A 143,415-nucleotide genomic window follows, 5' to 3' on the forward strand; every position below is an offset into this window, starting at 1 on the left:
AATCATGGCGTCAAATTCAGCGGACGAAAACTTTTGGTTTATGACTCATTGAAACTCGAGGAACCCAAAGATGGTTAACTTTTGGTTCAAATCATGGCGTCGAAGTTCAACGTACGAAAACTTTTCGTTTAGGACTCATTAAAACTCGAGGAAACGAAAGATGGTTCACATTTGGATCAAATCATGGCGTCAAACTTCCACGGACGAAACCTTTTGGTTTAGGACTCATTCAAACTCAAGGAACCCTGTTAAGAAACCTTTGAGAGTTGGATCTAAGAACCTTGCTAACGAACAAGACTCATAGAACTCAATCCCAAAAACCCCGAAAACAAGTATGGAATCAACCTAAGGAAAAGTTTAAGAACGGATTACCTTGATGATCAATATCAAGAGTAGAGAAAACTTGTTTCTGAACTCATGATTCGAATCACTCCACAATAGGTATGATCAACACCGCTTGAAAGATCCTAACATACAAATTCTAAAGACACAAGAAATTGCACAAGAAATGGGAGATAAAGCTCTCAACCAAGCTAATGAGAAAACTCACTTTTCATTAAACTTCAAATTGTGTTTACAACAAGATATCTCAAGGCTATATATAGCCATCCTAGCATGCCATATGAAAGGTCTTAAGAAAATGGAAAGACTCATAACTTACAAGAAATGAAAAGAGATGTGTTTGAGCCCGAAATCGATTGAGCTCGGATACGATTTAGATCGGAATGCTCAGGACGAACTATGGCCAGCGGTCCCACACCTTCCCCGAACCCTTCTTGAGACCTGCAAAACAAAGTTAGCACTCCGACGAGCAAGTTAGTTCTAGTCCGAGCTAACCTGCCGAGTCTACTTGGGATTGCATACCTTGCATTTAAGGCAAAGGTTTCTATTTATAGAAACTGGGCCCGACAGGGGTTCTGACACACCCTAAAATCGCGGCGTGTTGTCGGGTACGGAAGGGACACTGTTACGGACTTTGTATCAGCTCAGCTCGGCACTTAGGTCCTACCCTGACTGCCGACCTGAGTATTTTGGAGCCGCTTTCTTCATTTCGCCCACGTGTTTAACCAACTCACCTTTTCGATCATGACACGTGGCAGGCCATGATTCTCCTCCAACATTGGCCCCCACTTCGGTGGGGCGGTGGTCGGCTCGGCGAAGTCCTCCGAGCTAACTGGGGACGGGTCGAATCCACGCGTGCATGTGTGACGTCATGGATGTCGTCAGCCCTAGCTTCTGCTTCGGGAACCCAAACGTCGTCGTGGGGACAGCCTATCGTGGGCGGATCTTGTCCGTTGATCCCTCCTTGATCGAACGGCTCTCGTGCCTCCGGGCTGTCCTATAAAAGGCGAAAGTCTTTCACTTTTCACTTTTTACTTTTCACTTTTGAGTTTTCGTGTACCTCGGTCGTTTCCAAGTCAAGTACTCTCTCCCTCTTTCTTTAGATAGTTCTTTTAAGTCCTCCCAGTCAGGTTTGGCGATGAGTAGCTCGTCTAGGGATTCGTCGTCTGGGTCTTCTAGTTCCTCTAGTTCAGACGACGTTTTAGGAGATCCAACCTTAGCTCCTACCTCAAGGAACCCTTACGTCGAGGATAGCTCGGCAAACCCCAACATAGCCTCAACCTCGGGAAACCCTGACCTCGGTCCTGTAGTTGAACTTCCTCCTTCATCTTGCTCGGTAGGCAGGTTGGCCGAGCTCCGCAAAACTTACTCGATCCCCAACTCCATAGAGCTTAGGGTGCCTAACATCGGGGAACACCTCGACGACCCTCCTCCGGGCTTCGTCAGTTTCTACCCCCAGATGTTCCATAGGGGGGTTAGACTTCCACTCCACCCTTTTATACAAAGGTTCCTTAGCGCAGTCAACCTCGCCCCAGCTCAGCTCTCGCCTAATGGGTGGTCTACTGTGCTTGGAGCCTACGTCCTGTGGTGGGTTCTCCGAGACGAGGACGAGGACGAGGACAGGCTCACGGTAGATCAGCTTTTAGCGACCCACACCGTTAAAGCCTCCAACGAGGGAGAGGGTCGGTACTACCTCTCAGCTCGGCGGAACGTAGGTCAGCTGATTAGGAACCCCTCCTCTAACAAAAATTGGAAGGAGTGTTGGTTCCTCGTCTCTGGCGAGTGGCTTTGGAGGGACGGAGGGGGTGAGCCGACCTGTCAAGTCCCAGTAGAGTTCGGAGACGTAGGTGAGTGTCTTAGGTGCGATCTGGGGTCGTTTTTTTTGTCTTAACTTGAGTAACCCTGTTGCTGACGTTGTCCTATTTTGCAGCTCTGCCGTCCCCCGTTCCGAAGATTAACAACAAGTCTTGGGAGATCATCAAACGAGCCCAAGGGCGGAGGTTGAGGTACGCACTGTGGGGTGAAGCTCTCGTCTCCAACTCTCACCTTTTCTCTTGCGGCCTCAGTCTTCGCGACCACTCGGACGAGCTCAAGAAACTTCCAAAACCTCGTCAGTGCAGCTCGCAAAAGAGGAAAGCTCCTGAAGGTAACCTCTTATCGGCACCTTAGCTCGTTCAATGGAAGTCTCTTAATTAACCTCGTCTTCTTTACCGGAATGGCTTCCAAATTCCTCGCACTCAGTAGTACAAAACGGCAGCGGGCCTCGGCCTCGACCGCTCAGCCGGCGCCTCCTCAAGCTCGTCATCGTACGAGCAGCGCCGATGTCCCAGCCCCTGGGCTGGCCAACTTGGCCAAGCTCCAGGCCCTTCAAGCTCAACCCTTGCAGACCGTGGTCGGGGGCGAAGAGTCGGTTACTCCTCTGCATCGGAAGAAACGGGCGAGGGAGACGCTCCCTTCCGAGGAGGTCAACTCCAGGTCTCCACCTCCCCCCATCATGGTTGACTAGGAGGAGGGGTCCCAACATGGTCGGCAACACTGCGATGAGCTCCCGCTCCCCTTCAAGCTCGCCTTCTCCCGCCTCAGCATCCACGAGGCTGCGACGAAAGTAAGGTCCTCGAGCTCTCGCCGAATAGAACGAGCTGTTCGGGTGCCAGAGGACCCGGTGGAGGCGGTGAGGAAGACTGTAGCTCTTGCTGCCGAGGTAAGCTCGTTCTCGCTCTACCTTTCTTCTTTTCCTTTAGTCTTCCTATCTTAACCTCTGGTCTTTGTAGCTGCACTACCATGCCTGCCTCTCGGCATCAATGATGAGCCTGGAGCTCGGAGGTCGGGACTTGAAGGAGGAGGAGACGAACGCCTCTTACGAGCGTAGGATCGCTGAGCTCCAAGCCGAGGTTGAGCAGGCGCGAGCTGAGAAGGAGGCCGAGGCTGACAGGTCGAAGGCCTCGATAGCCCAAGCTCATACCGATCTGAAGAACGCCCGGGGCCGAGCTGAGACTGCAGAGAGCTGGAATGAAGCTCAGCAAAATCTGGCGAGCTGGGCCTACTTGGAGAAGAAAATAAAGGAATTCCCTGAATTCGATGGCCTAGCTCGCGACTTAGCGGACAGGGGATTTGTTAAGAAACCCTTGAGAGTTGGATCTAAGAACCTTGCTAACGAACAAGACCCATAGAACTCAATCCCAAAAACCCCGAAAACAAGTATGGAATCAACCCAAGGAAAAGTTTTAGAACGGATTACCTTGATGATCAATATCAAGAGTAGAGAAAACTTGTTTCTAAACTCGTGATTCGAATCACTCCACAAGAGGTATGATCAACACCGCTTGAATGATCCTAACATGCAAATTCTAAAGACACAAGAAATTGCACAAGAAATGGGAGATAAATCTCTCAACCAAGCTAATGAGAAAACTCACTTTTCATTCAACTTCAAATTGTGTTACAACAAGACATCTCAAGGCTATATATAGCCATCCTAGCAAGCCATATGAAAAGTCTTAAGCAAATGAAAAGACTTGTAACTTACAAGAAATGAAAAGACTTGTAACTTACAAGAAATGAAAAGACTTGTAACTTACAAGAAATGAAAAGACTTGTAAATGAAAAGACATAACTTACGAGAAATGAAAAGACAAGCAAATGAAAAGGTTAAGAACATGGAAAGCCAACCAAAATAATTGCAATCCCGTCCATAATGAGGGATGTGAGTGTTTGACTTGATTTTTGAATTGAATGAGTTGACTTTAACTTGTCTTGATTGAGTTGACTTTGACCTTGACCAAGTGGACTTTAACTTGCCATAAAAACACTTAAAAATGCATAACTTGCACCAAATTGAAGTGCATAGTTCTAACTTCTTGCACATCTTCCTTTATTTCTCTTGTCGAGTTCAAGAACGCTTGGACATGAAGTAGCAAAGCTTGTTGAAGTTTCCTAGCTCTCGATCTTGTAATCGGTCCATGAGGCATAACAACGGTAGCTCCTTGGTTCATATCAGGCTTCTTCTATGCCCTCAACAAGCTCGACGCCTCTTGCCCGAAGAAGGCCATTGCCGCCGTCGAGCTGGAGTACGAGTCTATCTGGGCCGATCACCCCACAGACGTCAATAAGGAGGCTGAGGCTGCTGAGGTCGCCGTGGTTGCTGATGCTGATGTCGGAACCAGCAGCCCTGCCGATATTCCGCAAGAATAGCTCGGCCTCTTGTTCTGTTGCTTCTCTTGCTTTACTGTTTTTAAATTCAAACATTGTACTGAGCCGAGGCATATATACCTCGGCTCTCCATCAAGCTTTTTCTCCTGCTTTAATGAAATGCATTTTTACTCAGACCTGGGTTACTCTTTCCGAAGTCCCAATACTTAGAGAAAATTTGATTAAAATTTCAATCTAATTTCAGCTTTAGTTTTGGTCTCATCGTTTGAGTTCGTCAAGTCTTAGTAATTTCTTACTTACACAACGGCTTACGAGCCGAACATTTCAACTCGGCGGTGTGCATTTGGGATAACCAGGTTCTTACGAGCTGACCATTGCTTCGCGCGTTTGTACTATTGTAGGTCGTTTAGCATAGGTCATACCACGTAGTCTTCCTTGGCCCTCATTTGACGTAGCTCGGTAGTAGTAGGCGACACTAACGAATAAAGTCAAATTTTGCACAAGTGACTAGAGATCGGCTTTTATTAATGAATGAAAATCTACACGTCGGATTACACACATTTCATTGATAATAAACTCTCAAATGCTCGGCATTCCATGGGTGGGGGAGTTGTTTCCCATTTAGGTCGGACAGCAAATACGCTCCAGGTCGGAGTATTTTTAAGACTCTGTACGGGCCTTCCCAGTTCGGCTCGAGTGCTCCGACATGTTGCATTACCTTCTTGAGGACGAGGTCGCCAGGCTTGAACGCTCTGACTTTTACTCTTGCGTTGTAGTACCGAGCCATACGGTTCTGATATTCTGCTAGCCGAAGCTGGGAGTGAGATCTTTTCTCCTCGAGGAGGTCAAGATTCACGAGTAGGGCTTCACTGTTGGCTTGCTCGTTGAAATTCTAAACTCGGGCCGTTGGCATGCTGACTTCCGCAGGGACAACAACCTCCGACCCGAAGGCTAGGCCGTATGGCGTCTCACCAGTAGATTGGCGAGGTGTAGTTCGGTAAGACCACAATACCTCTGGTAACTCTTCTGCCCACCGACCTTTCAGAGACTCCAGCCTCGTCTTCAGACCACGCTGATGATCTTGTTGATGGCTTCAACTTGCCCATTAGACTGCGGATGGGCAGGCGACGAGCTGAGGTGACGTATGCCGAGCTGTTGACAGAATTGATTAAACCGAGCACCGTCAAACTGCTTTCCATTGTCAGTAATGATAGCGTTCGGTATACCGAACCGACATATTATGCTCTTCCATACAAAGCTGACGACCTTCGCCTCGGTAATAGACGCCAGAGGTTCCGCTTCTACCCATTTGGTGAAGTAATCTACAGCGACTATGGCGAACTTCAACTGCCCGTTCCCCATCGGTAGTGGGCCGATCAGATCTATCCCCCACTAAGCGAAAGGCCAAGGGCTTGAGATCGACGTCAGCATCTCCGAGGGTTGTCTCAAAATGCTCGCGAAGCATTGACATTTGTCACATGTTTTGGCGAACTCCTTGGTGTCGCGCTCAATCGTCGGCCAGTAGTAGCCCTGGCAGACGACCTTCGCGGCCATGGACCGAGCTCCTCCATGGTTTCCGCAAACCCCTTCATGAATCTCGCGCATGACATATCTCGCCTCTTCTGGGTCGAGGCACCGCAGTAATGGTAGGGAATATCCCCTTTTGAAAAGCTTGCCTTCTTGCATCAAGTAGTGGGCAACTTGGCGTCGGAGCCTTCTGGCCTGGCTCGGATCGGCGGGGACTGAACCATTGACCAGGAAGTCCTTAATTGGGTCCATCCATGTAGGCTGAGCTGACGTGATCTCCATTATCTCAAGCTGGTCGATGGACGATTCAGCAAGTATTTCAACTGGAACCGTTCATGGTAGATCGGTCTCGTATGCCGAGGCCAGGCGAGCCAGTGCGTCGGCGTTGGAGTTTTCGGACCTCGGCACCTGTCGAATTACATAGTCCTCAAACTGGGCGAGGAGCCCTCGAGCTTTGGCCAGATAACTCTCCATACGAGCTTCCTTTACTTGGTATTCCTCGGTAACCTGATTGACAATCAGCTGGGAGTCGCTGAGAATCAAAAGTCGCCTCACGCCCATCCCTCTGGCGACCTTTAGTCCATTTATCAATGCCTCGTACTCGGCTTCGTTGTTGGAAGCTCGAAAACCAAACTGGAGTGCGTACTCAAACCGAAGACCGCCGGGGCCGAGGAGCAGCATACCTGCCCCACAACCTTTCTCATTGGACGAACCATCCACATAGAGTGTCCACTGGTCGCGGACATCGCCCCCTGGCCTGGGTGGGGTCAGCTCGGCAACAAAGTCTGCGGCTGCCTGACCTTTCAACGCTGATCTCGGCTCGAAGGCGATGTCGTGCTCACTGAGCTCTAGTGCCCACTTCATCAGGCGACCCGACGTTTCGGGCTTGTAGAAAATCTGCCTCAAGGGGAAGTTTGTCGGGACGATTATTTTGTGTGCGTGGAAGTATGGTCGTAGGCGTCGCGCCGAGGTTACCAAGGCTAGGGCCAGCTTCTCAACACAGGGGTAACGAGCCTCGGCCTCGGTCAATGATTTGCTCATGTAGTAAACAGGGCCGCGCTTCCGCCTCCCTGATAAGTACTGAGCTTACTGCATTCTCCGACACTGCTAGGTACAGGTAGAGTACATCGCGAGGCAGCGGCTTTGACAACAAGGGAGCCGAGCTGAGGTATTGCTTCAACTGCTGAAGTGCAGCTTCGCAATCGTCGGTCCATTCGAACCGACCCTTTTTCCTTAGTATTTGGAAGAAAGGGTGGCACTTGTCCGTGGAGCGAGACACAAAGCGATTCAAGGCTGCCAGTCGGCCGTTCAACCTCTGCAGCTGTTTAACATTCCCGGTGCTTCCATCTCGAGGACTGCCCTTATCTTGTCCGGATTTGCTTCAATTCCGAGTTCGTGGACCATGAACCCGAGGAACTTCCCCGACGAGACCCCAAAGGCACAGTTGCTCGGGTTGAGCTTCACCTGATACTTTCGAAGCACGCCGAAGGCTCTGCTAGGTCGGCTAAATGGGAGCTCGTCTTCTTACTTTTCACCAACATGTCGTCTACATACACCTCCATGTTACGTCCGATCTGCTTGGCGAACATCATGTTGACCATCCCAGTAGGTCGCCCCGGCATTCTTCAGACCGAATGGCATGACATTGTAGCAATACAACACTTGGTCGGTAACAAAGGCGGTATGCTCTTGGTCGGGCACATGCATCCGAATATGATTGTACCCGGAGTAGGCATCCATAAAGGAGAGGAGTTCATGCCCTGCCATTGCGTCGACGAGCTGATCTATCCGAGGCAGGGGAAAACTGTCTTCCGGACACGCCTTATTGAGGCTCGTGAAGTCAATACATACGCGCCACTTGCCGTTGGACTTTTTAACTAAAACTACATTAGATAGCCACGCGGGGTAATGAACTTCTCTTATCAATTTAGCTTGTAGCAACTGCTCGACTTCTTTACAAATTACATTGCTTCGCTCGGCGTCGACAAGCCGATGCTTTTGTCTCACAGGCCGATAGCTAGGATCTACATTAAGTCTATGCACCATTATACTTGGGTCTATGCCCGACATGTCATCATGAGACCATGCGAACACATCAGCATTTGCTTTCAGAAAACCGACAAGCTCCTCTCTCACCTCGGCCCCCAGTCTGCTGCCGATGCTGACTTGCCTTTCTAGCCCCAGCAGGGGGACAAGTTCTAGTTCTTCAGTTGGAGTGCCACGGCTCGGCTATGGTTCGTCGGCACACGGCTTGGGCGCGCTCGTGACCACCGCACAAGTGGCTGTTCCCTTCATCGCAGCGGCGTAGCATTCTCTGGACGTCTTCTGCTCACCCTGGACTGTCGCAACTCCGGCCGAGGTGGGATACTTCAAGACCTGGTGGTAAGTAGACGGGACTGACCTGAGATCATGAATCAAGGGCCGACCAATTATGGCGTTGTACGCGGAGCTCCAATCTATCACAACAAATTCTGCGACTTTAGTTATTTGTTGATCTCCCTCGCCGATGGTAACAGGGAGCGAGACACATCCTTCCGCACTCACCGACTCCCCTGCAAAGCCGACCAACGGCGTCGGCCTGAGCTTCAAGTGCTTCTTCTCCCACCCTAAGGCCGTGTAGGTCGAGAACGACAAGATGTTGGCTGGACGCTCCATCGTCGATAAGAACTCTTCTCACCTTCACGTGATCTATGAGTGGGGCGATTACTAGGGCGTCATTATGGGGCATGTGCACTCCTTCGTCGTCTTGGTCGTCGAATAAGATCGGCATCACAGGCTCCTTGGGGTACGAGGTACAGACCTCGTGTGCTGCTTCCCGAGCCAGAGCTTTTCTCTTCTGCCCCGACTGTCCCCCACTCGGGCCCTCATGGATGGTATTTATAACGGCGGGACGATCTTCCTTCCGTCTCGGCGGGGGCGATTTCTCTCGCTTGTCCTCCTGAGCCGACCCCTCTGGCTCTGCCCTTTCACGCCTGCCGACGTATTTTTTCAGATAACTCCTCCGGATCAGATCCTAGACCTGCTCCTTCAAGTGGAAACAGCGTGAGGTGTCGTGGCCATGATCCTTGTGGAATCGGCAGTAGAGCCGCTTGTCTCGTTTCCCTGGAGGTCGGCGGAGCTTTTCTGGGGCTGCGAAAAGCGCCTCCAGGTCGGTGTCTTCGGCCGCCGCGTAGATCTCCGCAATTGATGCATTCAACGAAGTGAACTTGTCGAACTTCGGCCCTCGACGGTCTAAAAGGGCTTTCTCGTCTCGACGGCCTCTATTCTTACTGTCGTCGGCCTGCCGAGACGAGCTCCAACCATCGCTGCGCTACTTCTTGGGAGGAGGGGACCTTTGGTCTCGATCTTTACCACGGTTGCTCCGCCGAGCTCCATTGGCTTTCCACAATTCCAAGCCGTCGATGTACTGGCGAGCTCTAGCGAGCATCTCGTTCAGGGAGGCCGGCGGTCGACTTCCGAACTCTATCGTCAGGTTCCTGTCGTTCAAACCCGTGGTGAAGTACATCATGGCGATGTCATCAGTGCAACTTACCACTTTGACATGCTCGTCCATGAACCGAGCGATATACTCCGTCAAGGATTCATTGTCCCGTTGCTTCACTGTTCCGAGGTGAGAGGGTGTCAACTTCAGCAACTGCCGAGCTGAGAACTGGTTGATGAACAACCTTCTCAGCTGTTGATAACGGTCGATGGATCGTGGCTTCAACTGTCGGTACCACAATCTTGCTGAGCCTTCCAAGGCTATTTGAAATGCTCGACAGTTCATGGCGTCGCTCGCGGCCAGGAAATCCATCTTCCCCTCAAACACCTCTACGTAGGAGATCGGATCTCCAGACCCGTCGTAAGAACTCATGACCGGAGCCTTGAACCTCGGTGGAATAGCTGCGTCCAGGATCGCTTGGGAGAAAGGCGGTTCCTCTTGCTCGGCCACGCGATGCGGGTCTACAGGCCTGCACCGCCGCTTAAGATCTTCTATCTCCTTCTGAAACTGATCCCGGAGGAGGTCTACTTCAGACCGAAACGAATGGTCAGCGTGGGAGGACCTCTCTTGAACGTCGACCACTGGACTTTCGTCCTCATCGTCAACCAAATACTCCCGATCTTCGGGTGCCACTACTCGTCGCCTCGGCATCTCGGCCCCTCGGCCCTAATGGGCGTTGGAGTTATCGAAAGATGCCAAGGGAGTCCGGATTGGTCGGATCCTCGGGCGCCGGCCCTCGACCCGATCGTCCTACCGAGGGTGGTCGTGAATCTGTACTCCCAGGGCACTGCCTGTCCTCACTCGTTGCGGGTTTCGCAAGGGTGCTCCAGCTCGGGCCTCCCTGCGGGGTCGGAACTGATACTCCATTCTTTGGGTAGGATGCATCGGTCATTTTCCTCGAATGGGATCCGTGGAGACGGAAGAGCTAGACACCTCGCTGCCTCTCTCAACCGCCTCAAGCCTTGCTTTGACTTCCTTGAGCTCGGCGATCACGTCGGCTACCATGACGGGGTCCACGCCCGCATCAGCACTTGCCCCGAAACATGCACCCGTGTTTCCCCAACCGCGGAGGAGAGGTGCGCGGGGCGGCAACCCGTTTCTCTGAGGTTGCAGTGGCGGGAACTGATCTAAGGCGAGGTGGAAGTCCCGGACTGCTACTGGATCGGATGTGGCCGGCCGACCTCCATTCTCCTTGACCGCCCCCGCGTGGGGTCGTTGTTTGACGACGGGAGTTCCTGCCACCTGAGAATACGTGAGTCGAGGATGGGCTCGGGAAGTGACAGCATCCCTCATCGGAGAGCGGATAGGCGAAAGTTGAGATCGTGACTGCTGGGAGCGGGTTTGGGCCATTGTCTCAGATTGCAAAAGGTGAGGCTGACTTCTAGATATGTTCCTTCCCACAGATGGCGCCAGATGTTTGAGCCCTAAATCGATTGAGCTCGGATACGATTTAGATCGGAATGCTCAGGACGAACTATGGCCAGCGGTCCCACACCTTCCCCGAACCCTTCTTGAGACCTGCAAAACAAAGTTAGCACTCCGACGAGCAAGTTAGTTCTAGTCCGAGCTAACCTGCCGAGTCTACTTGGGATTGCGTACCTTGCATTTAAGGCAAAGGTTTCTATTTATAGAAACTGGGCCGGACAGGGGTTCTGACACACCCTAAAATCGCGGCGTGTTGTCGGGTACGGAAGGGACACCATTACGGACTTTGTATCAGCTCAGCTCGGCACTATAGGTCCTACCCTGACTGCCGACCTGAGTATTTTGGAGCCGCTTTCTTCATTTCGCCCACGTGTTTAACCAACTCACCTTTTCGATCATGACACGTGGCAGGCCAGGATTCGCCTCCAACAACATATAAATGTAAAGACATAACCTACAAAAAATGAAAAGGCTTGCAAATGAAAAGTCATAACTTAAGTAAATGAAAAGACAATCAAATGAAAAGGTTAAGAACATGGAAAGCCAACCAAAAGAAGTGCAATCCCGTCCATAATGAGGGATGGGAGTGTTTGACTTGGTTTTTGAATTGAATGAGTTGACTTTGACGGTCTTGATGGAGTTGACTTTGACCTTGACCAAGTGGACTTTGACTTGTCTTAAAAACACTTAGAAATGCATAACTTGCACCAAATTGTAGTGAATTGTTCCAACATCTTTCACATCTTCCTTTAATTCTCGTGTCGAGTTTACGAACGCTTGCACACGAAGTAGTAAGGCTTGTTGAAGTTTCTGAGATCTTGATCTTGTAATCGGTCCATGAGGCATGAAAAAGGGAGCTCCTTGGTTCATATCAAACCCAATGGTGGTTCACTTTTAGTTCAAATCATGGTGTCAAACTTCAGCGGACGAAAACTTTTAGTTTAGTACACATTAAAACTCGAGGAAACCAATGACGGTTCACTTTTGTATCAAATCATGGCGGCAAATTTAGCGGACGAAAACTTTCGGTTTAGGACTTATTAAAACTCGACAAATGCAAAGGTGGTTCACTTGTCGTTCAAATAATGGCGTCAAATTAAGGGGACGAAAACTTTTGGTTTTGGAATCATTAAAACTAGAAGAAACCAAAGATGGTTCACTTTTGGATCAAATCATGGTGTCAAACTTCGATGGACGAAAACTTTTAGTTTAGGACTCAACAAAACTCGAGGAACCCAAAGATGGTTCACTTTTGGATCAAATGATGGTGTCAAATTCAGCGGATGAAAACGTTTGGTTTAGGACTCATTAAAACTTCATGAACCCAAAGGTGGTTCACTTTTCGTTCAAATCATGACCTCAAATTCAGCAGACATAAACTTTTGGTTCAGCACTCATTAAAACTCGAGGAACCCAAAGATGGTTCACTTTTGGTTCAAATCATGACGTCAAACTTCGGCGGACAAAAACTTTTTGTTTAGGACGCACTAAAACTTCATGAACCCAAAGGTGGTTCACTTTTCGATCAAATCATGACCTCAACTTCAGCGGACATAAACTTTTGGTTCAGCACTCATTAAAACTCGAGGAACCCAAAGATGGTTCACTTTTGGTTCAAATCATTTCGTCAAACTTCGGAGGACGAAAACTTTTAATTTACGACTCATCAAATCTCGAGGAACCCAAAGAGAGTTCACGCTGGGATCAAATCATGGCGTCAAATTCAGCGGACGAAAACTTTTGGTTAGGAATCATTAAAACTCAAGGAACCCAAAGACGGTTCGCTCTTGGATCAAATCATGGCGTCAAATTCAACGGACAGAAAAAACTCTAGGAACCAAAGATGGTTCACTTTTGGATCAAACCATGGCGTCAAATTCAGCGGACGAAAACTTGTGGTTTAGGACTCATCAAAACTCAAGGATCCCAAAGATGGTTCGCTTTTGGATCAAACCATGGCGTCAAATTCAGCGGACGAAAACTTTTGGTTTAGGACTCATCAAAACTCGAGGAACCCAAAGATGGTTCACTTTTGGTTCAAATCATTTCGTCAAACTTCGGCGGACGAAAACTTTTAGTTTACGGCTCATTAAAACTCCAGGAACCCAATGATGGTTCATTTTTGGTTCAAATCATGACGTCAAAGTTCAGCGGACGAAAACTTTTGGTATAGGACTCATCAAAACTCAAGGATCCCAAAGATGGTTCACTTTTTCAAGTCATGGCGTCAAACTTCAGCGGACGAAAACTTTTCATTTATGACTCATTAAAACTCAAGGAACCCAAAGACGGTTCGCTCTTGGATCAAATCATGGCGTCAAATTCAACGGACAGAAAAAACTCTAGGAACCAAAGATGGTTCACTTTTGGATCAAACCATGGCGTCAAATTCAGCGGACGAAAACTTTTGGTTTAGGACTCATCAAAACTCCAGGATCCCAAAGATGGTTCACTTTTGGTTCAAATCATGGCGTCAAACTTCAGCGGACGAAAACTTTTCATTTATGACTCATTAAAACTCAAGGAACCCAAAGACGGTTCGCTCTTGGATCAAATCATGGCGTCAAATTCAACGGATAGAAAAAACTCTAGGAACCAAAGATGGTTCACTTTTGGATCAAACCATGGCGTCAAATTCAGCGGACGAAAACGTTTGGTTTAGGACTCATCAAAACTCCAGGATCCCAAAGATGGTTCACTTTTGGTTCAAATCATGGCGTCAAACTTCAGCGGACGAAAACTTTTCATTTATGACTCATTAAAACTCAAGGAACCCAAAGGTGGTTCACTTTTCGTTCAAATCATGGCGTCAAACTTCAGCGGACGAAAACTTTTAGTTTAGGACTCACTAAATTTCGAGGAACCCAAAGATGGTTCAATTTTCTTTCAAATCATGACGTCAAACTCCATCGACCGAAAACTTTTGGTTTATGACTCATTAAAACTCGAGGAAGCCAAAGATGGTTCACGTTTGGTTTAATCACGGCGTCAAAGTTCAGCGGACATAAACTTTTGGTTTATGACTCATTAAAACTCGAGGAAACCAATGATGTTTCACTTTTGGATGAAATCATGGTGGCACATTCAGCAGACGAAAAGTTTTCGTTGAGGACTCATTAGAACTCGAGGAATCCAAAGATAGTTTTCTTTTGGATTAAAGAATGGGGTCAAACTTCGGCGAACGAAAACTTTTAGTTTAGGACTCATTAAAACTCCAGGAACCCAAGGATGGTTCACTTTTTGTTCAAATCATGGCATCAAAGTTCAGCAGACGAAAACTTTTGGTTTAGGACTGATACAAATCAATTTGTGACCAATTACAAGAAGCAAAGCAAAGAAGATTCAAGAGGCTTTCATATTACATCTTCAAAGGCTAGCTAATGCACACGAGGAGACAAACATTTTATAGGCCAAAAATTCTTTACAACGTTAATTTAATGAGTCAAGAAGAGAATTGAGCAAAGATGGCACGGGAAAAGTTGTATATTTTGAGAGATGGCACGGAGGACAAAAAAAGTTTGCAGATTTTTTGTGAACAGGTGCCTTTGCAGATTGCACCTCTTGGGAATTTGTGATGTCAAAGCTTGTCAAATCTCATCCAAACCTAAAACGCCTCCTACATGTGCTTTACAAGACAATTTAAAGCAATTCTACATTTTTGGATTCACATTTAGTTGTCTAGTTTGATGTGCAATCATGTTTTAATTTGCATGTCTTATTTTCTACAATTTGCATTAACTAGGATTTGGAAGACTTTTGGTGTTCCTCAAGTTGAACGACCCTTTGACCTATTTAAAGGCTTGTAATCACTTTGTTTTGGCAGATTAAACATATTGAAATTCAAGAACTTTTGTTCCTTAACACTTTTGGTGTTGCTTCTTTCAAATCTTGCTTTAGGTTTGATGTTAAACCGATTCATTGGATTAGTCTCGATCAAGCTAATTCTGGAGTGAGTCGTCTTAGGATGTAGGAGTGACCATCGTAGATTCTAAGTCCGATCTAAGAGTGATTCATCTTCTAACCTTACTCTTGGTTGGAATCATTCGGTAAGTTAGTCGTTTTTGTGAATGTTTGCAAGGATCCTAGAAGGACCTCTAGCTTTGTAAACCCGAGCAACCTTGGCGCTTATCACGCTGAAGTTTGACGCCATGATTTGAACAAAAAGTGAACCATCTTTGGGTTCCTCGAGTTTTAATGCTCTAAACCAAAAGATTTCAGTCGCCGAAGTTTGATGCCATTATTTCATCCAAAAGTAAAGCATCTTTGGCTTCCTCAAGTTTTAACAAGTCCTAAACGAAAACTTTTCGTCTGCTGAAGTTTGACGCCATGATTTGAATGAAAAGTGAACCAGCTTTGGGTTCCTCGAGTTTTATGAGTCTTAAACCAAAAGTTTTCGTCCGAGGAATTTGACTCTGTGATTTGATCCAAAAGTGAAATACCTTTGGTTTCTTCGAGTTTTAATGAGTCCTAAACCAAAAATTTTCGTCTGCCGAAGTTTAACGCCATGATTTGATCTAAAAGTGAACCATCTTTCGGTTCCTCGAGTTTTAATGAGTCCTAAACTAAAACTTTTCGTCCGTGGAAGTTTGACGCCATGATTTGTTCCAAAAGTGAACCATCTTTGGTTTCCTCGAATTTTAATGAGTCCTAAACGAAAAGTTTTCGTCTGCTGAACATTGACGCCATGGTTTGAACGAAAAGTGAACCATATTTGTGTTCCTCAAGTTTTAATGAGTCCTAAACCAATTGTTTTCGTCCTTCTAAGTTTGACGCCATTATTTGATCCCAAAAGTGAACCATCTTTGGTTTCCTCGAGTTTTACCGAGTCCTAAACGAAAACTTTTCGTCCGCTGAATTTGCCGCCATGATTTGAACAAGAAGTAAACCATATTTGGGTTCCTGGAGTTTTAATGAGTCCTAAACCAAGAGTTTTCGTCCGCCGAACTTTTACGCCATGATTTGAACGAAAACTGAACCATCTTTGGGTTCCTCGAGTTTTAATGCTGTGAACCAAAACTTTCGGTCACCGAAGTTTGACGCCATTATTTGATCCAAAAGTAAAGCATCTTTGGTTTCATCGACTTTTAATGAGTCCTAAACGAAAACTTTTCTTCCGTGGAAGTTTGACAGCATGATTTAAACGAAAAGTGAACCATCTTTGGGTTCCTCGAGTTTTAATGATTTCTAAACCAATAGTTTTCTTCCGCTGAATTGACGCCATGATTTGATCTAAAAGTGAACCATCTTTCGGTTCCTCGAGTTTTACTGAGTCCTAAACAAAAAGTTTTCGTCCGCCGAAGTTTGACGCCATTATTTGATCCAAAAGTGAACCATCTTTGGTTTCCTCGAATTTTAATGAGTCCTAAACCAAAAGTTGAATGAGTCCTAATCCAAAAGTTTTCGTCCGCCGAAGTTTGACGCCATGATTTGATTGAGAAGTGAAACATCTTTAGTTTCGTCCAGTTTTTATGAGTCCTAAACGAAAACTTTTTGTACGCTGGTGTTTGACGCCATGATTTGATCTAAAAGTAAACAATCTTTCGGTTCCTTGAGTTTTAATGAGTCCTAAACTAAAACTTTTCGTCCGTGGAAGTTTGACGCCATGATTTGATCCAAAGGTGAACCATCTTTGCTTTCCTCAAGTTTTAATGAGTCCTAAACAAAAAGTTTTCTTCCGTTGAACTTTGACGCCATGGTTTGAACGAAAAGTGAACCATATTTGCGTTCCTCAAGTTTTAATGAATCCTAAACCAAAAGTTTTCGTCCGCCGAAGATTGACGCCATGGTTTGATCCAAAAGTGAACCATCTTTGGTTTCCTCGAGTTTTAATAAATCCTAAACCAATTGTTTTCGTCCTTCTAAGTTTGACGCCATTATTTGTTCCAAAAGTGAACCATCTTTGGTTTCCTCGAGTTTTAATGAGTTCTAAACGAAAAGTTTTCGTCCGCTGAACTTTGAGGCCATGATTTGAATGAAAAGTGAACCATCTTTGGGTTCCTAGAGTTTTAATGAGTCATAAATGAAAAGTTTTCGTCCGCTGAACTTTGACGCCATTATTTGAACGAAAATTGTGTTCCTCAAGTTTTTATGAGTCCTAAGCCAAAAGGTTTTGTCCACCAAAGTTTGACGCCATTATTTGAACCAAACGTTAACAATCTTTGGGTTCCTCGAGTTTTAATGAGTCCTAAACGAAAAGTTTTCGTCCGCTGAAATTTAACGTCATGATTTGAAGCAAAAGTGAACCATATTTGGGTTCCTCGACTTTTATTGAGTCCTAAACGAAAATTTTTAGTCTGCTAAACTATGACGCCAGAATTTGAAAGAAAATTGAACCATCATTGGGTTCCTCGAGTTTTAATGAGTCCTAAACCAAAAGTTTTCGTCCGCTGAATTTGACACCACGATTTGATCCAAAAGTGAACCGTCTTTTGCTTCCTCCAGTTTTAATGAGTCGTAAACCAAAAGTTTTCGTCCGTGGAAGTTTGACGCCATGATTTGAACGAAAAGTGAACCATCTTTGGTTCCTCGAGTTTTAATGAGTCTTAAACCAAAAGTTTTGGCTCGCCGAAGTTTGACGCCATGATTTGAACCAAAAGTGAACCATATTTGCTTTCCTCGAGTGTTAAGCGCCAAGGTTGCTTGTGTTTACAAAGCTAGAGGTCCTTCTAGGATCCTTGCAAACATTCACAAAAACGACTAACTTACCGAATGATTCCAACCAAGAGTAAGGTTAGAAGATGAATCACTCTTAGATCGGACTTAGAATCTACGATGGTCACTCCAACATCCTAAGACGACTCACTCCAGAATTAGCTTGATCGAGACTAATCCAATGAATCGATTTAACATCAAACCTAAAGCAAGATTTGAAAGAAGCAACACCAAAAGTGTTAAGGAACAAAAGTTGTTGAATTTCAATATGTTTTAATCTTAAGTTATCCATAACAAGAGCATTACAAGCCTTTAAATAGGCCAAATGGTCGTTCAACATAAGAACACCAAAAGTTTTTCAAAATACTACTTAATGCAAATTGTAGAAAATAAGACATGCAAATTAAAACTTGATTGCACATCATTCTAGACACTTAAATGCGGATCAGAAAACGTAGTCATGCTTCAAATGGTCTTATCTATGTGCTGTAGGAGGCGCTTCACATTTGGATATGGTTTGACAACTTTTGACTTCACAAACTCCAAAGAGGTGCAATCTGCAAAGGCACCTGTTCACGAATCTGCACACTTTTTTTGTCCTCCGTGCCATCTCTCAAAATAGACAACTTTTCCGTGCCATCTTTTCTCCATTCTCTTCTTGACTCATTGAAGTAACATTATGAATAAATTCGGGCTCAAAACTCTTTGTTGGTTCTTGTGCATTAACAAGCTTTTGAAGGTGCAGTGTGAAAGCCTCTTGAATCTTCCTTGCCTTTCTTGTAATAATTGCTCCTTTGATATATGTAATTGGTCACAAATGGATTCGTATCATCCCCCCTTTCTTTAAAAGGATTTGTCCTCAAATCAAGGTTTTCATTTCCTTCATCAAAACGAATCAAGTTAGTCCAATGATAAGCCTTAACAACTTGTTCCTTACCTCGTGAGTTGTATATTGGAGCTTGAAGATTTATGATTTTCTTCGTTGGACATGTCACTTCTTTCTTCTTGAAAATTTCTATGGCCCTTTCTTGTTTGCCTTCTTTGAGTTAACACCACTTTTTGACTTCCTTGAAGTCTTCATGTAATATCATCCTTCTTAATCTTCTTATGTTTGGACTTGGACAAATTCTTCGTTCCTTCCAAAAGTGCTTCCAAACCCAATCACTTGGTTTGTTGAAATTGTGCTCGGATTTATTTTTCCTCCACTTGGTACTTTGCATTTGCATTCTCCAACATAACATTCTGCTTTCTCGACCATGGAATTCTTTATACAAATTCTTGGATAAGTAGTTTTCCACAATGCCTTTCACCTTAGGTTTCTTATGTCCATGGTTACCTACACAATAAGGAAGCAAGTTAGTATCTTTAAAATCAAGATATATTTTATACTTACCTTGTAAGACAATCTCAAGATCATGAGAAGATGATAGGATAACTCTTCTTGGCTCCTTTATAGCTTCCTTTGTTTCTTGTATTCGATCACGCTTGAATTGAAAAGTTGGAACTTCCTGCAAAAATCTTAGAAAAGTAGAAAGACTAGGATAAAATATGTGAGCTTGATAGTAAGGGTCCTTATGCAACAATGCTATAAGATTTGACTTATATTGACAAATGGATTGGATCTTGCTATTTTCCTCTTCTTTCTCCTTTGAATTCCTTTCTCTTAACTCTTCTCTTTCTCTCTTTTCTTTGAACTCACTTTTATCAAAATCAGAATCTTTGCGATCTTGTTCAATAAATTCATCAACATGTGCTTTAGAATCTTCCTCAAATTTTGCATCATATTTCTCACAAGCATCATTTGAATGAACAACACCATTTCTTATCACCATGACTTCTTTATTGACACATTCTTTGCTCATGTGTCCAAACCCTTTGCACTTCCAACATGTAAGAGAATTAGTCTTCTCCCTTACCTCCTTTGGAACTTCATTGTTTTTGGCATTGGAGCTCTCGGCCTTCACTCTTTTGACAGCACCAAACTTCCCTTTTGGTTGCATGAATTCATTCCATTTGGAATGCTCCTCTTCTTTCCTCAATTGATCTTCAATTTTGATAGCATGGTGATACATATCTTCCAAGTAAGGTGGTGGATTTCTATCAATATGATGAACAATTTCCAGATTCAAACCTCCAAGGAATCTAGACATGGTTTCTTCCTCTTCTTCTCGAATGTGTGCTTTTTCCATTAAAATCACCATCTCTTGATAATACTCATCAACACTTTTTGTTCCCTGCCTCAAAGCATGCAGTTTAGTTTTCAAATCATTTTTATATTGTTTGGGAGCATACCTCTTTCTCATGGCTTCTTTGAGTTCTTCCCAAGTTTCTATTGGAAACTCCTCTTTCCTTCTTTTCTCGGATTTGAGATGTTGATACCATGCATTAGCATGATTAATGAATTCGGCAATGACAAGTCTCATCTTCTTATTCTCACTATATGTATAGCCATCAAACACGTGCTCTATCTTCCTTTCCCATTGTAAGTAAGCCTCGGGGTCCGCTGTTCCACGAAACGCTGGAATTTTGAGTTTAACTCTGCCATCTCTATTTTCATGAACTCTTTCCAATCTCCTCGGTTGCATAATGTTGGCAAAGTTATTCCTTCCTCTTCCTCCAACTTGTCTTTCTTGGACATCGAAGTCAAACATACCTTCATCTTCCTGTAAGACTCGTTCTTCTCTTCGTTGTTGCACCCTTCTTTCCTGCCTATCTTCCCTCATCATTTCCACCATACCTTGAATTGATTGAAGAATGGCCATAGTAGGATCTTGCGGTACTCCCTGTGACATTTTGTTAGAAAAATAAAATAACAAAATAAGGACCTTTCCACTCCTCTCACTAGGATTTCACTCAAGGACACTCGTGTTTATCACTCGAGGGTAGGCTTTTGGTACTAGGTCAAAGATGTAAGGGTTGGCTTAAATTTTGGTGCAATCTTGCTTAAAGCTTGATATAACTAATTCAATGATCAAACTCTCACAAACGAAGACTACAGCAACTCAATCTTAGGATAAAAAACTTGATAATTTAAACAAAACACAACATAATGAAAAGAACTTTTCATTGCTACTGTTTTCTTTCTTTTGCTACTGATTTTTGTTTCTTTTGCTTCTGTTTTTTTTCCTCTTTTTGCTTCTATTTTTTTTTTTTTTTTTTGCTAATAATCCGAGAGCAAAAATACAAGAATTTCAAGGCAAGTTGTAGTATGTCTTGTTACACTTTGTAAGAACTACTTTCGAAAAAAGAAAAAATGACAGAATATAAAATTAGACAAAGTAAAGATATTTCACCTCTAGAGCCGGCCAAAGGATGTCGACCAATGCTCTGATACCAAATGATAAGCGCCAAGGTTGCTCGTGTTTACAAAGCTAGAGGTCCTTCTAGGATCCTTGCAAACATTCACAAAAACGACTAACTTACGGAATGATTCCAACCAAGAGTAAGGTTAGAAAATGAATCACTCTTAGATCAGACTTAGAATCTACGATGGTCACTCCTAGATTCTAAGACGACTCACTCCAGAATTAGCTTGATCGAGACTAATCCAATGAATCGGTTTAACATCAAACCTAAAGCAAGATTTGAAAGAAGCAACACCAAAAGTGTTAAGGAACAAAAGTTGTTGAATTTCAATATGTTTTAATCTTAAGTTATCCATAACAAGAGCATTACAAGCCTTTAAATAGGCCAAATGGTCGTTCAACATAAGAACACCAAAAGTTTTTCAAAATACTACTTAATGCAAATTGTAGAAAATAAGACATGCAAATTAAAACTTGATTGCACATCATTCTAGACACTTAAATGCGGATCAGAAAACGTAGTCATGCTTCAAATGGTCTTATCTATGTGCTGTAGGAGGCGCTTCACATTTGGATATGGTTTGACAACTTTTGACTTCACAAACTCCAAAGAGGTGCAATCTGCAAAGGCACCTGTTCACGAATCTGCACACTTTTTTTGTCCTCCGTGCCATCTCTCAAAATAGACAACTTTCCCCGTGTCATCTTTGCTCCATTCTCTTCTTGACTCATTGAAGTAACATTATGAATAAATTCGGGCTCAAAACTCTTTGTTGGTTCTTGTGCATTAACAAGCTTTTGAAGGTGCAGTGTGAAAGCCTCTTGAATCTTCCTTGCCTTTCTTGTAATAATTGCTCCTTTGATATATGTAATTGGTCACAAATGGATTCGTATCACCATGATTTAAAACAAAAGTAAACCATATTTGCTTTTGTCGAGTGTTAATGAGTCCTAAACCAGAAGTTTTCGTCCGTGCAAGTTTGACGCGATGATTTGAACCAAAAGTGAACCATATTTTGGTTACTCGAGTTCTATTGAGTCCTAAACCAAAAGTTTTGGTCCGTGGTAGTTTGACGCAATGATTTGAACCCAAAGTGAGCCATCTTTGGGTTCCTCGAGTTTTAATGAGTCCTGAACCAAAAGTTTTGATCCGTGGAAGTTTGATGCCATGATTTGAACCAGAAGTGAACAATATTTGGGTTCCTCGAGTTTTAATGAGTCGTAAACCAAAAGTTTTGGTCCGTCGAAGTTTGACACCATGATTTGAACCAAAAATGAACCATATTTGGGGTCCTCGAGTGTTAATGAGTCCTAAACAAGAAGTTTTCATCCGTGGAAGTTTGACGCCATGATTTGAACCAAAAGCGAACCATCTTTGGGTTCCTCGAGTTTTAATGAGTCCTAAACCAAAAATTTTTGTACGTGGAAGTTTGATGCAATGATTTGAACCAAAAGTGAACAATGTTTGGGTTCCTCGAGTTTTAATGAGTCTTAAACCAAAAGTTCTGGTCCGTCGAAGTTTGAAGCCATGATTTGAACCAAAAGTGAACGATATTTGGGTTCCTCGAGTGTTAATGAGTGCTAAACCAGAAGTTTTCGTCCGTCGAAGTTTGACGCCATGATTTGAACCAAATGCGAACCATCTTTGGGTTCCTTGAGTTTTAATGAGTCTTAAACAAAAACTTCTGGTCCGTCGAAGTTTGACGCCATGATTTGAACCAAAAGTGAACCATATTTGCGTTCCTCGTGTGTTAATGAGTCCAAAACCAGAAGTTTTCATCCGTGGAAGTTTGACGCGATGATTTGAAACAAAAGCGAACCATCTTTGGGTACCTCGAGTTTTAATGAGCCCTATATCAAAAGTTTTCGTCCATGGAAGTTTAACGCCATGATTTGAACCAAAAGCGAACCATCTTTGGGTTCCTCGAGTTTTAATGAGTCCTATACCAAAAGTTTTCGTCCATGGAAGTTTAACACCATGATTTGAACCAAAAGTGAACCATCTTTGGGTTCCTCAAGTTTTAATGAGTCCAAAACCAAAAGTTTTTGTGCGCCGAACTTTGACGCCAGGATTTGAACCAAAAATGAACCATATGTTGAAGCAAAAGTGAATCATCTTTGGGTTCCTTGAGTTTTAATGAATACTAAACCAAAAATTATCGTCCCTTGAAGTTTGACGCCATGATTTGAACCAAAAGTGAACCATCTTTGAGTTACTGCAGTATTAATGACTCCTAAACCAAAAGTTTTGGTCCGCCAATGTTTGACGCCATGATTTGAACCAAAAGTGAACCATCTTTGGGTTCCTCGAGTTTTAATGAGTCCTAAACCAAAAGTTTTGGTCCATGGAAGTTTGAAGGCATGATTTGAACCAAAAGTAAACCATCTTTGGGTTCCTCGAGTTTAAATGTGTCTTAGATGAGATGATATGAACCAAAGTGTCTTAGTCTTCAAAGAGTTAAAGGAAGTTGTTGGAGAATCCTATGTCCAAGTTGACAACAAATTGGAGTTGCATTAAATGCACTCTAGTGTCATTTATGGCAACCTCAAGTGGCATTGAATGAAGTCAAGAACAAGTCCAACTTCATTTACTACAAACTCAAGTTGCATTAATGGAAGTCTAAGTTGAACTCAAGATGCATTTAATGAACAAGACTTCAAAGTACTTGAAAGTAGTTCAAACTCCAGTTCATTCACTCTTGAAGGGTTACAAACTCTTGGTTTTATGGTGGAGGAGTTTCATTCTCGAATTTAAAGCATGTTTAATTGTATTTTCAGTTTTAAACATTTCATTTATGTGTTTTAAGTTTTATTTGTGTTAGTGGTGGTTATGGTATTGATGTAGTAGGGAGTTACAACCTTTACAATTCTTTTAGGTTACTTGAAGGGTTGTTTTGGAGGCTATAAATAGCCTAGCTTGTTCCCTTGGAAAAACAGATTTGAGATTTGAGATTTGAGTTTTGAGATAATGAAATTTAAGCTTATTGAGCCATGAGCTTTTCCTTTGCATTTCTTGTGTTTTAGAATTGCATGCTAGAATCATTCAAGTAGCCTTGATCAAGCTATCTTGTGGAGTGGTTCGAATCTTGAGTTTAGAAACAAGTTTTCTCTACTCTTGATATTGATCATCAAGGTAAATCCGTTCTAACTTCTTCCTTGGGTTGACATCATCTTGATTTGCGGGTTTTAGCACTTGTGATCTAGGGGTTTGCATAACCATAAGGGTTCTTAGATCCAATTGGCTATTGTTTTCTTATCATGAGACGTTTTCGCCCGTCGAAGTTTGACGCCATGATTAGAACAAAAAGTGAAGCATCTTTGGGTTCCTCGAATTTTAATGAATCCTAAACCAAAAGTTTTGTTCCACCGAAGTTTGGCGCCATTAATTGAACCAAAAGTGAACCATCTTTGTGTTCCTCGAAGTTTAATGAGTCCTAAACCAAAACTTTTTGTCCGCCGAAGTTTGATCCCATGATTTGAACCAAAAGTGACCATCTTTAAGTTCCTCGAGTTTTAATGAGTCCTAAACCAGAAGTTTTCGTCCGTGGAAGTTTGACACCATAATTTGAAACCAAACTTAATCGTCTTTGGGTTCCTCGAGGTTTAATGAGTCCTAAACCAAAAGTTATCGTCAGTGGAAGTTTGATGCCATGATTTGAACCAAAAGTGAACCATCTTTGGGTTATTGCAGTATTAATGACTCCTAAACCAAAAGTTTTGGTCCGCCAAAGTTTGACGCCATGATTTGAACCAAAAGTGAACCATCTTTGGGTTCCTCGAGTTTTAATGAGTCATAAACCAAATATTTTCGTCCGTGGAAGTTTTAAGCCATGATTTGAACCAAAAGTGAACCATCTTTGGGTTCCTCGAGTTTTAATGAGTCCTAAACCAAAAGTTTTGGTCCATGGAAGTTTGATGCCATGATTTGAACCAAAAGTGAACAATCTTTGGGTTCCTCGAGTTTTAATGAGTCTTAAACCAAAAGTTCTGTTCCGTCAAACTTTGATGCCATGATTTGAACCAAAACTGAACCATATTTGGGGTCCTCGAATGTTAATGAGTCCTAAACCAGAAGTTTTCTTCTGTGGAAGTTTGACGCAAATTTGAACAAAAAACGAAACATCTTTGGGTTCCTCGAGTTTTAATGAGTCGTAAACCAAAAGTTTTGGTCCGTCGAACTTTGCCGCCATATGTTGAACCAAAAGTGAACCATATTTGGGTTACTCGAGTTTTAATGAGTCCTAAACCAAAAGTTTTGGTCTGTGGAAGTTTGACGCGATGATTTGGATCAAAAGTGAACCATCTTTGGGTTCCTCGAGTTTTATTGAGTCCTAAACCAAAAATTTTGGAACGTGGAAGTTTGACGCAGTGATTTGAACCAAAAGTGAACAATCTTTGGGTTTCTCAAGTTTTAATGAGTCTTAAACCAAAAGTTCTGGTCCGTGGAAGTTTGATGCCATGGTTTGAACCAAAAGTGAACCATATTTGCTTTCCTCGACTGTTAATGAGTCCTAAACCAGAATTTTTCGTCCATGCAAGTTTGACGCGATGATTTGAACCAAAAGCGAACCATCTTTGGGTTGCTCGAGTTTTAATGAGTCCTAAACCAAAAGTTTTGGTCCGTGGAAGTTTGACGCGATGATTTGAACCAAAAGTGAACCATCTTTGGGTTCCTCCAGTTTTAATGAGTTCTAAACCAAAAGTTTTGGTCCGGGGAAATTTGAAGCCATGATTTGAACCAAAAGTAAACCATCTTTGGGTTCCTCGAGTTTAAATGTGTCTTAGATGAGATGATATGAACCAAAGTGTCTTAGTCTTCAAAGAGTTAAAGGAAGTTGTTGGAGAATCCTATGTCCAAGTTGACAACAAATTGGAGTTGCATTAAATGCACTCTAGTGTCATTTATGGCAACCTCAAGTGGCATTGAATGAAGTCAAGAACAAGTCCAACTTCATTTACTACAAACTCAAGTTGCATTAATGGAAGTCTAAGTTGAACTCAAGATGCATTAAATGAACAAGACTTCAAAGTACTTGAAAGTAGTTCAAACTCCAGTTCATTCACTCTTGAAGGGTTACAAACTCTTGGTTTTATGGTGGAGGAGTTTCATTCTCGGATTTAAAGCATGTTTAATTGTATTTTCAGTTTTAAACATTTCATTTATGTGTTTTAAGTTTTATTTGTGTTAGTGGTGGTTATGGTATTGATGTAGTAGGGAGTTACAACCTTTACAATTCTTTTAGGTTACTTGAAGGGTTGTTTTGGAGGCTATAAATAGCCTAGCTTGTTCCCTTGGAAAAACAGATTTGAGATTTGAGATTTGAGTTTTGAGATAATGAAATTTAAGCTTATTGAGCCATGAGCTTTTCCTTTGCATTTCTTGTGTTTTAGAATTGCATGCTAGAATCATTCAAGTAGCCTTGATCAAGCTATCTTGTGGAGTGGTTCGAATCTTGAGTTTAGAAACAAGTTTTCTCTACTCTTGATATTGATCATCAAGGTAAATCCGTTCTAACTTCTTCCTTGGGTTGACATCATCTTGATTTGCGGGTTTTAGCACTTGTGATCTAGGGGTTTGCATAACCATAAGGGTTCTTAGATCCAATTGGCTATTGTTTTCTTATCATGAGACGTTTTCGCCCGTCGAAGTTTGACGCCATGATTAGAACAAAAAGTGAAGCATCTTTGGGTTCCTCGAATTTTAATGAATCCTAAACCAGAAGTTTTGTTCCGCCGAAGTTTGACGCCATTAATTGAACCGAAAGTGAACCATCTTTGTGTTCCTCGAAGTCTAATGAGTCCTAAATAAAAAGTTTTCGTCCACTGAAGTTTGACGCCATGGATTGAACCAAAAGTGAACCATCTTTGGGTTCCTCGAGTTTTAATGAGTCCTATACCAAAAGTTTTGGTCCACCTGAAGTTTGACGCCATGGATTTACCTTGATGATCCATATGAAGATTAGAGAAAACTTGTTTCTAAACTCAAGATTCGAACCATTCCACAAGATAGCTTGATCAAGGCTACTTGAATGATTCAAGCATGCAAATCTAAAACCCAAGAATTGCAAAGAAAAACAAGCTCTAGGCTTTTGAAGCAAAATAGCAACTTTCATTCAATAAAAAAATCTCTATTTCAATGGGAACAAGCTAGGGTATTTATAGCCTCCAAAACAACCCTAAAAGTAACCTAATGGCATTTGAAAGGTTGTAACTCCCAATTACATGATGTCCATAACACCCACTAGCTAAAATGTAACTTAAAACACATAAATGAAATGTTTAAAACTGAAAATATAACAAAAAGAGGTTTAGGTCACCCTTCAAAGTCTTAACCTCCCAATTGTTAATGAAGCTTCACTTGTAGTAGTTTGAAGTGTAGTTCCATTAATTGATAGATGACTTTCAATAAATGAAGTTTTAGATGTTCTTAAATTCATTGAATGCAACTTGAGTTCAACTTTGACTTCCATGAATGCAACTTGAGTTTGCCATAAATGAAACTAGAGTGCATTTAATGCAACTCCGATTTATTGTCAACTTGGATAGAGGATTCTCCAACATCTTCCTTTAAATCCTTGAGCACTAAGACACTTTGGTTCATATCAGCAAATGTTTTCGTTCGCCGAAGTTTGACGCCACGATTTGAACCAAAAGCGAACCATCTTTGGGTTCCTCGAGTTTTAATGAGTCTTAAACCAAAAGTTTTGGTCCGCCGAAGTTTGACGCCATGATTTGAACCAAAAGTGAACCATATTTGGGTTCCTCGAGTTTTAATGAGTCCTATACCAAAAGTTTTCGTCCATGGAAGTTTAACGCCATGATTTGAACCAAAAGTGAAAAATCTTTGGGTGCCTCTAGATTTAATGAGTCCTAAACCAAAACTTTTTGTCCGCTGAAGTTTGATCCCATGATTTGAACCAAAAGTGACCATCTTTAAGTTCCTCGAGTTTTAATGAGTCGTAAACCAGAAGTTTTCGTCCGTGGAAGTTTGACACCATAATTTGAACCCAAACTTAACCGTCTTTGGGTTCCTCAAGGTTTAATGAGTCCTAAACCAAAAGTTATCGTCAGTGGAAGTTTAACGCCATGATTTGAACCCCAAGTGAAGCATCTTTGGGTTCCTCTAGATTTAATGAGTCCTAAATCAAAAGTTTTGGTCCGTGGAAGTTTGATGACATGATTTGAACCAAAAGTGAAGGATCTTTGGGTTCCTCCAGTTTTAATGAGTCATAAACCAAAAGTTTTCATCCGCTGAAGTTTTACGCCATGGTTTGAACCAAAAGTGAACCATCTTTGGGATAAGACGAGTCCTAGATGAAAAGTTGTTGTTCGCTGAACTTTGACGCCATGATTTGAACCAAAAGTGAACAACCTTTGTGTTCCTCGAGTTTTAATGAGTCCTCAACCAAAAGTTTTGGTCCGCCGAAGTTTGACGCCATTATTTGAAATAAAAGTAAACCATATTTGAGTTCCTCGAGCTTTAATGAGTCGTAAATGAAAAGTTTTCATTCGCTGAAATTTGACGCCATGATTTGAATGAAAAGTGAACCATCTTTGGGTTCCTCGAGTTTTAATGAGTCCTAGATGAAAAGTTTTCGTCCGACGAAGTTTGACGCTATGATTTGAACGAAAACTGAACCATCTTTGGGTTCCTAGAGTTTTAACGAGTCTTAAAGGAAACGTTTTCGCCTGCTGAACTTTGACGCCATGATTTGAACGAAAACTGAGCCATCTTTGGGTTCGTCGAGTTTTAATGAGTCCTAAACGGCAAGTTTTCGTCCGTTGAACTTTAACGCCATGATTTAAAGCAAAAGTGAACCATATTCTGGTTCCTCGACTTGTAATGAGTCCTAAACGAAAAGATTTTGTCCGCTAAACTTTGACGACATGATTTGAACGAAAATTGAAACATCTTTTGGTTCCTCGAGTTTTAATGAGTCCTAAACGAAAAGTTTTGGTCCGTTGAACTTTGACTCCATGAGCTGAAGCAAAAGTGAACCATCTTTGGGTTCCTCGAGTTTTAATGAGTCCTAAACCAAAAGTTTTGGTCCGCCGAAGTTTGTCGCCATGATTTGAACCAAAAGTGAACCATCTTTGGGTTCCTCGAGTTTTAATGAGTTCTAAACCGAAACTTTTGGTCCGCCGAAGTTTGACGACATGATTTGAACGAAAATTGAACCATCTTTGGGTTCCTTGAGTTTTGATGTGTCCTAAACGAAAAGTTTTGGTCCGCTGAACTTTGACGCCATGAGCTGAAGCAAAAGTGAACCATCTTTGGGATCCTCGAGTTTTAATGAGTCCTAAACCAAAAGTTTTCGTCTGCTGAAGTTTGACACCATGATTTGAACGAAAAATGAACCATCTTTGAGTTCCTCGGTTTTAATGAGTCCGAAACAAAAAGTTTTAGTTGGCTGAACTTTGACGCCATGATATGAATGAAAATTGAACCATCTTTGGGTTCCTCGATTTTAATAACTCCTAAACTAAAAGTTTTGGTCCGCCGAATATTGACGCCATGATTTGAACCAAACGTGAACCATGTTTGGGATCCTCAACTTTTAAAGAGTCCTAAACCTAAAGTTTTCATCCGCTGAATTTGACACCATGATTTGAACCAAAAGTGAACCATCTTTGGGTTCCTAGAGTTTTTATGAGTCCTGAAACAAAAGTTTATGTCCGCTGAACTTTGACACCATGATTTAAACCAAATGTGGACCATCTTTGCTTTCCTCGAGTTTTAATGAGCCCTAAAGGAAAAGTTTTCGTCCGCTAAAATTTAACGCCATGATTTGAAGCAAAAGTGAACCATTACTAAAATCTTAAGAAACCCTTGAGAGTTGATCTAAGAACCTTGCTAACGAACAAGACCCATAGAACTCAATCTCAAAAACCCCGAAACCGATTAAGGAATCATTCCAAGGAAAGTAAAAATCAGATTACCTTGATGATCAAATATCTCAAGGCAAGAAAACATGTTCCTTGTTTGAGATCCGAATCACTCCACAAACAAGATAGATCAAGTCTCATTTGAATGATCCTAAACATGCAAGCTATCACTAGATTGCAAAGTACATTAGCTCTTGGTTAAAAGAAAGGCTCAAAGGCTCATTTCATTACATCTTCAAATCTATATTCTATCCTCACAAAGCCGACATACATTGCTCTATATAGCCTTCAAAATAGTCCTTAAAAGTAACATATGGGCATGTGAAGGTTTGGAACACTTAACTCCATCAATGCCATAAACAACCATTAACTAAATGTAACCTAAAAAGTAAATGGAAAGTCTTAAAACTAAAAATACTTAAAAATACACCATAAATTCGAAAATAAATATTAAATCAGCAAACCAAGAGTTTTGTAACCCTAAAGGATTAAATGAAGCCTCATTTAATGTAGCATGAACTTGAAATCCATAATTGACGCTTTTGTCTTGAATGAAGCTTGAGTTGACTTGTATTTGATTTGAATATGTTGGAGATTCATATCACCACTATTTGATCCAAAAGTGAACCTTCTTTAGGTTCCTCGAGTTTGAATGAGTCCTAAACCAAAAGTTTTCGTTTGCTGAATTTTGACGCCATGATTTGAACCAAAAGTGAACCATCTTTGGGTTCCTCGAGTTTTAATGAGTCCTAAACCAAAACTTTTGGTCCGCCGAAGTTTGACGCTATGATTTGAAGCATAAGTGAAACATCTTTGGGATCCTCGAGATTTATTGAGTCCTAAAGAAAAAGTTTTCTTCTGCTGAATTTGACGCCATGATTTGATCCAAAAGTGGACCGGCTTTGGGTTCCTTGAGTTTTAATGAGTCCTAAACGAGAAGTTTTTGTCCGCTGAGCTTTGATGCCATGAGTCGAAGCAAAAGTGAACCATCTTTGGGTTGCTCGAGTTTTAATGAGTCCTAAACCAAAAGTTTATGTCCACTGAATTTTGACGCCATGATTTGAACCATAAGTGAACCCTCCTTGGGATTCTCGAGATTTATTGAGTCCTAAACCAAATGGTTCCTCCGCTGAATTTGACGCTGTGATTTGATCCAAAAGTGAAACACCTTTGGTTTCTTCGAGTTTTAATGAGTCCCATACCAAAACTTTTCGTTCGCCGAAGTTTGACGCCATGATTTGATCCAAAAGTGAACCATCTTTGGTTTCCTCGAGTTTTAATCAGTCCTAAATGAAAACTTTTCGTCCGCTGAAGTTTGACGCCATGATTTGAATAAAAAGTGAACCATCTCTGGGTTGCTCGAGTTTTAATGAGTCCTAAACCAAAAAATTTCGTCCGCCGAAGTTTGACGCCATGATTTGATCCAAAAGTGAAACATCTTTGGGTTCCTCGAGTTTTATTGAGTCCTAAACGAAAACTTTTCGACCGCTGAAGTTTGACGCCATGATTTGAACAAAAAGTGAACCATCTTTGGTTTCCTCCAGTTATAATGAGTCCCATACCAAAAGTTTACGTTCGCCGAAGTTTGACGCCATGATTTTATCCAAAAGTGAACCATCTTTGGTTTCCTCGAGTTTTAATGAGTCCTAAATGAAAACTTTTCGTCCGCTGAAGTTGACGCCATGATTTGAACGAAAAGTGAACCATCTATGGGTTCCTCGAGTTTTAATCCTCTAAACCAAAAGTTTTCAGTCGCCGAAGTTTGACGCCATTATTTGATCCAAAAGTAAAGCATCTTTGGTTTCCTCGAGTTTTAACAAGTCATAAACGAAAAGTTTTCGTCTGCTGAAGTTTGACACCATGATTTGAAGGAAATGTGAACCAGGTTTGGGTTCCTCGAGTTTTATGAGTTTTAAACCAAAAGTTTTCGTCCGCGGAATTTGACGCTGTGATTTGATCCAAAAGTGAAATACCTTTGGTTTCTTCGAGTTTTAATGAGTCCTAAACCAAAAATTTGATGGAAAAAATACATTCATGCGCAGCGGAAGTGAGCAAGAATCGAAATAACAATCTAGATACATAATACAACCTAGGATTAAACATGCATGATCATACATTATGATGCTTAGAGATAAGTAGAGAAAAATACAAACCTTTGTAGCTTTTCAAAAATCTTCAAATAGCTCCAATGAAGGACCACCAAGAGATCTTCCTAGCTATTCTCAAGGCTTGGAATAGAGTGGTGGGACTCTTTTTAGAGAAGGAAAAAATTAGAGAAAAGTGGAGCTAAAAGGAGTTATGTAAGCTTTTTGAAAACACATCAAATGGCCAAAGGTTCCAAGAGATTTTGATGTTTGAACAAAAGCCTTCTTAAATAGGCAAATTACATGCAACTCTTGCATGTCAAAGTTCACCAAAAGCTTACAACACATATTCCACTCATGCATGGCATTACTAAGTGTCAAAATGCATGTCTAAGTTCACCAAAAGCTTACAACACACATTCCACTCATGCATGGCATGGCTAAGTGTCAAAATGCATGTCTAAGTTCACCAAAAGCTTACAACATACATTTCACTCATGCATGGCATGGCTAAGTGTCAAAATGCATGTTTAAGTTCACAAAAAACTTACAACACACATTCCACTTATGCATGCATGGCTAAGTGTCAAAAAGTGGATTTTTGAGATTATTTAAATGTTCCACTCAACAAGTCAGTGGAATTTTCCACCAACTTGGTTAAAAACATTATTTTAATCTACTTTAGTCAACCTTTGACTTTCTCTGGTCAAAGTCAACTATTTGACTTTTTCCAAAATCCGATGTTTGATGAAATCCATGCCTCCGATTATGAATCCGCATTTATAATTTTAATATTTAAATCCTATTTAAATATTTTTTCCAAATTTCTCAAATTGATATCATATATCAATTACTTAATCATATCTCATATGATTAACCTAATTCGTACGATTTGAATTATTCCTTCAAATTATTCCAAGTTTATTCCTATATGAGCTAGCCAGGGGACCTTATGGACCTACAGATCATGAGCTCCAACGATCCGAGATTAACCGGTTAAACTCTTTAACCTAGTTAACCAACAATCGTTAACTACGCGGTCACTCCACTAAAGCCCGTAGCTGCACTCTCCTCACTGTAGATATATTATGTCCATTTGATATAACCATGATCGGTAAGTCGACCCTTCACAGGTTGTTCGTAATTACAGCTGGGTCAAAATACCGCTTTACCCCTGTAATTACCTCTTGTTCCTTAAGTCCCACTAATCCTCTGATGAACAATGATTTGTAGTCCAACTATCAAATCAAAAAATCCTCTCAAACCTTTTGTTGAGAGTGGCGCCAATTGTTCAAGACCTGAATTCAGCCCTTAAGAGAACAACCTCTCTACTATCCCAAAATTGGGTAAAAGTGAATTCCTTCTTGCACCCTATGTCCCTAGCTATCTACTGGGTCTTACCCCTGAAATGGGAGGCTTATTGAGCCAGCGCTGTTGAGCTGCTCTCACTCATGCAGATCTAAGGATAATCCCGAGTAGACAGAAGTTCATAGTTAGCTCAGGATTAAGATCGAGTTACCTAGGCCATCAAAGTTGAGATAGTCAGTTTCAATCAGTAAACGGTGTTATAAAGTAAAAGTGACTATCTCATGGTCCGGTCTTATGCAAACTCTTTGCACGGGACACCCCCACTCGCATGTCTTCACATGAACGAATTAGGATCACATCGTTTGTACTAGCTACAAAGTGGGCCGCATCCATAGTGTCCCCAGAATAAGGCGCCCAACCTTATTCCTATACTATAGACCATTTAGACTGTTAACTCAAACTTGATCCATATTTATGTCTCTTACATAGAGTTTGAGTCTCAGGTAACAGTCTAGGATCCTTTATTTTATTGGATTTAGATATAGTAAGAACATTTTATTGGATCAATAACTACTTATTGATTAAAACCTTCAATAACAACTTTATTGAATGATAAAAGTATATCTGTCATTTTCAAACTATGAGTTTTAGGACATAAAACCCAACAAAATTTTCGTCTGCCGAAGTTTAAAGCCATGATTTGATCTAAATCAACTTGGTTTTGTTGATTGGCTTGGCTCATTCCCCCGCTTTCAGTTTTAACCTTACTGAGCTCTAGGGGTGTTCACGGGTTGGGTTGGATCAAGTTAGGGGTGTTTTTTGGACCAACCCGAATTTTATGGTTGGCCATATGTGGGAGCTGGCGGGTTGAAAAATGATGGCCAACCCAACTCAACCCAACCCAAGAATTTCAGGTTGGGTCGGGTTGGGTTGTTGAATTGTCTTACCTACTTCAGAAATGGGCAGCGACGGTGCAGCGGGCGGCTACAGCGGGAGGAGATGGTGCAGCGGGCGATGGCGACGAGAGGAGATGGTACAGTGAGCGGCGGTGGCGGCGGGAGGAGATAGTGCAGTGGGCGATAGCGGCGGCGAGAGGAGATCGTGAGAGCTTCAAGCTTGGTTGGGTGACAAAAATGGAGGAGAGGGTTTGGTGTTAGGTAACAATGGAGGAGAGAAAGAGATTAGAGAAGAGATTCAAAAATGAGGTAACGAGGAGAAACCCTAAATGATAAATGGATGGTTGAGATTAATCTCAACGAACGGCTGAGATTGAACATAAAAAGTAAATGTATTAATTAATAATTATTATATATTTATTATTTAAATTTTATATATATATAAATTTAAAAAAAATAGTAGATCGGGTCGGGTCAACACGACTTTTTCAAGGGTCAACTTGAAACCCTACCCAACCTGGTCGGGTTGGGATTTTTCCAACCCAACCCAAGCCAAGGTTTCATCCAACCCAGGGTTGGGTTCGTCAGGTTCATCGGGTTGTCGGGTTTTTTGAACACCCCTACTGGGCTCGCTCGCTTGATTTTTTCAGCAGCTTTAGGTTTCTTTTTTTTAATCAATTTGCCATTGATCTTTCTCGGTTTTACTGATTGGCTTTTACCTTTTTTGCCTGCTTTCAGTTTGTCCCTTTTCGAGTTCCTTGATCAGCTTTTATTGTTGATTAATCTACCTAGCCTCCCACTTGAGGAGTTTTTTTATTTACTTAAGCAAACGGATCTATAAGAAAAACTACTCAAGTATGTAAATAAAAGAAACTATCAACTCAAGAAAATCAAAATCCAACTTAACCAAGAATCACATAATATGTTGCAAATCAAACATATCTAAGACTACGAGAATAAAATCAACTTTAAGCTCAAATAAAACCTAGCAGATGTCAGCTTTTAAAGTGGGTAGTAGTATTATTGTGATACTTATTGCTCTTCAGATGTAGATGAGATTGAACCCAAATCTTTGGCGGGCTTTCTTCTTTGGTCAGGTGCTTTACCTCTCCCTAGGGCGAGGACTCCATGCAACCGAGGCTCGGCTAGGCCTTTTCTCCATTGTCGATCAAATTGTCATCCACTAAAGACATTGAACTGACAGTACGATCTAACCCCATGGCATGATATGTTCTCATGCACAGGTGGTCAAGTTGTTATCTACTAGAGATATCAAACATATGGCATGGCATTTTCTTATCCCACTGGCGGTTAAGTTGTTTTCCACTAGAGATACCGAGTTAATGGCATAACATGTTCCTATCCCATAGGTGGTTAAGTTATCATCTACTGGGGATATCGAGCTAATGGCATATGATATCTTCTTTTTTCTCATTAGTTGTCGTACAATCACACCCACAAAGATCTTGGCATCCATCTACTGGGATCTGATTAGGGTTTACCATACTGCTTCTATCGTCCCTACAAACGACGCCAATTGTTGATGTAGAAATTTGGTCATTTCGTATGTGTTGGATGCAAATCCTGGCCTGCCACGTGTCATGATCCAAAAGGTGAGTTAGATGAACACGCGGACGAAATATAGAAAATGACTCCAAAGTACTCAGGTCGGCAGACAGGGTAGGACCTAAAGCGCCGAGTTGACTTGAGACAAAGTCCGTAACAATGTCCCTTCCGTACCCGACAACACGCCGCGATTTTAGGGTGTGTCAGAACTCCTGTCCGGCCTAGTTTCTATAAATAGAAACCTTAGCCTTAAATGCAAGGTACGCAATCCTAGGTAGACTCGGCAAGTTAGCTCGGACCAGAACTGACTTGCTAGTCGGAGTGCTAACTTTGTTTTGCAGGTCTCGAGAGTGTTCGGAGGGGGTGTTGGGCAGTTGGCTGTAGTTCGTTCTAACCGTTCCGATCTACTTAGTACCCAAGCTCACCAAATTCGAGCTCAAACGTTTGGCGCCGTCTGTGGGGATCGGCACATCTAGAAGTCAGTCTCACCTTTTACAATCTGAGCCAATGGCCCAAACCCGCTCCCAGCAGTCACGATCTCAACTTTCACCAACCCGCTCTCCGATGAGGGATGTTGCCACTTCTCGTGCCCATCCTCGACTCACGTACTCTCAGGTGGCTGGGACTCCCGTCATCGAATGACGACCCCAGGCGGGGGTGGTCAAGGAAAATGGAGGTCAGCCGGCCACATCCGATCCAGTAGCAGTCCGGTACTTCCACCTCGCCTCAGATCAGTTTCCGCCACTATAGCCTCAAGGGAACGGGTTGCCGCCCCGTGCACTGACTGGGTGTTTATGCTGAACGCACGCACTAAGCGTGGTAACAATTATATAGATGCAAGCGCACACCTGTCAGAGTAATATAAAATGGATGGAGTATCCAAGTATCGATCCTCAAGGACTTCTAAATAATTTCCAAACTCTGAAGTTTTAAAGAATAGTGAATGTTGAAATGAGTGATTCTTGTAAAATGGGAAGTGGTCACAAATAATGGTTTTGGATTTGGGATTTGGACTTATAATAATAAAACCTAGCCCGATTTACTTCAAGTTAGCCAACAAAGAATCAAGGACATGCTAAGGATAATATGCATTTTACTTTAGAAACTAACGACTACGCTTCTAACTTTACTTATGTCTAAGCAAGTTCAAAGTCCTAAGACATTCCCTAATATGTCTATTATGAGATATATCTTAGTTTTAGGATGGAAATAGTCGCAACCTCGGGTTAAGGTCCTATGTCTAGGCTACTTAAGCGGAACCCTTATGTCTAAGGCGCTCCTCTCCTCGGTTTAACCACTCAACAATGCAAATAAGCAACCTTTTCAGTATTGACTTGTTAAGACTTACAGTGGCCTTCTCTAAATCCTAACTTTTTGGGAAAACATGTTGAGCAATGAATGGAAAGTAAAAACACTACTTCTTAGCAACCCTTTTTAGACATAAAAGGCTAACTATCCATAACCGGGCTAGAGACGGGAATTTAGAAAGACATATTGAAGAAAATACAGCAAGTAAAATGGTTGAATGTGGAATGCATGTGTGAAAAACAAAAGTTAACTAATGGAGAGTTTTTATCGGGATTGAGAGCTTCGCCCTTCTCTTTCAAGCAAGGGAGAGTGTCACGTGCTCTTTCCTCCAAAAACACAACTCTCTTAACTAAAAATAAAGTAAAGGCAAAGAGAAGATAAGCAAAGTGCTAGATTTTTATATATTTGAATAAGTAGAAAATAACTAAGTACAAATGGAAACAAAACAAAGCTCAATAAAAGAATGTAAAGTACTCGGGATTTAAAAACCAAAAGCAACTAATGAAAGCAACTCAAAAGTACTTAGAAAGCAACAAAGAAACACTAAAAATGATCAAGAGAAGGAAGCAAGGCTTGATGATTTTGGTGGAGAAGTTGCTGGAATTTATAGCTGTGCAGAATTGGTTAGGTAGGTCCTAAAACGATGGTGAATCACCCATTTCCAACTCCTTTGACTGACCAAATCGTGCTCAAACTGATAGTGGAACACTTCTTCTACACGTATGCATCGGTTGGAACCACCAAAACGCATTGGAAGACGCGTTTCATTAAGGGCAAAGTTGGAAGAAAACCTGTTTTTCTGCAGGCATCCCAGGCGCCTGGCGCCTCCTGAGGTGTTTTTTCGTCTTTTCGCTTCTTTTGATTAATTTGCACTCCCAAATGGTCCTAAAATGTCATAAATACAACATAAGCCATCCACAAACCATAGTATATGAATTTTGCATGAATTGGAACTCAAATGATCGAGAAAAATCCGAAACAAAGCCGAAACATAGTAAAAACAGCATCTAAAACCTTCTTTTTACGCATGTAAACAAGCGTAATCATGCACCTCGCCTCTGCGGCTGGGGGAACACAGGTGCGCGCTCCGGGGCAAGTGCCGACGCAGGCGTGGACCCCGTCATGGTAGCCAACGTGATCGTCGAGCTTACGGAAGTCAAGGCCAGGCTCGAAGCAGTTGAGAGAGGCAACAAGGTGTCCGGCTCTTCTGTCTCCAGGTATCCCAATCGAGGGAAGGGGCTGATGCATCCGACCCAGAGAATGGAGTATCAGTTCCGACCTCGCAGGGAGGCCCGAGCTGGAGCACCCTTGCGAAGGCCACAACCGGTGGGGACAGGCAATGCCCTGGGAGCACAGGTATGTGACCACCCTCAGCAGGACAACCGGGTCGAGGACCGACGCCCGAGGGTCCGACCAATTCGGACTCCCCTGGCATCTTTCGATAGCTACAACGCTCATCAGGGCCGAGGTGAGGAGACGCCGAGGTGACGAGTAGGGGCACCTGGAGATCGGGAGTATCTGGTCGACAATGAGGAGGAAAGCCCAGAGGTCGACGATCGAGAGAGGTCCTCCCACGGTGACCATTTGTTTCGGTCTGAAGTGGACCTCCTCCGGGATCAGTTTCAAAGGGAGATAGAAGATCTCAAGCGGCAGTGCAAGCCTGTAGATCTGCATCACGTGGCCGAGCAAGAGGAACCGTCTTTCTCCCCAGCGATCCTAGACGCACCTATCCCACCGAGGTTCAAGGCCCCGGTCATAAGTTCCTACGACGGGTCTGGAGATCCGATCTCCTACGTGGAGGTGTTCGAGGGGAAGATGGATTTCCTGGCCGCGAGCGACGCCATGAAGTGCCGAGCATTTCAAATAGCCTTGGAGGGCTCGGCAAGATTGTGGTACCGACAGTTGAAGCCCCGATCCATCGACAGTTATCGGCAGTTGAGAGGGTTGTTCATCAACCAATTCTTAGCTCGGCAGTTGTTGAAGTTGTCGCCCTCTCACCTCAGAATAGTGAAGCAACGGGACAATGAGTCCCTGACGGAGTACATCGCTCGGTTCATGGACGAGCATGTCAAAGTGGTAAGTTGCACCGATGAGATTGCCATGATGTACTTCACTACGGGTTTGAATGACAGGAACTTGACGATAGAGTTAGGAAACCGACCGCCGGCCTCCCTAAACGAGATGCTCGCCAGAGCTCGCCAGTACATCGACGGCTTTGAGTTGTGGAAAGCCAATGGAGCCTGGCGAAGCAATTGTGGCAAAGATCGGGACCAAAAGTCCCCTCCTCCCAAGAAGCAATGCAGCGACAGTTGGGGATCGTCTCGGCGGGCCGACGACAATCAGAGTAAAGGTCGTCGCAATGAGAAAGCCCCTTCAGACCGTCGAGGGCCAAAGTTCGACAAGTTCACTCCGCTGAACGCCTCAATCGCGGAGATCTACGCAGCGGCCGAAGATACCGACCTGGAGGCGCTTTTCGCAGCCCTAGAAAAGCTCCACCGACCTCCAGGGAAACGAGACAAGCGACTCTACTGCCGATTCCACAAGGATCATGGCCACGACACTTCACGCTGTTTCCACTTGAAGGAGCAGGTCGAAGATCTGATCCGGAGGGGTTATTTGAAAAAATACGTCGGCAGGCGTGAAAAGATAGAGCCAGAGGGGTCGGCTCGAGAGGAAGAGCGAGAAAAGTCGCCACTGCCGAGACGGAAGGAAGATCGTCCCGCCTTTATAAATACCATCCATGGGGGCCCGAGTAGGGGACAGTCAGGGCAGAAGAGAAAAGCTCTGGCTCGGGAGGTAGCACACGAGGTTTGTACCTCGTACCTCAAGGAGCCTGTGATACCGATCCTGTTCGACGACCAAGACAGCGAAGGAGTGCGCATGCCTCATAATGACGCCCTAGTAATCGCCCCACTCATAGATCACGTGAAGGTGATAAGAGTTCTTGTCGACGGTGGAGCGTCGGTCAATATTTTATCATTCTCGACCTACACGACCCTAGGGTGGGAGAGGAAACACCTAAAGCTCAGCCCGACGCCTTTGGTCGGTTTTGTAGAGGAGTCAGTCAGCGCGGAAGGATGCATCTCGCTCCCCGTTACCATCGGCGAGGGAGGTCAACAAGTAACTAAGGTTGCGGAGTTTGTTGTGATTGATCGGAGCTCTGCGTACAACGCCATAATTGGTCGGCCATTGATTCATGATCTCCGGGCAGTTCCGTCCACTTACCACCAGGTCTTGAAGTACCCCACGCCGGCCGGAATTGCGACAATCCGAGGTGAGCAAAAAACGTCCAGAGAATGCTACGCTGCCGCGATGAAGGGAACAGTCACTTGTGCAGCGGTCACGGACGAGCCAGAGCCATATGCCGACAAATCAGAGCCGAGCCGCGGTACCCCAGCTGAAAAGCTAGAACTTGTCCCCCTGCTGGGGCCAGAAAAGCAGGTCAGTGTCGACAGCAGACTGGGGGCCGAGGTAAAAAAAGAGCTCGTCAGTTTTCTGAAAGCAAATGCCGACGTGTTCGCATGGTCTCATGACGACATGCCGGGTATAGACCCAAGTATAATGGTGCATAGACTTAATGTAGATCCTAGCAATTGGCCTGTGAGGCAAAAACGCCGGCCTGTCGACGCCGAGCGAAGTAATGTAATTTGTAAAGAAGTCGAGCAGTTGCTACGAGCTAAATTCATAAGAGAAGTTCATTACCCCACGTGGCTATCTAATGTTGTTTTAGTTAAAAAGTCAAACGACAAGTGGCGTGTCTGTATTGACTTTAAGAGCCTCAATAAGGCGTGCCCGAAAGACAGTTTCCCCCTACCTCGGATAGATCAGCTCGTCGACGCAATGGCAGGGCATGAACTCCTCTCTTTCATGGATGCCTACTCCGGGTACAATCAGATTCGGATGCATGCGCCCGACCAAGAACATACCGCCTTTGTTACCGATCAAGGGCTGTATTGCTACAATGTCATGCCTTTCGGTCTGAAGAATGCCGGGGCGACCTACCAGCGGATGGTCAACATGATGTTCGCCAAACAGATCGGACGCAACATGGAGGTATATGTGGACGACATGTTGGTAAAAAGTAAGCAGACGAGCTCTCATTTAGCCGACCTGGCAGAAGCCTTCAGTGTGCTTCGGAAGTATCAGATGAAGCTCAACCCGAGCAAGTGCGCCTTTGGGATCTCGTCAGGAAAGTTCCTCGGGTTCATGGTCCACGAACGCAGAATTGAAGCAAATCCGGACAAGATAAGAGTAGTCCTCGAGATGGAGGCACCGAGGAATATTAAGCAGCTACAGAGGTTGAATGGTCGACTGGCAGCCTTGAATCGCTTCGTATCTCGCTCCACTGACAAGTGCCACCCTTTCTTCTAAACACTAAGGAAAAAGGGTCGATTCGAATGGACCGATGATTACGAAGCTGCACTCTGGCAGTTGAAGCAGTACCTCAGCTCAGCTCCCTTGTTGTCCAAGCCGTTGCCTGGCGATGTACTCTACCTGTACCTACCAGTGTCGGAAAATGCAGTGAGCTCAGTACTTATCAGAGAGGCGGAAGGACGGCAAAGCCCTGTTTACTACACAAGCAAATCGTTGACCGAGGCCGAGGCTCGTTACCCCTGTGTTGAGAAGCTGGCCCTAGCCTTGGTAACCTCGACACGACGTTTACGACCATACTTCCAGACGCACAAGATAGTCGTTCTGACTAACTTCCCTTTGAGGCAGATTTTCTACAAGCCCGAAACGTCAGGTCGACTGATGAAGTGGGCACTAGAGCTTAGTAAGCATGACATCGCCTTCGAGCCGAGAACAGCGTTGAAAGGTCAGGCAGCTGCAGACTTTGTTGCCGAGCTGACCCCTCCCAGGCAAGGGGGCGATGTCCGTGACCAGTGGACACTCTACGTGGATGGTTCGTCCAATGAGAAAGGTTGTGGGGCACGCATGCTACTCCTCGGCCCCGGTGGTCTTCGGTTCAAGTATGCACTCCGGTTCGACTTCCGAGCTTCCAACAACGAAGCCGAGTACGAGGCGTTGATAAATGGACTGAAGGTCGCTAGAGGGATGGGCGTGAGGCGACTCTTGATTCTCAGCGATTCCCAGCTGATCGTTAATCAGGTTACCGAGGAGTACCAAGTGAAGGAAACTCGTATGGAGAGGTATCTGGCCAAAGCCCGAGTGCTCCTCGCCCAGTTTGAGGACTATGTGATTCGACAGGTGCCGAGGTCCGAAAACTCCAATGCCAACGCATTGGCTCGCCTAGCCTCGGCATATGAGACCGACCTACCAAGAACGGTTCCAGTTGAAATACTCGTCGAGTCGTCCATCGACCAGCCTGAGGTAATGGAGATCCAGTCAGCTCAGCCTACATGGATGGACCCGATTAAGGAGTTCCTGATCAGTGGCTCCGTCCCTGCTGATCCGAGCCATGCCAGAAAACTCCGACGCCAAGCTGCTCACTACTTGATACAGGAAAGCAAGCTCTTCAAGAGGGGATATTCCCTACCATTGCTGCGGTGGCTCGACCCAGAGGAGGCGAGGTATGTCATGCGCGAGATTCACGAAGGGATTTGCGGAAGCCACGAAGGAGCTCAGTCCATGGCCGCCAAGGTCGTTCGCCAGGGCTACTATTGGCCGACGATTGAACGCGACACCAGGGAGTTTGCTAGAGCATGCGACAAATGCCAACATTTCGCGAACTTTTTGAGACAACCTCCAGAGATGCTGACACCGATCTCAAGCCCTTGGCCTTTCGCTCAGTAGGGGATAGATCTGATCGGCCCTCTGTCGACGGGGAAGGGGTAGTTGAAGTTCACCATAGTAGCTGTAGATTACTTCACCAAGTGGGTGGAAGCAGTGTTAGCTTTATGGCTTCAATCAAACCAAATATTTTGATGATCACAAACAAAGTATAAACTAACAATTTGAGTGTTTCAAAGTGTCCAAGTGTAGAGCTCGAAAAGACAAAACAAATGTCTGTCAAATCATTCAAATCGGAGTTTAAACGAAGAAGTTATGGTCAAAACAAGTTAAGAGAAAAGTTCTACGTAGCGGGTGACGTGGACAAGTGGACAAATCCTACATAGTGGGTGACATGGACAAGTGGACCGCTTAGAAGTTGACATGTGGCATCAAGAGGACATACTTATGCTGACGTGGCATCCAACAATCGAACAAATGAGAAGATGACATGTGGCGCTTTCAATGTCCACAAATCAATTTCCACCAATTTCTCTCAATCTCCTCCATCACTCACAATCTCAATGATTTCTCAATCTCCACCAATTTCTTTTAATCACCATAATTATATTTTCATTTCATTTCCTTACCTCACATCTTAATCTATACCATTCATCATTTGTTGCCCTAAATCCAATGGGCAAAATTCATCATAGAAACTCTATTTAAAGCCACCAAATTCCATCATTCTATACACCAACTATCAAATCAAAATCATTTGTTTTCAAATTCTCCTCTCAACTTTTGCAAAATCTTCATTCTCTCCTGCACATAATTTGCTCGATTTTTTTGGTGAGAGATTCATTAGAGTGTGGCTTTTTAGCCATTACTTTGGTGCAAAATTTGTGTAATCTACTTTGTTTTTGAATTCTATATTTTCAAATTGGGTTTTGTATTAAGGTGTGGGTGCACCTTGGGTTGTGAGAAAAGTAAATTTGTTGGATCCTGAACCAGTAAAAAGGATTTTGGGTTTCTCTTTAGCCTAGGACAAAAAGAGGGTCGATCGGTTTGGTTCCCACCCATTAAGAGAGCCACTGCAGTAAAATACCCAAGAAGGAGTCTTGGGGAGTGGAGTAGGAATTTCCGAACCACTATAAAATTTCTCGGTCTCACCACTCTCTTCTCTTCTCTCTTTTAAATTCAGTATTTACCTACTTTGAATCTTGGTAGATTTCATATAGGTTTACTTAAATATTTTGTTCAATGTTTCCTCTTCTTGTTAATCTTCTTTTATTGGATGCATGATTGTTCATTACTTTAAATTGATTTTTAATTTTCAAAAAGTGGTAAGCAACCCTATTCACCCCCCTCTAGTGTTGCCATTCGATCCTACAATTGGTATCAGAGCAGGTAGCTCATTTTTTTTAAAAGGTTTCTGAAAATTCCATCTTTTTCTAATACTATTTATTATTTTTTTCCGGAAATTTCTGTATTAAGAAGAGTTTAAATTGAGTTTTTGAGCCGATTTTACTAGAAATTAATTTTCCTCAAAAATTGACTTTTAAAAACTATTTTCTTTCTTCACTCTTGGAAAATTATTTTGTCTATAATAAATCTTTGAAATTATTTTGAAATTTAATATCTTTGAAAGTTAACCTTTCTTAATTCTAAATTTATTTTCTTTGAATCTTTTCTTAAAACTTAATTGTTTGAGCTTATGGCAAACATTGGGGTTGATGGATTTAGTGAGGGTCATTCTACCACTAGACCACCTCTTTTTGATGGAAATAATTATAATTGGTGGAAAACTAGGATGAGAATTTATTTGATTTCAATTGATTAGAACTTGTGGGAAATTGTTTCTAAAGGTCCTTTTATTCCTATTAAGAAAGTTGAGAATGTAGATGTAGCTAAAAATGAAAATGAGTTTAATGATGATGATAAAAGAAAAATATCAATTAATGCTAAAGCCATGAATTGTTTGTTTTGTGCTTTATGTGCTGATGAATTTAATCGAGTATCTGCATGTAACTCTGCTAAACAAATATGGGATATGCTTGAAGTAACTCATGAAGGAACAAATCAAGTAAAAGAGTCAAAAATTAGCATGCTTGTTCATAATTATGAATTGTTTAAAATGGATGCTAACGAGTCTATTACTGAGATGTTTACTAGATTTACGAATATTGTTAATGCTTTGAAAGGTTTAGGAAAGGAATATACTACAGCTGAGAACGTGAGGAAGATTCTAAGATCTCTACCAAAAAGTTGGGAACCCAAAGTGACAGCAATTCAAGAAGCGAAGGATCTCTCAAAACTTCCATTGGAGGAGCTCATTGGATCTCTCATGACGCATGAGATAATCATGAAAGGTAATATGGAAGAGGACGTCAAAAAGAAGAAAACCTTGGCATTAAAGTCTACATCCTTCCAAGGGGCTTCTGAAAGTGAGGAAGAACTAAACGAGGAAGAATTTGCCTACCTATCCAAGAGGTTCAAGAAGCATTTCAAGAAGAGGCACTTTCCAAAGAAAACCAACAGTCAAGATGCTAAAGGAGAAAAGAGCACTAGAGACGTCATCATCTGCTACGAGTGCAAAAAGGCTGGACATGTAAGATCTGAATGCCCTCTATTACGTAAATCATCTTCAAGGAGAAACAAGAAGGCTATGAAAGCTACTTGGGATGAAAGTGATGAAGGAAGTGATTCTGAAAGTGGAGAGGAAGTAGCTAATCTTTGTTTCATGGCTTTTGGAGATGAAGATGACGACGACGAGATATGTTTTGAAAATCCTTCTTTTGATGAGCTTATGGATGCTTACAACGAGATTAAAGAAGAATTTGAAAAATTAGGTAGCAAATATTTAGCTCTTAAAAAGAAGAATACTAAGCTAGCTCATGAGAACCATGATTTATTAGTTGAGCATGATAGGATAAATAAAGAAAATGAGATGTTTAGAAAAGATCTTGCTATGTCTAATTCAAATTTGCATGTTTTAAAAGAGGAGTATAAATTATTAGAAGTAAAAAATAAATATATATCTTCTACTCTTTTAAAGTTTACAAACGGTAAAAAGAACTTAGACATGATGATGGGAAAACAACAAGCTATCTTTGATAAAAGTGGTTTAGGCTATAAACCTCATCAAAAACAGAAGAAATTTGTAAACTACTTTGTTAAAGAAACTTCAATGTCTACTACTGTTTGCAATGCATGCGGAAAACTTGGTCATAAACTTTATGCTTGTAACTTGAAGAAAAATGGTGCATTAAATGAAAAGAGATGGATTCTTAAATTTTTGCTTACTAACCCTCAAGGACCCAAACAAGCTTGGTTACCTAAAGTTACATCTTGAGTATCATCTTTCTTCTAGGTATGTTTGAGATCAATAAAGAACAAGTGGTACTTGGATAGTGGATGTTCAAAGCACATGACCGGAGACCACACAAAATTCACGCACCTAGAAATGAAAGATGGAGGATACGTTACCTTTGGCGATAATAAAAGAGGTAAAATCATTGGCAAAGGTAACATAGGTAATGGTTCAAAATTTATGATTAAGGATGTGTTGCTTGTTGATGGCTTAAAACATGATCTTTTAAGTATTAGTCAATTATGTGATAAAGGTTATAAAGTAGTATTTAATGATAAAAATTGCATAATTGAAAATGCTTGTGATGGACAAAAGTTGTTTGTAGGAAATAGAGATAAAAATGTTTATACTATTGAATTGAATGACTGCCCCGTTGTTAATAAATGTTTGTCTGCTATGCATGATGATTCTGGGTTGTGGCATAGAAGATTAGGTCATGTTAGCATGTATCTGATTTCAAATATTTCCAAGAAATCCCTTGTTCGAGGTCTTCCAAAATTAAATTTTGAAAAAGACAAAGTCTGTGATGCATGTCAAATGGGTAAACAAACTAAGTCATCCTATAAAGCAAAGAAAATGGTTTCTAGTTCTAGGCCTTTGCAATTATTACATATGGATCTATTCGGACCGACTAGAGTTGCAAGTCTAAGTGGAAAACGTTATGCTTTTGTTATAGTTGATGATTTTTCAAGGTTTACTTGGGTTTTATTTTTATCTCATAAGGATGAGGCCATAAAAGCATTTATTAGTTTTTCAAAGAAAATTCAACATGAAAAAGGTTTTATGATTTCCAAAATTAGAAGTGATCATGGAGGAGAATTTGACAATGTAGCTTTTGAAAAATTTTGTGATGAAAATGGTTTTTCTCATGATTTTTCTTCTCAAAGAACACCACAACAAAATGGTGTTGTAGAAAGGAAAAATCGCTCTTTGCAAGAATTAGCTACTTCTTTGTTAAATGAATATAATTTACCAAAATATTTTTGGGCTGAAGCTGTTAATGATGCAAATCCAACCACGGATCCATTGACTGTACCCGGGGGACCAATTACAAGAAGCAAAGCAAAGAAGATTCAAGAGGTTTTCATAATACATCTTCAAAGGCTAGCTAATGCACACGAGGAGACAAAGATTTCTGAGGCAAAAATTCTTTACAATGTTAATTTAATGAGTCAAGAAGAGAATGGAGCAAAGATGGCACGGGAAAAGTTGTCTATTTTGAGAGATGGCACGGAGGACAAAAAAAGTGTGCAGATTGGTGAACAGGTGCCTTTGCAGATTGCACCTCTTGGGAGTTTGTGATGTCAAAGCTTGTCAAATCTCATCCAAACGTAAAGCGCCTCCTACATGTGATTTCCAAGACAATTTAAAGCAATTTTACGTTTTTGGATTCACATTTAGTTGTCTAGTTTGATGTGCAATCATGTTTTAATTTGCATGTCTTATTTTCTACAATTTGCATTAAATAGGATTTGAAAGACTTTTGGTGTTCCTCATGTTGAACGACCCTTTGGCCTATTTAAAGGCTTGTAATCACCTTGTTTTGGAAGATTTAAAACATATTGAAATTCAAGAACTTTTGTTCCTTAACACTTTTGGTGTTGCTTCTTTCAAATCTTGCTTTAGGTTTGATGTTAAACCGATTCATTGGATTAGTCTCGATCAAGCTATTTCTGGAGTGAGTCGTCTTAGGATCTAGGAGTGACCATCGTAGATTCTAAGTCCGATCTAAGAGTGATTCATCTTCTAACCTTACTCTTGGTTGGAATCATTCGGTAAGTTAGTCGTTTTTGTGAATGTTTGCAAGGATCCTAGAAGGACCTCTAGCTTTGTAAACCCGAGCAACCTTGGCGCTTATCAGTTAATACTGCCTCTTATGTGATGAACCGTGTTTTAATAAGGCCAATTTTGAATAAAATCCCTTATGAGCTTTTTAATGATAAAATTCCTAATATCAGTTATTTCAAAGTTTTTGGTTGCAAATGTTTTATTTTAAAAAATAAAGAGAAACTTGGAAAGTTTGAGTCAAAAACTGATATTGGCATATTTTTAGGATATTCAGCATGTAGTAAAGCATATAGAGTTTTTAATAAAAGAACCCTTGTAGTTGAAGAGTCAATGGATGTTGTTTTTGATGAATCTCATATTACTGCTAATCAAGTTCCAGCTAGTGATGAGTTAGAAATGCCTTTTGAGAATTTGAACTTTAAAGATAATAACTCGGAAGTTGTAGTAAATGAGACTCAACAAGTGCCAGAGGAAACCCTTCCTAAGGATTGGAGTTTCTCAATTCACCATCCGAAGGAGTTAATTATAGGTGATGTATCCCAAGGGGTAAGAACTCGATCTTCTTTAAATGCATTAAATAATGTTGCTTTTGTATCTCAAATTGAACCAAAGTCTTTTAAAGAAGCCGAAGTTGATGAATTCTGGTTAATTGCTATGCAAGATGAGTTAAATCAGTTCGAAAGAAACAATGTTTGGGAATTAGTCCCACGTCCTAATGATCATCCTGTTATTGGTACTAAATGGGTCTTTAGAAATAAAATGGATGAGTCTGGTAATATTGTTAGAAATAAAGCTAGGTTAGTTGCACAAGGATATAGTCAGGAAGAAGGAATAGATTATGAGGAAACTTTTGCTCCTGTTGCTAGACTTGAATCAATTAGAATGTTGCTTGCATTTGCATCTCATAAGAACTTTACTTTATATCAAATGGATGTTAAAAGTGCTTTCTTAAATGGTTTTATAATGGAAGAAGTATATGTTGAACAACCTCCTGGTTTTGAAAGTGTTGAAAATCCAAATCATGTTTATAAATTAAAGAAAGCTCTTTATGGTCTTAAACAAGCTCCTAGAGCTTGGTATGACCGTTTGAGTAAATTTTTGCTTGAACAAGGTTTTAAAATGGGACTTATTGAAAATACACTTTTTATTAAAACCAAAGAAAATGATATTTTGTTAGTGCAAATTTATGTAGATGACATTATTTTTGGTGCTACTAACACTTCATTATGTGAAGAATTCTCTAAGTGTATGCACAGTGAGTTTGAGATGAGCATGATGAGAGAACTCAAGTTCTTCCTTGGGCTTCAAATCAAACAAATTAAAGAGGGAATCTTCATCAATCAAGAAAAATATACAAGAGATCTGCTCAAGAGGTTCAAGTTCGATAACGCCAAAATAGCAAAGACTCCAATGAGCACTACTACAAAGCTTGATGATATGAACCAAAGTGTCTTAGTCTTCAAAGAGTTAAAGGAAGTTGTTGGAGAATCCTATGTCCAAGTTGACAACAAATTGGAGTTGCATTAAATGCACTCTAGTGTCATTTATGGCAACCTCAAGTGGCATTGAATGAAGTCAAGAACAAGTCCAACTTCATTTACTACAAACTCAAGTTGCATTAATGGAAGTCTAAGTTGAACTCAAGATGCATTAAATGAACAAGACTTCAAAGTACTTGAAAGTAGTTCAAACTCCAGTTCATTCACTCTTGAAGGGTTACAAACTCTTGGTTTTATGGTGGAGGAGTTTCATTCTCGGATTTAAAGCATGTTTAATTGTATTTTCAGTTTTAAACATTTCATTTATGTGTTTTAAGTTTTATTTGTGTTAGTGGTGGTTATGGTATTGATGTAGTAGGGAGTTACAACCTTTACAATTCTTTTAGGTTACTTGAAGGGTTGTTTTGGAGGCTATAAATAGCCTAGCTTGTTCCCTTGGAAAAACAGATTTGAGATTGGAGATTTGAGTTTTGAGATAATGAAATTTAAGCTTATTGAGCCATGAGCTTTTCCTTTGCATTTCTTGTGTTTTAGAATTGCATGCTAGAATCATTCAAGTAGCCTTGATCAAGCTATCTTGTGGAGTGGTTCGAATCTTGAGTTTAGAAACAAGTTTTCTCTACTCTTGATATTGATCATCAAGGTGAATCCATTCTAACTTCTTCCTTGGGTTGACATCATCTTGATTTGGGGGTTTTAGCACTTGTGATCTAGGGGTTTGCATAACCATAAGGGTTCTTAGATCCAATTGGCTATTGTTTTCTTATCATTTGGTATCAGAACTCTAGGCTCTAGATCGGATACATGTTTCCGTTTTCGTATTGCTCTTCTTGATCTTTATTTTAAAATTTTTGTTCTTATTGTTCATCTCGTTACATTCTGTCCACGTATCTAAAATACAAAAAAAGTGTCATTTCCATTCTTCTTTTCGTCTTGTTGTCTTCTATGAGTTTGTAGATCTCTGTCTTATCTACAACTTTGTCTTATTTCATATCTTGTGATTCAATTTGCTTCTGGGTGAAAACTTCGAAAATTGACATTCTATTCTGGAAAACTGCTATACCCGAGAGCATGTGTTATTCTTTGTTCTTTTCATTTTTACTTCCAAATCATGCTAGATCTGAGTTGTGCTGTTGAAATTGCCTATTTTTGTTAATCTAGCTGTTGGTAATAAATCATATCAATTGTGTTTTGATTTATTTCCACAACTAACCGTTACTCATTAAATTTTTGGCGGTTACAATTGTCTCAATTAATTTCCAGCAATTTGTTTTTCAATTCTCATGATGTTTTTCTTGTGTAACTCATATCTGTTGTCAAGGCTAAATTAAACTCCATAAATTCTCAAAATAGCCTAATTGTTCAAGAGTTACATTTTCTGGTCTTTTGAACTTCTTGTTCCATCTTAATTATCATGTTCCAATTCTGTCACTTTCTTCTTTAGCTTGTTGCTAATTTGAGTTTTGAATTTACTCCATAGTCAAGTTATTTGAGTGTTTCTTTGTGTGTTATGTCTAACCACTTGAGTTGCAAACTTTGCTCATTGGCTTATGTGAATGAGATTGTGAGTTTCTTGAGAGTGATGTTTTTGCGTGTAACCACGAGTGACTATACCTTTACGAGTGTAAACACGTGAGGGAGTGCTTGTGAGGTCCATTTTTCTTTGTTACTTTGCTTTCTTTTGCAGCCATGTCTCAGCAAGAGAATTATGCAAAATTTTTCCACAACATGGAGCATTTGACAAAGACGTTTCAAAGGTTGGACTCGAGACTCAAATCTATTGAAAGACAACCAACCCATCTGAAGCAAAAGAGGAGGAATAAGTCAATGCACCATAAGGAGTATTTGGAGGTCAAAGGAAGGGAACATGGTGGATGTTGCAATGCTGTCCAAAGGAGAAATCTAGGAGGAGTTCATAAAGCTGATCCTATATTGAGAAGCATCAAGGCTAAACTTCCTATGTTCCATGGAAGTACAAACCCGAAGGAATACATTCAATGGGAACAGCAAGTTGAACGTGTCTTTGATTACTACCCATTAAGTGAGGAAGTAAAGGTAAAACTCATTGTTGCTCAACTTCGAGATTATGCAATTACTTGGTGGGATAAATTGTTTTTGAGTAGGAGGAAGAACTTTGAGTGTCCAATAAACTCATGGTATGTTCTCAAGCATTTAATGAGAGAGCATTTTGTTCCCAAGTGTTTCTATAAGTTGAGATCTTTGAGACAAGGTAGCAATAGCGTGGAGGCTTACTACATGGAGATGCAAATGTTGCTTGAGGAGCTTGATCTTTATGAGGATGAGGAAGTTACAATGGCTCGTTTCTTAAGAGGACTCAAGAAGGAAATTGCCGAACGACTTGATCTTCAATTTTATGAGGATTTAGAAGGGATGGTGCAAATAGCCATAAAGATTGAGAAACATCTCCAAAGGAAGTCCACAAGGTATACTAAACCTAAACCATTTTCTAAGATTCATTTATCTTTAGAGAATTTTAGTTTACCAACTAACATTAAGCCTATTGTTGAGGTAGAAAGTGATCCAATTCAAGAAGACATAGTTTGTGACCTAGTGCCACATGCTGATAGTGTTTTATTTAGTAGGCAACTAGATTGCAATGAATTGTTTGATTGTAACACTTCTACTATTGTAACACCTACTCCTCAAGATGTATATGATGTTGTGTGTGAGTTAGGGAAAAAGGCGATGAGGTCGAGACAAAAGCATGTGAATTGTTCGAAAAAGAATCTTGTGTGAGAGAAAAGCATGAGATTAGTCTATGGCCTAAAGAGAAAAATGAGAGAAAAGCCAAGAATGTAAGCTTGTTTGAAAAAGTTTGTCATGTCAACTATGTTTCATTTTCCAAACAAAACATTCTTGATCTTTTGTACAAAGGTGTTTGTTATCTAACGGGAGAGCTTAAACCATGTTGGTCTAGTGTTTCCCTTGAGTTTTTACAGGAGGCTAGAACACTCATTGAGAAGATTGAACCAAAGAATGCTGCCAAAGTACACAATGGCAGCCAACATGTGGTTTACAAGGCTGAAGCATCTCGTGAGAAGCAAAAGTCAAAATTTGTTTCTAAATTCATTCATGGCAGGAAGCATACAATGTTCAAACCGGCTTATTGGGTTTGGAAACACTATTGGAAGGATCGATTTTTTGTTGGCAAGAAGTTGAAGAGGAACCCATGTAGAGATATACACTTGACTTTTGATGATTTTAAGAGTGCTCTACATGGCGAGTTTGATGAAGATTACATATTCAATGCTGCTGATTTTCGTCCATTTGATGTAGGAGATCCTTTTGATTCGAGGACGAATCCTTTTGAAGAAAGGGAGGATGATATGAACCAAAGTGTCTTAGTCTTCAAAGAGTTAAAGGAAGTTGTTGGAAAATCCTATGTCCAAGTTGACAACAAATTGGAGTTGCATTAAATGCACTCTAGTGTCATTTATGGCAACCTCAAGTGGCATTGAATGAAGTCAAGAACAAGTCCAACTTCATTTACTACAAACTCAAGTTGCATTAATGGAAGTCTAAGTTGAACTCAAGATGCATTAAATGAACAAGACTTCAAAGTACTTGAAAGTAGTTCAAACTCCAGTTCATTCACTCTTGAAGGGTTACAAACTCTTGGTTTTATGGTGGAGGAGTTTCATTCTCGGATTTAAAGCATGTTTAATTGTATTTTTAGTTTTAAATATGGCTTCACCATAAAACCAAGAGTTTGTAACCCTTCAAGAGTGAATGAACTGGAGTTTGAACTACTTTCAAGTACTTTGAAGTCTTGTTCATTTAATGCATCTTGAGTTCAACTTAGACTTCCATTAATGCAACTTGAGTTTGTAGTAAATGAAGTTGGACTTGTTCTTGACTTCATTCAATGCCACTTGAGGTTGCCATAAATGACACTAGAGTGCATTTAATGCAACTCCATTTTGTTGTCAACTTGGACATAGGATTCTCCAACAACTTCCTTTAACTCTTTGAAGACTAAGACACTTTGGTTCATATCAAAACATATAGATATCCGACATCATTTTCTTAGAGAACATGTGCAAAATGGAAATATTGTACTTAATTATGTTCGCACAGAAAAACAAGTAGCAGATATTCTTACTAAACCATTAAATGAAGAAGCATTTTGTAGGAATAGACTTGCACTTGGCATCCTTCGCATTTAATTGTCTAAATGTATTTGTTAGGGAGAGAATTTTTCTGTATGTATGATTGAGGGGGAGAATTTTTTTTACCATGCAATAATTATCTTATTAAGGGGGATCTGAATTTCATGAAATTTTTTTTTTTGATAATAACAAAAGGGGGAGAATATAGCCACTTTGTGAACATGTCTTCTTGAGTGGTTTGTCATCATCAAAAAGGGGAGATTGTTAGCTTTATGGCTTCAATCAAACCAAATATTTTGATGATCACAAACAAAGTATAAACTAACAATTTGAGTGTTTCAAAGTGTCCGTAGTGTAGAGCTCGAAAAGACAAAACAAATGTCTGTCAAATCATTCAAATCGGAGTTTAAACGAAGAAGTTATGGTCAAAACAAGTTAGGAGAAAAGTTCTACGTAGCGGGTGACGTGGACAAGTGGACAAATCCTACATGGTGGGTGACATGGACAAGTGGACCGCTTAGAAGTTGACATGTGGCTTCAAGAGGACATACTTATGCTGACGTGGCATCCAACAATCGAACAAATGAGAAGATGACATGTGGCGCTTTGAATGTCCACAAATCAATTTCCACCAATTTCTCTCAATCTCCTCAATCACTCTCAATCTCCTCAATCACTCACAATCTCAATGATTTCTCAATCTCCACCAATTTCTTTTAATCACCATAATTATGTTTTCATTTCATTTCCTTACCTCACATCTTAATCTATACCATTCATCATTTGTTGCCCTAAATCCAATGGCCAGAATTCATCATAGAAACTCTATTTAAAGCCACCAAATTCCATCATTCTATACACCAACTATCAAATCAAAATCATTTGTTTTCAAATTCTCCTCTCAACTTTTGCAAAATCTTCATTCTCTCCTACACATAACTTGCTCGATTTTTTTTGTGAGAGATTCATTAGAGTGTGGCTTTTTAGCCATTACTTTGGTGCAAAATTTGTGTAATCTACTTTGTTTTTGAATTCTATATTTTCAAATTGGGTTTTGTATTAAGGTGTAGGTGCACCTTGGGTTGTGAGAAAAGTAAATTGGTTGGATCCTGAACCAGTAAAAAGGATTTTGGGTTTCTCTTTAGCCTAGGACAAAAAGAGGGTCGATCGGTTTGGTTCTCACCCATTAAGAGAGCCACTGCAGTAAAATACCCAAGAAGAAGTCTTGGGGAGTGGAGTAGGAATTTCCGAACCACTATAAAATTTCTCAGTCTCACCACTCTCTTCTCTTCTCTCTTTTAAATTCAGTATTTACCTACTTTGAATCTTGGTAGATTGCATATAGGTTTACTTAAATATTTTGTTCAATGTTTCCTCTTCTTGTTAATCTTCTTTTATTGGATGCATAATTGTTCGTTACTTTAAATTGATTTTTAATTTTCAAAAAGTGGTAAGCAACCCTATTCACCCCCCTCTAGTGTTGTCATTCGATCCTACAAGCAGAACCTCTGGCATTTATTACCGAGGAAAAAGTCATCAACTTTGTGTGGAGGAGCATAATATGTCGGTTCGGTATACCGAGTGCCATCATTATCGACAATGGAAAGCAGTTCGACAGTGCCCGGTTTAATCAATTCTGTCAACAGCTCGGCATACGCCACCTAAGCTCGTCTCCGGCCCATCCGCAGTCTAACGGGCAGGTTGAAGCTGTCAACAAGATCATCAAGCGTGGTCTGAAGACGAGGCTGGAATCTCTGAAAGGTCGGTGGGCAGAAGAGTTACCAGAGGTATTATGGTCTTACCGAACTACATCCCGCCGATCTACTGGTGAGACGCCATACGGCCTAGCCTTCGGGTCGGAGGCTGTCGTCCCTGTGGAAGTTGGCATGCCAACGCCCCGAGTTGAGAACTTCGATGAGCAAGCGAATGGTGAAGCTCTACTCGTGAATCTTGACCTTCTTGAGGAAAAAAGGTCTCACTCCCAGCTCAGGCTAGCAGAATATCAGAACCGTATGGCTCGGTACTACAACGCCAGAGTAAAAGTCAGGACGTTCAAGCCTGGCGATCTCGTCCTCAAGAAGGTAATGCAGCATGTCGGAGCACTCCAGCCGAACTGGGAAGGTCCGTACAAAGTGTTGAAAATACTCTGCCCTGGAGCGTATCTGTTGTCCGACCTCAATGGGAGACAACTCCCTCACCCGTGGAACGCCGAGCATTTGCGAGTTTATTATCAATGAGATGTGTGAAATCCGACGTGTAAAATTTCATTCGTTAGTGAAAGTCGATCTCCAATGACTTGTACAAAATTTGACTTTATTCGTTAGAGTTGTTACGACTACCGAGCTACGTCAAATGGGGGCCAAGGAAGACTATGTGGTATGACCAATGCTAAACGACCTACAATAAGTTATATTTTTACAAGCATGTGACTGGGTGTTTATGCTGAACGCACGCGCTAAGCATGGTAACAATTATATAGATGCAAGCGCACACCTGTCAGAGTAATATAAAATGGATGGAGTATCCAAGTATCGATCCTCAAGGACTTCTAAACAATTTCCAAACTCTAAAGTTTTAAAGAATAGTGAATGTTGGAATGAGTGATTCTTGTAAAATGGGAAGTGGTCACAAATAATGGTTTGGATTTGGGATTTGGACTTAGAATGATAAAACCTAGCCCGAATTACTTCAAGTTAGCCAACAAAGAATCAAGGACATGCTAAGGATAATATGCATTTTACTTTAGAAACTAACGACTACGCTTCTCACTTTACTTATGTCTAAGCAAGTTCAAAGTCCTAAGACATTCCCTAATATGTCTATTATGAGATATATCTTAGTTTTAGGATGGAAATAGTCGCAACCTCGGGTTAAGGTCCTATGTCTAGGCTACTTAGGCGGAACCCTTATGTCTAAGGCGCTCCTCTCCTCGGTTTAACCACTCAACAATGCAAATAAGCAACCTTTTCAGTATTGACTTGTTAAGACTTACAGTGGCCTTCTCTAAATCCTAACTTTTTGGGAAAACATGTTGAGCAATGAATGGAAAGTAAAAACACTACTTCTTAGCAACCCTTTTTAGACATAAAAGGCTAACTATCCATAACCGGGCTAGAGACGGGAATTTAGAAAGACATATTGAAGAAAATACAGCAAGTAAAATGGTTGAATGTGGAATGCATGTGTGAAAAACGAAAGTTAACTAACGGAGAGTTTTTATCGGGATTGAGAGCTTCGCCCTTCTCTTTCAAGCAAGGGAGAGTGTCACGTGCTCTTTCCTCCAAAAACACAACTCTCTTAACTAAAAATAAAGTAAAGGCAAAGAGAAGATAAGCAAAGTGCTAGATTTTTATATATTTGAATAAGTAGAAAATAACTAAGTACAAATGGAAACAAAACAAAGCTCAATAAAAGAATGTAAAGTGCTCGGGATTTAAAAATCAAAAGCGACTAATGAAAGCAACTCAAAAGTACTTAGAAAGCAACAAAGAAACACTAAAAATGATCAAGAGAAGGAAGCAAGGCTTGATGAATTTGGTGGAGAAGTTGCTGGAATTTATAGCTGTGCAGAATTGGTTAGGTAGGTCCTAAAACGATGGTGAATCACCCACTTCCAACTCCTTTGACTGACCAAATCGTGCTCAAACTGATAGTGGAACACTTCTTCTACACGTATGCATCGGTTGGAACCACCAAAACGCATTGGAAGACGCGTTTCATTAAGGGCAAAGTTGGAAGAAAACCTGTTTTTCTGCAGGCATCCCAGGCGCCTGGCGCCTCCCATGTAACTTTTTCGTCTTTTTGCTTCTTTTGATTAATTTGCACTCTCAAATGGTCCTAAAATGTCATAAATACAATATAAGCCATCGACAAACCATAGTATATGAATTTTGCATGAATTGGAACTCAAACGATCGAGAAAAATCCGAAACAAAGCTGAAACATTGTAAAAACAGCATCTAAAACCTTCTTTTTACGCATGTAAACAAGCGTAATCAGCATGCGAAGCAATGGTCAGCCCATAGGAACCCGGTTATCCCAAATATTTCTGCTGAACGCACCGCTGAGCTGAGCTGTTCAGCTCGTAAGCCGCTGTGTAGGTAAGAAATTATGAAGACTTGAGAAGCTCGAACAACGAGACCAAAACTAAAATTGAAATTTAATTAAAATTCACTAAGTTTAGGGACCTCAGAGAGAACAACTCAAGTCTGGGCGAAGTTTGTTGTTATTGAATTTAAAGTTTGATGAAGAATCGAGGTATGTATGCCTCGGCTCGGTACAGTGATATGATTGAAAAAGTAATAATAATAAAAATGAAATAGTCATAATAAAGGGAAGAAGCGACAGAAGAAGGCGATCTACTCCTGCGAAGGGTCGACAGGATTTCTGGTTCCTGCGTCAGCGTCAGCAACCATAGCGACCTCAGCAGCCTCGACCTCATTACCGACGTCAGCAGGACGATCCACTCAGATGGACTCATATTCCAGCTCGACAGTGGCAATGGCTTCCTCCGAGCAAGCAGTGTCGAGCCGGTTGATAGCATAATAAAAGCCCTTGTCCGCCAGGTCGCGAGCTAGGCCATCGAATTCGGGAAATTCTTTGACCTTCTTCTCCAGATAGGCCCAGCTGGCCAGATTCTGCTGAGCTTCATTCCAGCCCTTCTCTGCAGTCTCAGCTCGGCCCCGGGCGTTCTTCAGGTCGGTGCGAGCCTGGGCTATCAAGGCTTTCTGATGTGAACCAAGGAAGCACCATTATCATGCCTCAAGGACCCATAATGAGATCAAGAGCCAAGAAGCTACAACAAGCTTTACTTTCTCATGTTCAGAGCTCGGCTAGGGATGATCAAGAGAGAGATGGAACTTTTCAAGTGAATATCTTCCAAGTAGAGCTTAAGGGAGGCGTTGCATTAAATGAACTCTAAGTTCATTTAAAGGAGCTGAAGTTGAAGTGGAGTTTAACTCAAGTTGCATTCAATAAAGCCAAGTTCAATTCAAGGAACTCAAGTTGCATTAAATAAACTTAAGTTGCATTAAATGAACTTATGTGCATCTCAAGCTTCATTTATTGCAAGTCATCCATCAATTAATGGAACTACACTTCAAACTACTTTAAGTGAAGCTTCATTTATAATTGGAAGGTTACAAAGACTTTGAAGGGTGACCAATACTTCAATTCTCGGATTTAAACCTCTTTTTATTATATTTTCAGTTTTAAACATTTCATTTATGTGTTTTAAGTTACATTTTAGCTAGTGGATGTTATGGCCATCATGTAATTGGGAGTTACAACCTTTCAAATGCCTTTAGGTTACTTTTAGGGTTGTTTTGGAGGCTATAAATAGCCTAGTTTGTTTCCTTTGAAAGACAGATTTTGATGATTGAATGAAGTTGCTATTTTGCTTCAAAAAGCCTAGAGCTTGTTTTTCTTTGCAATTCTTGAGTGTTAGATTTGCATGCTAGAATCATTCAAGTAGCCTTAATCAAGCTATTTTGTAGAGTGGTTCGAATCTTGAGTTTAGAAACAAGTTTTCTCTACTCTTGATATTGACCATCAAGGTAAATCCGTTCTAACTTCTTCCTTGGGTTGACATCATCTTGATTTGGGGGTTTTAGCATTTGTGATTTAGGGGTTTGCATAACCATAAGGGTTCTTAGATCCAATTGGCTATTGTTTTCTTATCATTCAGCCTCCTTCTCAGCTCGCGCCTGGTCGACCTCGGCTTGGAGCTCAGCGATCCTCCGCTCATAGGAGGCGTTCGTTTCCTCCTCCTTCAGGTCCCGTCCTCCAAGCTCCAGGCTCATCATCGATGCCGAGAGGCAGGCGTGGTAGTGCAGCTGCAAAGGCCAGAGGTTAGGTCAAGAGGTTTAAAGGAAGAGAAGAAGGGTAGAGTGGGAACGAACTTACCTCGGCAGCAAGAGCTACAGTCTTCCTTACCGCCTCCACCGGGTCCTCGGGCACCCGGACAGCTCGTTCTATTCGGCGAGAGCTCGAGGACCTTACTTTTGTCGCAGCCTCGTGGATGCTGAGGCGGGAGAAGGCGAGCTTGAAGGGGAGCGGGAGCTCGTCGCAGTGTTGCCCGCCGTGTTGAGACCCATCCTCCGAGTCAACCGTGATGGGGGGAGGTGGAGACTTGGAGTTGACCTCCTCGGAGGGGAGCGTCTCCCTCGCCCGTTTCCTCCGATGCAGAGGAGCAGCCGACTCTTCGCCCCAAACCACGGTCTGCAAGGGTTGAGCTTGGAGGGCCTGAAGCTTAGCCAAGTTGGCCAGTCCAGGAGCTGAGACGTCGGCACTGCTCGTACGACGACGAGCTTGAGGAGGCGCCGACGGAGCAACCGAGACCGAGGCCCGCTGCCGTTTTGTACTGCTGAGTGCGAGGAATTTAGAGGCCATCCCTGCAAAGAAGACGAGGTTAGTTGAAAAGTCCCCATTGAGCGAGCTAAGGTGCCGAGAAGAAGTTACCTTCGGGAGCTTTCCTCTTTTGCGAGCTGCGCTGACGAGGTTTTGAAAGTCTCTTGAGCTCGTCCGGGTGGTCGTGGAGACTGAGGCAGCAAGAGAAGAGGTGGGAGTTGGAAACAAGTGCTTCACCCCATAGCGCGTACTTCAACCTCCGACCTTGGGCTCGCTTGATGATCTCCCAGGACTTGTTGTTGATCCTCGAAATGGGGGATGACAGAGCTGCAAAACAAGATAACGTCAGCAACGAGGTTACTCAAGTTAAGACAAAAGGGAAAACCCTCTAGCTCGCACCTAGGACACTCACCCACGTCACCGAACTCTACTGGGACTTGGCAGGTCGGCTCACCCCCTCCGTCCCTCAAAAGCCACTCGCCAGAGACGAGGAACCAACACTCCTTCCAATTTTTGTTGGAGGAGGGGTTTCTGATCAGCTGACCTACATTCCGCCGAGCTGAGAGGTAGTACCGACCCTCTCCCTCATTGGAGGCTTTGACTGTGTGGGTTGCTAAGAGCTGATCTACCATAAGCTTGTCCTCATCCTCGTCCCAAAGGACCCACCACAGGACGTAGGCTTCGAGCACAGTAGACCAACCATTAGGGGAGAGCTGGGCCGGGGCGAGGTTGACTGCGGTGAGGAACCTCTGTATGAAAGGGTGAAGTGGAAGCCTGACCCCCCTACTGAACATTTGGGGGTAGAAGCTGACGAAGCCCAGAGGAGGGTCGTCAAGAGACTCTCCGACGTTGGTTACCCTGAGCTCTATGGAGTTGGGGATTGAATAAGTTTTGCGGAGCTCGGCTAACCTACCTACCGAGCAGGTCGAGGGGAAGCTCAACTACTGGACCGAGGTTAGGGTTTCCCGAGGTGGAGGCTATATTGGGGTTTGCCGAGCTATTCTCGACATAAGGGTTCCCTGAGGTAGAGGCTAAGGTCGGATCTCCTAAAACGTCGTCTGAACTAGAAGAACTAGACGACCCAGACGATGAATCCCTAGACGAGCTACTCATCGCCAAACCTGACTGGGAAGACTTAAAAGAACTATCTAAAGAAAGAGGGAGAGAGTACCTGACTTGGAAACGGCCGAGGTACACGAAAACTCAAAAGTGAAAAGTAAGAAGTGAAAAGTGAAAGACTTTCGCCTTTTATAGGACAGCCCGGAAGCACGAGAGCCGTCCGATCAAGGAAAGATCAACGGACAAGATTCGTCCACGCCAGGCTGTCCCCATGACGACATTTGGGTTCTCGAAGCAGAAGCTAGGGCTGACGACATCCATGACGTCACAGATGAACGCGCGGATTCGACCCATCTTCAGTTAGCTCGGAGGACTTCACCGAGCCGACCTCCACCCCGCCGAAGTAGGGGCCAATGTTGGATGCGAATCCTGGCCTGCCACATGTCATGATCCAAAAGGTGAGTTAGATGAACACGCGGACGAAATATAGAAAGTGGCTCCAAAGTACTCAGGTCGGCAGACAGGGTAGGACCTAAAGCGCCGAACCGACCTGAGACAAAGTCCGTAATAATGTTCCTTCCGTACCTGACAACACGCCGCGATTTTAGGGTGTGTCAGAACTCCTGTCGGGCCTAGTTTCTATAAATAGAAACCTTAGCCTTAAATGCAAGGTACGCAATCCTAGGTAGACTCGGCAAGTTAGCTCGGACCAGAACTGACTTGCTCGTCGGAGTGCTAACTTTGTTTTGCAGGCTCGAGAGTGTTCAGAGGGGGTGCTGGGCAGTTGGCTGTAGTTCGTTCTAACCGTTCCGATCTACTTCGTACCCGAGCTCACCAAATTCGAGCTCAAACAGTATGTATCAATTTTGCATTAATCTTCAAGAATAAAAAGAGATTCGATAGAGCTACAAAATAGAAAGGTTACACACTGGTGTGGTGCTAGCCACACATACTCCGATACTTAAGTCAGAATCAGGTTTTAATGTGAAGCATCACAATAGGAAGGATTGTTATAGCGTACCTTGATTGTGAGATTTATTTCTTTATTTATAGATGTCAAAACGCTAGGTTCAACAGGCTATCTTCTCTTTTAAAATAGTTCGGACTTTGTAGATGTCATCATTACGGGTCAGACAATACAAGAAAATGGGAGTCGGTCCAGGCTTATTGGCAGAGCATGAAACCTGGCAGCCTGGACATGGTCAACCGGGACTTGGCTGGTCGAGACCTTGCTAGGCCCTGGATCTGGTCACTCTTTGGGTCCTACACCTAGTCACGTCCTGGATTTGGTCATGCTTTGGGTCTTGGAACTGTGATGTTGTTCGCCTGTCGAATCTAGTTTCGTATTCCCATAACAAGGAGTATTGTGTAATTTTACACAAAAGTGATGTATGCAAAAAGTTTAGAAATCTTGGATTTTCAAAATAAGGGTAAATATCAATTTCTCTCATGGAAAAAAGGCTACATAGCCCAATTTCCCCTCCCTCTCTTTGCACTCCACTTCCCCCTCAATTTCTGTCTACTATTTTTTCCCTTCATTTTCTTTCAAAATATTTTATCTTCGTCTTTACAAATTCCACTTTTCTCAAATTAATTTTCTCTCTCTCTTAATCCTTTCATATATTTGTTGTCATCCACTCTTAGATTAATTCTTTCTCCACCCATCCAAATTCCTTGCACAAATTAACTCACCGAAATAATCCTTTATCTATTCCTCTCTCTCTTGTCTTCTAAAATTCTATTTCAATTAATTTTTTATTTAAAATGTTAGAATATAAAAAGGTTTACCATCTATTTAATTATAGAAAATTAAAAGGCAGTAGAATCTCGAAAATTTTGCCAACCTCTCCCTTAAGCATAATTATAAAATAACTATTTTCAGTTATTTCCAATCACAAAGTAATGTTTATTTCTTTATTCTTCTTCTTCTTTTTTTTCTTATTTCTCTCTCACAATCTTTTTGTTTCAAAGATTTATTAATCTAGATCACGTTCCAATTTTTTAAAGCAGTGTTGTTGGCGATATCCCATTTCGAACTTTTTAGAGCAGTGTTGGCTAGAATAAATATTATTTATTTATTCTTCTTCTTGACTTTTCTCTTTCACAAATTTTTAAAGGTTTCTTAATTAATCTAGTCGATCACGATCCAATTTTTAGGAGTAGTATTGTTCAGCGTCTTTGAAATTGGTTAGAGATAAAAATATATACATAATTTATTAGCGAATATCATTCATCATATTTACATATTCAAAAGATAAGTTTGATTATTGAAGACTTTTTTTTGGACCACTAATCTTGGTCCTTTTAATAATGTAAATATGGACAAAAGAAAAAAGATGCTAGCATAAATATTACTACGTATTAAGAGCTGATATTTATTAAAAATATGATTATTTTGAGTAATTAGGTAAGAATGGTTTTAAGCCTATTAACATTCTCAATACATACATGTATGACTAGAATATGAAAAGATTGACTATTGACAACCATGTGAAAAATTAGAATATAAAAGTTTTGTTCATTTATTTCTAAAATTTAAAATACTAGTCCTTATAATTTATTTGATCATGAATTAAAATTAAAATCAACGATGAATTTATCGATTTATATTAAATAGTTAAAAATTTTGTGAGTATTAAATTCAAGAATTCTAGTCCTACATAAACTTTTAAAACAAAAATAGTAACAAAATTAATCATAAAATATATTTTTCAATCATAAAGTAACCCTAAAAAATCTACCTAAGAGATTGGTACATACATATTTTAAACTTTAAAAAAAAAATTGAGGGGGAAGAAGACACAATATAATTGTGGAGAAGACATAATTTTTGGAGGAAAAAGTAAAAGAGATATGATCTTTATATAACTGTAGAAGTAAAAAAAGAGAGTTGTATAACTATTAACATTTTGAAACCTTTGGAACTAATTATAATTAAAGGTCTAAGTCATAATTAAAAAATAAAAAATAGCAACATTATAGTATATATATATTGTATGCGTTGTACTAACATATAGATATATATATATATATTTTGTATGCAATATGAAAAGTACGAGGCCTTATAGAACTGAAGGCCTTAAACAATCACCTTCCTTATCTATATTTTAGGTCGGATCTGCTCTCACAAATCATTATCATTGACATTGGATGTAGTGGACTCAAATTTCATATCCCTATATCGAAGTTTCTTTAATTCATACATTGAAAATCTAAGTTGATGATGTAGAAGACATAATTTTTCTTTTTTTCCTGAAGAAGCAAAAAGAACATATACTTAGATCTTATGCAGGACTTCAATCTCTAATTGACAACCATTCCTTTAGTGAACATGTAAAATGTGCCAATCTGTTAAAATATTTACAGTGATCCAATATTTAAGATTTTACAATTATTTTACTTTTAGTTTTATTATTCATAAAAATCGGACATTTTTTTTTGGTTAAGTACTATAAATATCTTATAAGAAGTATTTATACCTATTTTCCTTGTTTATAAATCCAAAGTTAATTTTCAAACCTGGTCTAAGATTTCAAAATATTATTTAAATTAAATCGTCGTTAATAAATAAACATAATCTTCAAAATTCGGCTAAGATTTAAAAAAAATTAATTATTTTTTCTTATTGCAAAGGAATTTTAAACTAAATAGTAAAACAAAGATAAACGAGGATAGATAAACACAATCTTGAAATTTTGTCTAGGATTTAAAAATATTCTTTAAATTAAATTCTAAAACAAGGATAAACATTAATAAATAAACGTAATTTTCAAAATTTGTCTTCGATTGTAAAACGAAGACAAACGTTAATAAATTAACATAATCTTAAAAAATTGAAAGCCAAATTCAAAAACCATCATCAAACTGGTTTTGAAATTTGAACTTGATTTTCTTTACGATTTTAGAAGAGATTTACCACTTACAACCATGATTTGATGGGAGGGAGGAAGAGAGAGGATTTTGAAACCCAAATTTGAAAACAGTTCCTTTATTTTTCCACCATGAACTGATTTGATTGTAGAGGAACACTGAAAATCAATTTTTCCCACTCTTAAAAGTGGCTCTGGCTTTGCGAATTTTCGTTGAAATTCATTCATCGGCGTCGTTTCCACACAAAAAAGAGAGCAAAAAGAAACCCGTAAAATCTTGTAAGAACCAAGTTTCGTCTTCTTCAAATGCTCCTCTTCAACGGTACCCCAATCCTATTGAGCCATTTTCTCAGTAATCTACACAAAAAACCCATTTCATTCTCCCGCAAATTTGAAGTCCCGCCCATGAAATTTTCCAAGTTCCTCATCCTCTTCCGCGACCCATAGCAAAACCCAGTTGCCTCTTCTCCAGTCAACTGGTTGCTTTTGTTGTGCTTTCGGATTATGGATTTTGACGATTTAAGCCCCAATCAGTGCCGCCTGATCGGAAACTACATATTGGGGCCGAGAATCGGGTCGGGTTCGTTCGCCGTCGTGTGGAAGTCGAGGCACAGGCAGTTGGGCACGGTGGTCGCCGTCAAGGAGATTGACAAGAAGCATCTTAATCCCAAAGTCAGTGACAGTTTGCTCAAAGAAATTTCTATTCTCAGCACTATCAATCACCCCAATATCATCCGCCTCTTCGAAGCCATTCAGGTGGATTGTTGATTAGTCTCCCCTTTCTCTTTTCTGTTCGTCTACTATTTGTGATTTTTGAGCGTTTGAATGTTTCTTACTGAAGTTTGCTCTTGTTCTGATCGATTTGCAGACTGATGATAGGATTTTTCTTATTTTGGAATACTGTGATGGTGGTGACCTTGGGGGTTATATTAATCGCCATGGAAAAGTATCTGAAGGGGTTGCCAGACACTTTATGAGACAATTGGGTATGTTATGTTGTGTTTTACTCTGCCTTCAATTGGTCCGTTGAGGTTTGGGATTGTAAGCAAAGTGTATGAGTTTGTGGAACTTAATTTTGTTTTGTGATTATCAATGCCTTCAATAATTTAAGGAGTTATTGTTTCCAATGAGTGTGTCTAGCTAGTATCTTCTGTTTAGTTTCCTATTTTTGCATCTTTTCCTCTGTTGGATGTTGTTTTACTCTGCTTTTATAGTTGGAGCTTCAAATAGGAAAAAAGTTGATTTTATGTGATGGGTGTGGGTGTTATGTGCAGCTGCTGGCTTGAAAGTTCTTCAAGGAAAACACCTCATTCATAGAGATTTGAAGCCTCAGGTATTCTGCTTTAAACTTAATTTAGAGCTTTAAATGTTTTGATATTTTCCATCGTCTTGCTGCAATGTGGCTGTTGAATGTGAGCTCAATGTAATTTATGCTAGTTTTTGGATGAATGACTTGGTCTTAACCTTCTAAACTTTTATTTTTGTACATGAATGATTTTATCTGATAAAATTGTATGTATGATATTGAGATGAAATATTTTGACCCTTTTATCTTCTTTTCCTTTTTCTTGGCTGAATTTGCAGAACTTGCTGTTGTCATCTGACGAAGTGACTCCGGTCCTGAAGATTGGAGATTTTGGATTTGCAAGGTGGGATTGTCAGTGCCAGTATTTAGACATTTTTTGATTTGTTTTTCTACTTCTGCAAAGGGAATCTTGATTTTGCAACATGTATTGTTTATCGAAGTGTTTTCGTTCATGAATTTTACAGTTTCTTGATTGTAGAAAAAATAAAGCCTATTATTAGCATATTAAGAGTGGCCTAATAAGAGCCTACTCTGGCTTCTCTTTAAGGGTGCGGAAAATTTGTCTAGTTCTATATGTTTCTGTCATAATGATGTCATCAAGGAACCCTGGATTTCATTATGTGAAACAACATTGAACTTTTTGTTCTGGCTAGATGTGTAATCTGACAAAATTCATATTCTGCCTGGTCCGGTCTGAAGGTTTTAGCTGATAATATTGTTGCAAATCTGACAAACAGATTACATAACTATACTGGTTGCAGTAACTTGTATTGAGATTTCTAAACCTACGTCTATGCATCACAAAGTCAAGTTTACCTCACTAGAAATAGTTTTTTTCTTGTGCGGACATGTTGGCAGTTTCGTTTTTCTTTTCCATTTTAATCAAGTGAACAGATGGATGGGTGAAGTGAACTAACTTATTTTTTTCTCAGGTCCTTAGCAAATCAGGCGTTGGCTGACACACAATGTGGTTCACCCTTGTATATGGCTCCAGAAATTATTCGGAACAAAAGATATGATGCCAAGGTGATAACACAACATAGAAATTGCTATCCTATTCTTAAAATACTTGTTTAATAGCCTTTTGTTTTGGAAAATTTAGCTTATAAATACAACTTCCACATTTCTTGGTTTTGTTATCTACCTTTTTTTTTTTTTTTTTTTAATGTTTTCAAAATCTAAGCCAAGTTTTAAAAACTAAAAAGTAGTTTTTTCTCAAGAACTTATTTTTAATTTAGAAATTTGGTTGAGAACTCAAATGTGTTCATAAAGAAAGATGAAAAGCATTCTCAAGAAATTGTAAGGGAGCAAGTACATTTCGGAAACAGAAAGTAAAAAATGAAATCACTAGCAAACGGGCCTAAACCTTTATAATTAAATCCCCTCATTCTAATCCCCTCATTCTGATTTTATTGTTTTGCATATGTGCAGGCTGATTTATGGAGTGTTGGAGCAATTTTGTTCCAGCTATTGACAGGGAAGCTTCCATTTAGTGGCAATAATCCATATCAGGTTGGGAAAAACTAGCATATCGATTTCCTTTAGTGATTACCGTACACGATCAAATTAAAATATTAAAATATATCATCAATGAATCTTGCAGTGTGGTTGTTTTTAAATGTTTTATTGCTTGATATAGCTCTTTCAGAATATCTTGGAATCCACTGAGCTAAGATTTCCTAAAGGTGCCTTGAAACAGCTACATCCCGACTCTTTGAATCTTTGCAGAAGCCTTTTGCGTCAAAATCCAGGTATTTGTTGCTGTGATGCAGTTTGTAAGTGTGGAACTGTGCTGGGATAATTAACCAAGGTGGCAGATTTATGTTTTTCCCCTAGAGATTTCATACTAGTAAATATAAATATTTATAGGTTAAATTACAAGTTTGTGTTTTAATCAGTCTCTAACCTTTAATAGGTCCTTAAATATTTTATTTTAAGTCTAATTGTTAATTGTTACTTGAACTTTAAAGTGTCTAAGTCCTTAAAACTTTTAGTTTTGTGTCTAATGGCTTTTCAATTTTATGTCTAATAAGTCCGTAAATTTTTTAAATATACCCAAAATGAAGTATAGGGACTTGTTAGATACTTTTGAAGTTCGTACCTGTTAGATACAAATTTGAAAGTTTAGAGACCTAGTAGATGCTTTTCAAAGTTCAAGGACCTATTAAACACACCCCTAAAAGTTTAGGGACTAAGCTTGTAATTTAACTATATTAATATTTATACTTGAGTTTCAACAAGATTTAATTGCAACAGAAAATGAAAAAGTAAGTCTTTCAATTTGCAGTTGAACGGCTGACATTTAAGGAGTTCTTTCATCACAAATTCTTTGAGGAGCCGAGGTATTATTTTCAGCCGTTTAGAGATTATTCTTTTCCTTTAGGTGCATTTGGTATGCATAGATCCGCTCTTCAAGTTGATGTTCATACTGATTTATGCTATTCTACTTTAGGTCAAATCAAGCTGTAGAGGCAGCATCTGTAGTTCAGTCAATTGAATCAGTCAGCTTAGAAGCAACAAAGGATAAGTCCCAGTTAGAACAACCTATTGAATCATCAAACAGAGATGCAAAAGTTGCTAGTTCATCCGTACATAACAGATTATCCGGGGTGGAAAACGCCTGCTCGGTTGTAGAAAGTTTACATGAACAAATCCTCAATCTTGGATTAGATGATGATCTAAGAAAATCTCTTGAATGTAATCAACAATCCTTGAATCAGATTCAAGGTCTGTTTTTTTTTTCCTGATCTAGATATTGCTCTTTTTTCTTAGATGTTTTCATGGGTTTATCTTCTGTTTGTCCCCTTTTCCCCTCAGTTACTGATTCAATGGAGTCAATTGAGAAAGATTATGTCCTCGTGAATGCTCATTGCCCTTCAATGGTGACTTCTTCTTATCATCTTGAAACATCATTACAAGGTTGTTCATCAAGAATTTCCCATTCTCCTCTCAGTATTCATCAGGATATGACCGCCAAAGCCCAGAAAGAGGAGCTTATCGGTAGTTCAAGTGTTACTGGAGAAAGTTCACGGAGTCGAGGTCAATTCTCATGTGCAGCATCTATGTTAAGAGAAGTACAAGGACTACCTGTATTGCATCCCTCTACCAGGCTCCAGCTATTTCATCACTATGTCCAGGTTCTTTCGGATTTGTCACAAGAAAAGGTGTGTGTTTATTAGATTGTTACATACAACTACTGGATTCACTTTTCTGCACTCTTAATTTCCGTGTCCTCATCTTCAAATTCATGCATCCGTTTTTATATGAATTAGATGAAGGATCAAATCATGGGTGCACAAAAATATTTCATTTCTTTTAGGATAAATTTGGAGCCCTGATTGTTGCTTATGCAGTGTAATGCAGGAATGTTTTTAGAATCATTTTCGGTTGAATTGGTTGCTTTAGCTTTATGGCAGAAAGCCGTTGAAATTTGCAATGCTTGGCTGGCTTCTTCTACCAAAAATGACACATCAAAAAGTAGTTCGAAAATAGATTCTACCCCCCTTCAGAAAGACACTGACTCTGCTGCAAGTCAGGAAGAAAATATAGATTTTAATAGGCCATCATCTGTTTCTAAGTGGGCAGAGCAAGGGTTTATCGCCACAGTCGACCAGGCCGACAAGTTACTTCAAAATATCCGAGAGATCGATGGTTTGAAAGCCTTATTTGCTCTATTTTCGTTCTAGCTGTTCTGGTTTTGATTGTTAAGTTCGCACCTTACTATTTGTATTTGAAATTATATGCAGGTGCCTCTAAGATGCCTGATGCTATGGAAATTATATTCCAAAAAGCACTTGATCTTGGGAGGAGTGGTGCTGTAAGCAACCTTCACTATCACTACTACTACTATTACTATTATTATTATTATTATTATTATTATTATTATTATTATTATTATTTGGTTAAATTATAAATTTAGTCCTCTGCCAATTTAGTTCTTGAACTTAAAAAGTTTTAATTATATTATTAAGCTTTGTATTATGATTCTATGAAGTCTTTACCGTTAACATTGTGAACCAAAAATGACATATAACATATCTATTGAACAAATATATATGTATATATATTCTGAGTACATATTGAGCACGTGAAAAACAAATGACAAAATAACATCCCAATTAGACAAAATAGAGTAATACCATTTATAATAAAATTTGATACCTTTGTTTCCAAAAGAAGGTAGGTGACACGTGATACTTTATTTAGTCCAACTATCCACTTCCTTTCGCCATGTGCTAAATCAGTTAATGATGTTCATGGTAAGTACTATATAGAATTACGAGTGGGGTAAAACTTTTAAAGTTAGAGACCAAATGAATACAACTATCAAAGCTTCTGGACCAAATTTTATAAATTAACCTTATTATTATTTCTCCTTAGAAGCTCTTCCTGTTGAACAATTCTTAAATATTCTTTTTCCAGGTGGATGAATACATGGAAAGCAAGGAAAATGCAGCAGCTGCCTACTCGCAAGCCATGCTTCTGCTCTCATTCATTTTGGGAGAAGCTGAATCCCTTAAACTTAACCCTCCATTTTCTCTAACCTCAGCTGATAAGCAACGAATTCAACATTATATTCATAACTTGCAGGCTCGTCGGACTAACTTTTTAACGTCGCAGCCATTACAGAAGCTATCAGAAGGCGCTCCCTCAATGAGTAAATAAAGGGGAAGGGCCTTAACTGGACAAACTGTACAGCTCTACATATTTACTTATCTTACTCCACCTTCTGGTCGGTGTTTGAAACTGTTGGCTGATACTCATCAGCTCTGGTAATTATGTTGATATTAGCACTTCTTTTTCTTTTTCCTTTTATTTCTTTTGGGGGTTCAATTTGCCCCTTTATTTAGGAGGTTAGGTGCTTAAATAGGAGAGGATATTTTTATATAGGAAAACTTAGAGAAAAAAGTACAAAGTATGAGTAAGAGATTTGGATTCAGGATGGTTACTTCAAACCAAAAGTGAATTTAACTGTCATGAACTTTGTTGCTTTTATTGGGTGAAGTTTTGTGTATAAGATATTCAATTTTTTATTTCAAGGAATGTAAATATTGAATCAAACTTTGTATATATGTTTACTGCTGCAGTAATTTTTTAATGATCATATTTCTACGTTTGGCAATGTGATTTCTACTGGATTGTACCAGAGATTATGTGACAGTTAATATCCCATTTTTTTCTGTTATAATAATAATAGTGAAATATTGTAGTCGATTAATATGATTTCAAAAGAAAATTGATTTCTTGGGTACTTATGAATAACTTACCATTATCACATAGAATGAGACAAGTTTATTGTGAATCAGCCTCTCATCGGTTAAAGTCCAAAGGTCAGCCCAAGTTGAGTTTAGACCTAAGGTCAACTAATATGAATCTCCAAAATATTCAAATCAAATACAAGTCAACTCAAGTTTCATTCAAGACGAAAGCATCAATTTATGGATTTCAAGTTCATGTTACATTAAATGAGGCTTCATTTAATCATTTATGGTTACAAAACTCTTGGTTTGCTGATTTAATCTTTAATTTTTGGATTTATGGTGTATTTTTAAGTATTTTAAGTTTTAAGACTTTTCATTTAATTTTTAGGTTACAATTAGTTAATGGTTGTTTATGGCATTGATGGAAAGTGTTCCAACCCTTCACATGCCCGATTTTGAAGGCTATACATGGTCATGTATGTCAGCTTTAAGAATATAGAATATTGAATTGAGATGTAATAAAATGAGTTTTTGAGCCTTTTAGCCAAGAGCATGTTTAGTGATAGCTTGCATGTTTAGGATAATTCAAGTGAGACTTGATCTATCTTGCTTGTAGAGTGATTTGAATCTCAAACAAGGAGCAAGTTGTTTTCTTGCCTTGAGATATTTGATTAACAAGGTAATCCGATTTTTACTTTCCTTAGGTTGATTCCACAATCGTTTTCGGGGTTTTTGGGATTGAGTTCTATGGATCTTGTTTGTTAGCAAGGTTCTTAGATCCAACTCTCAAAGGTTTCTAAATGTTAAGAAAACGATTGTGGAATCAAGCCAAGGAAAGTAAAAATCGGATTATCCTGTTGATCAAATATCTCAAGACAAGAAAACAATTTGCTCATTGTTTGAGATTCGAATCACTCCATAGGCAAGATAGATCAAGTCTCACTTGAATGATCCTAAACATGCAAACTATCACTAGATCGTAAAATACATTAGCTCTTGGTTAAAAGAAAGGCTCAAAGGCTCATTTCATTACATCTCAATTCAATATTCTATATTCTCAACGCTGACATACATGACTATATATAACCTTCACAATAGCCCTTAAAAGTAACATATTGGGCATGTGAAGGGTTGGAACACTTAAGTCATGCCATAAACAACCATTAACTAATTGTAACCTAAAAAGTAAATGAAAAGTCTTAAAACTTAAAATACTTAAAAATACACCATAAATCCAAAAATTAAAGATTAAATCAGCAAACTAAGGGTTTTGTAACCATAAAGAATTAAATGAAGCCTTATTTAATGTAGCATGAACTTGAAATCCATAATTGATGTTTTTGTCTTGAATGAAGCTTGAGTTGCCTTGTATTTGTTTTGAATATTATGGAGATTCATATTATCAACCTTTCATTGGTACGGATTAACTTAGTTTTTCTATAAATTGGATTGGATATATATTTTTATTTTTTTTTAAATTTGGTAGACTATTTGCTATGAGTTGTATTTGGGTCATCTTGTGGACTTAGAGACGAGAATACGACTGGACTGGGGAGCAATCCCCATCTACGTCCTTGCAGAGATTTTTCTCTTGCCATAATTTTGGAGCGGGGATGCAGGTGGCCTCAAATGGGAGTGAGTTCCTTGTGGGGACTCGTCTCCAATATAATGGGTTACAATGGGTTGGATTTTTTTTTAAATAATTACTTTTTAAAAACAAATGGCAAAGGTAGGCTAGGATAACGCGGCCGTCGACTGCGATTTAGGACGAAATCGCGGTCCTAGGCCGCGATTTCACTGTCGACATGGCTTTACGTGTAGCCAACGACTGCGACTTCAACGAAAAAAAAAACGGAAAATATGTGGAAGTCGCGTGCGTTGCATGCGACTTCAATAAGAGGAAGTCGCGTACATCGCATGCGACTTCCTTGGAAGTCGCATACATCGCCTGCGACTTTCAAACGGAAGTCGCATACATCGCCTGCGACTTTCAAACGGAAGTCGCGTCCATCGTACGCGACTTCCACGTCATGACAACCCACCCGCCACATAGACAATACACGTTGCACGGAAGTAGTGTCCATTGTATGCGAGTTTTGACCCCTCCTTTGACCTAACCTATTTTTGTCAATAGTTTCAAAAACAAGTTACTTTTGTATTTATTTATTTAATTTACATTTATTTAGTTATTATTTTTAAATTAACGTTATTTTTGTAATTTCTTTTTAAAATGCCATTATTTTAAAACTTAACCCCAATGGGTTTCCCTATTATTATTAATTTTATAATGTACTTTTTTTTAAAAATGTTTTATTTTTTTTAAATAAACTTTAAATATTGTAGTATAACATAATAAATATTTATAAAAATTAATATCTTATTAATATTATAAGTTAAAAAAAATATATCTATTAATATTATAATAAGTATTTAATAATTTATTATTTAAATGTTAAATGAGACGGGGCGGGATACTCTTCCCCTTCCCTATCTTTCTCTATCTGGGACGCCAATTAAAATTTCTGATTTGATCCCATACTTGGTCAAATAGGTGAGATCGGGTTGGGTACCAATAGGCACTCTATCCCATAAGATAGTTTTACACCTTTAATTGAATTGGTTTAAAGAATCAATCCAGTATAATTAAAATATAATATTATATTGTATATTTATGGTTTAAAGAATCAATCCAGTATAATTAAAATATAATATTATATTGTATATTTATGTTATATATATATATATATATATATATATGGAGATGGTAAGATATTAATATATAATTAATTAGTATTTAAAAGAGAAAAAAAAAATCTTACACTTCACGTCAACCCTAGCAATTATAATGAAAGGAAATTTTGTATCCGAAGTCAAACTCTGATTCGCATCCTTTCTCCTCCATCCATTGCTCTATATTTTCTCTCCTAACCACTCATACTCTTCACTTTCTAAAAGTATACAGCTTAGTTTGGTAAGGCGAATAGATATTTTTTTGGCATTTCAGTATAAATTTGTGTACCCATGGTTTTGAACTTTATATGGGTTCGAAATTTTTTTTCAATAATGTAATTTAAAAAATAAAAAACAAAAATAAGGTAGTGTTTTCAAAGTAATTTAAAAAATGGGATAGTGATTTAGCAAATTCGCATCCAATGGACGCGAATTCGATAAACTCTATGCAATGCACATGAATTGTGTCTGATGTGGCAACAACGGCGCACAGTTGGAGCCACGTATTGTAGGACATCGTGTGCATTTCACCAAACTCATGTACAATGCAACACGAGTTTCCTCTTCATCACCCCCTTCTCATTTTTAAACAAAAAACCATAATCCTCTCTCTCCTATTCCTCTAATCTATCAACTCTGTCGTCGTCGCACTGCCTCCACCACTGCCTCCACTAGTCATCGTCGGAGGTGATCTTATTCCTCCCTCTTTTTTTAGTTATATTTTATTATGATTCCTACACTTTTAGTTCATTCAATCATCACATCAAGTTCAATTCATCCACTACATTCATTACCACAACTATTACCTATTGAGGTAACACAACAAGATATTGATCATATAATTCATCATCCATCACCACATATTGCTATGTCTCAACCCATTGTGGAGCTCGCTCGAGAAGACGGCCATCATGTGGTACATGAGTTTTTATCGATATTCTATAATATTTCAGTTTATTTACTTTTAAATGAACTTGTGTATTGAACTTTTATTAATGGATTTGAAATTAGTTTATCATTGAAGTTAATTTTTATTATAATGTGGTACATCAATTTAGTGTACCGAACTTTTATTAATCAACTTGTGCTACATGAATTTAGTTCACAATAATTCAGCCATCGGCAAAAGACAAAAAAAAAAGATCAAAATTTTTGCAAAAAAAAATAAAAAATAAAATAAAAACAAATCAGACGTGGTATAAAAAATTTAGAAGGAAAAAAAAAATATATATCTAAATTTGCTGGGTGAAACGTGTACAAAGGAAACTCATGTACAATGTACATGATTTACCTGGAAAACGTGTACATCGTACATGAGTTCCCTTAAATCGTGTACGATGTACACATTTTTTAGGTAAATCGTGTACGATGTACACGTTTTTTAGGTAAATCGTGTACACTGTACACAAGTTCCCTCGAATCACGTACAACTTACACGATTTATTAGTTCAACTGGTCCTCCACCCGCCACATTAGATTCAAGCGGACATGTGTAACTCGTATACGTTGTCCACGAGTTTTGACTTTAACCATTACCACCCTAGTTTTGTCAATAGTTTTGGAATGTACCCTATTTCGGATTTATATTATTTTATTTACATTTTTTTTAATTTTAGTTGGTAAGCTACCTTAAATTTGTAATTAATTTTTTAAATTACATTATTTATGAAATTAGCCCTATGGGTTCTTGTATTATTTATAAAGTTACTTTTCATACGAGATTTCTGGAGAAATTATAATTCATGGACTAAATACAATTTGTATTTGTATTTCGGGATTTTTACAATCTCTAATATTTATCCTCTGATTCTTTCTCTTGAATTCTTGGCTTGTTTATCATCATCGACCTCTTGATGGTTTGTTGATCTTGATTGGTCTCTTGGCGGCTTGTTGATCTTGGTCGGCCTCTTGGCGGCGTGCTGATTTTGATCGGTCTCTTGGCGGCTTGTTGATCTTGATCGGCCTTTTGGTGGTGTGTTGACCTTGATTGGCCTCTAACAGCTTGGCGATGATCTTGATCGGTCTCTGGCTTGATGATGATCTTGATCGGCCTCTGACTTGATGTTGATCTTGATTGGCCTCTGGCTTGATGTTGATCTTGATCGGCCTCTGGCTTGATGTTGATCTTGATCGACCTCATGCTTGATGATAATCTTGATCGACCTCTGACTTGATGATGATCTTGATCGACCTTTGATAGGACTCATGATGATCTTGATTGGCCTCTGGCTTGATGATGATCTTGATCTACCAAGATCAGCTCTGGCTTGATGTTGATCTTGATCGGCCTCTGGCTTGATGTTGATCTTGATCGACCTCTAGCTTGATTTTGATCTTGATCAGTCTTTGACTTGGTGTTGATCTTGATCAGTCTTTGGCTTGGTGTTGATCTTGATCGGCCTTTGGCTTGATGTTGATATTGATCGACCTCTTTTTTGATGATGATCTCAATCAGTCTCTGACTTGATGATGATCTTGATCTACCTCTGAGAGTTCTCATGATGATCTTGATCGACCTCTGGCTTGATGATGATCTTGATCGTGTTGGGAAAAAAATATAGATAAATTGATCCTCCTGTAAGTTCTTCAAACAGGAACTATTTGATTTTCTCCTTCCACAGGCTAAAAGCATAAGTAACAATAACAAAGGAATAAGAGATAGGGATAGAAAAGCTTAACACAACAGGGATTATACTAGTTTCTATCTTGAGACTACATCCAGTCTTCTGTGGAAAAACAGGTTCAACTATAGTTGGAAATATTATAATGGATATGTCACTCAAGATATTACTATCTTGCTTCTAAGTAGCCTAACAATGGTTACCTAGGATTACACAATTGAAAAAACCCTCACTAAAACCTACGGGATACAAACTCCTTTTTTCACACGCTTCCCACAACCACTCAAGTTTCCCTTATTTGGATTATGTACAAACGAAACCTTAACAAAAGGATTCTATTTATTTATATGTTAATGACATCCTTGTTGTGCACAAATTTAGATGTCATTAATGATACCAAATTGCCTTTATTTTCACATTTTGAAATGAAAGATTTAGGAGTGGCCAATGTAATACTTGGTGTAAGACAGGTAAACATGATAATGAGTTCTTCCCATGTTTATGTAAATTTGATTGTTTTGATGACCTATTGTAAGAACATCTTATGCTAGCATGAGTCTTAAAAGAATAAGGGTGATAGTCCATCTCAGCCTGAATATGCAAAATTATAGGCAGTGTTATATTTCTAATGAACTATACTAAACTTGATATTGTATATGTTGTGAGTAGACTGAGCAGATATACTCACTATCCTGGTCCTTAAGACTGTTTTTCATCGTTTGAAGTTTGCACTTTAACAAGTTTCATTTTGTATTAGAAGGTGATTGTGATGCAAATAGTGATAGATAACGATGAGGCATCCACCAGTGAGTATGTGTTTCTTTTAGGTGGAGGGACTATATTTCATGAAAATCAGTAAATTGCTATAGTGATTATTCTACCATACTTATGTATGGAAATGTATGAACAATTTTTATTTCATGAATATGTTATGATTGTGGGAAGAATCTTTACTAATATCCTATATTGTGATTCACAAGCTACCATAGGGATTGCCAAAAATATAGTGTGCACCATGGCAAGAGAAGGCATATACACATGAGAAATAAAGTTGTGACATAGTTGCTGAAAGGTGAAATTATATCATTGGAGTATGTGAAATCCAAGAGGAACTTAGTGAATCCTCTCACCAAAGGCCTAACAAGGAGGATAATTTTTTAGTCTTCAATATGTATGAGACTAAAACCCTAATGTTTGTGATATACTGTGAGAATCTATAGCCTTTTATTTAGATGGTCTATATGGACTTGATGGATAATGCACTTATGCATGTTGTGATTCACTGTGAGAATCCATAGTCCTCTATTTGGGTAGTATGTATGGACTAGATGGATAATGTTTAAAGTATTCATAGCTTACTCTTAAATGGTTTATCTGTGATAGACTTGATGAATCATTAATGTGATTGTGAAGGTGGACCGCCTTCTATGAAAGAGTTACTTTCTAGAGCTTTCATGATGACCTGAGGTTTTATGTGCATGCCTATTAATAACACTTAATTTGTATCACATAATTGAAAAATAAGGATCTAAATGTGTAGTGGGGATCTCAACTATAAGTACTAAAAGTTCAAGAAGTAACTCACTTTCGTCACTTAGGTTGTTCCCTCACTTCACTGTGCATTAATTCAAATATAAACATATTAATGCTTAAGTTTAGTTTCATTTCTTTGCTTGAAATTCTTTTTATTTTTACCTTTTTCATTAATGGGGGATTGTTAGAAATGACAAGGAAAAATATGTTTTACAAAGCAAATTTGTTATTTTAGATACTACGTTTGTTGTGATTTAATAACCGTTATTTAACAATCAAACATTTTGTTTTCGTTACATTAATTCATGACTATTGTAACGTTTATAAATTAATTGAGTCATTAATAACATTTAATTTCTTTTATAACCGTTTTCTTCTCACCCATATATATGGGTCTGATGATTTGAAAGGAAAGAGATACAAAATTACAAAAAGGTTGTTTCCACACGATTACAAAAAGGTGATAGTCCATTTCGTCACTTAGGTCCGACTTAGGTGTTGTGTTAACCTTGGGGAGCAATTGGTGTACATACAATTTAGCACTGTGGTCATGCCGCAATTGCTTTCAAAACAATGGTTTTTCCACCACACATCAATTTTCTTTTCATCCAAATCTCCTCCTATTCTAACATTTAGGTTTCTTCTTTGCAAATGAACAGCAACATCACAATCTTATGGGGAGACATTAAGAGGAATTTAGGAAGCAAGAATTTGGTCATGAGTAGAGAACTTTTATGAGTTCTATTTGATATGCTTTCTTCAAGGTGGTTACTTTGAGAAAACTAGTGATGGAAATTGTTGGGTTCAATTCTTCCAGATGTTCAATTTATCTTGGGTTTGGGACATTCGGGTTTCTTCGAATGGACAACAATTGCTTTGTGGAGTAAGGCTTAATCCTAAAGCTCACATTCTCTGGGTAAATGGTTTCAAAGATGCTATTAGTCCATGGGTATTTGAACCCGAGTATCTGGGAAAAAGCAGAATATTTGATGGAAGAACGGGAAATCCTTTTGAAGAACCTGTAGTCGGCACAACGAATGCCCATAGACTACATGGGGAGACCTAATTTGATATAGTTAGCTCGCATTTGCTAACCTTTCGTTGATGCAGTATTTTGCCAAGTACCACAAGTCGGTCACGTGCTAATCAAAACGAGTTGTCGAGGTGCGACCTTCGAGTCAGTGGGACCTATACAAGGAAAAAACATTTTGACAGCCAAGTTAGTGTGAGCATGAGCTGTAGCAAGCCTTTCTCTAAGCAGAATAGCATACCTGGAATATGGGGTGGAGTGTCCCTTTTATAGGCAGGCGGGGGGATAAGGTCGTTGAAGCCGTTTTGATCGGCGATTACAGTTTTTTGGTCCCCAGGTCAGTTATCGGACCTGAGATCATATTCCTCAGGTTGGTGGAGCTCTCTAATCCTTCTCAGCATGGTGGTTGATCAGGCTGATGAGTATTGATGGTTTAATTTTCCCTTTTTGGTAACTCCGAACTGAGCAAGAGTGTCCATGTATCAATGTTTAATTTTAACTCAAATATTGGCCCCTCTCTGGTAAACCAAAGCTTCGATTTGGCAAAGAAGATTTTGTTGATTCTAACATAGCAAGCTATTATACCTCGAGCTGAGCTGCTAATTCGACCGTTCTGACAGAAGGTGGAACGTCGCTCCAACAAGGCGGCGCGCTTGAGTAGGTTTCCGCCAATTGATAGGTGACCGCTCATTGAGGGTCACGTGGATGGTGGAGATTGTTTTTCGTTTCCTATATATAAAGTACCTCTTTTTGTATTAATTTCTCATGCTTTTAAGTGAATTTGGTCCTGAGCCGAGCTGAGCTTCAGGTCACTCCCCTTAGAGGTTGGTTTTCTTTCCATAGCCTTTCTCTTTTCTTTACTTCCTTTCGTAGATATGTCTAGGGCAGATAGTGGTAGGCATAGCTCGGGGAGTGGTAGATCGTCGGGTAGCTCGTCGTTGAGTTACTCTAGCTTAAACTCGGCTCATATTCTCGGAGGTTAGGAGAAGATTGTTAGGAGTACATACTGTGCTTCCAAGCTCTATAAGGGCAATAAAGACTTTCTTAGGGTAAAATATGACATCCCTGAGTGCATAGGGTTGAGATACCTTAAGCGAGGTGAAAAGTTGAAAAAACCACTCGCTGGACACGCTGGGTTTACCTGAAGATGTTCAAGTTAGGTACGCGTCTTCCACTTCCAGCCTTTGCCCAGGAGTTCTTGAATGAGGTAAGCCTAACCCTAACTCAGCTTGCTCCTAAGAGTGTGGGATGCTATACAGGTATTATTATCTTTAGTGGCATGAGACTAAGAGGCGAGAGCGCAAGGGGTTGGGTCCTACCGAGCTCCTCATCGTAGATCAGATGCTAGGTACCCACATTCTAAAGAGCTTGCCCAAGATCGAGTTTAGGCACTACTTTTGTACTCGTCCTGAGACTGGGGTAGTGATTAAAGGTCATTCCTCGATCAAGACTGGAAGCGGCAATGGTTTTATGTGTTCGGTGACTAGCTAGTAACGGATGAGAGCGAGGATCCTTTTCAGAATATGCTGATTAGCTTCGGCAATTTAGGTAAGAAAATTGATCTATAGCTCGGTCTATCTGTCCACCTCGGTAATTTCTGACAGTCTTCTTTCTTGCAGTTACCCCCAAACCAACTCCGAAGGTAATTGTGAGTGATGTGATCATATTTGGGCATGAGGTCCAAGAATCAAGCTACATCAATGAAACGAAAGATAAGACGGGAAGCCCCATAAAAAGAAGATGGATTTCAAGGAGGATCCAAGAAAAATGCTACGATCGGAGAATAAGCCCACTGCATGCACAATGTCTACATGACGCACCCCACCATCACGGGCTAACCTCACAAGGCGACGCCCTCCGCGTTAGCGACATCGCCTGCTGCCGCAAGCGCCATCGCACACCCACACACGATAGCGCCCGCGCGCATGCTTAGCCCACGCATACCCCAGCACGTGCGCTAACCACCCAACCACTCGCCACACGCGCTCCCCTCCTGACGCCAGCACGCACCGCCGCACACCCACCTGCCTGCGCGCTCGCCGGTCGCCTACCATGCCAGCGCTTGCATGCCCATGCCATGCTAACCTCATAAGAGACCAGCATTTGCCCCAGCGCGTGCTCCCACCTAATCGTTGCTAGCACCCCTGCCAACACGTGCGTCCGCCTGATGCTAACACTGCCTGCCGCCCACGCCGAATACCCTTGCTGCGCCCCCACGCTCATTGCCGCAGACACCTCACACGCGCTATTGATGCTGGAAATTTGGCCTCCTCAATTCTTGCCAAATTCACACCCAACTCGATGAACATGGGACCAGATACTTGCAAAACTGAATAACCCTAGACCGGTATGACTTCTGTCACACTGGCTCCGATGCTAAAGTCAGCAATGAGAGACTTATAAAGTAAAGTAATTAGGGTTTACTTGCTTACCTTCAATGGGTGACTCCCCCACCTATTTATGGTTGATTTTCCCTCCTAGGGTTTCCTTATTTGAACCCTAGGTCATTCTCATCATCGGGCTTCTTGAGTTGTGAGGTGTCTCGTTGTGAGATCCAACATTAGGGTTGAGGTTCTACAAAACCAGTCGTTCGGGCTAGGGATCGAGAGAAAGATCGGGAGGTGTTCCCGACCTATGGCGCCTCGGTGCCAAGCAGGCCTCGACCTTTGGGTGGGCCGACCCCTAAGTTCTGGGTTGACCCCGGTCGGTAGTAGTTTCGTTCCCGGTCTGGTTTCCACCATTGTTTGGATAGTTTTGCTTCCTATAACAAAGCCCCCACTCTCAAGATAGAAGCCAACTTCTATATTGAGAGTACTTGTTGCTCAATCGTTCCATGAGTGGCTATTTTTTATAGAGCAGTCCTCGTACCCTCTTGTCGTGATCGACCGTTGTTTCACAGGTTGACCTTCTTAGTCCTCATACCTTTTTGTCGTAGTCGGCTGCGGTCAAGTCTCTTGGGCTCTGTTCGAGTTTTGCCCAGGGTTTTATACTCCAAGGTTTATTATTGGTATGACAATGTCGAGACCTCCATTTTGAGGGTTCGTGTTACCTGGTTGTATCATTTAAGGTTTCCAACCCATTAAGCTTTTACTAGAGGTTTTTATCCAATCTTGGATTTCTACCTATCTGGCTTTTGCTATTGGTTTTTACCTTGAGTTTACCAACTTTGTCTTGCCACTGTTGGCTGTTGCCTTATGAACCAGAGGTCTTCTCTATTCATAAGGTGTCTGATAGTGGTCAAGCCTTTTGAACCTGTCTTTAAGTTAGACTTTGGCCTTGGAATTTAACTTTTAGCAAAGCCAGCTATGATCTTCTAGGTTTCTAACCTGTTTGGCTTTGCCAAATGGTTTTATACCTCGGGCTTTTGCTATATGTTTTGACCATGCTAGACCTTTGTTGACCGGATCTTTGCCCGTGTGGCCTGCTTCTAGGTCTGCCCCAATTTGGAGTTTCTTGACCAACTGTAGATATGTCCCCCTACTTGAGAAGTTTTGGTTTAGAAATAACATAAGAGCTCAAGTATTAATGGACGAGTTATGATAAGCGCCAAGGTTGCTCGGGTTTACAAAGCTAGAGGTCCTTCTAGGATCCTTGCAAACATTCACAAAAACGACTAACTTACCGAATGATTCCAACCAAGAGTAAGGTTAGAAGATGAATCACTCTTAGATCGGACTTAGAATCTACGATGGTCACTCCTAGATCCTAAGACGACTCACTCCAGAATTAGCTTGATCGAGACTAATCCAATGAATCGGTTTAACATCAAACCTAAAGCAAGATTTGAAAGAAGCAACACCAAAAGTGTTAAGGAACAAAAGTTCTTGAATTTCAATATGTTTTTTTTTAATCTTCCAAAACAAGGTGATTACAAGCCTTTAAATAGGCCAAAGGGTCGTTCAACATGAGGAACACCAAAAGTCTTTCAAATCCTATTTAATGCAAATTGTAGAAAATAAGACATGCAAATTAAAACATGATTGCACATCAAACTAGACAACTAAATGTGAGTCCAAAAATGTAAAATTGCTTTAAATTGTCTTGGAAATCACATGTAGGAGGCGCTTTACGTTTAGATGAGATTTGACAAGCTTTGACATCACAAACTCCCAAGAGGTGCAATCTGCAAAGGCACCTGTTCACCAATCTGCACACTTTTTTTGTCCTCCGTGCCATCTCTCAAAATAGACAACTTTTCCCGTGCCATCTTTGCTCCATTCTCTTCTTGACTCATTAAATTAACATTGTAAAGAATTTTTGCCTCAGAAATCTTTGTCTCCTCGTGTGCATTAGCTAGCCTTTGAAGATGTATTATGAAAACCTCTTGAATCTTCTTTGCTTTGCTTCTTGTAATTGGTCCCCCGGGTACAGTCAATGGATCCGTGGTTGGATTTGCATCATCCCCCCTTTCTTTAAAAGGATTTGTCCCCAAATCAAGGTCTTCATTTCCTACATCAAAAGGAGTCAAATCAGCCACATTAAAAGTAGAACTTACATTATACTCACCTCGAAGATCCAATTTGTACGCATTGTCATTGATCCGTTCAAGCACTTGAAAAGGACCATCTCCTCTTGGTTGAAGTTTTGACTTCCTCTGATCTGGAAACCGTTCCTTTCGTAGATGAACCCAAACCCAATCACCTGGGTTAAAAATAACTTTCTTTCTCCCTTGGTTCTTGCGACTTACTAGCTTTCGATTCTTGTTCTCAATCCGTTCCTTGATCTCTTTGTGTAATGTTTTGATGTATTCGGCTTTAGACAATGCTGCATCACTTGTAAACATATTAGGTGGCAAAGGTTTTAAATCTAAAGGAGTTAGAGGATTAAAGCCATAAACAACCTCAAATGGTGAACAATGGGTGGTGCTATGTACAGCTCTATTATATGCAAACTCCACAAAAGGTAGAGTCTCTTCCCAAGACTTAAGATTTTTAGAAATGAGTGACCTAAGCAAGGCCCCTAATGTTCTATTAACCACCTCAGTTTGACCATCGGTTTGTGGGTGACAAGTTGTAGAAAACAAAAGCTTGGTACCCAATTTGCCCCATAAAACTTTCCAAAAATGACTTAAAAACTTAGCATCTCGATCACTAACAATGGTTTTAGGAACGCCATGTAGTCTAACCACTTCCCTAAAGAAAAGATTAGCTATATTAGTAGCATCATCTGTTCTGTTACATGGAATGAAATGTGCCATTTTACTAAACCTATCAACCACCACAAAAATGCTATCATGATGTCTTCTAGTTTTTGGTAACCCCAAAACGAAATCCATGCTAATGTCAACCCACGGTTCACTAGAAACTTCTAAAGGTGTGTAAAGACCATGTGGTTGAGTCTTAGACTTAGCCTCCTTACATTTGAAACATTGCTTGCACACTTTGTTCACATCTTTCCTCATTTGTAACCAATAAAAGTGTTCACACAACATGCTATATGTTTTAAATTCTCCAAAATGTCCCATAAGTCCTCCCCCATGAGCCTCCTTTACAAGCAACTCCCGAATGGAACACTTAGGAATACAAAGCTTACCTTTCCTAAAAAGCATACCGTCAAACACAAGATAATCATGTATATTTTTCCCTTCCAAACATTGCTCATACACATCATAAAATTCCGATTTCTCAACTTTGTACAACTCAATCATATGCTTAAAACCAAGAATTTTTGCACTAAGTGAAGAAAATAGAGCATACCTCCTTGATAATGCATCGGCCACTACATTGTCCTTACCTTTTTTGTAATGAATGACATAAGGAAATGTCTCGATGAACTCCACCCATTTAGCATGCCTCCGATTTAACTTTGTTTGGCTTTTGAGGTGCTTCAAACTTTCATGATCGGTATGGATAACAAACTCTTTTGGCCATAAGTAGTGTTGCCAAACTTGTAAAGCCCTCACAAGTGCATGGAGTTCCTTGTCATAAGTTGGGTAGTTAAGCTGTGCTCCATTTAGCTTTTCACTAAAGAACATGATCGGCCTTTTTTCTTGCATCAAAACAGCTCCTATACCTATCCCACTTGCATCACATTCAATCTCAAAAGATTTGTCAAAGTCAGGCAAAACAAGACAAGGTGCATTGCTCAATTTATCTTTCAATTCATTGAATGCATTTTCTTGCTTTTCTTTCCACTCAAATTTAGCATGCTTCTTAACAAGTTCATTTAATGGTGAGGCTATGCTACTGAAATCTTTAATAAACCTCCTATAAAAACTAGCCAACCCATGAAAAGACCTTACCTCGGTTGCATTGGTGGGTGTTGGCCACTCTCGAATAGCCTTTACCTTTTCCTCATCAACTTTCACCCCATCCTTTCCAACAATGAACCCTAAGAAGTTGACTTGGTCTTGACAAAAACTACACTTTTTGAAGTTGGCATAAAGCTTTTCTTCTCTAAGTTTTAGTAAAATTGTCTTGACATGCAAAATATGATCATTCAAGCTTTTTGAGTAAACAAGAATATCATCAAAGTATACAACAACAAATTTTCCAATGTATTCTCTCAAAACATGATTCATTAGCCTCATAAAAGTACTTGGTGCATTAGTAAGGCCAAATGGCATAACAATCCATTCATACAACCCAAACTTTGTTTTGAAAGCTGTTTTCCACTCATCTCCCACATGCATTCGAATTTGATGGTAACCACTTTTAAGATCTATTTTTGAAAACAGATTAGCACCATGTAATTCATCTAACATGTCATCCAATCTAGGAATAGGATGTCGATACTTTACCGTGATTTTGTTGATGGCTCGACAATCAACACACATCCTCCATGTGCCATCTTTCTTGGGTACCAAAATTACCGGAACCGAGCAAGGACTCATACTTTCTCTAACATAACCTTTCTCCATGAGTTCTTCCACTTGCCTTTGAATCTCCTTGGTTTCGGTGGGATTGGTCCTATAGGCAGCCATGTTTGGGAGAGTTGCACCTGGTATAAAGTCAATTTGATGTTCAATCCCTCTAAGAGGAGGTAAACCCGTAGGTGCATCTTCATGGGGAAACATGTCATTAAATTCCTGCAAAAGAGACTTAAATGCACTTGGCAAAACATCATGAGATTTTGTTTCAATTGCTAAACACATACCTTTGCACATAAGCACAAAATGTGGCTCTTGGGTTAACAACACATTTCTCAATTCACTCTTTCTTACAATCAAACTCACATTCTTTCTTTTCAACTCATCTTTTTTTTCTTCTTGATTTTTACTCTCATTTTGCCTTTCACTCTTCTCTTTTTTTCACTAGTCTCACTTTTGCTCTCTTCTCTCCTCTCTTTTTCTTCAAATTCTTTTCTTTTCTTCTCTAATTTCAAGTGGTCACAATGTACTTCAAATGGAGACAACGGAAGTAAAGTAAATTTCTTTCCTTTCAAAGTAAAACTATACTTGTTCAACAGCCCATCATATGTGACCTCTCTATCATATTGCCATGGTCGGCCCAATAGTATATCCCCCGCATTCATAGGGACAACATCACGAAGGACTTCATCTTTGTATCTTCCCAATGTAAAAGGAATAAGAGCTTGGGAGTTTACCTTTAGTTCTCCTTTGTTTGTCAACCATTGAAGTTTGTATGGTTTTGGATGTGGACGTGTAGCAAGTTGAAGTCTCTTAACAAGAAAACTACTTACCACATTTGTGCAACTTCCACTATCAATCACCAAGCTACACGGATTTCCTTCAATTAAGCATCTTGTGTGAAACAAGTTTTCCCTTTGATCTTCAACTTTCTCTTCCTTGATTTGTACACTAAGTACCCTTCTTGTTATCAAGGATATGAAGTTACCTTCTTCAATATACTCTTCATCACGTTCTTCAAATTCTTCATCATGTTCCTCACAATCATCATCCGAGTCAACTACACCATTTCTTATCACCATAACTCTTTTATTGACACAATCTTTACTCATGTGTCCAAACCCTTTGCACTTCCAACATTGAATAGAACTAGTCTTTTCCCTTACCTCCTTTGGAGCTTCATTCTTTTTAGTATTGGAACTTTCTCCCTCCATTCTTTTGGCAGCTACGAACTTTCCTTTTGGTTGCAATGATTCATTCCTATTCACAAAACCAGCCTTGTTCCAAGCATTAGAATTAGAATATGTATTAGCTTTAGATGTGTACCTTTTTGAATACTCTTTTTCTTCCTTCAATTGATCTTCAATTTTGACAGCATAATGGTACATATCTTCTAGGTAAGGCGGTGGATTTCTATCAACAGCATGAGCAATTTCTCGATTCAAACCTCGAAGGAATCTAGACATGGTGTCTTCCTCTTCTTCTCGGATTTGGGTTTTTAGCATTAAGGTCTCCATCTCTTGATAATACTCAGCAACACTTTTCGTTCCCTGCCTCAAAGCTTGCAGTTTAGTTTTCAAATCTCTTTCATAGTGTTTTGGAACGTACCTCCTTCTCATGGCTTCTTTGAGTTCTTCCCAAGTGTCTAATGGATCCTCCTCCTTCCTTCTTCTTTCTAATTTGAGATTTTGATACCATTCACCGGCATGATTGGTGAATTCAGCAATGGCGAGTCTCATCTTCGTATTCTCACTATATGTATAGCAATCAAACACATGTTCTATCTTCCTTTCCCATTGCAAGTAAGCATCGGGGTCCGCCGTTCCACTAAAGGGTGGAATCTTGAGTTTAACTCCGCCATCCCTATTTTCATTTAATCTTTCCAATCTTCTAGGTTGCATGACGTTGGCAAAGTTATTTCGTCCTCTTCCTCTCCCATTTCTTCTTCCTCCAACTTGTCTTTCTTGTTCAGCAAGGTCAAACGCATCATCTTCTTGTAAGGCTCATTCTTCTCTTTGTTGTTGCGCTCTCCTTTCTTGTCTATCTTCCATCATCATTTCCATCATTCCTTGAATTGCTTGAAGAATCACCATGTTAGGATCTTGCGGTACTTGTGGGTACTCCATCCTGTGCCATTTTGTTAGAAACAATAATAATGATAATAAGGACCTTACCACTCTTCTCACCAAGATTTCACTCAAGGACACTCGTGTTTATCACTCAAGGGTAGGCTTTTGGTACTAGGTCAAAGATGTAAGGGTTGGCTTAAATTTTGGTGCAATCTTGCTTAAAGCTTGATATAACTAATTCAATGATCAACTCTCACAAACTAAGACTACAGAAACTCAATCTCAGGATAAACAACTTGATAATTTAAACAAAACACAACATAATGAAAAGAACCTTTCGTGTGCCTCGGATCTTCGAATGCTTTTTTTTTTCTACGGTTTTCTTTCTTTTTGCTACTGTTTTTGTTTCTTTTTGCTACTGTTTTTTCTTTCTTTTGCTTCTGTTTTTTTTTTTCCTTTTTTTTTTTTTGCTTCTAATTTTTTTTCTTTGCTAATGATCCGAGAGCAAAATACAAGAATTTCAAGACAAGTTATGTCTTGTTACACTTTGTAAGAAACTACTTTCGAAAGAGGAAAATAACAGAAAAATAAAATTAAATAAAGTAAAGATATTTCACCTCTAGAACCGGCCAAAGGATGTCGACCAATGCTCTGATACCAAATGATAAGCGCCAAGGTTGCTCGGGTTTACAAAGCTAGAGGTCCTTCTAGGATCCTTGCAAACATTCACAAAAACGACTAACTTACCGAATGATTCCAACCAAGAGTAAGGTTAGAAGATGAATCACTCTTAGATCGGACTTAGAATCTACGATGGTCACTCCTAGATCCTAAGACGACTCACTCCAGAATTAGCTTGATCGAGACTAATCCAATGAATCGGTTTAACATCAAACCTAAAGCAAGATTTGAAAGAAGCAACACCAAAAGTGTTAAGGAACAAAAGTTCTTGAATTTCAATATGTTTTTTTTTAATCTTCCAAAACAAGGTGATTACAAGCCTTTAAATAGGCCAAAGGGTCGTTCAACATGAGGAACACCAAAAGTCTTTCAAATCCTATTTAATGCAAATTGTAGAAAATAAGACATGCAAATTAAAACATGATTGCACATCAAACTAGACAACTAAATGTGAGTCCAAAAATGTAAAATTGCTTTAAATTGTCTTGGAAATCACATGTAGGAGGCGCTTTACGTTTAGATGAGATTTGACAAGCTTTGACATCACAAACTCCCAAGAGGTGCAATCTGCAAAGGCACCTGTTCACCAATCTGCACACTTTTTTTGTCCTCCGTGCCATCTCTCAAAATAGACAACTTTTCCCGTGCCATCTTTGCTCCATTCTCTTCTTGACTCATTAAATTAACATTGTAAAGAATTTTTGCCTCAGAAATCTTTGTCTCCTCGTGTGCATTAGCTAGCCTTTGAAGATGTATTATGAAAACCTCTTGAATCTTCTTTGCTTTGCTTCTTGTAATTGGTCCCCCGGGTACAGTCAATGGATCCGTGGTTGGATTTGCATCAAGTTATGTCCTAACTGTTGAAAGCTTTTATTAGAAACGAAAAATTGTTCAAATAAAGAACTAGATACGGTAAAGGGATAAACAGATAAGAGTCGTAAACAACTTAGCTGACTGAGACGAGCAAAGGTCGGGGCATAAAGTGCTAGTAAAATAAATAGAATATACCACTGAGCTAGTGGTAATATCTCTTAAGGTGCTGAGCATGCTATAGATGGAGTAAGGCCTTCCCACGTTGGTCTTCCAATGTATAGGTGCCTGCCCAAACTACTTTGGTAACTTCATATGGGCCTTCCCATGTTGGTCCCAACACCCCGCTAGCTGAGTCTTTGGTATTAGGCATAACTTTTCTCAAGACCAGGTTGCCTTCTTCGAAGTTACGTCTCTTAACCTTCGAATTGTAGTATCGAGCGATCCGATTTTTGTACTCAACTGTCCGTAGTCGTGCTGTCTCTCGATGCTCCTCTAATAATTCAAGGTTGAGCTGTATGGATTCGTAATTTTCAGGCAGATTGAATTGTTCTATCCTTGGAGAAAGGAGACCAATTTCTACTGGCACCGCTGCTTCAGAACCAAACGATAATGAAAACGACATTTTTCTAATTGATGTGCAAGGTGTTGTTCTGTAGGTCCATTATGCGCTGGGAAGTTCTTCAGCCCACAACCCTTTAAGCTTGTCTAATTTGGTTTTCAAAGTCCTCTTGATAATTTTGTTGACTGCTTCGACTTGCTCATTGGTTTGTGGGTGCGCTGGTGAAGAGCAAATGTGCTTAATGCCTAGCTCCCCACAAAAGTCTCGAAATGCCGCATTGTCGAACTATTTTTCATTATCACTGATAATGGTATATGGCACTCCGAAGAGCCAAATTATATTTCTCCAAATAAAGTCGGTGATCTTTTTCTCAGTAATTGTAGCTAGGGACTTCACTTCGGCCCATTTGGTGAAATAGTCCACTGCTACTACTGCAAATTTGGTCTGGCCCTTTTCTTGTGGGAGAGGTTCTATAAGGTCTATTACCTATTGGGCGCAGGGCCAAGGACTCATTATGCTTGTTAGTGGTTCAGGTGGTTGTCTAGGTATCATTGCGAATCGTTGACATTTGTCGCATTTTTTAGTAAACTGCATTGCATCGTTCAGCATGGTTGGCCAATAATACCCTTGTCGGACGACTTTATGGCTTAGAGATCATGCTCCAGAATGGTTACCACAAATGCCTTCATGTATCTCTCTCATGACGTAGTCAGCTTCTTCTAGTGCCAAACATTTTAGGAGTGGTAAAGAGTAGCCTTTTTTGTACAAATTTCCATCTCGAAGCACATACCTAGTTGTCCATCGTTGGAGTTGCTGGAACTCTACCCTTTCATTAGGCATGGTCTCATCTCTTAAATATCTGATCAAAGGGCTCATCCAGTTCTCTCTGGGTTGCTCTTGTTCGTCGATATCCATTGCCTCCTGAACCTTTATGCTCGGGTCGGGCAAAATCTCCACCGTCATGATTATTTCCAGGTCGGTCTCGTAGGCTGCAGCTAGTCGGGCTAACGCATCCGCATTGACGTTTTGGACACGGAGAATTTGCCTGATCTCATATTTTAAGAATTGGCCGAGCTGGTCTCTTATCTGGGAGAGGTATCTTGCCATTTGGGACTCTTTGGTTTGAAACTCCTCTCTCACCTGACTTACGATCAACTGTGAATCACTAAGTAACAATATATTTGTGACCCCAATGTATCTGGCAACCTTCAATGCTGCCAGCAGAGCTTCGTATTTAGCCTCGTTATTGGATGCATGGAAACTAAACCGTAGTGCATATTCGAATCTTTCCCTATATGGGGAGACCAGTAGAAGCCCTGCCCTGCATCCTCTAAGATTTGAGGACCCGTCCACGTAAAGGGTCCAAGGTTGCTCTTCCTCATCTTGCAGGACTAGCTGTTGATTGATGCTATAGACTTGATGTTCTCTTTGTGTTAATTCCACTATGAAGTTCGCTACAGCTTGTCCTTTCATCGGAGTCCTCAGTTTCTAATGGATGTTGTATTCACTGAGCTCTTCGGCCCATTTTACTAGTCGCCCTAAAGTATCTGGCCTTTGCAGGATTTGTCGTAGAGGAAAGTTGGTGTGGACGGTTATCTTGTGAGCTTGGAAATATAGGTGCAATCTACGAACCGAGGTGACTAATATTAGCGCCAATTTTTCCACTTGTGGCTATTTGACTTCTACATCTACCATCGCTTCACTTGTGTAGTAAATTGGAGACTGTCGTCCATCCTCTTATTTCACCAATGCTGAACTCACCCCAATGTCTGATAAAGCTAGGTATAGGTAAAGCTCGTCATCAGTGATCGGTTTTGAGAGGAGTGGGGCCTCCCCTAGGTATTGCTTTAGCTCCTTGAAGGCAACCTTGCACTCTTTCATCCATTCGAACTGTCCCTTTTTTCTTAGGATTTTGAAGAATGGTAGACACTTGTTGGTTGAACGACTCACAAATTTGTTGAGTGCGGCTATTCTTCCGTTGAGCCCCTGCAATTGCTTTAAATTTATGAGTGAGTCCATCTCCACCATGACTATGATTTTATCAGGGTTGGCTTCGATTCCTCGATGGTGCACTAGGTGTAACGCCCCGAGTCCCTCAGGTTAGTTAGTCCCGAATCGGGAGATTTTTTTTTCAGTAATTTTAAATTGATTGTTAATTAAATTTTTGGATCGTTAACTAAAGTTACCCTTACTATCGGGCTCTAAACTCCAACTTAAATTAATAATTACCGACTCGGTGTGGTGGGTCTTGTTTTAAGGGGGATGGACTTCTTTCCTCTTGGGCCTGAACGCGTTGGGCCTCCATTGGGGTAAATGAGTTTTAAAACAAAACAAAAGGAAAAGAAAACCCTAGCCCCAAGCTCCTTTTCTTTCTTCTTCTTTCCCTTCAACCCTAGCCGTTTTCCCTCTTTGGTTCTTCTTCATCTCCCCGATCCATTCCCGTTTTCGGGCAACCCCGACGGCGGCAGCGGCATATCGGCTTCACGGACAGCGGCACTCGGCGGCGGCAGATCCACGAGCGGCGAGAGGCGGCGATCGACGGCGTGAAGCAGCAGATCCGGTGGTTCCGAGCGGCGGCGCGAGGCTCCCTCCTCCGGCGTGGTGCGACGGCGGCGGTTCTGCGCGCGGGTTGAGCAGCAGCGGCGCAATCTTCCCATGGCAGCGTTCGAACCGCGGCGACCGGCGACTCCCGGTGCTCCAGCGGCAGTGCGACCCCTCCTCGCGGCGGCGCACGGCGAACGGCGTACAGCAGCGGAACAGCGGCAGAGATTGAACGTTACAGCGGTGTTTTGGATGTTTGGCGGCGACCCACGCTCGTTCGAAGCTCGATTTAGGCTACCCACACCTTGGCAAGCTAGATCTAGGTGACCCACATCCATACGAAGCCGGTTTGGGGGTAATGTGTCATTCGAATCCTTTTAGAGTCGAATTTCGGAGGCCAAATAGGTTGTTTAATGTGCTGTATTTTCTGTTTCGGTGTGCTTAGGTGTGGAGTCGGCGCAACATTTAAGGGAGCGGTTGTGAGTAAGTAGCACGGGGTGGGTGCGTGTGTTGGTGTTTATTATTTATTTGTCGATGTACCATTTATGATGTTTTGAAAATGGTTCTGATACGATGTCGTGCGGTGTAACTCTCGTTTATGTTGGTTTGTATGCCTAGGTAGTGTTGAATGTTCGTTGGTGATAATAGTAGAAACTTTGTATTGTTGAGCTGCCGAGATCTGTCGTGGAATGATGTGTGTTTGCAGGGAATATTCGTTAAAATAAATATTATGGTGGGGATGTTTGTTGTCTGAAATCTGTATGAAGTGTTTGGCATGTTTTATGAGTTTTTATTATATCTGGCAATGCTTAATGTTTGCGGATGTTGGATAATGAGTGCTTGGGTGATCTGTGTTGGACTGCAGTCGTTTAAAACTTGTTGACCATGCTCTGTTACGACCAAACTCACTGTGGCGTTGTTGTTAAGATTTAATATGTTGTGAAAGCATGATTGATTTATTGTTTTGCTATTAGAATGATATTTATGTTGTGGAAGCATGCTGAAATGTGTTGGTGAGTTGTGAGATGCATTGAAATCATACTAATGGTGGTGTTGTTGATGGGCGTTGTGGTGGTTGGTGTTATTAAGGGGTTAGTACTGGAATCTTGGTTGGTGGCTAGAAACGATATGTGGAGTTTTACAAATTATGAAGTGAATGGGTGAGTGTCAGGGCCTCGGGTATAAATGGTCGTGGGCTGATACATCACTAATTGGGTATCGAGGCCTCGGGTATAAATGGTCGGGGGTCGATGCGAGGAGTCTTTCCGAAGGAGAACTATTGGGGCCTTGGGTATAAATGGTCAAGGGCCAATAGATTGTAAGACATCGAGGCCTCGGGTATAAATGGTCGAGGGTCGATGCACTAGTGTCAGGGCTCTGGGTATAAATGGTCAGGGGCCGACACTACCAAAAGAATGGCTTCGAAGAGCTCGAATAACTGAGGTGAACATAGTTGTATTTGAGGTGTTGGAGAGTCAGGTGGACGGTATTTGTTTTTATATGATTGTGGTTAGCATTGGGTCTTATAGAGCATGTTTATGGATGAATATATAATGTACCAGTAAAGCATGTCTATGGTTGTTCGCATACTGATATGATAGAGCATGACGATGTATGTTTCCTTTATGGTTATGAGCATGATGTTTGTGTGTGCTTGGTGAGGGCTACTTACGGAGTATATTTCATCTACTCACCCCCCCTTTCTACAATGATTGTTTCAGGTGAAGGACTCGGGAGTGACCAGGGTGATGGGACGGAGGAGACCTGACAAGCGAGGACCATAGGCTGCTTAGTTTTTCCTATTTAGTTTAATTCATTGGTTAGGGCCTTATGTTGTGGCCAATAAACGGTTTATTTGCATTTAAATATTTGAGAGATTTTTCCCTTGTCGTTAGATTTGCTTCGGGTTAGGTGCCTATTTAAGATTTATTCCATTTGTTTAGATTCACATAAATTGAATAATAACTTGCCTCGTGAAGTGGTTCATGAATGTTGTTGAATGTTATTCCATGAGATTGGTTTATCGTTAATTTGCTGAGGATTGGTACTTGACTGTATAAGTTTATGTACATAGGAAGTTGGCAGGTTATAGCCGGGGTTAAATTTGATTAGTTGGGTAGTTAACGTGACCTAGAGGTGAGCGGAAATTCTGGGTCGTTACAATTGGTATCAGAGCGGAGTTGTTCCTGTAGACTGTCCTAGAATCTAGGTCGTTAGTGTACGGTCCTTGTCAGTCTCCTCGTCATCACCAGGTACGTTTCCGAGTTCTGGATGTTCGATCATGAATGTCTTACATTGCTTATGATTGAGATATTATTATTGACTGATACTGGATAGGTCGGTGTGTTTCTTGGATTCATTATGTAGACTTTGCTTGAAGCTTTCACTTGTGTTGCGTCCAGTTAGTGTGCTACTGACCTTGGTGCTCTGTTCTCTGTTCCTTTAGACAATGGCTTTTCGACGGAACACGAGAGCTCACAACTACGAGGATCCGAACCCTAGGGGTGAGGAGGCAGCAGATCCAAATGTTCCCCCGGCAGTTCCTGGAGGGGTAGCACCCCGGTCCCGCAGTCAGCACCTCAGGGAATTCTCCAGGTGAATCCCCAGGTGGCGTTACTAGCTGAGGCATTACAAGTATTGCTGGATAATGCGAATGGAGTTGGTGGGGCTCAGGCGCAGCAGCCTCGCCGGGCACAGATTCAACAGGAGGAGGTCCAGTTCATCATGGATTTCAAACGTTTCGGACCACCCGTTTTCAACGGGGTGAGTGAGAGGCCTACTGCGGCTGAGGAGTGGGTCAGAGAGTTGGAAGCCCTTTATGTGTACTTGGGATGCTCCGACGAATTCAAGGTCTGGGGAGCAGTGTTTATGCATCGGGGTGAAGCAGTAAACTGGTGGGAGTCGGTGGCGGCAGCGGAGGATCACGCCAACGCACCCGTCACGTGGGCGAGGTTTAAGGACCTACTCTATGAGTACTATTTCCCCGTGACTGTCAGGAACGAAAAACGGGCAGAGTTTCTCCGTCTCACTCAAGGGAGCCTAACTGTGGCCCAATACGAGAGGAAGTTCACTGAGCTATCCCGTTTTGGGATGCAATATATCCCTACTGAACAATTAAAGATTGACAAGTTCATTGACGGTTTGCGTAGGGAGATCAAGGGGCTACTTGTTCTCAAAGAACCAACTACTTATGCAGCAGCAGTCAGATGTGCGTTGGTTATGGACAAATGTCTCGAGGAACCTCAGTCTCGACAGGTGATGGGCTCCAGCTCGGGGGTCAAGAGGAAATTTGCATCGTTCTCCTCCAATCAACCCTCGAGGGGACACCAGCAGCTTGTGCAAAGGCAGACTGTTTCTCCGGTGTGCCCCTCTTGTAAGAGGAGCCATGCTGGACCGTGTTGGGCGGGAAAAAGAATATGTTACAGGTGTCAGAAGGAAGGACATTTTGCAAGGGAGTGTCCGATGACCGGCTCGAATGCCCAAGCTTTAGGCCAGAGGATCCCTGCGACGGCGGCAACCCAAGGTGGAACCCATAGGGCTCGCGTATTAGCTCTTACTAGGGGGGATGTTGAGCATGCCGAGGCGGTAGTCACAGGTACCTTCTCTTAGCGAGTCTTGAGCTGTGTGTATATGCTTGTGTTTTATTGCATGCGTGTTACTTTTGCAGGGACTGTTTTAGTACTCAGTATGCCTGCTTACGCTTTATTTGACTCGAGGTCTAGTCACTCTTTCATTGCTTCTACTTTTGTTCGGCATGCGGACCTAGAGCTAGAATCGCTAGGCTTTCTACTGTCGGTATCCACTCTGTCAGGATCTGTGTTGGTCACTAGTCAAGTGGTGAAAGGAGGCCAGCTCTCTTTCGATAGTCAGACTGTGGAGGTAAAGTTAATCCAACTAGATATGCAGGATTTCGATGTAATACTAGGCATGGATTGGTTAGCTGCCAACCGGGCTAACATTGATTGCTCAAAGAAGGAAGTTAGCTTTCGCTTGCCCTCCGGACAAAACTTTACCTTTAAAGGAGTCAAGGCCGGGGTCCCGAGGGTGGTGTCAGCATTAAAGGCCAGCCATCTTCTCCAGCGTGGTGCCTGGGCCTATTTGGCTAGCATTGTGGATACAAGGAAGGTTGTGCCGACCATTGAGGCGGTTCGTGTGGTCAATGAGTTCTCTGACGTGTTCCCTGAGGACCTCCCCAGTTTGCCTCCGTTCCGCGAGGTGGACTTTTGTATAGAGTTGCTGCTAGGGACGGCTCCCATCTCGAAAGCACCCTATCGAATGGCTCCGGCGGAGTTGAAAGAACTGAAGCTACAGTTGGAAGAATTACTCGACAAGGGTTTCATCCGCCCAAGCGTATCCTCTTGGGGTGCGCCCGTGCTCTTTGTTAAGAAGAAAGACGGTTCTATGCGACTTTGTATAGATTACAGAGAGCTAAACAAAGTTACGGTTAAGAATAAGTATCCTCTACCACGCATTGATGACCTTTTTGATCAGCTTCAGGGGGCGAAGGTGTTCTCGAAGATAGACTTGCGTTCGGGGTACCACCAGTTAAGGCTAAAAGAGGCCGACATCTCGAAGACGACGTTCAGAACAAGGTATGGGCACTATGAGTTTGTCGTGATGTCTTTTGGACTCACAAATGCTCCGGCAGCCTTTATGGATCTAATGAATCGGATCTTTAAGGAGTATTTAGATTCTTTTGTCATCGTGTTCATCGACGACATCCTGATATACTCCAAGACTGAGAAGTGCCACGAAGAACATCTCAGGCAGGTTTTGACTACACTACGGGGAAATAAGTTGTATGCAAAGTTTTCAAAGTGTGAGTTCTGGCTGGACCAAGTGGCTTTCTTAGGGCACATAGTCACCAGGGAGGGTATTGTAGTAGACCCCGCCAAGGTAGAGGCTGTTAGCAACTGGCCAAGACCTAGTTCCGTTATGGAGATTCGTAGTTTCCTCGGCTTGGCTGGTTATTACAGGAAGTTCATCCAGAATTTCTCTCGGATAGCGGCACCGTTGACTCGTAAGAATGCTACCTTCACTTGGAGCAGCGAGTGTGAGGGGACTTTCCAAGAACTGAAGAAGCGTTTGGTGTCTGCCCCTGTGTTAACTGTCCCCGACGGGACGGGAGGTTTAGTGGTTTACAGCGACGCCTCGCGAAAGGGCTTGGGATGTGTGCTGATGCAACATAGGAAGTTGGCAGGTTATAGCCGGGGTTAAATTTGATTAGTTGGGTAGTTAACGTGACCTAGAGGTGAGCGGAAATTTCTGGGTCGTTACACTAGGAACCCATGAAATTTCCCTAAGGTCACTCCAAACATGCACTTGTTGGGATTCAACTTCATTTTGTACCTCCTCAAGACTTCAAACGCCTCTGCTAAGTCTGCTTTGTGTTGATTGCCTTTTCGGCTTTTTACTAGCATATCATCCCTGTAGACCTCCATATTTTTATCGATCAGTGCTACAAACATCTGATTTACCATTCGTTGATAGGTTGCACCAGCGTTTTTTAACCCGAATAGCATTATTGTGTAGCAATATAAGCCTCGGCTTGTGACGAAAGAGGTCTACTCTTAATCTGGTAGGTGCATCTTAATTTGATTGTATCCAGAGCGTCCATGAAACTCAGTCTTTCATGTCCAACGGTAGCGTCGACCAGTTGATCTATCCTAGGCAAAGGAAAAGAATCCTTAGGGCAGACCTTATTTAGGTCCGTGAAGTCGATGCACATTCTCCATTTACCATTGGGCTTCTTTACTAGCACGACGTTTGATATTCACTAGGGGTAATGCACCTCTCGAATGAACCCTGCTTTTAGTAGATCATTTACCTGCTCAGTTACAATCTCGTTCCTTTCTTGGTTGAAGGCACGACGCTTTTCTTTCACTGGTCTATAGCTCTTGTCGACGTTGAGTCGGTGTACCATGACTTCCCGATCAATTCCTGGCATGTCCTCATGCTACCACACGAATACATCGACGTTGCTCCTGAGGAAATGTATGAGGCTCGTCTTTTCCTCACTTTCCAACCTGGTTCCTGTTGGGTGTGTTGCCCTAAACTCGTAGTTTATATTTTGTGTAAAAACAAATGTATATTCAATAAAGTTTTATTCAATAAATTTGTTGTTGAATTCATAGCATTGCATTGTCCAAAATCCAATAAACTAAACATCCGAGGTTATTCTAGTGTAACCGGGATAGTATATGTACTGGGTATATATTTGATATATTGGGTATATATTTGATATATCCCTGATATACGAGGTATATATTTAATATACCCTGATATACAAGTGGATAATGTCCCGTGAATAACCTAAAAGGTCGATAGTATATGGATAAGGCTGAGTACCTTATCTTGGCAACACTATGGATACGACCCACTCTGTAAAGGTTACAGACGACTCGATCCAAGTCGTTCGTGTGGAGACATGTGAGTGAGGGTATCCGATACAATGAGTTTGTATAAGACCGGACCACGAAATAGCCAATCTTTAGATGTAACACCGTTAACTAATAGATTGCTGTTTCTTAGGATGACCAGACAACTCATTCTCAATCCTGAGTGAGTTATGGACTCCTGCCCGTGAGGGCTCGTCCTTTGATCTGTATAGGTGAGAGTGGCCCAAGTTACCGACTCAACATTCCTACCATTGTGGGGACGAGACCAAGTGGGGAGCTGGGAACATAACTTCACAACATGGAATTCACTCCTCTCCGACTTTAGGGGAGTAGATGAGTGTTCCCTTAAATGCTGACTCCGAGACTTGAACAAGGGACCCCACCCTCTCATTGGCCCGAGAGGGACTTCCGATTATTGGTCAGACCATAACCGGGTTGTTCATTAGAGGAGTAGTGGTATTTAAGGAGTAAGATGTAACTCAGGGGTAAAACGGTAATTTGACCCACTTGAGTTACGAGCACTCGTGAAAGATTGACTTGTCATTAATGGTCGTATATCCATGGACATGAAAACATTCTACAATGAGAAAAGTGTAACTGCGGGTCTTTAGTGGAATGACTCGTAGTTAACGAATGTTGATTAACTCGGTAAATGAGTTTGACTGATTAATCTCGTATCGGTAGAGCTTCGGATCTGTAGGTCCATTAGGTCCCCTTACTAGCTCATAACGGGTAAAACGAGGATCAAGTTTTGGAGAATTTGAATTGTTCAAATTACTTAAGGGATTATATGTATATTGATACTTATAATGGACTGTTCGTCCTTCGCCTCGGTTTTCCTGGTGTTGGCGGGATATTCTGGGTGTCCGGGATTCACTCCGTCCTCTGGTGCGTACTGTTCTTAGGGATGGTCGGCTTTGTTTTGTGTGGCACGATTCCTGGTTGTCGGGGAGTCCGATTCACCCGAGGTGTGGGGATAGGGTCATTTATGATGCTGCTAGCTCTTCTATGGCTAAGGTTGCTGACTTTTTGCTCCCTGATGGTTCCTGACGGTGGCCTCGTGTTTCGATGGATCTTATTGATCTTTTCCCGGAGGTGATGTCGGTGCAAGCCGTGGTTGGTCAGAAGGATCGCCTTGTCTGGACTCCTGCGGTGTCTGGCCTTTTTTCGGTCTCTAATGCTTGGGGGCTTTTTCGTCCTCATCGTCCGCTAGTTCCTTATTTTTCCTTGTTATGGTTTGGTGGGAATATCCATAAACATTAGTTTATTTCTTGGTTGGCAATTCGTGATCGCCTATCTATGCGTGATGTCTTCGCCAGTGGAATGCGTTTGTAACGCCCCGCGTTCTCGGGTACGTTAATTTTAAGATATCATTAGTGCCTTTGGGTTTTTCCCAAAGTTGATATTCTTGGGTTTGTAATTTTGGAGTTCTAATTTTTGGATAAATGAGAATCTATGTTTAATTTAGATAGTTAGGATAAATTAAGTTTTCAAATTTTGGAGAATTTAGGTTATGGTTTTTAAAACAATGTTAGTAAATAAAGGAAAACAAAAGTGTAAAATAAGAATAAAATAAAAAAAAAAGGAGAAACCCTAAACCATTCCTTTTTCTTCTTCCTCTCCCTTTTGTTTTCCCCAGCCGCCAGCCCCCCAGATTTCTTCTTCTTCTTCGAGCAACCCAGCTGGCACCTTCTTGTTCTCCAGCGGCGGCACACTCCGACGAAGCCACAGGGCGGCAGCAGCAGCGGTCTTCGACAGCACGGCGGCGGAATCCAACCAAGCAGCTGCGGCGGTCTTCGACAGCAGCGGCGGCACCTTCCAACGACGCCTGCAGCGTGCGGCTCACGGACAAGACGGTGACCCACGGCGACGCAACCGTTTCTGCACCGTCCTGCAGCACTCCTCGCGGCGGCGCACGACGAACGGCGTCCTCACGGCGGCATACGACGCGCAGATCAGCTCCATGGCAGCCCGACGATCTGCTGCTACGGCCTCAACCTCGACGACGTGCGCAGCTCCCGACGGCTGCCTCCGACGAACAGCAGCTCCGGCGACACGTTCGTTTTGCAATCCGATCGAATGATAGCAGATTCGCGAAAATATCTTCGTTCTGATACATTTGGCATTTACCCACACCCACACGGACCTTGACTTGCATTACCCATCCCTTTTAGACATCGGATCAGCAAGCCCGAAGCCTTTCGAACTCGATCTTGGAATCTCGAACGTTTCCGGAAGTGACCCAACCATAACCAAAGTATTTTGGCGTGGGTTCGTAGGTACTGAATCATTCAATTTTAGTTCGAGGCAAATTAAGTGCTTATAAAATGAACTCTAACCCAAGTTTGATTGTTTTCTTTGGATTTAGGAACGTTGCAGCGAGCTTAGGAGCTTTAGGAACAAGTGTTGGTAAGTAGCACGGGGGTGGGTGCGTGTGTTGGTGTTTATTATTTAGTTGTCGATGTACTATTTATGATGTTGAAAATGGTTCTGATACGATGTTGTGCGGTGTAACTTTCGTTTATGTTGGTTTGTATGCCTAGGTAGTGTTGAAAGTTCGTTGGTGATAATAGTAGAAACTTTGTATTGTTGAGCTGCTGAGATCTGTCGTGGAATGATGTGTGTTTGCAGGGAATATTCGTTAAAATAAATATTATGGTGGGGATGTTTGTTGTCTGAAATCGGTATGAAGTGTTTGGCATGTCTTATGAGTTTTATTATATCTAGCAATGCTTAATGTTTGCGGATGTTGGATAATGAGTGCTTGGGTGATTTGTGTTGGACTGCTGTCGTTTAAAAATTGTTGACTATGCTCTGTTATAACTGAGCTCACTGTGGCGCTGTTGTTGAGAATTGATATATTGTGAAAGCATGTTTGGTTTACTGTTTTGCTATTAGAATGATGTTTATGTTGGGGAAGCATGCTGATTTGTGTTGGTGAGCTGAGAGATGCATTGAGATCATACTAGTGGTGGTGTTGTTGATGAGCGTTGTGGTGGTTGGTGTTATTAGGGAAGTAGTACCGAAATCCTGGCGGGAGGCTAGAATTGATATGTGGAGTTATGACAGTTACGAAGTGAATGGGTGAGTGTCAGGGCCTCGGGTATAAATGGTCGAGGGCTGATACGTCACTAATTGGGTATCGAGGCCTCGGGTATAAATGGTCGGGGGTCGATGCGAGGAGTCTTTCGAAAGGAGAACTATTGGGGCCTTGGGTATAAATGGTCAAGGGCCAATAGGTTGTAAGACATCGAGGCCTCGGGTATAAATGGTCGAGGGTCGATGCACTAGTGTCGGGGCTCTGGGTATAAATGGTCAGGGGCCGACACTACCAACAGAATGGTCTTGGAAAGCCTGGATAGATGAGATGAACTTAGAGTTGCTTAAAGTGCCTAGGGTGCCAAGTGGAGTGTAGTTGATTTGTATACGATTGTGGTTAGCATCGGGTCATATAGAACACGTTTATGGTTGAATGTATAATGTCACTGTAGAGCATGTCTATAGTTGTTCGCATATTGTAATGATAGAGCATGACGATGTATGTTGTCTTTATGATTTGAGCATGACGATGTATGCTTTCTTTATGGTTTTTGAGCATGATGTTTGTGTGTGTTTGGTGAGGGCTACTTACGGAGTATATTTTATATACTCACCCCCCCTACAATTGTTGTTTTCAGGCGGAAAGTTCATTGGCGACCACGGCGATGACGTGGAGGAGACATGACAGGAGAGGACCATAGGCTGCGTAGTGATGTTAGCTTAGTTTAGGATTAGATGTTTTTTATTTATTTATGATTGTTTGGCAATAAACTTTGTTTCAAGTGAATTGAGGGGAGATCCCACCTATTGTTTAGACTTGACTCGGAATAAGTGTTTTCTTTTATTTTTCTTTCGTTCATTGAAATCGTTTAGTTGGAATAATGGATGTTGCCTGGTGGTGTTGTCCACGAAGGACACTTGATTGATAGTTTATAGAATTGATGTTTTATTTATGTTGTAGTTTGATGTATCGAACTGAGTTGAAACTATGTATTTATAACTTGTTCCCAGTGAGTTGTTTATTTCGAATTTAGAAAATAACATTTGACAGAGGAAAATGAATAACGTTACCTAGAATAGTGTAAAAAGTTCTGGGGCATTACAGCGTTGGTGCCTGCTACTTGTGTTTTTTGTGCTTGTTTGGAGTCTAGGGATCATCTGTTTTTTGATTGCCCTTATAGTAGAGCGGTTTGGACTGGTATGATTTTGTGGGCCGGTTTGTCTCATCAGGTTTCATATTGGTCTTCCTAGCTTTCTTGGATTTGTCATGTTAGTGCTGGGTCGTCTGTGCAGCGGCATGTTTGGCGGTTAGCTTGGACTTCGACTGTCTCCCTCCTTTGGAGGGAGCGAAACCTTCGTATTCATGGTGGTCCGGGTCGCTCGTCGTCTGTGCTCCTTAGGGTCATTAAAGCTGAGGTGTATTTTCGTTGCACTACTTGGCCAGGGAGTTGTTGTAGGAGTTCTGAGCCCATGCTTGTCCCTGCTTGGGACTTATTTTCGTTATTTTGATTGTTTTCTTTACCTTTTGTTTTGTTGCCTTGATCTCGGGCTGTGAGATCCTCCTTATGCTTTTCTTGTTTTAATATATTTTATTTACCTTTGCAACAAAAAAAAATATAGTTAATTATAAATTAAAACTATATATTATGAGAGAAATTATTTGAATGAGATTCAAATAAAATTAATATGAATAAGATTCATATTAAAACTATAGGTTAAAAATAATGTGCATAAGATGTACATTAGAACTATAGGTTATACGAGAGAAATGTTTTAGAATATGATTCTATTCATGTGATAAATAAGTAAGGGTTAATTATTTATTTGATATATATATATATATATATATATATATATATATATATATATATATATTAGTTAATTATTAATTAGATTAATAATTAATTAACTTTTATTAATTAATATGATTAATTGATTATATATTAATTATTATATATATATTATATATTAATTATTAATATTAATTATTAATATTAATATTAATATTTAACTCCCCTCCATTATTGCAAGGGAGTGGGGAGTTATGCGTCACTCGTTTTCTGCAGAAGTTCTACAATGGTTACAGAACAAGATGAGAACAGAACTCCAATTCTTCTCTCTCAATTTGATCTCTCAAACTCTCCCTCACATTCCAGAGAATTGCTCCCACAAGCACGATCTCGAGACCCAAGAGGATAGCAAGGAAGATCGTTTGGTGGTGTTCGTTGAGAAATCATTGAAGAAACGTTCTTCAAAGGTAAAGTTTTCCCCTGTGTTTTTCTTCTTTGCAAATTGATTTTGTTTCCCAAATATCACGAACAACGGTCCGCTTCCGCTCTGGGATTCACATCCCTTCAATTGGTATCAGAGACAGGTTATTGTTCTGATTTTTTGGGAGCAAAATCGGTGTTTATGGTGGGTGTTTTCATATTTTCGAAATATGGGTTTGCGGGTTGGAAAATTTCCAGTTTTTGGCATGTAGATTGTGATTTAAGTCTTTATTTGATCATGTAAGGGCCTGGTGTTTTGGGCATTGTGCTTCTGTATTGTCTCTATAAGTATGGGTCGCTCGAAAGTTGTTCGTGGCGTCGGATTTGGCGAAAATTGCAGAAAACAGCGAAGAAGACGAAGCAGACTGCGCAGACGGCGCTATGGCGCTACGCAGCAGTGCCATGGCGCCGTGCCTGTGCGCCGCGGCGCTGCTGCTGCGGCATTTTGCTGCAGCAGCGCGGTGGCACTGCCTTTAGGCGCCGAGGCACTGTCCCGGGTGTTTTTCGGCGCGTTTCCGTGGCTCTGGTTCGAGGGCGGTTGCAGTCGTTTTCTCTTTTTTGTATTATTTTGCTTTCTTAGGGTGCCAAAAACCGTTCCAACTTTGCTATGTAATTATTTTATGTATTATGAATGTATATTTTAATTAAAAGCATATTGCATATTGTATGCCATATAGTTTTAAAATCCCACCATAGGTTACATGCATAATATGTATGTTTGATATATAGTATGTATGTATGGTCATGCATCATATAGTTATAAATGTTATAATGTATGAATGCATGTTTTATTTTCATAATTAATATAAGTGTTGTATTAATTAGATGAAAATAAAGTTGCATTGAGCATGACATTACTTTGATTAATATAATTGTTATATTAATGTATGCTAACAATGCATGATTATAGTTTTAATTTCTTAAATTTTATAAGAGTTATAAAATGTGGTAGAAAGAAATTAAAATCTATAATAAAGAATTGCATGCAAACATAGGGTCTAAGTTAATTAATTTTAAAGGGGTTTAAAATTAATTAGACCTTAGGTTATATCTTCTAATATGATTAGGGGGTAGTCTTTTATTTTATTTTAATTAGGTTTAAAATGAAATGATAAAATACTAAATATAAAATATTGCCTATTAGGGAACCCTGTCTAAGGAAGGTTCTGTCTAGGTTGAGGTATTTAAGCTGACCGTAAGGGAACACCTTTACCTGGGAACCGACCTGGGGTTGAATTAGTCGATATTTTATATACATGCAATAAGTCGTTGGTTTATTAAAGTGTTTAATGAACTAAAACATTATTGTACAACTACCAATATAATAGTTATATTGGGCCGACTAAAAAAATCACTTAGTTATTTTCACTTAGTCGGGATTTATCTAAGTAATATACCCTAGTCTTAGAATACTAAATGGGAGCTAAAGAGAATATGTAATATACAGCGTATATATTTGATATACAAAGTATATATAACATACTTTTCTCTCTCTATCACGTTCTCCTTTATATTCACGCTGTGAGTTTCATGCTCGGCCTCGTGTCGCCCTGGGCGTAGCCTCCCTACGGAAGGTGTTTGCATGGTTCAATATCGAGGTGAATGGAGATAGTATTCATAGTAAGTGGGAGAAGGACGTGTGACAACACATCCTGTGGTCTCCGCCATTGGTTTGCACCGTGAGGTTTCATACATAACCTGCGTGTCGTCCTGGAGCGACTATCCCTACGAAGGGTTCATTGTATGGAATCAAAACCAAGGCAAACTTCGGAAATGGATAAGCGTCTCTTAGGGTTTGCTCCAATATTTTCCTTCCCTACGGCGGGATTATTGGGGTGGATCTCTGAGGTCCGAAAATGACAGGTCACACTTACGGGAAGTTGTTAAGTTAGTTAGCAATTTCCTGACCAAATAAACGATGACTAAAGTTTATAGGAATAAGAGTTATTCTGGTGTAAAATTTAGTTGAGAAAGTCTCAATTCAGTGAAGGAGTATCTGTCTGCCCTACGGTAGCTGTTGCTCTAAATCACTGAAGCGTCGTTGCAAAACAATTTTGTTTGGGTGCTTAATTACTTTTGCTAAAATTTGATTGGGTTTAAAGGCTAATGCATGAAACTGATATAGGTTGTTTTTACTTTCAACATGTCTACTTCCATTATTGCACTCCTAGCCGCTCAAAAACTTAACGGCGAGAATTACAAACAATGGAAATCGAATCTAAATACTATTCTCGTGATAGATGATCTTAGGTTCGTCTTGCAAGAGGATTGTCCTCAAGCTCCTGCGCCTAACGCCACTGTGGCGGTGCGCAACGCCTATGATAAGTGGATCAAGGCCAATGACAAGGCCAAGGTCTACATCTTGGCGAGCATATCTGATGTGCTTGCCAAGAAGCATGAGGACACGGTCACCGCTAAGGAGATCATGGACTCGCTGCAGAGCATGTTTGGACAACCGTCCTCACAGGCTCGACATGAAGCCCTTAAGTTCGTTTATAACTCCCGCATGAATGAGGGTTCCTCAGTGCGAGAAAACATTCTCAACCTGATGGTCCACTTCAATGTGGCTGAGTCGAACGGGGCCATCATAGACGAGTAGAGTCAGGTAAGCTTCATTCTGGAATCTCTTCCGAAGAGTTTCCTTCCATTCCGCAGCAATGCGGTTATGAATAAGCTGGAGTATACTCTTACCACGCTCTTAAACGAGCTGCAGACCTACCAGTCTCTTATGAAGAGTAAGGGACAAGAAGGGGAGGCAAATGTTGCCACCTCAAAGAGGTTCAATCGAGATTCGTCCTCTGAAACCAAGTCTGCGCCCTCTTCTTCTGGAAGTAAGACTTTTAAGAAGAAGGCTGCTGTTAAGGGGTCTAAACCTGACTCCGCTGGTGCTGCTGCCGCTGCTAAGAAAGGCAAGGCCAAGGTTGCAGAGAAAGGAAAGTGTTTCCACTGCAATATGGACGGGCATTGGAAGCGCAATTGCCCAAAGTACTTGGCCGAAAAGAAGAAAGCCAACGAGGGTAAATATGATTTACTTGTTTTGGAAACATGTTTAGTGGAGAACGATGACTCCGCCTGGATATTGGATTCAGGAGCCACTAATCACGTTTGTTCTTCATTTCAGGGAATTAGTTCCTGGAGGCAGCTTGACGCTGGAGAGATGACTCTCAAGGTTGGAACAGGAGAGTTCGTTTGAGTTGTGCCGGTGGGGGAGCTCAACTTGTTTACAAACAAGAATATGTATATATTATTAGATAATGTGTACGTGGTTCCTCAAATTAAAAGGAACTTAATTTCAATTTCTTGTTTGTTAGAACATATGTATTCCATTTCATTTCAACCGAATGAAGCGTTCATTTCAAGAAATGGTGTTAATATTTGTTCTGCTTTGCTTGAAAACAACTAGTATGTGCTAAGACCAACCATAACTAAAGCAGTTTTAAATTCCGAGTTGTTTAAAAATGCTAGAACTCAAAATAAAAGGCAAAAAGTTTCTCAAAAAGAAAAAACCTATCTTTGGCACTTAAGATTAGGTCACGTTAATCTCAATAGGATTGGGAGGTTGGTTAAGAATGACATTCTAAGTGAGTTAGAAGACGATTCTTTACCGCCATGTGAGTCTTGTCTTGAAGGCAAGATGACTAAAAGACCTTTTACTGGAAAAGGTTATAGAGCCAAAGAGCCCTTAGAACTTATACATTCAGACCTTTGTGGTCCGATGAATGTTAAAGCTCGAGGAGGGTATGAATACTTCATCTCTTTTATAGATTATTATTCAAGGTATGGTTATTTATACCTAATGCAACATAAGTCTGAAGCCCTTGAAAAGTTCAAGGAGTACAAGACTGAAGTTGAAAATCAATTAGGTAAAACCATTAAAACACTTTGATCAGATCGGGGTGGAGAGTATATGGACTTGAGATTCCAGGACTATATGATAGAACATGGAATTATGTCCCAACTCTCAGCCCCTGGTACACCTCAAAAAAACGGTGTATCAGAAAGGAGAAACAGAACCTTGTTGGACATGGTTAGATCAATGATGAGCTATGCTCAGTTGCCTAACTCTTTTTGGGGTTACACAGTGGAGACTGCGGTTTATATTTTGAACGTAGTTCCATCAAAAAGTGTTTCTGAAACACCTTTTGAACTATGGAAGGGTCGTAAAGCTAGTTTACATCACTTCCGCATTTGGGGATGTCCGGCACACGTGCTCATGACTAACCCAATGAAATTGGAACCTCGTTCAAAAGTATGCCTATTCGTAGGTTACCCTAAAGAGACGAGAGGTGGTCTATTTTTCGATCCACAAGAAAACAGAGTGTTTGTATCGACAAATGCTACTTTCTTGGAGGAAGACCATGTTCGAGATCATAAAGCACGAAGTAAGGTAGTGATTAACGAGATTTTCGAAGAGGCTACAAACACGTCAACAAGAGTTGTTGATCAAACTTGCACTACAACAAGAGTTGTTGATGAACCCAGTACATCACGTCAGTCACATCCACCTCAAGTGTTGAGGGTTCCTCGACGTAGTGGGAGGGTCGTGTCACAACCTGACCGCTATGTGGGTTTAACTGAAACCCAAGTTGTCATACCTGATGACGGCGTCGAGGATCCATTGACCTACAAAAAGGCAATGGAAGATACTGACAAGGACAAATAGGTCAAAGCAATGGACCTGGAAATGGAGTCGATGTACTTCAATTCCGTTTAGGAACTTGTAGATCAACCTGACGGGGTAAAACCCATAGGATGAAATGGATCTATAAGCGAAAACGAGACGCCGAAGGAAAGGTACAGACCTATAAGGTGAGACTTGTGGCAAAAGGCTACACACAAAGGGAAGGGGTGGACTATGAAGAAACATTCTCCCCTGTAGCTATGCTTAAGTCCATTAGAATACTTTTGTCCATTGCCACATATTATGACTATGAGATATGGCAAATGGACGTCAAGACTGCTTTTCTGAATGGCAATCTTGAAGAAAGTATTTATATGTCTCAACCCGAGGGGTTCATAGCTCAAGGTCAAGAGCAAAAAGTTTGCAAGTTTAAACGGTCCATATATGGACTGAAACAAGCATCTCGATCTTGGGACATAAGGTTCGATACTGCGATCAAATCTTATGGTTTTGACCAAAACGTTGATGAGCCTTGTGTATACAAAAAGGTTGTCAACAACACTGTAGCCTTCTTAGTGTTGTACGTGGATGATATCCTACTCATTGGGAATGATGTAGGATACCTCACTGACATAAATAAGTGGCTAGCGACTGAGTTCCAAATGAAGGATTTGGGAGAAGCTCAGTATGTTCTTGGCATCCAAATTCTAAGGGATCGCAAGAACAGAACGTTAGCCCTGTCTCAAGCAACTTATATCTACAAGATGCTTGTTCGATATTCGATGAAAAATTCCAAGAAAGGTTTATTACCATTCATGCATGGAATTCATCTGTCTAAGGAACAATGTCCTAAGACACCTCAAGAAGTTGAGGATATGAGACGTATACCCTATGCTTCAGCAGTGGGCAGCCTGATGTACGCTATGCTATGCACGGGGCCTGACATTTGCTATGCGGTAGGGATGGTCAGTAGGTAAATCCAACCTAGGATATGATCACTGGACTGCTATTAAGGGAATCTTCAAGTATCTTAGGAGAACAAGGGACTACAAGCTCGTGTATGGCGCTAAGAATTTGATCCTTACAAGATACACTGACTCTGACTTCCAAAAAGACAAGGATTCAAGGAAATCCATGTCGGGGTCAGTATTCACTCTTAAAGGAGGAGCGGTAGTTTGGCGAACCATCAAACAAGGATGCATCGCTGACTCCACCATGGAGGCTGAGTACGTTGCAGCTTGTGAAGCAGTAAAATAGGCGGTTTGGCTTAGAAAGTTCTTGACAGATTTGGAAGTCGTTCCAAACATGAACTTGCCCATCACACTTTATTGTGATAACAGTGGTGCTGTGGCAAATTCTAAAGAACCTCGAAGCCACAAGAGAGGCAAACACATCGAAAGGAAGTACCATCTTATACGAGAGATAGTGCAACGAGGATGTAAAGGCCTGAATTCTCTATACGTTTAACGAGGTAACGGTCCTATAATACTTCCTAAACCCTCCTAGTTAAGGTAACGTAAAATGTAATGTCTTCATAATGCAACTGAAATATGGAGGTACACAATAACGTAATGTCCAAAAGAAAATAATGCCCGCCTCAGTGGCTAGGAATCCAATCAAAAGAAAATAATCGTTTTGTCTAGTAATCCAAAATACACCAGTAATCCGAATAGTAATAATATCCGCAAAACAATAATCCTCCTAAGATGCGAGAATCGAAAAAGAAAATGTCCCGTGAGTTAACCCAATGTCTAGTTTTTTTTTTCCTAGCAATAAGTTTTTAACGCTGCTCGCAATGCACGACATTATCCACTATCCTAATCAACACAGCTAGTGATCCCTCCTCGGTTAAACCTCCTCCACGTCATCACCACAGTCGGCCCTGTTCACACCTGAAACAAATAAGGTAGAGGGGGGGGGGGTGAGTACATAACATACTCGGTAAGTATCCCTCCCTAACTAAACACAACGGCATGCTCGTAATCATAACCACATCAAAACAATAGCAGAAACAATAGATAGGCAGCAAGGAATAATAACAGTAGATTAACCTTACCATACAAGCAGCCTAACGCCGGGACTTCTAGGGCTCCAACCACACGACTCACTAGCCCCTGCCCTTCTTGAACTAGCACTCGCTCTACCCCCTATGTTGGTACTCCAAGTCTAACTCTTCAAGGCGTAACGACTCTTGACATTTATCCCCAAGATACCGACCTCCCTCTACCACGCTTGGTGTTCGACCTTGCCATTTATCCCCAAGGTCTTGAACTGTTACTCATAAGCATCACTTCACGTTAGTCCTCCAAGTCTAACTCTTCGAGTTGTATTGGCCCTTGACATTTATCCCCAAGACCCCAATACTCCTCTATAGAAACTTGACGTTCGGCCTTGCCATTTATCCCTAAGGCCTTGAACTGTGCACCAGTCCTTGACATTTATCCCCAAGGTACCGATGACTACCCGGCGTATTGGTTCTTGACATTTATCCCCAAGACCCCAATACTCCTATACAGAAACCTGAGGTTCGGCCTTGCCATTTATCCCCAAGGCATCCACTCAAGGCTTTGCATAAACAAGTGACTAGTATGCAATTTCTCTTCAGACGACCCGCAGGTTAACGAACCACTAACCCATCACATCACTCTTGACAATTTCCACTAATCCACCCAAGACAACCTATAAGCACGTCTTCCACATTTCAATTCACAGCACAATTTACCAGCATGCTTTTCATTATACCAAACAAAACACCAACACAACAACTTCCAACAAAAAAAGACAAAACAAATAAAAAAGAAAACTATATAACAGGCTATCAACATGTGTATTTCATCTTCGACCTGTTCACAAACGTCATAGGCCAATTACTCCCAATCAAAATAATCAAAAAAGACCAATCCCCTCCAACGATAATAAACCATGCATTTTTATAATGTCTAACAATAAAAATAGTAACACGAAACTCGACGCTATCATTAGAAGCCCTCAAAACCAAGACTAACAATTCCTACATGCACGAAATTAATTATTTTAACTAAAAATCAGCACGAAGATACTCTGTTAACACTAAATAACGCACGCACACGCGCACTGGTGCTACTTACCTACTGCTATGCTCCTATATCTTGCGTCAATTCACCACCTAATCAACAATAGACAAACGAAATAATTAATACAAATTTTCCAGCCATCTAAATTCATTATAAGAGATCTTGCAATGTCCATTACCACAAAAATCGACTTCGTCTAGGTGCGGGTAACTCAGGCCTAACCCGAATAAATGTGGGTTGCGTATATCGAGCCTCTAATGGTTATGGGTAGGCGCCGAAATCGGAAACTGCTGCTGTCTGAACTATTTTATCAGTAAAAACTCACCAAATCGATACTCACGACACTGTGTGCAGTAAGGACCCGCGCCACGACTTTCGACCACCAAGGGAGACCGAACCCGCTCGCGAGGGAAGGGCTGCGCCGCCGGAAAACACCCTGAAGACAGCACCCACGCGCAACCGCCGCCGCCTGCTGCTGCCCGACGCCCACGCACGCCTGTTGCTGCTGGAATCCGCGCGTCCGTTGTTGCCCGATGCCGCACACCGCTGCTGCCCGACGCCCGTGCACGCCTGCTGCTGCCGAAATTCGTGCGCCCGTTGCCGCACGCCGCCGCGCACCGCTGCTGCCCGGAGTCGCACGCCGCCGCTGCCTGTCGCGCCGTTGCGTCGGAGGTCGTCGTCCGTTGAGCGCTTCGGAGAGGGAGGAGGTGCTGGTAGAAGAAATAACGAAAAGTAAAACGGGGGGGGGGGAGGTGTTTCACGAATAGGATGGGTTTGGGGCTAGGGTTTCCTCTTTACTTTTCTTTTGGTTTTTTTTTTAAAAGAAGGGACCCACTTGGGCTACGGTTTTCCCTTTACTTCCCTCTTGTTTTAAAACAAGGAAGGCCCACTTACCCAGATACTTAGTTTGGGCCCAACGACTCAGGACAAATGCTAGAGAAAGCAAACTCCTTGTTAAACAATAATTAGATACGTACGTACACGTCAAAACTCATAACAAATACCGCAGCAACTCGAAATAAAATGAAATGGAACAATTAAATTAAATAAAAAAAATTTCTAAGAAAAGAGGCCCCGAGACTCGCGGGTAACCTAACCTGAGTAACGCGGGGCGCTACAGAGGAGATGTGATCGTCACAAAGATTGCTTCGGAGCACAATATTGCTGATCCTTTTACGAAGGCACTCACGGCTAAAGTGTTTGAGGGTCATCTAGAAAGTCTAGGTCTACGAGCTTTGTACGATTAGTCTAGGGCAAGTGGGTCAAATGTAATGGGTATAGTGTATGCCCTAGTTTATTGTATTTTTCCTTCGCTTTATGATAATGTACACCCCACTCCAGTTTAGTTCAAGTGGGAGTTTGTTGGGTGTGTTGCCCTAAACTCGTAGTTTGTATTTTGTGTAAAAACAAATGTATATTCAATAAAGTTTCATTCAATAAATTTGTTGTTGAATTCATAGCATTGCATTGTCCAAAATCCAATAAACTAAACATCCGAGGTTATTTTAGTGTAACCGGGACAGTATATGTACTGGGTATATATTTGATATACCCTTGATATACGAGGTATATATTTGATATACCCTGATATACAAGTGGATAATGTCCCGTGAATAACCTAAAAGGTCGATAGTATATGGATAAGGCTGGGGCAACACTATGAATACGGCCCACTCTGTAAAGGTTACAGACGACTCGATCCAGGTCATTCGTGTGGAGACATGCGAGTGAAGTATCCTATACAATGAGTTTGTATAAGACCGGACAACGAAATAGCCAATCTTTAGATGTAACACCGTTAACTAATAGATTGCTGTTTCTTAGGATGACCAGACAACTCATTCTCAATCCTGAGTGAGTTATGGACTCCTGCCCGTGAGGGCTCGTCCTTTGATCTGTATGGGTGAGAGTGGCCCAAGTTGCCGACTCAACATTCCTACCATTTTGGGGACGAGACCGAGTGGGGAGCTAGGAACATAACTTCACAAGATAGAATTCACTCCTCTCCGACTTTAGGGGAGTAGATGAGTGTTCCCTTAAATGCTGACACCGAGATTTGAACAAGGGACCCCACCTTCTCATTGGCCCGAGAGGGACTTCCGGTTATTGGTCGGACCATAAATGGGTTGTTCATTAGAGGAGCAGTGGTATTTAAGGAATAAGATGTAACTCAGGGGTAAAACAGTAATTTGACCCAACTTGAGTTACGAGCACTCGTGAAGGATTGACTTGTCATTAATGGTCGTATATCCGTGGACACGAAAACATTTTGCAGTGAGAAGAGTGCAACTGCGGGTCTCTAGTGGAATGACCCGTAGTTAGCGAATGTTGATTAACTCGATAAATGAGTTTGACCGATTAATCTCGTATCGTTGGAGCTCCGGATCTGTAGGTCCATTAGGTCCCCTTGCTAGCTCATAATGGGTAAAACGAGGATCAAGTTTTGGAAGAATTTGAATTGTTCAAATTACTTAAGGGATTATATGTATATTGATACATTATAATATATAGTTAATTATAAATTAAAACTATATATTATGAGAGAAATTATTTGAATGAGATTCAAATAAAATTAATATGAATAAGATTCATATTAAAACTATAGTTTAAAATAATGTGCATAAGATGTACATTAGAACTATAGGTTATACGAGAGAAATGTTTTAGAATATGATTCCATTCATATGATAAATAATTAAGGGTTAATTATTTATTTGATATATATATATATATTAATTATTATATATATATATTATATGTAACGCCCCGAGTCCCTCAGGTTAGTTAGTCTCGAATTGGGAGATTTTTTTTTGTTTTTCATTTAAATTTCAAAGTGGATGTTAATTGAATTTATCTATATTTATCGGGCTCTAAAAAAAATCCAATTAAATTATTATTTACTGAACTTGGTATGTTGGGTCTTGTTTTGAGGGAATGGACTCCTTCTTCATTGGGCTTGGATGATTGGGCTTTCATTGAGGGAAAATTGTTTTAAAACAAAACAAAAGGGAAACCCTAACATTTTCTCCTTCCTCTTTTCTACCTTTTCTTCTTCCCCATTCCTAGCCTAGCCGACAGCCCCCCCCCCCAAAACTTCTTCTTCTTCTTCTTGGAGCATCTCAGCCGGCGGCCCTTCTTCTCCGGCGAAGCGGCACAGCAGCAGCGGCATCTCCACGCCGGCGTCCTCCTGCAGCAGCTCGCGGCGGCGCACGACGCACGGGCCCGACGATCTGCTGCTACTCATCCTCTGGCGACATGCGCAACCCCCGGCGGGCCTTCTCCACGGCGGCGACGCGTTCCGAGCAGAACCGGATAGCAGCGGCAACAGCCCAGGTCTGACGTCATTCCTCCGGTGACCCCGCGCCCAGATCTGTGACGCCCAACAAGTTTCTTGACGTTTTCCTTCCTCAGTTTGGTGTTACCCAGCCCCTCCGGCAACGTTAGACAATTACCCACACATAACCGAAGCTTGATTCTTGATACCCACTCCTTAGGGCATTGGGTCGGCATTGAACCACCTTCAATCGGACTCAAATCTATGTTACCCATCGGTTTTTGACATCGGTTCAGCAAGCCTAAGGCCATTCGAAGTCGAATTTTGGAGCCAGAACATCCTCGGCGTCGACCCACTTCTAACCCAAGAGGTTTTGGTGTGAGTTAGTAGGTAACAACTCACCTAAATTTGGGTTCAATATTATTTAAATGTTTCCGATTGGCTAGTAACCTCGAATCGTACTTTTTCCTTGTAGAAAGTGTTTGACAAGCTTAGGAGCTTTAGGACATTTGGTAGTAAGTAGCACGGGGGCGGGTGCGTGCGTTGATGTTGGTTATTTGGTTGCTGATGTACTGTTTATGATGCTTAATATTGGTTCTGATACGTGGTTGTGCAGTGTAACTCTTGTTTATGTAGTTTTGTATGTCTGGTTAGTGTTGAATGTCCGTCGGTGATAATAGTGGGAATTATGTATTGTTGAACTGCTGAGATCTGTTGTAGAATGATGTATGATTGTAGGGAATGTTCGTTAAAGTGGATTTATTTTGGAAATGTTTGTTGTCTCAATTCGTATGAAGTGTTTGGCGTGTCTCATGAGTTTTTATTATATCTAGCAGCGCTTATTGAATATGGACGTTGGTTATTAAGTGTTTGGATGAATTGTGTTGGGCTCCAATCGTTTGCAATTTGTTGACTAAGCTCTGTTATGACTAAACTCACTGTGGCGCTGTTGATAAGATTTGGTATGTTGTGAAAGCATGTTTGGTTTATTGTTTTGCTATTAGAATGATGTTTATGTTGTAGAAGCATGCTGGAATGTGTTGGTGAGCGGTGAGATGCATTGAAATCATACTAGTGGTGGTGTTGTTGATGGGCATTGTGGTGGTTGGTGTTATTAGGGAGTTAGTATTGGAATCTTGGTTGGAGGCTAGAAACGATATGTGGAGTTTTGCAAATTATGAAGTGAATGGGTGAGTGTCAGGGCCTCGGGTATAAATGGTTGGGGGCTGATACGTCACTAATTGGGTATCAGGGCCTCGGGTATAAATGGTCGGGGGTCGATACGCCAATATTGGATAAAGATGAGTGTCGAGGCCTCGGGTATAATGGTCGGGGGTCGATGCGAGGAGTCTTTCGAAAGGAGAACTATTGGGGCCTTGGGTATAAATGGTCAAGGGCCAATAGATGGTAAGACATCGAGGCCTCGGGTATAAATGGTCCAGGGTCGATGCACTAGTGTCGGGGCTCTGGGTATAAATGGTCAGGGGCCGACACTACCAAAAGAATGGTTACGAAGAGCTCGAATAACTGAGGTGAACATAGTTGTATTTGAGGTATTAGAAAGCCAGGTGGACGGTAACCTGACGAGCGAGGACCATAGGCTGCTTAGTTTTCCTGTTTAGTTTAATTCATTGGTTAGGGCCTTATGTTGTGGCCAATAAACGGTTTATTTGCATTTGAATAATTGAGAGATTTTTCCTTGTTGTTAGTTTTGCTTCGGGTTAGGTGCCTATTTGAGTTTTATTCCATTTGTTTAGATTCATATAGATTGAATAATAAACTTGCCTCGTGAAATGGTTCACGAATGTTGTTGAATGTTATTCCATGAGATTGGTTTATCGTTAATTTGATGAGGATTGGAACTTGATTTTTATAAGTTTATGTGTATAGGAAGTTGGCAGGATGTAGCCGGGGTTAAATTTGATTAGTTGGGTAGTTAATGTGACCTAGAGGTGTGCGGAAAATTCTGGGTCGTTACATTATATATTAATATTAATATTAATATTTAACTCCCCTGCATTATTGCAGGGGAGTGGGGAGTTATGTGACGTGGGGTAACTCCCCACGTCACTGGTTTTCTGTAGAAGTTCTGCAATGGTTACAGAACAGGATGAGAACAGAACTCCCATTTTTCTCTCAAAATTTGATCTCTCTCAAACGCTCCCTCACATTCCAGAGAATTGATCCCACAAGCACGATCTCAAGACCCAAGAGGATAGCAAGGAAGATCGTTTGGTGGTGTTCGTTGGGAAATCGTTGAAGAAACGTTCTAAAAAGGTAAAGTTTTCCCCTGTGTTTTTCTTCTTTGCAAATTGATTTTGTTTCCCAAATATCACGAACAACCGTCCGCTTCCGCTTCGAGATTCACATCCCTTCAGTTCCAATATTGACTCGTCGATCCTCGTATGTCAACGGGATAGACTCCACTTCCTTGGTCGGTTCTCCTATTTTGAGGGCGGACGAATCTAGTGGATGAGCAGGGCTCGGGCATATCTCTCCCAAGTGGTCGATTGCCCTGCTTTGGCTTTTCTCTCCGACGGACGGATCTAGTGGATGCGTAGGGCTCGGGCACATCTCTCCCGAGTGGTTGATTGCCCTACTCTAGCTCTTCTCTCCGAAACATCGTTGACCCCCACCGGGGTTCATATCAGCTTGCTCCATTCCAATCTCCTCGGATCTGGGCTTGTTTTGGCTAAGCTTGCTTCTAATTTTGTAATCGTCCCCACATACGGCGCCAATTGTTGATGTTGGAAATTTGTGATGGGATGTGATTCCCGCAGTGGAAAACAGATCGAGTTCATGAATTTTAATGAACAAAACCACATAATTGAAAAGGATGAAATATAGGGGAAAAGAACTGGTTTCCCTTTAACTTTGAAGAACTCTTCTTTAATGAATCCTCCGAACACCACCAAACGATCTTCCTTACTATCTTCAGGGTGCGACGATCTCGCTTGTGGGAGCGTCGGTTTGGAACGTGAGGGAGAATTGAAAGAGTGTGGTTGAGAGAATGCTGTATCTTTCCTCGGGCTTGGTTGTTCTGTTTTTGCAGAACTGTTCTACAAAAACCAAAACCAACCCAAAAAAAAAACTCTCTATGATCTGGGGAGTTACCCCACGTCACTTAACTACACACTCCTCTACAATTTTGTAGGGGAGTTTTTATTATATATAATATTAATAAAATTAATATTAATAAAACTAATATTAATAATTAAAATATATAATAATTGATATATATATATATATATACAATTCATATTAATCAATAAGTATTAATTAATCATTAATCAAATTAAAAATTAATATATATATATATATATAAATCAAATAAATAATTAACACTTAATTATTTATTACAAAAATTGATAAGAAAACAATAGCCAATTGGATCTAAGAACCCTTATGGTTATGCAAACCCCTAGATCACAAGTGCTAAAACCCCCAAATCAAGATGATGTCAACCCAAGGAAGAAGTTAGAACAGATTTACCTTGATGATCAATATCAAGAGTAGAGAAAACTTGTTTCTAAACTCAAGATTCGAACCACTCCACAAGATAGCTTGATCAAGGCTACTTGAATGATTCTAGCATGCAATTCTAAAACACAAGAAATGCAAAGGAAAAACTCATGGCTCAATAAGCTTAAATTTCATTATCTCAAAACTCAAATCTCAAATCTGTTTTTCCAAAGGATTAAGCTAGGCTATTTATAGCCTCCAAAACAACCCTTCAAGTAACCTAAAAGAATTGTAAAGGTTGTAACTCCCTACTACATCAATACCATAACCACCACTAACACAAATAAAACTTAAAACACATAAATGAAATGTTTAAAACTGAAAATACAATTAAACATGCTTTAAATCCGAGAATGAAACTCCTCCACCATAAAACCAAGAGTTTGTAACCCTTCAAGAGTGAATGAACTGGAGTTTGAACTACTTTCAAGTACTTTGAAGTCTTGTTCATTTAATGCATCTTGAGTTCAACTTAGACTTCCATTAATGCAACTTGAGTTTGTAGTAAATGAAGTTGGACTTGTTCTTGACTTCATTCAATGCCACTTGAGGTTGCCATAAATGACACTAGAGTGCATTTAATGCAACTCCAATTTGTTGTCAACTTGGACATAGGATTCTCCAACAACTTCCTTTAACTCTTTGAAGACTAAGACACTTTGGTTCATATCAAAAATAGAATCATTTTCTATAGTTTTTCTCTCGTATAACCTATAGTTGTAACGTACATCTTATACACATTATTTGTAACCTATAGTTTTAATATGAATCATATTCCTATAAATCTTATTCAAATAATTTCTCTCATAATATATAGTTTCAATTAGAATTAACTATATATTATAATGTATCACTATATATATAATCCCTTGAGCAATTTGAACATTTCAAAATTTTCCAAAAACTTGATCCTCGTTTTACTTATGAGCTAGCGAGGGGACCTAATGGACCTACAAATCAGAAGCTTCAACGATACGGGATTAATCGATCAAACTCATTGACCGAGTTAATCAACATTCGTTAACTACAAGTCACTCCACTAAAGAACCGCAACTGCACTCTTCTCACTGCAGAATGTTTTCGTGTCTACGGATATACGACCATTAATGACAAGTAAATCCTACACGAGTGTTCGTAATCACAGATGGGTCAAATTACCATTTTACCCCTATGTTACATCTTGCTCCTTAAATACCACTGCTCCTCTAATGAACAACTCGATTATGGTCTGACCAATAACCGAAAGTCCCTTTCGGGTCAGTGAGAGGGTGGGGCCCCTTGTTCAAGTCTCGGAGTCAGCATTTAAAAGAACACTCATCTATTCCCTAAAGTCGGGGAGGAGTGAATTATATTTTGTGAAGTTATGTTCCCTGCTCCCTACTCGGTCTCGTTCTCAAAATGGTTGGAATATTGAGTCGGCGTTTCAAGTCACTCTCACCCATACAGATCAAAGGACGAGCCCTCACAGGCAGGAGTCCATAACTCACTCAGGATTAAGAATGAGTTGTCTGGTCATCCTAAGAAATAGTAATCTGTTAGTTAACGATGTTACATCTAAAGATTGGCAATTTCGCGGTCCGATCTTATACAAACTCATTGTATAGGATACCCCCACTCGCATGTCTCCACATGAACGACCTGGATCGAGTTGTCTATAACATTTACAAAGTGGGTCGTATCCATAGTGTTGCCAGGATAAGGTACCCAGCCTTATCCATATACTATAGACCATTTAGGTTATTCACGGAACATTATCCACTTGTATATTAGGGGTATGTCAAATATATACTTAGTATATCAGGGGTATATCAAATATATACCTAGTATATCAAAGGTATATCAAATATATACCCAATAGAAATATTGTCTCGGTTACATGATAATAACCTTGGATGTTTAGTTTATTGGATTTTGGACAATGCAATGCTATGAATTCAATAACAAATTGATTGAATAAAACTTTATTGAATAGACATTTGTTTTTACACAAAATACAAAACACGAGTTTAGGGCAACACACCCAACAATATGGCCTCCTCGGTTCTTGCCAATTTCGCACCCAACTCGATGAACACGAGACTGGATACCTGCAAAACCGAATAACCCTAGACCGGTGTGACTTCGGTCGCACTGGCTCCGATGCTTAAGTCAACAATGGGAGAATTATAGAGTAAAATAATTAGGGTTTACTTGCTTACCTTCAATGGGTGACTCTCCCACCTATTTATGGTTGATTTCCCCTCATAGGATTTCCTTATTCGAACCCTAGGTCATTCTCATTATCGGGCTTCTGGGTTGTAAGGTGTCTCGTTGCGGGCTCCAACATTAGGGTCGAGGTTTTACAAAACCAATCGGTTGGGCAAAGGATCAAGAGAAAGATCAGGAGGTGTTCTCGACCTATGCCCGGGAACACGTCCGCACCTTGGAGCCGAGCAGGCGTCGAGCTTTGGGTGGGTCGGCCCCGGTTGGCTGTAGTTTCATTCACGATCTGGTTTCCACCTTGTTTGGATCGTTTCGTTTCCTATAACACGTTCCATTCGCGGCACACGCCCCGCGTGTCGACCGCGCCAGCACCTCACCCATCCGTTCGCCCCCGCCTGCCTCTGGCTTCCTTGGGCGTGCGCCACAACCCCCATGGGCACCTCCACCATTTGATATCGCCACCTCCCATTGGTGTCCCCAACTTGACTTGCCACCCACTCCATTCTTTTAAGGAAAAGATTTCGTTGTTATTTTATTGGATTATGTTGTGAAATTTGATTTGGATTTATTTCTTTTAGCTATCAAATTTAAAATTCAACTTTAGGCAAGGTTAGAAACTTTTAGGAATTTATCCAATTATTGTTTCATTTTTAATTTTGTTATTTTTCTTAAAAGACCCAGGGTCTTGGCCTATATATAGGCATGTACCCCCTCATTGTTGGGACCTATCTTGGAATTGTCTTTTGAATAGAAAATTGGAAGTGTTTCTCACTCTTGCCTTGTGCAAACCCCCCCCCCCCCAAATTTCGAATCCCTTTGTATGGTTGAACTTACGCTTTCGTATTTGACTCCTCGGAGCATGCTTGTTTTATTGGTCATCAAACTTGTGAGTGTTTCCGGCCTCGATCATAGTGAGTATTCTGTCTGCTCAAGGTAACGACTGCAAAGGTAATCCCTCTAACCCTTAGCCTTTCGGGTTGAACCATCTCTATGATTGGATTCAAGTGGCTTGTGACTCGAGTAGCTCAATACGCTTGGGTTGTCGCGTATCATTTGGTATCAGAGCTTACGCTCTAGAGCACGATATATGTTATTTTTCTATCTTTAAATTCTTGTTATTGTCTTTACTTTCCTTTATGCTAAAATCTCATAAAAAGTTACATTATTCTTGTTTTTCGAGTGCCATTCGATCTATCTATCTTGCATGAGAATTTTTTATTTTGAAAATTGTTTGAAAGTGTATAAAACTTGTTCTTTTTTGTGTTCTGCACCTCAAAAGCTTTCCAACAAACCAAGTTTCACTTTAATCCGAGCCTTATAGCCAAAGTTATCAATTTTTCTTCGAACCCCATAATTTAAGAGAAACCTGTTTAGAGCACAAACCGAAAGCCGACTTAAAAAATTCATAACTTTTTGCTCCAAAATTCAAATTGAGTGAAACTAGTGCCATTAAAAAAAAATCTTTAAGTTAGCTTTCTAGAGAGCCCAAAATAGATAATTTTCGATATGTGGTTTGGAAGTTATTGTATTTGTCGTGAACACTGTTTTCTGGAAAATGCTGCAGCCGCCGAGAAAACCCAGTCCCAACTTCGATGATTGATATCTTACTACCTTTTAGCTAAATATAGTCAAATCAGGTACCAAATTAAAGTTATTTGAAGAACTTTCTAGGGACATATAGATCGCCGCCATCCGAGGTTTGTAGTAGAACTTATCGGCGAAAGAAGAGAAGATGTCCAAGCAAAAAACTTTCCATATTTGAAGTTGGACGTTTTTGGAGAAAATCTTTGGGCCATCAAATCTTGTCCAAATCGATTTTTGTTGGCAAGTAATCCTAATATTGTTTATGTTTTGATTTAAAATTATTTTTTTGATTATTTTGACCACTTTGTACAGCCCAAAAGAAGGAGGACAGCCGCCTAACCCACTGGGCCACTCGAGATAGACCTTTTGTGCAGCCTCAAAATTTTCTTTGAGAGAGCAGCCCCCTCCAACAAATTCCAAACCTTTTGGCACCCCACATACATCAAATACACTCGTTGTGCTATCATTTGCCACTGGTTGGAGCCCCATCTGAGTTGTATACATCACAGACGTTTCACCCAAAGCCACCCTATTTATCGCAAAGACTACTTTTTTGTTGGTAAGTATTATTTTGTGTGTGTTTGCACTACAAATTGGATTTTGTACATCTTTTTAGTTTATTTTTTATTTCATTGATTTTATTTGCATAGTTGTTCTTTGTTTAGGTTTGACATCAATTTGCATATTGTTGTTGAGTCCTACAACCAAGAGCATTAGACTTAAGGTTGTCTTTTCTTTTTATATCTTGTCTTATTCTTCTTGATTATCATTTGGTATATTTTGTTCTTAACATCATTTGGTTTTTGTTTATTGCCATTTGATTCTTGTCTTTGGTATCATATATACCATTGACTCTTTAGTAAAAAAAAATAATAAAGAAGATATTTTTGCATAAGTTGCTTGTAGGCTTACTTGTTCCAAGACCGATTCGCCACAAGCATTCAAGTCAGCATCTCCAAAGGGTATCTACCCTAACATCCACCCTACCAAAGGAGCGGAAGCTGAGAGGATAAGTAAGGGAGTGAGAGAAAATTTTTCTTTGTTTATACTAACCTTTACTTGTGTAGGATGGAGTCAAGAATGAAGATTTCACAAGGAGCCACCACCAATTCCCAAGAAGAAGGAGTAAGTCCAAATTGTAAGTATTCATTAGATGCTAGGAGATCTCTCAATGAATCAATGCACAATCTAGGGAAGATTCCTGGGAGGAACATAGAGATAATAAATTTTACACCAGATGCATAATAAATACCACACCTTGTAGTGTCCGTATTGATAGTGGTAGTTGCACCAATGTAACTAGCACCTATGTAGTAGATAGATTGAACTTAGCCACCACACCACAGCCATGTCCATATAATTTGCAAGGTTTAACTAGTAGTTGCGAAATAGAGGTCCAAAGTCAAGTTAGAGTTTCTTTTGCAATAGGTAGGTATAAAGATGAAATTATTTGTGATGTTATACATATACATGCTTGTGACCTTTTATTTGGAAGACCGTGACAATATGACAAAAAGGTAAAGTATGATGGTTTTCATAACAAGTACTCATTTGAAAACAATGGCAAGAAAACCACATTACTTCCCTTACCACCAAAAGAAGTTCAAATTGATCAAAGAAAGTTGGAGGAAAGAAGAAAGGAGTTCATAACCAAGGAGACTACCAAGTTGCGGGAAAGAATGAAAGAGGTTGCAATGAAGGAGGCTACCAACATCCAAGTGGAAAAGGTAAGTGCTCCCAACCAGGGTGAGAAGGCCGAAAACCTCAAGGTAAGTTCAAATAAGGTTGACCATAAATTGCCTTGTGATGATATGCATGAAGATTCTATTTTATTTGATTCCAATCACTTACATGATTCTATGCCTATGGTTGAAAACGAAAGTAGTGAGCTTGACAATTGCACACCCATGCATGACACTCCTATTGATTGCAAATTATTATGTGATAACATGCCTATTGTTGAGATAAATAGTAGTAAATTAGAAAATGAGATTCTTTGTGACTTGCATGCTACTCCAAGTCTCTTGACTAGTGAAGTTTCTCAATTTGATGACATACTTACTCTTCAACCAACGCATGGAAAACCAAACTTTGATCAAAGTGAGAAGAACGGAAGTAGTGAACTTGAAAGTTGTAAGACCATACATGACGTTACTATTCCAATTGATAATAAGGAAATGCATGATGTTTGCCACTAGCCGAAAAAGAGAATACTAAGAAGGTCCCTTATGATTCTATGCACCATATTCCTAATCGTTTAGCTACTAAAATTTATTGTGATTATGAAGTATCCATGCTTGTTCCTCTAATTCAAGTTGAATGTGAGTTGGTAAATATGAGAGAAGGAAAAAATGAGTTGAAAGAAAGTAGCTATGGAAGGAAAGAAGAGGAGAAGAGAATGATCCACACTATTATTCCATGCAAACCAAATCTTGAGGAATTGTTGGATAAGGATCCTTACTTCCAAGCTATTATGTTTTATCCCAGAGCTTGTATTGTTTTGAGATTTTTGCAGGAGCTTTCAATTATTAATCTCAATCATGGTCAAACAGAAGTAGAATTGAAAGCTATTGAGAGTCAAGACAACATGAAGCTTAATGTACTCACCCTACCATCTTCACATGATCTTGAGATCACCTTACAAGGTACGTATATGAAAAATATTAATTTTAAAGATGCTAACTTGTTTTGTTTTTGTGTAGGTGATCATGAACAAGTAGAATTTTGGCCAAGAATCATGGAGAAATACTTATTCAAAAAGTCCTCAAAACAACACCATGACCGAGAACACCAATTACTATGTTCGATAATTTGAACGACTTGCATCAAGAGGAGGACAAGGAAATCAAAACCTAATGGCAACAAACCAATTGTTTAGGTTTGGAAGCATTGTTGGAAAAAACGAAGATATTTCAAAAGGAAATTCAAAGAAAGATCAATAAGAGCACCATCCTCGCAAGATTTCAAGATTGCTCTACAAGGTAAGTGTAGCGTATATCTTCATTTTGAGGTTACTAACTTGCTTTCTTTGTGTGTAGGTTACAAACTTGATTCGAAGACGAATCATTTTCAAGAAGGAAGAGATGATGTGATCATATTTGGGCATAAGGTCAAAGAATCAAGCTACATCGATGAAACGGAAGAGAAAGACGGGAAGCCCCATCAAAAGGAGGATGGATTTCAAGGAGGATTCAAGAAAAAGGCTACGTTTGGAGAATAAGCCCACTGCACGCACAATGACTACATGACGCACCCCACCATGATGGGCTAACCTCACAAGGCGATGCACTTCGCACGCGCGACATCGCCTCCTGTCACAAGCGCCATTGCGCGCCCACACACGACAACGCCCGCACGTATGCTCAGCCCGTGCATACCCCAGCATGCGCGCCAACAACCAAGTCGCTCGCCCCGCGCATGCCCATCTGGATGCCAGCGTGCACCGCTCACCTCCATCTACCTACGTGCCCGCCAGCTGCCTACCATGCCAGCGCTCGTATGCCCATGCCATGCTAACCTCGTAAGAGGACAGCACCTGCCCCAGCGTGCACGCCCGCCTAACCGTCACGAGCACCCCCACCAGCACGCACCTCCACCTAATTGCTAAGGGTCCTTGGTTGTCACCGAGATACCGAGAGAGCGCCCGAACACCGCGTCCACCGTTACCCACCTCAAACCACCACAGAAATGAAGCAGAAACGTATCGCCGCCCAGCTACACTACCATCCACCTTGCTACGCCATCGTCTGTCGGGGGCAGTGGGGAGCTGCATCGTCGGTCACTGGAAAACCGCTGGGGAAGTTGACGCTGAACGCTCGTTACCAGGAGAGGAAGAATGTGGGGGAGGGGTAGCGTGCGTTCGTGAAGTGGAGGGCTAGGTTTTGGTTTTATTTTTCCTTCTTTCTTTCTCTTTTCCTTTGGACTTGAATTAAAAGCCCAATTGCCCAACTTTAAAACAAGGCCCAATGGTTAAAGAACTAGAAATCCAATATATTTTGTTTTTGTCATGCTAAGCTTAATGGTCTCCAAATAATCTAAGTAAAATATAATTCAGTATGATACGTCGACAATCTCAAAAAAAAAAATTATATCAATATAAATTTAAATAAGTTTGGGTAGAACCTCGAGAGTCGAGATTAAATCTGTTATGAGTAACGGTCTTCACGAGTTCTTTGATGAACTCTCAGATTTAGAAGGTCAACTCGTCGAGCCAGGTAAAGCCCATCCTACGTTCTTTAATTATCTCCCTAAGTCGGTAATTGACATTATCTTTGGTTGTAGAGATCTTCCCAATATTTTCTCTCTAGTGAATAGGACGGAGGTGAAAAAGTCTAGCTCGGCTTCTACTGAAGCAGGTACTTCGAGGCCGATCTGCATGTTCAAAAGCCAGCGTCGGAGAGGATCGTGCTGGATCAGGATGTCGCTGCCCCTCCTAGCTCGCAAGTAGACCCTTCCCTAAAGAAGGAGAAGAAAAAGAAGAAAGAGCGAGAAGTCATCTCCACTGAACTGGAGAAGACAGAGCCACATATGAAAGAGCTCGACTCAAAACTCATCAAGATTCAAGCTTCACTTTAGAGCAACGATCATCAGCGATGGGATCAAGTCTACGGTGAAGAAAGTCAATTGCAGTGGTCTAAACAGGTCGGAGTAGAGGCAGAACCTGGCAATGATGTCTGCTGCGGGAAACATGTAGTGATCCATCGATATGATTACTGATGTAAGCATCTTTTTGTGTTCACCTTTCATATCTTTTGCTTGAGCTAACTTAGCTTTATTAGCATTTATTAGCTTAGCTGAGTTGGGAGGATCGTGCAATAAGCCTCTCTCGACCCTCCCTTTCTCATACGTCTTTATGAAAGCCTTCTTTTTTCGGTATATTTGCATCAGGCTTAGCCCGTACGTACTAGTAAGAAGGTGTTCCCGAAAAGGGACGAAAACTGTCTAAGATCCTGTGTGCCGGCTTAGTAGCGCGTAAACAGAACATGTAGGGCTCGTAGCCCCCCCTCTCCCTCTTCCTCACGCCCCTGCAGGTATTTATGACTGTTCACAAGACTACTGCAAAGATGAAGCTCAAGTTGGTCTGACGTGATGAGTTGTTTCGCACCAAGAAGGAGTCTTGCAAGTTTGCAACATTGGACACCAAGGCCAATTGAGATGAGCTGGTCAAAGTCAAAGATAAGTTGAAGACTACTGACACGACCCCAGCGGAGACCAACGAGCAGATAACCAAGTGCGAAACCACCATGAAGAAGGTCACGGAGAAACTGTATGATTATGATCGCATCATAAGGCGTACGATTAGCTGGAGAGTAGCTCAGATACCTTGAAACGTGTAAGCATCTTTTTGTGTTCACCTTTTGTATCTGTTACTTGAGCTAACTTCGTTTTATTTGCAGGTATTTATGACTATCAACAAGACTACTGCAAATATGAAGCTCAAGTTGGATTGACTTGATGAGCTGCTTCGCACCGAGAATGAGTCTTGAAGTTTGCAATGTTAGATGCCAAGGCCAATTGAGATGAGCTGGTCAAAGTCAAAGATAAGTTGAAGGCTACTGACACGACCCCAGCGGAGACCAACGAGCAAATAGCCAAGTGCGAAGCCACCATAAAGAAGGTCATAGAGAAGCTGTATGATTATAATCGCATCATTAAGGCGTACGACGAGCTGGAGAGTAGCTTAGATGCCTTGAAACGTGTAAGCATATTTTTGTGTTCACCTTTTGTATATGTTGCTTGAGCTAACTTAGTTCTATTTGCAGCTATTTATGACTGTCAACAAGAGTACTGCAAAGATGAAGCTCAAGTTGGACTGGCGTGATGACCTGCTTCACACTGAGAAGGAGTCTTGCAAGTTTGTAATGTTTGATGCCAAGGCCAACTGAGATGAGCTGGTCAAAGTTAAGGATAAGTTGAAGGCTATTGATACGACCCCAGCGGAGATGAACGAACAATAGCCAAGTGCGAAGCCACCATGAAGGAGATCACGAAGAAGCTGTACGATCAAGATCGCATCATTAGGCGTACGACGAGCTGGGGAGTAGCTCAGATGCCTTGAAATGTGTAAGGATGTTTTTGTGTTAAACTTTTGTATTTGTTGCTTGAGCTAACTTAGTTTTATTTGCAGGTATTTATGACTGTCAACAAGACTACTGCAAAGATGAAGCTCAAGTTGGACAGGCGTGATGAGCTGATTTGCATAGAGAAGGAGTCATGCAAGTGTGCAATATTGGATGCCAAGGCCAATTTATATGAGCTGGTGAAACTTAAGGATAAGTTGAAGGCTACTAACACGACCCCAACAGAGACGAACGAGCAGATAGCCAAGTGCGAAGCCACCATGATGGCGGTCACGGAGAAACTGTATGATTATGATCGCATCATTAAGGCGTACGACGAGCTGGAGAGTAGCTCAGATACCTTGAAACGTGTAAGCATTTTTTTGTGTTCACCTTTTGTATCTGTTACTTGAGCTAACTTCGTTTTATTTGCAGGTATTTATGACTATCAACAAGACTACTGCAAATATGAAGCTCAAGTTGGATTGACTTGATGAGCTGCTTCGCACCGAGAATGAGTCTTGAAAGTTTGCAATGTTAGATACCAAGGCCAATTGAGATGAGCTGGTCAAAGTCAAGGATAAGTTGAAGGCTACTGACACTACCCCAGCGGAGACCAACGAGCAAACAGCCAAGTGCGAAGCCACCATAAAGAAGGTCATAGAGAAGCTGTATGATTATAATCGCATCATTAAGGCGTACGACGAGCTAGAGAGTAGCTTAGATGCCTTGAAACGTGTAAGCATATTTTTGTGTTCACCTTTTGTATATGTTGCTTGAGCTAACTTAGTTCTATTTGCAGCTATTTATGACTGTCAACAAGACTACTGCAAAGATGAAGCTCAAGTTGGACTGGCGTGATGACCTGCTTCACACTGAGAAGGAGTCTTGCAAGTTTGTAATGTTTGATGCCAAGGCCAACTGAGATGCGCTGGTCAAAGTCAAGGATAAGTTGAAGGCTATTGATACGACCCCAGCGGAGATGAACGAACAGATAGCCAAGTGCGAAGCCACCATGAAGGAGATCACGAAGAAGCTGTACGATCAAGATCGCATCATTAGGCGTACGACGAGCTGGGGAGTAGCTCAGATGCCTTGAAATGTGTAAGGATGTTTTTGTGTTAAACTTTTGTATTTGTTGCTTGAGCTAACTTAGTTTTATTTGCAGGTATTTATGACTGTCAATAAGACTACTGCAAAAATGAAGCTCAAGTTGGACAGGCGTGATGAGCTGATTTGCACAGAGAAGGAGTCATGCAAGTGTGCAATATTGGATGCCAAGGCCAATTTATATGAGCTGGTGAAACTCAAGGATAAGTTGAAGGCTACTAACACGACCCCAACAGAGACGAACGAGCAGATAGCCAAGTGCGAAGCCACCATGATGGAGGTCACGGAGAAACTGTATGATTATGATCGCAACATTAACGCGTACGACGAGGTGGGGAGTAGCTTAGATGCATTGAAACATGTAAGCATCTTTTTGTGTTCACCTTTTGTATCTGTTACTTGAGCTAACTAAGTTTTATTTGTAGGTATTTATGACTGTCAACAAGACTACTGCAAAGATGAAACTCAAGATGGATTGGCGTGATGAGCTACTTCGTATAGAGAAGGAGTCTTACAAGTTTGCAATGTTGGATGCCAAGGCCAACTGAGATGAGCTGGTCAAAGTCAAAGATAAGTTGAAGGCTATTGACACGACCCCAGCGGAGACCAACGAGTAGATAGCCAAGTGCGAAGCCACCATGAAGGAGGTATAGAGAAGCTGTATAATTATGATCGCATCATTAAGGCGTACGACTAGTTGGGGAGTAGCTCAAATGCCTTGAAACGTGTAAACATATTTTTGTGTTCACCTTTTGTATCTGTTGCTTGAGATAACTTAGTTTATTTGTAGGTATTTATGACTGTCAACAAGACTAATACAAAGATGAAGCTCAAGTTGGACTGTCGTGATAAGTTGTTTCGCACCGAGAAGGAGTCTTGCAAGTTTCCAATGTTGGATGCTAAGGCCAATTGAGATGCGCTGGTCAAAGTCAATGATAACTTGAAGGTTACGACACGACCTCAGCGGAGACCAACGAGCAGATGGCCAAGTGCGAATCCACCATGATGGTCACGGAGAAGCTGTATGATTATGATCGCATCATTAAGGCAGTCGATCAGCTGGAGAGTAGCTTAGATGCCTTGAAACATGTAAGCATCTTTTTGTGTTGACCTTTTGTATCTATTGTTTGAGCTAACTTAGTGTTATTTGCAGCTATTTATGACTGTCAACAAAACTACTGCAAAGATGAAGCTCAAGTTGGACTGACGTGATGACCTGCTTCGCACTGAGAAGGAGTCTTGGAATATTGCAATGTTGGATGCCAAGGCCAACTGAGATGAGCTGGTCAAAGTCAAGGATAAGTTGAAGGCTACTGACACGACCCCAACGGAGAGCAACGAGCAGATAGCCAAGTGCGAAGCCACCATGAAGGAGGTACGGAGAAGCTGTATGATTATGATCGCATCATTAAGGCGCACGACGAGCTGGGGAGTAGCTCAAATGCCTTGAAACGTGTAAGCATCTTTTTGTGTTCACCTTTTGTATCTGTTGTTTGAGCTAACTTAGTTTTATTTGCAGGTATTAATGATTGTCAACAAAACTACTGCAAAGATGAAGCTCAAGTTGGACTGGCGTGATGAGCGCTTCGCACCGAGAATGAGTCTTACAAGTTTGCAATGTTGGATACCAAGGCCAATTGAGATTTTCTGGTCAAAGTCAAGGATAAGTTGAAGGCTACTGACACGACCCCAGTGGAGACCAACGACCAGATTTCCAAGTCCGAAAGCACCATGATAGAGTCACGGAGAAGCTGTATGATTATGATCGCATCATTAAGGCGTACGACGAGCTGGAAAGTAGCTTAGATGCCTTGAAACATGTAAGCAGCTTTTTGTGTTCACCTTTTGTATCTGATGCTTGAGCTAACTTAGTTTTATTTGCAGGTATTTATGACTGTCGACAAGACTACTGCAAATATGAAGCTCAAGTTGGATTGACATGATGACCTGCTTCACACCTGGAATGAGTCTTGAAAGTTTGCAATGTTAGATGCCAACGCCAACTGAGATGAGCTGGTCAAAGTCAAGGATAAGTTGAAGGCTACTGACACGACCCCAGTAGAGACCAACGAGCAAATAGCTTAGTGCGAAGCCACTATAAAGGAGGTTACAGAAAAGTTGTATGATTATGGTCGCATCACTAAGGCGTATGACAAGCTGAAGAGTAGCCCATATGCCTTGAAAGATGACTTGGAGGCTTCTAGGTGAGGGAAGGAAGATGCCAAGCAGGAGCTCGCTGACCTGAAGAAGAAGCTCACCGATGGGAAGTTCGTTGAAGGTACCTTCAAGTAAATCTCATCCTACTCGGTGTTTGCTAAAGACTTCATCGATTATGGGCTTAACGTCACTTTGATTGAGTTGAAGAGAAATCATCCCGAGGTTGATCTGTCCAAGGTGAAGAGAGCTTGTATGGAAGAGTGGACTACTCTTCCAGATAAGTCTAGGGCTTCAGATGATATTTTTGGAGCCTACATGAAGGAGCTCTTTACTGATGAAGACGAGGATGTGGACATCATTTGGACGAACTCTCAAGAGAATCCTCCTCAACCTTAAGATAAATTGCTTATTTCTTTTTATTTTGAACAGTTCTTGTAGGTCAGAGCCCATATACTTCGACCATTCTTGTTTAGTTATGAAAATTCAGTTATCCTTCCATTGATGAGCTTGCATTACCTTTACTTGTATGAGTTGAATTTTCAACCCTTATCAATTAATTTGAGGTCTGGTTTTAAGCACATACCATTTTTCTTAATAAGTTAGAGAACTTACTTGTTTAGGTTAGTTATTGGGAGTTTAGCATGATTTTTTGTTTTTTACGTTTCGTGACATCTCGATTAAGCGAAAACTTCATAAAACAACTAACTAAGTTAATAGAGTGTTTGGTACTCGTAACCTAGTTAGAATAGGAGCTTGTAGCTCAATAGAAAACGAAGTAGATATGTAGAAATATGCACTTGGTGGCCCCCATTTGAGCTCAGCTTGGCGTTTACCGCATAATGCTGTGATCAAATAAGTAGTGCTTTTTTTTTATTGTTGTAGAGTTCATTGTACAAATACATCTCCTTCTTGAAAGGGGGACTTACATTCACTGATAGTATAATCTTAAGTGCTCGGCGTTCCACGAGTGAGGTAGCAGCTTTCCAAACAAATCAGCTAGTACATATGTTCCTAGTCGTACCACACCCTTTACTTGGTAAGGTCCTTCCCAAGTCGGGTCGAGAGTTCCAAAGTGATGTTAGATTTTGTGAGGGACTAAGTCATCCACTCTGAAGTTGTGCGGCTTGACTCTAGAGTAGTAATATCGAGCCACACAGTTCTTTGGAGCTGTGAGGCAGCTCACCGCTCTTTTAAGAGATCAAGATTGAGCTGAAGTGCTTCATTATTCTCTTCTTCATTGAAATTTTGAACTCGAGCTGTGGCCATATCGACCTCTACTAGAACAACTGCTTCTGACCAAAAGGCTAATGCAATAGGAGTTTGATCTGTGTAGCCTCTGGGTGTGGTTCGATATGACCAAAGGACCTCAGGCAACTCGTTGGCCCACCTACCCTTGCACTTTTATAATTTTAATTCCAATCCTCGCTTAATGATCTTATTTAAGGCCTCGACCTGGCCATTGCCTTGCAGGTGAATTGGCGACGAGCAAAGATGATTGATGCCGAGTTGGGCACAAAAGTCTATTGACTTCGCGTTGTCGAACTGCTTGCCATTGTCAGTTACAATGGCATATAGAATACTAAAGTGACATACAATGTTGGTCAAGATAAAGTTGATGATCTTGGCTTTAGAGATTCTTGCAAGTGGCTCTTACTTCAGCCCATTTGGTAAAACTTTATCTGTCCCCGACCTTGTGGCCAAGGGCCAATCAGTTCGATTCCCCATTGAGTAAAGGGCTATGGGTTTGTGATGGGAGTTAGTAACTATGGTCGTTGTAGAAGCGAGCTAGCAAATCTTTGGCATGTTGCATTTATGAGCAAAATCTTTGGTGTCTTGGCTCAAAGTCGGCTACTAGTACCCTTGTCGAATAACTTTAGTTGCCATAGATTTGCCCCCATATTGATTGCCACACTGATACGCGACAACCCAAGCGTATTGGTCTACTCGAGCCACAAACCACTTGAATCCAATTGTTCAAGTGGTTCAACCCGAAAGGCTAAGGGTTAGATGAATAACCTTTCCAGTCATTACCTTGAGCAGACAAAAATACTCACTATGGTCGAGGCCAGAAACAGTCCATAAGTTTGATGTCCAATCAAACAAGCATGCTCCGAGGGGTGAAATATGAAATCCTGAGTTCAACCACACAAAGGAAATCAATATTTTTTGGGGGGAGGCGGGAGGGGTTGCACACGACAATGAGAGAAACACTCAACTCGATTTTTATAGATTCAAAACTAAATTGATTTGCAAAGAAAGGGAACACGTCTATTTATAGGCTAAGGCACATGACCTTTACAAGGACATAACAAAATTAAAATAAAAAAAATTAAACTGATAATTTCTTAAAATTGAAAATCTTGCATAAAATTGAAAAGCAAATAAAATAAAACTAAAGATATTCCCTAAAATGTTCTTGGAACAAATTAGGAAAATATTTCCTAAAATGTTCAAAGGGTGGACAGCAAGGAACATGGTTTTGGCATGGTGGTGACGTGTTGGCATGGTGAGCCGCGCGCGGCATAGGCAGACAGCAGAAGCACGCTGAGGGGCGCTTACATGGTGAGGTGCACGCAGCATATGCGGACGGTAGGGGCGCGCTTGGAAAGTTGGCAAGGCGTGGGTGTGGGCGCGCACAGGGGCGTTGGTGGCAGTCAGAGGCTTGCGGGTGCGCGGGTGTGGGCGGCATGCATTGTGAGGTTTGTGCTGCCGCGCGATAGGGCACTGTGAGGTTAGCACGGGAGGGATGCGCGCGGGCTTGGTTGGGTGGGCGTGCGGACTTGCTGGCGTGATACGTGGGCATGCGTATGGCAAGGCATGTCCTTGCATTAGGTTTCTCAAGTGTTGCAATCTCGATGAGGCACTTGTGTTGGACCTTGGTGTCTTCCTTCTCTTCCTCATGTATGGAGCTAATTTTATGTTGAACATATTTTTCCATGGCCCCTTGAAGGTTTTTGGCTCGAGCTCTGGTAATTGGTCTTTGAGGTAGGCTTGGTGGCTTCATGATCTATCATCTCCTCCTTCTTGAAAATGATTTGTCCTCGAATCAAGATCTTCACCTACATCAAAAGGAGTTAAGTCAGCAACATTAATAGTTGCACTAACACCATACTTACCTTGAAGATCAATCTTGTAGGCATTGCCGTTGATCTTCTCAATCACTTGGAAGGGTCCATCTCCCATTAGGTTGAGTTTGGAACTTCTTTCATTTGGTAACCGCTCATTTCTTAAATGAACCCAAACTCAATCTCCTTCTTAAAACACTACATGCTTGCGATATTGATTGACTCTCAAGGCAACTTTGTTGTTGTTCTTTTTGACCCTCTCATTCACTTCCTTGTGTAATGAGTGCATGAGATCTACCTTGCTTTCGACTTCAAGACTAGCAAACTTGTTAGGTGGCATAGGTAATAAATCAAGTGCAATTAAAGGATTAAAACCATATACGACCTTACATGATGAACAATGAGTAGTGCTATGTATTGCTCGATGGTATATAAATTCTATAAATGGTAAACACTCCTCCCAATTTTTCAAATTATTGTCTATCACCGCTAACGTAAAGTAACCATGATTCTATTAACGACTTCGGTTTGTCCATCCGTTTGTGGGTGGCAAGTTATGGAAAATAATAGTTTGGTTCCCAACATCCCCCACAAGACTTTCTGATCTTATCATAATGGACTCCAAGCTCCAAGGCTCAACCTACATCAACAAGGAGAAAGAACTAGAGGAGAGACCACCAAAACGAAGACTTCAGTGGACCCAACAACAAATTTTGTCTATTTTGAAGGACAATAAAGAACCTACAAAGGTCAAGAGGAAGAGTGGAGTTGAGGAAAAACCGAGCAAATGGCCACACCTCAAGGATATGCCAAGAATATGTCCCAAGGACAAGCCAAGAGCACCACGAGCGCGATCGCACGCCTATGCACTATAGTGCCCATGCGGGCGCCCTGCCCAATGCACACCCCCAGCCTAGCTAACCTTACAACACAAGCACCCGCACGCCACTACCGCTAGCACCGGCACACTGCGCACTCCCTGCCGCACTAATCTCATAGAGCCCCTGTTGGGTATCTTGTCCTAAAACTCGTAGTTTTGTGAACAGTGAACATTAATGTGAGGTTATTCACACAAGTGTTGTTAAATGAAAGTGAATTTGTTTTTTAATAACTCTAAATCCAATAAACTACGAACCCTTGTGATACGAATCCATTTGTGACCAATTACATGTACCAGAGGAGCAATTACAAGAAGCAAGACAAGAAGATTCAAGAGGCTTTCACACTGCACCTTTAAAAGCTTGTTAATGCACAATAATCAACAAAGAGTTTTGAGCCCAAATTTGTTCATAATGTTACTTCAATGAGTCAAGAAGAGAATGGAGCAAAGATGGCATGGGAAAAGTTGTCTATTTTGAGAGATGGCACGGAGGACAAAAAATGTGTGCATAATTGTGAACAGGTGCCTTGGCAGATTACACCCCTTGGGAGTTTGTGAAGTCAAAGCTTGTCAAATGTCATCCAAATGTGAAGCGCCTCCTACAGCCCATAGATAAGACCATTTGAAGCGTGACTACGTTTTCTGATCCGCATTTAAATGTCTAGAATGATCTGCAATCAAATTTTAATTTGCATATCATATTTTCTATAATTTGCATTAAGTAGTATTTTGAAAAACTTTTGGTGTTCTTATGTTAAACGACCATTTGGCCTATTTAAAGGCTTGTAATGCTCTTGTTATGGAGAACTTGAGATTAAACATATTGGAATTCAAGAACTTTTGTTCCTTAACACATCTGGTGTTGCTTCTTTCAAATCTTGCTTTAGGTTTGATGTTAAACCGATTCATTGGATTAATCTTGATCAAGCTAATTCTGGAGTGAGTCGTCTTAGGATCTAGGAGTGACTATCGTAGATTCTAAGTCCGATCTAAGAGTGATTCATCTTCTAACCTTACTCTTGGTTGGAATCATTCGGTAAGTTAGTCGTTTTTGTGAATGTTTGCAAGGATCCTAGAAGGACCTCTAGCTTTGTAAACACGAGCAACCTTCGCGCTTATCACCTTGGCTATTATAATGAGTACTTGGACTTTATGTGGAGACATAAACTGGATCAAGTTCAAATAAATAGCCTAAACAGTCTATATTACATGGATCAAGTTGGGTACTTTTTCTTGGAGACACTATTGAATACGACCTGCTTTATGATTGTTAAAAATTTTGTAAGGTGTCATAAATGAAGTGATCCTGATTTGTTCATTTCGAAACATATGAGCGGGGGTGTTCTACACAATGAAATTGTGTAAGACTAACCCTGAAATAATCACTGTTACGTATTAACATCGTTTATGGATAACACTGATTAATTTCATTTATCGATGACCTAGATAACTTGATCTAAATCTTGAGCCGTCTATGAACTCCTATTTATTCAGGATTCTCCCTTGATCTGCATAGGTGAGAGTAAGCTCATTAGCACTGCTCAATATGCCTCCCATTTCAGGGATAAGACTGGGTAGATAGCTGGGGACATAGAATTAGCAAGAAAAAATTCACTCCTACCCGATTTAGGGATAGTAGAGAGGTTGTTACCTTAAGGGCTGATCTCGGGTCTTGAACAAGGGGCCCCATCCTCTCACTGGCCCGAGAGGAATTGGATTTAGTGATTTGTTCATAAATCAATTGTTCATTAGAGGGATAATGGTACTTAAGGAGAAAAGATGTAACTCAGGGGTAAAATAGTTTTTTTACCTAGCTGAGGTTACAAACAACTTGTGAAAGATCAACTTATCGATGACGGTTATATCGAATGGACACAAATATATCTAGGTGAGGAGAGTGCATCTACAGGCTATAGTGAACAGTCCTGTTAGTTAACAAATGTTGATTAACTAAGTTAAAGAGTTTGACCGGTTAGTCTCGAATCATTGGAGCCCATCATCTGTAGGTCCATTGGGGTCTCCATGCTTGCTCATAAAGGATAAAATTGATGAACTAGGTGAAGCAAGAATTTGAAGTGTTCAAATTCGATTTTTAGGGAATATTGTATTTTATATGAGATATAATATATAATTTAATAATGAATTGAGAATTAATTATTATGGAGAGTATGATTTATTTAAATTAGTTTTAAATAAGTTTAAAGCATGAAAAAGAGTTATAATTTGATTAATGTGATTAATCAAGCTTAGGTGTCAAAGACCAATTAATATGAGATATTAATTTGGCTTGGTTTTTGTTTTAATAGAAAATTGATATTTCAATTTTTCTTTTTATAAAAATTAGTTTTATTTAAAAAATCAAGTTAGTTGGATTTTCCCACTAACTAGTGGTTTTTGAATTGTTTCTTCAAGGTAATGACACCTATCTTTTACATGCTATTGGGGTTTGAAGTGGAAGGCATATAAGACTTGTTCTTGCATGCATTTGGCCTTTATATAGGTGATGAAGATCACTTGGAGAAGGCTAATGCTTCCTTGCATAAGTGCAGAATTTTTCCACTAAAATTTCTATTGTTTTATCCTAGCCATTAGTGCTTTCCCTTTGCTTTCACTCATAATTCGGTCCCACAATCGTGTTCATCAACCCAAGGATAGCACGAATTTGCCGTTGGTGGTCCCATTGAGTTAGGAGATGAAGTTATAGTGGAGGTCTTCAAAGGTATAAAGTTAATTACTTTCTCTTTACCTTTTTCATCATACTTTCGAGCATCCTTATTTTAGTTAAATTGCTTCATTAAGTGTATTATGATCCTTAGTTTCCACTGTGCATGTCTAAAGTTCCATCAGCCCCTACCGCGCGCCCACACCCTGCCACCCACACGCCTACACCATGCCACCCTCACGCCGTGCCTACACTAGTGCACCCCACTGGCCATGCCAGCGCCCTCAGCGTGTCCTGCTTGTCACTAGCGCCCCAAGCATGCCCCTCCGCCGCTGCAAGGGCCCCCAGTGCCCCACGCTTATCAGCCTACCAGAGCCCCAACACAAGCCCTCATTCACGCCCAGAGCGCGTGCGTGCCTGCCCCATACCCTTGCGACCCCGCCACCCTTTGGGCGCCCACCTTTGGCGCCAATTGCCTTTGTTCCTTGCCGCCCACTCTTGGAACATTTTAGGAAATCTTTCCTAATTTGTTACAAGAGCAATTGAGGAATGTCTTTGGTTTTCATTTTATATTATTTTTAAATTTTGGCAAGATTTTACAATTTTAGGAAATTACCATTTTAATTTTAGCGGCCTATATATAGGTGTGTTCGCTTCCTTTGTAATACAACTTTTGAAACTTTGAATCATCAAATGGAATAAGCTTGTGAGAATTTTCTCTCTTTGTCGTGTTCAAACCCCTCCCCCCCAAATATTGATTTCCTTTGTGTGGTTGAACTTAGAATCTCATATTTTACCCTTCGGAGCATGCTTGTTTGATTGGTCATCAAACTCGTAAAGTGTTTCTAGCCTCGAGCATAGTGAGCAATCTGTCTGCTCAAGGTAACGACTGCAAAGGTAATCCATCTAATCCTTAGTCTTTCGGGTTGAACCAGCTATACGATTGGATTCAAGTGGCTTGTGGCTCGAGAAGTCGAATACGCTTGGGTTGTCACGTATCATTTAGTATAAGAGCTTAGGCTCTAGATCGGGATATATGCTATTTTATTGCATTTAAATTCTGTCTTTGTCTCTATTATTCCCTTATTAAAAAATCATCAAAAGTTCATCTTTTGTTCTTATCCTTCAACGTGCTATTCTTTCTATCATTCTTGTATAAGAATTTTTTATTTCTAATTTTTTTAAATCTTGTTTGTTTGTGTTCAGCACCTCAAAAGCTTTCCAACAAATGAAGTTTCACTTTAATTCGAGCCATGAAGCCGAAGTTATGAATTTTTTTTCGAAACCCAGAATTTGAGAGAAACCTGCAGAGAGCCAAATTCAAGAGCTGACTTTGAAAAATCATAACTTTTGTCTCCAATGTACAAATTGAGTCAAACTTGTGCTATTCGAGAGACCTCTGAGTTAGCTTTTCAGAGAGACAAGAATCAATAATTTCTGATATGTTGTCTGGAAGTTATCGAGTTTCTTGTGAGCACTGCTTTCTGGAAAAATCCTATAGCAGCCGAGAGTCTACTGCACCAACTTCGACGATTTATATCTCTCTGACCGTTTTGTCGTTTATAGTCAAATCAAATGTAAACTTTAGGGTCTTTGAAAAAACTCTTCAGGGACATAAAGATTGCAGCCATTCGAGGTCTGCATGAAAGTTATTGTCGATTGAAGAGAATGTAACCAGACATAAAACTTTCCATATTTGGAGCTGGACGATTTTGGAGATTTTCTTTGGGCAAACAAATCTTGTCCAAATCAATTTATTTTTGGCAAGTAATCCTAATATTGTTTGTTCTTTATTTAAAATATTATGGGATTATTTTGTCAACTCTGGACAGCCCTAAAGAAGGAGGATAGCCACCACACCCCTTGGCCACCCGTGAGAGTCTTTTGTGCAGCCCCAAAATTCTTTTTGAGAGAGCAGCCCCTCCAAAGGATTTCAAAACCATTGGGCAGCCCACATAAGTTTAGTACATTCATTGTACTTTCATTTGCTACTGGTTTGAGCCCTATCTGAGCCGTATACAACACGCACCCTCACCCAAAGTCATTCGTCTTGCCGCAACGCTAATTGTTTTTGTTGGTAAGATTATTTTGTGTGTGTTTGCACTACGAATTGGATTTTTGCATATGTTTTAGAGTAAATTTTTATTTTTATTAATTTTTATTGCATAGTCCTTTCATTTTTGAGCTTTGACTCCAATTTGTATATTGTTGTCTATATCATTCGACTTTTGTTTCATTCTTTTACTTATAGTATCATTTGGTATCTTCAATATCATTTATTTATTTGTTGTTTTTGGTATCATATATATCATTGACCACCTTTCAAAAAAAAAGAGAGAGAGAGAGAGAAGCATCTTTGTGTGGTGAGCATCTCCAAGAGGGTATCCACATCAATATTCCCCTACCAAAAGAGAGAGAAGCCGAGAGGTCAAGTAAGGGAGTGAGTAAGAATTTTCTTTATTATTTCTAACCTTTGCTTATGTAGTGATGGTAACAAGAGGAAAGTCTCAAGACTCACAATAAGAAAGAGACAAGGCCAACGTGAGCGATGAGACTTAGAGAAGCCCAAATCCAAGCATTTGCATGATTCACAGAACGACTTGAAGATCTTACCGAGTCCTTACAAATGATGAATACATGTGTTCAAGGATTGGAGAGACCACAAAGAATGCCACACCGAAGGAGACCCATGAGTCCAAGAGAGGCATCTGAAGACTCCCAAGAAGAAGAGGTAATAACCTTAAATGAATACCATACTAATGAAGATCCTTTTAAGGTAGGTCCTCGAAGGAAGCATACATTGGCCGAGGAAGAGGAAGATGTCAACCTATCCAAGAGAGGTCAAGAAGGGAGAATTACCTAGGGAGCATCAAGTTGAAAATCCCAACCTTCCATGAAAAATCTACACTCGAGGAGTTTGAATCATGGGAGAAGGAAATTGAGTTAGTATTCGCATGTCATAACTATGATGATGGCAATAAGGTAATTCTCGCAATCACTCAATTAAAAGATTATGCACTATCTTGGTGGGATAAGGTAATGTCTCATAGAAGAAGGAACCACGAAGGACCCATAGATTGTTGGATCTAATTCAAGGAGCCCATGAGAGAAGGTTTGTGCCACCACACTACCATAGAGCGAATTCAAGGAAACTAAATAAGCTCTATCAAGGAACTAAAGGAGTTGAAGACTACTACAAAGAGATGGACATGTTGATAAGCCGTTTGCAACTAGAAGAAGATGAGGAGACCACCATGGCTCGATTCTTAGATGGTCCTAAACCAGATATAGTCGACAAGATTGACTTGCAACACTATGGAGACATGGTGGAACTTCTACACCTCGCTGTCAAAATAGAAGAGCAAAACCAAAGATGGGCTAAAAGGTATGTCAGATCTAACCCTAAGGCTGCTAGTAGCAACATTTAGAGCAAATCCCTAGAGTCAAAACTGAAAACTAATTATGAAAAGGGAGAGTCATCCAAGTCGAAGTTCCAACCCTAAATTCCTAAGGCTATGCTTTTAGTGTCGTGGAGTAGGCCAGATAAGCCGAAATTGCCCAAATGAAAGAGCCATGATCCTTAGAGAGAGAGCGCTAGTCACGAATGATGAGGAAGAGAAGGAAGATGTTGAGGAAGGAAAAGAAGAGAGTAGTCAAGAGGAGGAAGTAGAAGATGATTCCATGAATATAACCTTAGTGGCTGTGAGGAACCTCAATGTGCAATATAGGGAAGAACCCTTAGAGGTACAAAGAGATAACCTATTCCATACTAGGTGCATAGTGAACTCCACCTCATGTAATGTTATCATTGATAATGGGAGTTGTATTAATGTTGATAGTAAGGATTTAGTGGAGATATTGAAATTAGCCACCAACCCCACCTATGACCCTATAGTTTATAGTGGTTAAATGATAGTGGGGATGTGAAGGTCTGACAGCAAGTTCAAGTTCCATTCAACATAGGTAGGTACAAGGATGAGGTAACTTGTGATGTAGTGCCTATGCATGCTAGTGATTTCTTGACGACGATCGTGGCAATTTGACAGGAAGTTGAGTTTGGATGGATTTCTTAATAAATATTCCTTCGAGAATCAAGATAATAAAATCACACTTGTACCCCTTTCTCCCAAAGCAGTGCCAATTGATCAATTCAAATTGGAAAAAGAGAAGGTTGGAGGCCGAAAAGAAAGAAGTTATCCAACTTCAAAACAAAAAGAGAGAAACGGCCACTAAAAATGATGAGAAAATTGTGACCCTCATGGCTAGGAGTGGTGAAATAGAGCGAGCTCTATGTGCTCTCTTAACTCAAGAGAGAAGAAATACTTTGCCTAGAACTTCTGTTGAGATTTTAATATTTAGGAGATACTACCCAGGTCGTGCCAAGGAGATTACCACCCTTAGAGAGAAGAGTTGAAGAAGAAGAAGAAGAGCAAATAAGTTCAAACGAGCCGCTAACTCAAAGATCCCAAGCACCTCAAGAGGCCGAGCCACATGAGAAAGACAAACAAGAGACCAAGTGGAGATCTTCGAAAAAAGTGAGGAAAATGAAGTTTTTTCAACTTCATCAAGGTAATAGTCCTACTATAGATGCATATCATTGGACTAACTTGCTTCATTTGGATGTAGGTAATTCACTTGATTCCAGGACGAATCCAAAACAAGAAAGATGATATGATGCGATCATAATAGGCTCCAAGCTCCAAGACTCAACCTACATCAACAAGGAGAAAGAACTAGAGGAGAGACCCCTAAAACAAAGAAGACTTCATTAGACCTCACAACAAATTTTGTCTATTTTCAAGGCCAATGAAGAACCTATAAGGGTCAAGAGGAAGAGAGGAGTTGAGGAAAAACCGAGCGAATGGCCATACCTCAACGACATGCCTCGAGTACAAGCCAAACGCACCACGAGGGCCATCGCACGCCCACACACGACAGTGTCCGTGCGCCCTGCCCAACCTCA

General features: G+C 40.8%; 8 protein-coding genes and 1 pseudogene across 10 annotated transcripts; 5 read left to right on the forward strand and 4 right to left on the reverse strand.

Moving 5' to 3' along the window:
• Positions 1-5,883: 5,883 nt before the first annotated feature.
• On the reverse strand, positions 5,884-6,300 carry LOC148210312 (uncharacterized). Its single transcript, XM_088126281.1, has one exon. It carries the CDS (start codon positions 6,298-6,300, stop codon positions 5,884-5,886), a length of 417 nt encoding a protein of 138 aa, XP_087982407.1.
• A 1,947-nt stretch (positions 6,301-8,247) lies between these two features.
• Positions 8,248-10,150, reverse strand: LOC148210313 (uncharacterized). The gene is made up of 3 exons (XM_088126282.1): positions 9,351-10,150; positions 8,563-8,990; positions 8,248-8,474 (listed from the first exon to the last, which is right to left on the reverse strand). The coding sequence occupies exons 1-3, from the start codon at positions 10,148-10,150 to the stop codon at positions 8,248-8,250; spliced, it is 1,455 nt and encodes a 484-aa protein (XP_087982408.1).
• A 7,679-nt stretch (positions 10,151-17,829) lies between these two features.
• Positions 17,830-32,204, reverse strand: LOC148210314 (uncharacterized). Of its 2 annotated transcripts, XM_088126774.1 has the most exons (3): positions 31,920-32,204; positions 20,869-20,966; positions 17,830-20,358 (listed from the first exon to the last, which is right to left on the reverse strand). In XM_088126774.1, exon 3 carries the CDS (start codon positions 20,335-20,337, stop codon positions 18,622-18,624), a length of 1,716 nt encoding a protein of 571 aa, XP_087982900.1. In that variant the 5' UTR covers positions 20,338-20,358; positions 20,869-20,966; positions 31,920-32,204; the 3' UTR covers positions 17,830-18,621. The 2 variants fall into 2 exon arrangements, with proteins under 2 accessions (XP_087982900.1, XP_087982899.1); XM_088126773.1 differs by having other exon boundaries at positions 17,830-20,966.
• A 5,846-nt stretch (positions 32,205-38,050) lies between these two features.
• LOC148210315 (uncharacterized) lies at positions 38,051-42,682 on the forward strand. Its single transcript, XM_088126284.1, has 3 exons — positions 38,051-38,284; positions 38,549-41,260; positions 41,360-42,682. The coding sequence occupies exons 1-3, from the start codon at positions 38,051-38,053 to the stop codon at positions 42,680-42,682; spliced, it is 4,269 nt and encodes a 1,422-aa protein (XP_087982410.1).
• A 1,888-nt stretch (positions 42,683-44,570) lies between these two features.
• Positions 44,571-55,625, forward strand: LOC148210316 (uncharacterized). The gene is made up of 8 exons (XM_088126285.1): positions 44,571-45,590; positions 45,972-46,967; positions 47,930-47,939; positions 48,025-49,206; positions 50,946-51,702; positions 51,954-52,074; positions 52,219-52,551; positions 55,035-55,625. The coding sequence occupies exons 1-8, from the start codon at positions 44,571-44,573 to the stop codon at positions 55,623-55,625; spliced, it is 5,010 nt and encodes a 1,669-aa protein (XP_087982411.1).
• A 9,026-nt stretch (positions 55,626-64,651) lies between these two features.
• On the forward strand, positions 64,652-71,092 carry LOC111023813 (Protein kinase superfamily protein). Of its 2 annotated transcripts, XM_022301292.2 has the most exons (13): positions 64,657-65,420; positions 65,533-65,650; positions 65,939-65,997; positions 66,249-66,313; positions 66,903-66,996; positions 67,402-67,482; positions 67,610-67,721; positions 68,258-68,312; positions 68,423-68,697; positions 68,788-69,134; positions 69,324-69,621; positions 69,717-69,787; positions 70,393-71,092. In XM_022301292.2, the coding sequence occupies exons 1-13, from the start codon at positions 65,169-65,171 to the stop codon at positions 70,633-70,635; spliced, it is 2,070 nt and encodes a 689-aa protein (XP_022156984.1). In that variant the 5' UTR covers positions 64,657-65,168; the 3' UTR covers positions 70,636-71,092. The 2 variants fall into 2 exon arrangements, with proteins under 2 accessions (XP_087982654.1, XP_022156984.1); XM_088126528.1 differs by lacking the exons at positions 69,717-69,787; positions 70,393-71,092 and having other exon boundaries at positions 64,652-65,420; positions 69,376-69,597.
• Positions 71,093-90,669: 19,577 nt separating this feature from the next.
• On the reverse strand, positions 90,670-91,488 carry LOC148210317 (uncharacterized). The gene has a single exon (XM_088126286.1). It carries the CDS (start codon positions 91,486-91,488, stop codon positions 90,670-90,672), a length of 819 nt encoding a protein of 272 aa, XP_087982412.1.
• Positions 91,489-95,005: 3,517 nt separating this feature from the next.
• Positions 95,006-100,004, forward strand: LOC148210318 (uncharacterized). The gene is made up of 5 exons (XM_088126287.1): positions 95,006-95,107; positions 95,164-96,151; positions 96,224-97,756; positions 98,421-98,550; positions 99,860-100,004. The coding sequence occupies exons 1-5, from the start codon at positions 95,006-95,008 to the stop codon at positions 100,002-100,004; spliced, it is 2,898 nt and encodes a 965-aa protein (XP_087982413.1).
• Positions 100,005-106,406: 6,402 nt separating this feature from the next.
• On the forward strand, positions 106,407-112,624 carry LOC148210319 (uncharacterized; annotated as a pseudogene).
• Positions 112,625-143,415: the final 30,791 nt, after the last annotated feature.

Source organism: Momordica charantia (genome assembly GCF_013281855.1).
Source record: "Momordica charantia cultivar OHB3-1 chromosome 7 unlocalized genomic scaffold, Mcharantia_2.0 BLBB01000007.1, whole genome shotgun sequence".
NCBI lineage: Eukaryota > Viridiplantae > Streptophyta > Magnoliopsida > Cucurbitales > Cucurbitaceae > Momordica > Momordica charantia.

Excerpts from the sequence above, each read along its gene's own strand:
- LOC148210312 (XM_088126281.1), bottom strand. The coding sequence starts at position 6,300 with ATGGAGATCACGTCAGCTCAGCCTACATGGATGGACCCAATTAAGGAC.
- LOC148210313 (XM_088126282.1), bottom strand. The coding sequence starts at position 10,150 with ATGCCGAGGCGACGAGTAGTGGCACCCGAAGATCGGGAGTATTTGGTT. Across the intron at positions 8,991-9,350 it reads GGTAAAGATCGAGACCAAAG|GCGTGAAAGGGCAGAGCCAG; the intron begins GTCCCCTCCTCC and ends ATACGTCGGCAG. Across the intron at positions 8,475-8,562 it reads TCGGCTTTGCAGGGGAGTCG|ATTGGAGCTCCGCGTACAAC; the intron begins GTGAGTGCGGAA and ends TTGTTGTGATAG.
- LOC148210314 (XM_088126773.1), bottom strand. The coding sequence starts at position 20,367 with ATGTCACAGGGAGTACCGCAAGATCCTACTATGGCCATTCTTCAATCA.
- LOC148210315 (XM_088126284.1), top strand. The coding sequence starts at position 38,051 with ATGGTAGCCAACGTGATCGTCGAGCTTACGGAAGTCAAGGCCAGGCTC. Across the intron at positions 38,285-38,548 it reads GCAATGCCCTGGGAGCACAG|TTTCAAAGGGAGATAGAAGA; the intron begins GTATGTGACCAC and ends CTCCGGGATCAG. Across the intron at positions 41,261-41,359 it reads TGGCAGCCTTGAATCGCTTC|TTGAAGCAGTACCTCAGCTC; the intron begins GTATCTCGCTCC and ends GCACTCTGGCAG.
- LOC148210316 (XM_088126285.1), top strand. The coding sequence starts at position 44,571 with ATGAATTGTTTGTTTTGTGCTTTATGTGCTGATGAATTTAATCGAGTA. Across the intron at positions 49,207-50,945 it reads GCTTGATGATATGAACCAAA|CCATGTCTCAGCAAGAGAAT; the intron begins GTGTCTTAGTCT and ends TTTCTTTTGCAG. Across the intron at positions 51,703-51,953 it reads CTCCAAAGGAAGTCCACAAG|GGAAAAAGGCGATGAGGTCG; the intron begins GTATACTAAACC and ends TGTGTGAGTTAG.
- LOC111023813 (XM_022301292.2), top strand. The coding sequence starts at position 65,169 with ATGGATTTTGACGATTTAAGCCCCAATCAGTGCCGCCTGATCGGAAAC. Across the intron at positions 68,698-68,787 it reads ATCCTTGAATCAGATTCAAG|TTACTGATTCAATGGAGTCA; the intron begins GTCTGTTTTTTT and ends TTTTCCCCTCAG. Across the intron at positions 69,788-70,392 it reads ATCTTGGGAGGAGTGGTGCT|GTGGATGAATACATGGAAAG; the intron begins GTAAGCAACCTT and ends TTCTTTTTCCAG.
- LOC148210317 (XM_088126286.1), bottom strand. The coding sequence starts at position 91,488 with ATGAAAGGACAAGCTGTAGCGAACTTCATAGTGGAATTAACACAAAGA.
- LOC148210318 (XM_088126287.1), top strand. The coding sequence starts at position 95,006 with ATGGCTTTTCGACGGAACACGAGAGCTCACAACTACGAGGATCCGAAC. Across the intron at positions 95,108-95,163 it reads CCCCGGCAGTTCCTGGAGGG|GTGGCGTTACTAGCTGAGGC; the intron begins GTAGCACCCCGG and ends GTGAATCCCCAG. Across the intron at positions 98,551-99,859 it reads GACGTTGCTCCTGAGGAAAT|GGATGGTCGGCTTTGTTTTG; the intron begins GTATGAGGCTCG and ends TACTGTTCTTAG.